A 144,179-nucleotide genomic window follows, 5' to 3' on the forward strand; every position below is an offset into this window, starting at 1 on the left:
CTTAAAGGCACACGTATAGAATTTTCTGTATTTTCATCATAAAATAAAGCATTAACATTAAAAACTGTCGCATTTGATGAACTGGAACTGCTGATGATGATCAGAACAGAACTCTTCAACGACGCATAGTACATGTTTGGTGATTTCGAATTTCGACTTTGACTTGGACTGGGACCCGGACTCGGATCCAGATCCGGACTCGTACCCGGATCCGGTTCGGACCCGGACCCGGACCCGGACCTGGACTCGGATTCGGACTCGGACCTGGACTAGACCCGGACTCGGACCCGGACTCGGACACAGACCCGGAAAACCACTATGATACCTAAACTAAATAAACCACTATGATTACCTACCATAAAATGTAGGTATAAAGTATGATGAGGCCAAACCCCTCCCGCTCAAACCCCCGTACACCGCACCGCATGCGCCGTTAAGTGGGTTAGGTTAGGTTTGAACTGCTATCCTCACAGAACCGAACAAAAGTGGGTTAGGTTAGGTTAGAACTGCGAGCCTTACAGAAACGAAATGCTTCCTTTTCTACATAGCGCACCATCTACAATAATCTTTCACCGGGCCGCATAGAAGTCGGTTTTTTTTTCTTAAAAATTATTGAAGTTACTGTTATAGTATTTTATGCAACACAAGGGGGCAAAGTAGCACTTTGATTAGCAACAATCGAGAAAACTTTCCTAATGGTTTATGGTTGCCATATTGCAAGCTTTCATTAAAATATGCGCAAAAAAGCTCACCTGCTTTAGAGTAATCAGTTTGAGCTTACTATTAAACTTGTGCCTTTTTATTTTTTTCAAAGCATAATTGGGTGATGACAAACTTGTATATTTTAAAGCGATCTGGAAAGTATGTTAAACTGCAGTCATAAGTGAAGAATTCGAGCGTGACCCGAATCTGAATCTTCCTCATATCTACGGAAATAACGCAGACCGATTATCCAGTATTAGTAAATAATTTTATTGGTCTTGAAGCTGGTCTCATCAGTCATGTTGTCCGTCTTTGACGACTGATTTAGGTGATATACATGTATTTCATAATAGTAGCTTAGGTATAACTCAATTTTTGCCGATTTTTGAATTTCGATCGCTCGATTTCGACACTTGAAAATCGGTGGAAAACGGTGAAATGCTAATTTTGAAATACGAGTGATAGAAATTGTGAATCGAGTGGTATCGACCACTCGTTTTCAATTCTATTAGTAGAATTTATATGCCTAGTAGTGGAGATATTACTGAACGAAATACACGAAATCGAGTGGTCGAAATTCAAAAATCGGCCCCCTGGACGTCCTGAGAACTGACGATATAGCAAGGACTGATACCTCGTAGCAAAGCATTTTTTTCGTTAAGTAATTGTATATCAATAATTAATTATCAATAATTAATTAGTAATTGTTTTCTTTGTAGTTTTACATGTATGTATGTAAAATGTATTATTATTGGTAGGTACAATAAAGAATATATAGGTACTTTACTTATATCCGTGTTTGAAAATGTGACAAATATTGATATGATTGAATCAACCATGTCAATAACGGACTTAGGGTAACATTCCATTTCTGACTGCAGCTGCACTACTGGTACTGAACGCGTCGCTGTTACTGTCAATTTCCATAGTAAAATGAACAGTAGTGCAGCTGCGGTTGGAAATGGACTGTCACCTTTAAGCGTAATATATGTACTTTTATTCGTAGATAATGACCAGTCAACTTAAAAGTACTGCGACAAACTGAGAACTTCCTTCTTTTTGACAGTCGGTTTAATAGCTTGAAGCCCATACATTTTTGAAAAAGAACTACTTGTGTACCTACTTAGATTTTTTAAACTATAGGCTGTGTACATTTATCTGGCGCTAACTGGACGGTATTATGCAATTAGCCCTTAGTGCCAACAGTATAGTGTGAGTTTAAAGATGCAGAATTGCAGATAGCCGATCGACCGCGTGTCGCGATTGTTTATCAAACAATGCGCCCACGCAAGGTCGCTCCTTATAGGCAGATAGTGATTGATTATAGTTCACCCGCTGCATACTAACTGATGAGTGCAATAATATTTTCCCTGTGTTAAGGTATTGATTATAGATGTCACTTATTGATAATAGATGTCACTTAATAGATAGCTAGTTTTTGAGCGTTTCTTTCCGACAGGTTTTTATGGTTAACTATGTGGTTAGGTACACGTACGAGGGCTACGAGTAGTTACATCTTAGAGCGAACTATGGTTCTAAACAAAATTACCTGCCCAAATAATACATACTAAGTACATCACAATTATTTTGAATTTATATTTTGAATTTTTATACATACCGCCCACATAGTACAAGCTTGGGTCTAGATCGATTTGTGTAAGTTTGTCCGAAATATTTGTTTACTTTATTTACTTTTACCAATAAAAAGGTTTAAATACAAAATTACCAGAATGACAATAATAGAGGTATATTATTATAATTCTATGTCTCGAGTATTATACATTTTAAAAATTGGTCTCGTTGGTATACCGACTTCCACATCCACAGTCGTAATATCCTTCAATCTTCATCTATCAAATTTGTTACATATTAATAATAGGATACAATGCTAGATTATAATGTCCAAGATTTTATTTACAGATAATGAATGTCATTAAATGCAAATGACGAGCTACCTTTTAAAAATATTTTATTTCTCTCTTGAAACTATTTTTACATTGAGTCCGTTGAGACCGTTGCTCTGGTTCAGTTGAAGCATGTTGACAACAAGCTCGATTAAAAATACGAGCTATCAAATCCCAAAGTACCCGTGACATATTTCATCCCCGACCCGCGTAGGAAGCGGCCAGGAAACGATTAATTGTCAAAAGATCGACGCGTGCGCCGCGTATCCGTTCGTTTTTTCCACTTTTAGACGCGATGATTTTTTTATACCAACTAGTTGTTTGTGGCTGTTTGTGGCTAAGTCCAATGCTTAATGATGTCCTGTCGGTTACGTTAAGTGGAGAGAGTTTGTTTCGTTTTGATGACAAGAGGGGTAACAATCACCCATTTATTATACTAGTCGTATGTCGTATAAAAAGCACAAATAGAGGTAACAATGGAGTGGTAGAAGAAAATAGTAAATAATGTAATATAATTTTAGTTAAAGATACTTGCTGTATCTCTTGTATTCTTGTTTTTTTGGCAGTGTTATTATGAGTGTAATGAATAATGTAGAATAGGCTAATATAGTATCTGTAATGAAAGTCATCTATCTACATTTCACTATTCGTTATGAAATGACGTCTATTTTTTTAGTTATAAATATTTTCCATACAATGTTAGCCTTGTCAAATCCCGTTCAATAGTTGCGACAGACAGACGGGCGCATCGTAGGAAGTCGTTAGTAACGCCGGCGCGGCCACGTAAGTATTTATAGATGGCGCTTGCTCCGGTTGCTGAACGATGGCTTCACCAGACCAAGGAACGGAAGAAAGGAAAAGTCTAGTAGGGCACTACCCCAGAGCAGTACCGTGGCATATATGGCAGGGCATTAAGGATTTCACAGTTCTATGGAGCAAATCCAGAACCCTGCTTAGTAGAACGTGTCGTTACAGTAGGCCTAGCGCAGGAGGGACGCGATAGTATCTCGACCGCGAGATAAACTACCCGCCTTTTTCTAACTGTATTAATGAAAGAGGGATGGGTAGTCATCGCGCGGGCGAGGTACTGTCGCGCCACTCCTGTGCTAGCCCGGCTGATATACATTTTTACTTGCTTCAGATACTCGTATTATTACAATGATATGATATGATATGATACAATGATAATTAAGTGATGTCTTCATGGATACGACAGTGTATGGATGTAGAAGGACAATATATGCATTCCGATAACTACGAGTACCTATACAAATAGGTATCAACGTTAAGTTAAAATGTGCCTACGGTATTTATCTCTCTTCATTCTTGTCCAATCTAATTATCACTTCTCAATAAATCAAAGTTGCTTTCATTGTGCCGCTACTCTTCACAAATTCACAACTATTGACAAAACCCCACTTTCTCAAATCATTCTACATTCGCGTGTCGAATCAAATGGATTCACTGAGCCATTATACTCCACCTACGTTCAATATACCCACATGCAGTAAAAGTGAGGAATTAAATATAATGAGGACATAGTTCATAGCGTTAAATATAATAAGAGACAAATGTCGTAGACCTTAATTCAATGCCTGTAGGGTGATATTTGAGTGTATGTCCAATCAAGTTAACTTTATGATTATTTACTGTTGGCGTGATTTTCGCCGCTTTTGTAATATTTTATATTTTATTTTATTTTAAGCACAGGTTAATTTAGAAGAGCTACGACTGAAATTAAAAACATTTTTTTGTTAGTTTAAATGTTAGTTTAACCTTAGAAAAAAGAACCAAAAGCCAAATTTTAAAAGTTAAAAATCATATTTTTTATGTTAAACTATAAACTGGCCTACCCGTATACCGATGTGTAGGTAAGGTAAACGTACTGGTGCTCGACGCGGTCCTAGTACACGTAATCTTGTCAATAGAGGTGACAGCAGCGTGTCATCTATTGGGCATTAGCATGTCGAGCACCAGTACGTTTACCTTATGTTTCTATTAAGTATTTAAAATATAATATTACCTATCTTACGTATGAATGACTATAAAATCAATGTCATACCGACGAATAAAGAAGGACACACCTACCAATTTCAATCAGATCCCAGTGGTCCGATTGATCATTGTTTATCAGTCTTTGCGTGAAACTGACAGGAAGACAGGAACAATTCATTTTGAGATATTAGTCCATTGTGATTCTAAACAGATGTTGCAAAATGCCACAACACATTAGATATGAATCGATGGCTACCGAAGAAGTAACAGACATTTGCCTAATATCATGACGTACTTACCATGTAGGTACCTACCTAATCAGAATATATGGGTTTTCTGCAGTTAGTAGGTATGTACATATTTACTTTTTAAATTAGTATGAAACCTCTTTGTCGGTTAAGGGCAACATCTATAGGTATTTTACATAATCCATAGGTATTTTACATATAATTCTTAAAACATGTAGCAGAGTAGTTTGAAAAAAAAAATTTTTTTTGAAAGTCCATTTATTTAATTTGTGTCCCAGTAATGGAAGATATTCTGAAGTACCTATACAAGATGATTTTAAACTAAATTTCCGTCTCTTTATGACGCCATAGACGAGAAAAACACTTGATTTCATCTTGTATACATGAGTAGGTAAAATATGGAGTTATAATTGTTTAGATATTCCTTCCGCATCGGTAATAATAGGTACGTTATTCTTGTGTCGTTGTTTCCATATGTTAAGGGGTACATCATCATCATCATCCTGGCGTCAATCCCAGCTGTGCCCCCGCGCGGGGCGCGAGGACCCGGGGTCCGCCTTCCGACTCCTTCGTGTCCACTTTGCCCGATCTTCGGCGTCCCTGGTGGCGAGTCCGTTGGCACGCATGTCCTCCTTAACGACATCAAGCCATCGCTTCCTGGGCCGGCCGTTTTCTTCCCGTACCGGGAGGAGGCAGCATGGCCAGGCATTTGTTACCCACGTAACTTGCCGGTCTGCGCGAGACGTGGCCATACCAACGAAGGCGGCACTCTTGCAGTTTGTCAGCGATGTCACGGACGCCAAGACTACCCCGAATGTGGGCGTTTCGGACGCGATCCTTGCGTGAAACTCCGCACATCCACCGCAGCATCTTCATTTCCGTGACACGCAGTTCCTGCTTGTGCCGCTCTAGTAAAGGCCAAGTCTTCTCTCATGTTAAGGGGTACATATTTATATCTATGTTTTGACGTACCTACTTACCCTACTGTCTAGCGATTGTTACCGTTGAAATCACATAACCGCATAAATTCTCCTTATTCCGTTGGCTCCACCCATTCCTAGCGATTTCCTTATAGATACTCTGCATAATAAATCTCTTAAACGACTGTAGTTATGAACATCGAGTCCAATGAGCTACTATCTTAACACGGTACTTGTAACTTTGTATGTCTATATTTCTTAGTTCAGGCAGTTTTAGAAGTTCAGGCAAGTAGTGATGGGTGGGATATCAATTTAAAATGAGTTTGTAGGAGTACCTCATTTTCTAAAATGAAGTACTACAATGTCTTACTTCAAATGAGGTGAGGTACTAAAATTTTTTTGCATCGACCGTTCCTCCGGCTTCAAAAAACTCCAACGGCAAGAAAAAATTTTTAATGTATAGACATATTTATGAAAGACATATTTAAGATGTATGAAAGCCTGCAGCGCTTACGCTTGTTGTCTTTCGTGTGTCATTTTCGGCGAGGCGACATTGAAGTTGGGCGTGTGTCTGTCTCACTCCCTCTTTGGATAAATATAATTCATTGTTTCATTTTGAAAGGATTTTTGAGGGAATGTCCCAGTCAGTGACGCGTGAGGCGGTGAGCGAAACTTCAACGAATTTCTCGGTGGACCTTTTGTCTTTGCAATAAGGTTGAGACTCAAATGAGGATTTGAATGTCGGCGAGTACCGAGCGGCTCGCGCGCTCGCGAGTATCGCGACTCTTGCGAGTTGTGAGTACTTGTGCGCATCGCGCGCTCGCGCGCCTCAGCCGCGAGTGGTTTTTTCAAATGAAGTGTTTGAATGATTTGTGTGGTAAGACCTGTTGTGATGCGCGCAAGTAAATGAGTAAAATGAATAGAGGAGTGAAGTAAGACATTTTTGCGGTGTGAAGTACTGCGACGATTTAACAAAATGAGTGGTACAAAAGAGATGCCTCACGAGTGAGTAACTCAACACTACAGGCAAGGCTCACGCCCAAACTGGGTCCAAATTAGTGTCCGACCGAAACACGTTTTTTTGCCGAAACCGAAGGTTCGGCTTTGGCTCTAGTTTCGGCCGAAACCCAAAACCGAAACTTTGCAGATCTATTAAAATCGTTGAAAAAATGTCATTAAACCGCTTTTATACACATATTTAAGACTGTGTCGACCGTCCAGTGGCGCCATCATTAGGGGTATTGTGTTTTCTAATAAACCATTTAATTTCTGTATACATAAATATTGTTGTCCTACTTGCTCGCCAACATTTGGTCTTTGTCACAAAGTTTAGTTTCATAGTACGAAGTACTATTTCATATGTTTTGGCCTGGCCGAAACTACGGCCGAAACATGATTTTATAACCGAAACTGGCCGAAACCGAAACCGAATCTTCGGTCGGACACTAGTCCAAATACTCCAAAGTCCAAATGGCCCCAAGGATTTAAAGTCGCACAACTTATACGTAATCATATCAGTACCATTACCATGTATGGTATTCGTATCAGTAAAAGGAATATTTTTTATTACTTATTAGTGACGTGATGAGTCTTGGTTCTGTATTTTTAGAATGCATTTAATTTTTCCATATAACCTCTCATAAGTCTTAAATATACCTATAGATGTCGTATGTTATATTTCGCAGTTGTCTTATTATGCGGTACACGCATGCTGTGTAAGACCATGAGTCTCAACCTTTAAAAACTTTATTATTAATTTTATTTATGAATTTTAGTACATAATAACAATGTGTGAAACTCGTTAAAGTAAAAATCGTCGTCGACGTCAAAGATATGTCTACACTTTTGCACCTTACTCCATTATACATAAGGCAAAAAAAGTAAACCGATTTTTGTCGTCGTCTGTAACTAACTACACCAACTCGATATTCTGGTACTTCAAAATGCCTAGTCATAGTTACAAAGATGCCAAACACGATCACTCAAATATTTGGCCATAAGTATAAAACATTATTTACCTACGTCATTGTCGCAATGACTGCTCCGCAAACTAAATATGTAGCATAATTTCAAGTGGTCACGGCTTAAGTGTATGTATGTGTTACTCTTCTGATGAAACTACCGAATACCTAAGCGGTCACAGTAACTTTCCAACTTTAACGCGTTTCCAACTTTAAAAAAATCAGATTTCTCCTTTCTTTACTTTCTTTGAGATGCATTTGTCTTGCAAACTTCTTTAAAAATTCAATTCAACAAAATGTTAACTCTGCTTTATATCAATAGGTCGTTTTTTGTTCCATCAACATTAAGGCGAAATAAAACAATACTTACATGAGGTGCGTGTGGGCGAAAGGTTACCTTTGTATTGCGGTAGGGGGTAATTTAGTCAGAGCTTACTCAAAAAAGTTGCAAAAGTGGGACTTTCGCAAAGTAGGCTGTTCTTTATTTGATATCCTGTGGTGGTTTTAATCATGGAATCATGGAATCATGGTGGTGTTATCTATTTGTTCTACAAAGACTGTTTGTTTACTCCTCGTATTATAGGACTTAAGCGACTTTACCCCTGTATATCTGTCAACTGTGATATGTACAACCGTTTTATAGGTAGTTAGTTAGGTACTTCTGATAAAACCTGCAGTGCGTGACTATTTTTAAATATGTAAGTAGGTACCTACTTAACATCTAAAAACTTGAAACTCTTAAAACACGTTGAATGTTACAAGTGTTCTCATTAATTTCTCTGAATACCGCTGGCAAGTGCAAGTTCAAAATAAACACAATTTCGATCGCCGTAAAATAACAATGAATGATTGAGTTTATGCTTCTTTCAATCACTAGTTCAATTATAGCCACGCTTTTAATAGATCCATTCATTCGTTCATTCATTCGGTCAGTAATCGATGACCGCTGCCCGCGTGAACAGATGAAAGGCGTGTCTTGATATATAGGATACTAGCTGAGGTACCCGGCTTCGCTCAGGGAGCTGACATGAGAATTGTGTGGTGGTTGTAATAAAAGGAACAACTTTAAAATATATTTAGTTTTTTTTTTACTACAATACCTGTACCTACTTCTACGTACATTTTTTTTATTTCCAACTCGAGAACAACCTACGACCCGTACCTATAGTTCCCCGTGAGAAAAGCATAGGGAATAGGGATAACTGGAAGTGTTTGTCGAAAATCTCCTGAGGTTATGAAGGCTTCGAATAGTCCACAATGTTCTAGAATATTCCAAAACATTTGAATGTGTTCTGAAACACTCCACAATGATCTGGGATCCTGGATTCTAGGCTATTTACAAATATTTTATAACATTCCAGAATATTCCGGAATGTTCTCGAACATTCGAACCTCACAACTGTCTTGCTTACACCTACTACCGTACCTATATATACCTCTACCAATAGGTAGCCCCAACCCTATAAAAAAGGCTTCGAATGGTCCAGAATATTCCACATTTGAAAGTGTTCCGGAATGTTCCACAATTATCTATCTAGAATGTTCTCGAATATTCGACAACATTCCAGAATGTTCTGTAGCTCCACCCATACAAAAAAGGCTTTGAATGCGCCACAATGTTCCAGAATATTCCACAACATTCGAGGGTATTCTGGAATATTCCACAATGATCTGGTATGTTCTCAAACATTCGACAACATTCCAAAAAGTTGTGAAATATTATAGAATGATCTCGAATGCTCTCGAATGCTCTGGACTGTTCTAGAAATGTCTAGAGGGTGTAATTAACTTCAAAAGCACGCCCCTCAGGTAAAAACGGGAATCTTCTTTATGTAAAGACAAAAAAGGCTTCAAATAGTCCAAAATGTTCTAGAACATTACACAACATTTGAGTGTGTTCTGGAACGTTCCACAATGATCTGGTATCCTGGATTCTAGGCTATTTCTGAATATTCGACATCATTCCAGAATATTCCGGAATGTTCTTGAACATTCGAACCTCACGACGTTACCACAATAGGTAGCTATGATCCTACAAAAAACCTTGGTCCAGAATATTCCACTTTTGAAAGTGTTCCGGAATGTTCCACAATGATCTAGCTAGAATGTTCTCGAATATTCGATGACATTCCAGAATGTTCTATAGCTCCACCCATACAAAAAAGGCTTTGAATGGGCCACAATGTTACAGAATATTCCACAACATTCGAAAGTGTTCTGGAATATTCCACAATGATCTGGACGTTCTCAAATATTCGACAACATTCCAGAATGTTCTGAAATGCTGTGGAATGCTCTCGAATACTTTCGAATGTTCTGGAATGTTCCACAATTATCTAGAATGTTCTCGAATATTCGACATCCTTTCAAAATGTTCTGAAACGCTGTGGAACTATCTCGAATACTCTCAAATGGTCTGGACTGTTCTACAAATGTCTAGCCTTCGAGACCCGAGACGGCTTCGAATGTTCCAGAATATTTCACAACATTCGAAAGTGATCTGGAATGTTCCACGATGATCTAGAATGTCATCGAATAATCGACAACATTTCAGAATGTTCTGAAATGCTGTGGAACGCTCTCGAATACTCTCAAGTGGTCTGGACTGTTCCAGAAATGTCTAGCCTCCGAGGCGGCTTCGAATGTTCCAGAATATTCCACAACATTCGAAAATGTTCTGGAATGTTCACAATAATCTAGAATGTTCTCGAATATTCGCCAACATTCCAGAATGTTCTGATATGCTGTGGAATGCTCTCGAATGTTCTGGACTGTTTTAGAAATATCTAGCCTCCGAGACCCGAGACTCCTCACCAGGTACACATTTTTATACTTCCCGATGGGTAAGTAATAGAACGTATACAAACCTATAATATATTGCTCAGAATATATAAATTCAATTAGTATAATTTTGAATGGCATAACGTGCAATAAGTATAACGTGCAATACGTATAACAATGAATTCTATAATTTTATAATGTATAATGAACTTTACATATAATATCGTTTATGATAAGTATAAAAAGGTATAACTTTGAAACAATATAACATACAAAACAAATACCACGCAATAAACCTAATCTTGTGTTTTTCTGCGGGGTAACAGTTCTAACCTAACCTAACCTACTTTTCTGGCAGCAGTTTCTTTCTCTGAGGGGTCACAGTTCTAACCTAACCTAGGTTAGGTTAGTAATAGAACGTATACAAACCTATAATATATTGCTCAGAATATATAAATTCAATTAGTATAATTTTGAATGGCATAACGTGCAATAAGTATAACGTGCAATACGTATAACAATGAATTCTATAATTTTATAATGTATAATGAACTTTACATATAATATCGTTTATGATAAGTATAAAAAGGTATAACTTTGAAACAATATAACATACAAAACAAATACCACGCAATAAACCTAATCTTGTGTTTTTCTGCGGGGTAACAGTTCTAACCTAACCTAACCTACTTTTCTGGCAGCAGTTTCTTTCTCTGAGGGGTCACAGTTCTAACCTAACCTAACCTACTTTTCTGATAGCAGTTTTTTCTGTGGGAGGTCACAGTTCTAACCTAACCTAACCTATTTTATGGTAGCAGTTTCTTTTTCTGTGGGGTAACAATTCTAACCTAACCTAACCTACTTTTCTGGTAGCAGTTTCTTTCACTGAGGGGTCACAGTTCTAACCTAACCTAACCTACTTTTCTGGTAGCTGTTTCTTTCTCTGAGGGGGTCACATAGTTCAAACCTAACCTAACCTACTTTTCTGGTAGCAGTTTCTTTTTCTGGAGAGTCACGGTTCTAACCTAACCTAACCTACTTTTCTGGTAGCAGTTTCTTTTCTTGGGGAGTCACAGTTCTGACCTAACCTAACCTACTTTTCTTACAGTAATTAGTTTCGATGACCTATGAAATACTGAGCTATCCAAATAATTTTACTGGTGTTTTGTTCAGATATTTATATGAGATTTTATTCATTATTTTAATTTATATGCATAATGAATGTTATATTAAATGTAATTAGTTTATTTGTATGTTATACCAAACAGCGGTATGTATAGTGTATGTTATATTATTTTTATGTTATCCTTATTGAAAATATAGATTTAGTGCATTATACATAAGATTAGTATACGTTTTGAACGTTTGTAAATTGAAATTATACCAAAAGTGCGTATTCATTATGATACGCACCCCTTCCCGATCTATTCTGAACTTTATTTTATTAAGTTAAGGTTCAAAATTCAAAAACAAAAACAACCGCTTCTTGGTCTCAGAGGGCGAAACTTTCAGCCCTTATATCTTCAAAAGCACACCCTTCAGGTAAAAACGGAAAACTTCTTCATGGACGGCAGATAGAGGGCTACCACCCCATATAGCTTCCTTGATCGTATCGGGACTCATTTCTGAGTTTTAGCGGCACGCACATTGTACACTTTCTTTTATTATATATATTGATTAAAATACCTATAGGCTGATTAATTAAAAGTGAGCAAAATTGATACTTTAGTAACACGAAGAAAAAAATACTATGAATTGAATTACACTTCGTATACTGTTTATAAGAATTTATTAGCTCGTTATAGAGTATCTATGACAACTTATACTTTGATCTATGAGAATTTAAACAAATGTGCTTAGTTTTTGTAAGAAGTTTCACGGATTAAAAAAAAATTAGAAACAGCAGAAGAAAACGTACTTTTTGTCATTTGACATTTAAAACAGTGCGAAAAGTCTGGGGGCCGATTTTTGAAATTCGACCGCTGGATTTCGTGTATTTCGTTCAGTAATATCTCCACTACTAGGCATGTAAATTCTACTAATAGAGTGGTCAATACCACTAGATTCCCAATTTCTATCGCTCGTATTTCAAAAATCAGCATTTCGCCGTTTTCCACCGATTTTCGAGTGACGAAATCGAGCGATCGAAATTCAAAAATCGGCCCCCTGCTCCTTTGCCTCCAATATCATAAATATTTATCATCGAACAGCCACAAACAACAAAAATCCTTAGTTGGCATGATTAAAAAAGGAATGGTGAAAAATAACAAATTAATAGAATATCCTTACGGCAATTTGAGCGATTCAAGGTAACTAAATAGTTCCACTGGAGGCAAATTATTGCACCCTGTGTTATATAATTAAAAACTTTACCCTCTTTGCATAAAAGGAAGAATATTGGCTTCCGTAATACACCTTTACATTACAAAACATTAGGTATATTTAAATATTGATCACATAGGTAGCTCTAAGAAATTCTCAAATTCATTCATCAATCATTGGGTCGGCGCACGCGCACGCGCCCCGAATTTATGCCACTAGCAACTTAAATCAACCAACGACATAAGTATCCGCTTCCTGTCGGAACGAGCACCCTGTCCTATCGGCGCTAATCCAGTCCCAGAGCTATGCTATAGCCAGCGCTAAAGGCGGAAATACACATTAGGGTGGAGCGTCGTTGTATGGGAAAAAATAAAAATTTGATTATCAATGTGGAACCGGTACAAAAAGTTGCAGTTTGTCATGTAGATTATAGTGATTATATCAAGTTTCAAAATAAACACTACTTTTAGCCCTCTACCCAGCCGCTAAAGAAATTAATAAAGGTAAATTTTCATCAATTATTTAAATATACTATTTCACTAATATGTGTACATTTTATTGAAATTATATAATACTTAATAAGCATTTAATAAGTTATTACCAAAAATTTTGTGCCTTTTTCAATATTTATGAAATAATAAAATTTCAAACTTTCATATTAAACAGCAATTTCATGCAAAACAAGGAAAATGCTACAGTGTAAAAAAATTATATGAGTTATTTTTTTAGACGTTCTTGTGCCAAAGTAACGGTGTTATTGATTACGAAAAGTATCATTTTACTGCAAAAAATGGGTTACTTATATGTTTAAATGAGCGTCAAATATTGCCCTTCGGCGTCGCTTACGCCCTTTTTGGGTCATGTTCACACGTATGTTAGGCATATATTTACTTTTACTAGTAGTATTTTTATTATCTTATCACGTTCAAAATAGTTTTCACGGTTCTGTAATAAGTTGTAAACTGCAATTTGTGCACAATATCCGGGTTAAAGGGCCTTTTCCATAAAACCTCTATTTACGTGGTTTTACCATGTCATAAAAATATACGTTATAAACAAAAATAAGTATAGGAATCGAGTATATCTGTAACAAAAAGATGTTATTTAATGAATAAAACTTGTTATAAAAAAAATAAGCATAAATTAAATTTATTAAAAATATACAAATATTGCTATATATAATCGAATAGTAGAGGGCTAAAAGTATATACCAATATTTTTTTTATTATTTTTCCCTTAAACAATAAAAAATTAGACATCCTTTTAGAGGGGTTCCATTGCTATATTCAAGAATTTTGGATTTCGCTCCACCCTAATACACATGCCTGTAAAAGGGACCAGTAGCCTGCGTACTATGTACATAGTTAAAGGCATGTAAACGAGACTGGAATGCAATCAATATAAGTACAGTCACCTGCAATAATATGTTACACAACGAAGGCCGCAAAAATATCTGACACGGTCTTATTTGTAGAGCGTGTCACATATTTTTGCGGCCTTCGAAGAGCAACATATTATTGCAGGTGACTGTACATTTAAATGTAAGGCTTGTTAAGCTTGCATGCAATTTGCGTCTTTGTACGCCGGTATTTCCAAGGCAGTGCATGAGTGCAGGCTATCAGACATGATAGCCTGCACTTGCCTCTTGCCTATGATGAGATACTAATCACTAATCAGACATGATCAGACAATGTTGCAAGAGAGAACTCGGCTTACTTTTTCTACCAGGCTGCCGACTGGACGTAGGGTTGTGTGTTGTTGTGTGTAGGGACGTAGGCGAGCGGAAAATCATTTTTTTTACACATTTGATTTAGAGAGCGGAAAATCAAGGGCAGTAATTTTAACATTGAGCTAAACTTTAGCGCAATGTTAAAATTACTGGTCTTGATTTTCCGCTCGCCGCACCGCTCGTCGCTTGCGTGAGTCCGCGGCCGTACCTACGTTAAATTGGCAAATAAAAACAAGACACATTATTTTAGATCACGTACTTAATAGCAATAGCTTTTGATGGATGCGTGCTTTATATAATAGCGGCAATCGTCGCTAAGGAAGAAAGAAAGTTAGTTATTTTATTTTTAAGGAAACTCTAATGCGTCCGGTTTCTATAAAATATCTGACACGATCTTATTTGTAGAGCCATAAGAGCGTATCACATCATATTTTTGCGGCCTTCGAAGAGTAACATATTATTGCAGGTGACTGTATGACATCTGAAAACTATGGGATTATTTAGAATTATGGTAACCGAATTGTTGGATAACAAATTCAAATTACGCCAAATCAATAAAAAGCTTTTTAGCTTCATTGCCTACTGACGTAATTAAATTATTCTACTTATAAATAATATTAATGAAAATTCAGAACGCACGTAGCTCGCCAAGTGGGTTGTGGTGACAGCTGGACAACTGGCATTTGATATCCAATGAGAGCACTCGTGGAAATGTACAGGGTTAAGGTGACAGTCCATTTCCAACCGCAGCTGCACTACTGTTCATTTTACTATGGAAATTGACAGTAACAGCGACGCGTTCAGTACCAGTAGTGCAGCTGCGGTCAAAAATGGAATGTTACCCATATTCATATAACAAGTGTCAAAAGTGACATTTCTTCAAACAAAATCGTCTTTTTTGACTCTTGTTTGACAGTGACATATCCGATCCATATCGTTTCAATATCTAATATTTGACGTATCTTATTGTTCGAATACTTCGAATAAGGCTGATTTGTCTGATTGATACGTGTTAAAGCTCTTCGTCGTTGGCATTTAGTACAACGATATAATTTAAAGTTTATACACACTCTTTACATAGAATAATACATAGAACAAATATTTGTGTTCATCGGTTAATAACACAAATTGGAGCCATCGAGCTGTCATATTAGTAGGTATATGTGATATAAAATAAGGATTAGTAGCTACGATCAAATTAGTATTTAGGTAGCTAAGTTAGTTTATATATGTTAGATTATAAATAATATATGCTACTTGTTTGTTTCCATCTAGTGCAGTTCCTATAATCAATATTAGTTTTGTCATTACCTGCATCGTGATTAAAAATTGTTATACAAATGGGTTATTTCCAAACTTAATTTCCATTAACCGAGAAATGTCAATTGAAATGCAACCATAACAGTTTCTCGGTAACGACAGACATATGCTACAAATGATCTTCCTGGGACGGTCGGAGGAAACTCACTTCCGCGTTTCAATGTAGTTTCCTACAAACGTACGCAGGAACTCCTCCTAGTAACTATTTTTTCTATAAATATTAATAACCTACGTTGAAGTTAAAAGAATACTCGTTCACTTTTATAGTAACTTCTCGCTAAACTATGTTTAAATGTATAATCAACCTTCGAAAAAAGTAATATTTGAAGACTTGAAGATAATTAAGTATATTAAAATAAACAAATATTAACATAATCAATTTTCAAAATTAATAGGTAACCTTCTAGGTTTAGATTTGTGGATTAGGTAGTTGGACTAGTTGGCCACCTTTCCTAATCTTTGAGTGCAAAATCGCGGTTTCTTAGAACAGATTTTATAAATCGTGCGTTTTGATTTGCTCCTACTTTACCTATTATTTCGTTATTTATTCAGAGACCATACTTTTATATCCGCAACGCAGGCTTCGTCAGGTAAACACAAACTTACAATCAGCTACAGGCATCGTCACAAAAAACTACAGCGATAAAATCCGCAACAGGCTTCGTCAACTCACTCTAAAAATACACATTAATAACAACAAAAAAAAAAAGAAAAAAAAAAAAAAACCTACAAATAAAATACACCCTCCAACTCACCGCCAGCAGGCAGTGTACCCAGCAGGCTGGCCGCATTTCCCCGTTGAATAGCTATACTAATTCTCTGGGCAAAATACTGGCCTGCCCTCTGGTCACCCGAGGCATCGACCAAACGCGACGCCAAATCCTTAAATAAGCGCCGGGCGCTGGGCCCCCACGACCCTAACGTTTCGACCCCAAAATGCTCAAATATGTAGCCACTGCCGAGAGTGCTGTACTTGCGCCGTTTGTTATCCTCGGCCGTCGTGGCCGCATGACCAGCACCAGAGCTAGTGCCCGGTAAGTGGGACACGGCAAAAGTGTCTACACACGTTGCATCCCAAACCAGAGGCCTCCCCATACTCCAGGGCACCAGCGTCATACCGTCGGGTCTCTTGCCGTCATCCCTCGTTAAACCAACAGGCTCCAGAATAGCAGGTACCTTTACGCTGACAAGAGCCCTTCGGATGACATCGTTCAAGCTGGCGTGACGAGGAATCCGACCAGCACTCCTGCTACAAGAGAGGCCATGATGACCCAAGCTGTCAACCATGGAGCCACATTGGCAGCGATGCGGGACATTAGTCACTGCCCCTACTCGCAAACTAGCAGCCAGACGAAAAGTGACGTTATCAAGGAGTGTACCTATCGACGGAGAAGGTAAGGCTAGTAACCACTGACCAGACTCCCATTCCGCAGCAGCAAGAAGACGAGCACGCTCCGTCAAGCCAGTTGACGTATCAACAAGATTATTCCGTACTAGTTGACAGAGCGGCTCGTCCCACTGCCTCTGCGAGCAAAGGTTGGTAGGCAGGTCGGTGTTCGGACAAGACAATGACCATACATTTTTAGCCTCAGTGCAGTGCGCCGGCTCTAGATTATTTGACTTGTTATCTCTGGCTGGTTATAAAGATACCTATTTAAAAAGCCGGAAAAACTTACCTATTCAAAATATAGAGGTACATACATACTTACAAGATACAAGATCAAGGGGTACTGTTACGGTCGCCTTTGCACCCAACAAAATGTTACACTAAGTAGGTAATATGTATCTACATTATTATTATTATTATTATATCTACATACCACCTAGTTACTTCTAGTTTCAGTGCCATAATTTGTGATGATAACAAGCTACTTGTTGAAAGATTGTACCGTCACCTCAAACCCACTACTCACAATTAGTTAACGCAACGCGAAAATAAATACCATAGCCAAAATACGCGAGAAAATATTAGGGAAAACATGAAAATCATTAATCACGAGCCAAATAAATCATCGCGTACACTGACCATTACGTAACGCGCCCAGTTACGTTTTCTTGAATTTCCCCGCTGACATTAGGCATGTAAAGGATAGCAATACAACAACTAGCACCCTCACCGCACGCGTGCAGTGATAAAGAAAAGGACAGCTGTATTCATACCGTGCGCTCGTGAAACGCCGCATACGCATCGCTACGCTGAAAGCTCTCGACTCGATTATCTTCAGTCTTGAATTAAAGCTCATGGTGTGCGGACGTTTGTAAGTGCGACTATTTCTGCAAAAAACTCGCTCGTTTCGACGGATTAAGAACTAAACCGTATGAAGTGTTCGTGGGTTGGTGCTGTATTCTCGTACTTACTAAGTGACTTTGCTATCTATTTTGACAATTGAAAGTGAATTTTTCAGACGTTTCAGTGTTTGCGGATGCCCCGTACGGGGATTGTATTCATTCCGAGAAGCTGGTAAGTCGATTTGTGTTATTTTAAGATATAATTAAATATAGAACGTTGGCATGCATATGTTTATGTGTGAACGTAATTAAGAAATAATGATTCATAATTCTAGGAAATGATTTTAGTCATATTTTGTAAGTTTAATTTAAGATAGTTACGTTTTCAGGATACATCCTGTATTATATTCAAAATCAAAGGTGTTAAGTACATTATTATTTGCATCATTTCCTATAGGTAGGTATGTAGGTACACATGTATACCTAAATCTTTAAAAAAATTAGACCATGGTGGAACTGTCTGTCAAATGCCTCACATTTTATATGTTAGGTTTTGTATTTTATTGCCAAAACTTTACTGTATTTGATTAACATAAAAAATCTGTAAAAATGGATTATTTATGCATTTTTTTTAAATTTAGAAATGAGCAATTGAGCATTATGTATAATAAGTAGGTACGTAATTAAGTGTCAAAATGTATTACTCATTTTACAGTGTAGTGTTTTTCCTTTAGTGTTCGTTTCTAATAGGCATTTATTATGAGAAATCCGAAATTTGGCAGAGGACGAACGAAATGGCGCCAAATACATCAACAAGACCTGTAATTACATCATGATGAGTATTAAAAATACAAGTGTAAATACTAGTCACCGGAAGGCATAGGTACAGGTAATGGTGTTGCCCAAAACACCAATCCGAAAATATTGTGACATCCCTTTCCTGTAGCCGCGAAGTTGGCAGATAAACCCAACATCATTAAAATTAATGTTTGTAAAGGATGTGCATTCTATCACATCCTTTACAAACGTTTAATCTTTTCGAAAACCGGGTGATTACATTAATCTCACCAGTCACAACGTTCATTAAAATTATACTAAATTACAATATTTTCTTTTGAGATATGGAAAAACGTAAATTAAATTTTAGTTTTTAATTAGTACCTAGGTATAAATATAAATGGCGCGGCGGAAATTAAAACTAGGTAACGTACTAATCATGGATATGTATTTCATTTGAAGTCACCGGTGACATTTTCACCTACTTATTGCAATATTCCGATATTGAGAGGGGTGGTTCGTATATATTTAATGTATTGTCGTCAGTAAATTATGTCGCCTTTTTATGGCGCATACGCAATAAATATTTATACTAATAATACAATTATTCATCGAATTAGCATTGTGGGATTGTTAATAGTCTAGCAAACCAAATCGTAAGAAGGAAAATGGCGCCAAACTCAAAATCCTTCGGCCTACATTATTAAAATTTGCTGACTTTTTTTACTGGCAAAATTGATTATCATTCCAAAATCTAAACCAACATGATTAACTCTCTAAATAAAATACGGCTTAGAGTTTGACATTACTAAATAATTTAAGATACCCAGCCCCTTTTTCTTACCAACCGTCCGCGTCCGAAGACCTTTAAGCGGCAAAAACGTGGCATTGACACATTTAAACAATTAAAGTTAACATCTCAATAGGGCTGGCAAGGTCTGAGGCTTCTGCCGGGATTCAAACATGGGCCCTTAACATTCGGCCCGCGTGCAACACGTGGCAAACAATGTGTTTTTGTTGCTTCGGACAGGGAGAGCTGTGGAGCAGAACGGTTTATTTTTTAATAAGAATAACAAATTCTTTGATTGTTCTATAGGTGTTTTTAAACTGTATTTTTTTTTGTTATTCCTTAACCAATTTATAAAATTATAATTTATATACGTAAAAGTTTGTTTACTGAAATAAACACTTTTTTGGTAGGTAAGTCCATTTTTTTAGTCTGTCATTTATTTCCTAATTAGGCACCTACTTGTTAAACCCAAATCAAATAAAAAATCCTATTGACATTTTATTGTATAGTGTAATATTTAGTGCGAAAAGTAAAAATAGTGCCTTCCTAAGTTTCTCCGCAGGGTTCCAGCGACAGATACATTTAAAATCATATTGTAAGCTTTTTATTTCTATAGCCACTACGATCGTTATTGAAGGTTAAAAATATTTTAAATTTTATAATTACAATTATGTGTCTTTAGTCATTATAACAACAGCTCTATTAATTAAACAAGCAAACACTGCTCGCAAATAGATATAATTAACATGTCGTTTATATGCTCAGGGTATCTCTTTCATACATAAATAATTAACATCTATCAGTAAAATTAATTTAAATGTGATTAAGCAAGTGAACGTTCAATGTTTGCTTTTGTTTAAATGTTTTGAGTGATACTCGAAGCAATGAATTGGGATAGTTTTGTATAACACCTCCATTCAAAGTGACCCGTTTTCATTGCTCTTTTCTTAAGTGAAGTTTTTACGGTCTTTAACTACTATCTCGAGTAATTAAAAACATACATTAAAATGCCACTAGATTTGAAGGGAGCATAGTCACTCTACTTAAATAGTAAAAAAAATTGTGGGTTATTAAATAAGACTCTCTATTATAACTCTGTTATCTGAATACCAGGGAACGTGTGCCTCGCACGTGGGTTCCGTAGCTAGGCACGAACAGACAAAACTCGATAATCCTCACATTTGTCACTGAGAACCATACTTGCAACATCTTGTTTTACTCAATTAAGTTCTTAGAACTTAAATCTTGTGCTTTGCGGAATAAGCTTGCTACGATATTTGTATGTTGAAGCATCATACGAGCTTGCGGGCGTTATCAGAGTAGCTACGTAGGTTGCCCTGAAAGTTTCGGGAATTGGAAAAAATACGCGTTTAAATGAAATAAAAGTACTTTTATTGTTTTTCAAAGTATTCTCCTTTGTGTTTAATGCACTTTTTCATTCTCTGAAACCAGTTTTCAAAACAGTTATTGAACTCTGAACTGGGGGTTGACGAAATGGCCATTTTATAAGCGTGGACTGCTTCTTCCGCGGTCTGAAAACGCTGACCACGCAACCGATTCTTTATTTTCGGGAAAGTAAAAAAATCGTTGGGACTTAGGTCGGGGCTGTACGGAGGATGGTCCAGTAATTCGACTTTTTCGCCCTTCAGATAGTCGTTTGTTTTCTGAGCAGTATGAGGGCTGGCATTATCATGGTGTAGTATAATACGGCGGTTAGGGTTATTTTTTCGCAGTTCAGCAAAAACAATCGGTAAACAAACGCCTATATACCAATCGGCATTGACAGTTCTTCGATCTTCAAGAGCAATAGTCGCCACGTGACCCGATTTGGAGACAAACGTGGCTACCATTTTTTTGATCGTGCTGCGAGAACGAACAACTTTTGTTGGCTTCGGCTCGTCTTCGTAAACCCATACTCGAGATTGGTTTTTGGATTCAGGCTCATATGCGTAAATCCATGACTCGTCACCTGACACAATACTAAAAACGGCAGTTGAGCTTCCTCCATTAAATCTTTTTAGGGTTTTGTGGCACCAATTGACACGGACCGTTTTCTGCTCGTCAGATAACAAGTGAGGAATCCACCGGGAAAACAACTTCCGCACGCCCAACTCTTGCTGTAAAATAACTTGTACCTGACTCATTCCAATGCCTAAAGTCTCCTGAATTTCCCGATATGTAACATGCCTATCTTCTTTTATCAGTTGGCGAACAACATCGATGTTTTGATCGGTAACGGCAGTTTTCGGTCGACCCTCACGTACGTCATCCGCAAGAGACACACGGCCACGTTGAAATTCCGAATACCACCTGTATATTGTCGTCTTCGAAGGTGCTTCACTACTAAAAGCAATAGTCAATCGGTCTCCACATTGTTGTTGTGTTAATCCACTTTTAAAATCATAATAAATCATTGCTCTAAAACTTTCGCGGGACAGCTCCATTTTCACCAGCGACTCAACGACTTTAAAAAACAATTGAAAATAGAACATTGTTTTTTTTTTCTAAGTGGCCAGTGTTTTCGAATAATGAGACTATGCTTGTAACAAAGAGGTATAACACATGTCAAATATACGTTCCTAAGTATGCAATTCCCGAAACTTTCAGGGCAACCTACGTACCTAACGTTCACATCATCACATCTGTCAGTAATCGTCACGTTTACATGTAATCAAGATCTATCCGTCAATCGTCATACAGGCCTTCGCAATCGTAGATTAATCTCAAGAAAAAATATTGCCTAATTAATAAGTGTTCGTTTAAATTTTGTTCTTCGATTCGACATTTATACATGTCTTTCCCTGCCTGCCTGCTTTCTTCTTTCCTTCTAATAAATAGATAACTTAGTATGTTAATGAATTATTAACATGTTCACCTATTGAAATTTATTATTTAAGAACACCATACTTATAATAATGCGCAGCGTTTTCGTTGTTATTATTTTCGGGAAAAGATTTAAAGTGCTGTCTCTAGGTATAATATTTAAAAGTGTGGAAACAGCTTTGTTTTGATAATATTTTTCCTAACTACTTACAAGTTTCGTTTGAAATTTCTAAGAGTAGCTGTGTTATTTACGTTTATATTTCCTTCCGAGAAAATGAATATGAATAAAATGGAAAATAGACTGGTTCGCCCAAGTGAACCAACAACTGTCGCAAACTCGTATCACGCATATTGCGCGTGTCGATTTTCAATCTTCTTACGATGAGTTACGCTTGTCTTTTCAACTTTATAATTGGACGTGATGTGAACTTACACTTTTTATAGATATTTGAGTTTATGAACGTGATATTGGGAGTTATACTGTTTCAGAGAATCGCCTACGCATTTGAATCATATTAGCTCCGGTAAATAAGAGTATGATGTTATCGCTTTTTGCATTGAATGAAAATAACTAAGGTTATGCACAACAGAGAATTTGTTTTATTTATTGTCACCTACCAGCCTACCACCACACACCACCACCACTACCACTAAACAATTGAAAACAGTTTTTTACTTATGTATAGCGAAAGAGTTTGCTGGTTAGCTTTTGATTATGGAGGCTATAAGATTATTTATATGTACATACGCTAGCAATAATGAGCAGCGTTTTCGTTATTACTTATGTAGTTTAAGAAAAAATTTGGTAAATTAGGTTCTATTATGTAAAAAGTGACTAAATATATACAGGGTGCTTCCTGTAACAGGAGCAATAAATTAAACTGTAGGCTGTACTCCTCAAACTGACCAACATTTGTTCAGCAACATTTGAAAATAACTCATGTTTTGATTTTTATTACACTTTAAAGTTTATTCTAAGACGCAATGTATTGCAAATTTTGTTATGTTTAAAGCGTGACAAGCAACGTCAAACACACTGATGTCAGCGTACATTGAAGGCAATATTTATTTTGTAAGAAAAAGAGGAAGTCTAAAGGATTCATAATTTTTAAAAGTTGCTTAACAAATGTTGGTCAGTTTGAGGAGTACAGCCTTTAGTTTAATTTATTGCTCCTGTTACAGGAAGCACCCTGTATATGATAATATTAATAATATTTTCGAAACTTAACTCAAAATGATATACTTAGACTCAGTTTTAATGAGATATAAGGTCAAAAACATACACAAGTACTAAAACTCCTTTAATTACACCATAAACAGTTCAGCATAAAAAAGATAAATGAATAAAACAAACGACCATTTGCTTATTAGAATATAGTCTCAATCAAACACGTAAACAACTCAAACGCCAACCACTCAAACTAATACTCACAAAAAGAAAAAAAGGTACCTATCCATTTTAAAACAACTATCAAATCTACGGCACAAGGCGTATTCCAAATGTGAATACTTATTTCAATTTAGATCTTTCTTTTCATTGTCGTAGGCGTTCTATTTTAGACACATTGCGACCAGCGGTCACCCTTTGCATTCTCTACATGCCCTACTGTATTGTATTGTATTGCTTATTTATAAAATCTCGTTCGATTTAACGAGTCGTTTATAGTTTTTTATTTATTTATCGCCCGTTCTTCATATCTATAGAGTGATGGTGTGTGTAGGTGTGTTGTCTAAAAAAAACTTATACGTAGGTAGTTAAATTTAGGTACAGTGGATAAGGCTTTTCAGATATATTGCTTATTTAAGTATATGATTTAAAAAAAATAGGTACTTAAATAACAATATCATTACAAAGGGTCTAGCCGCAATCCCATAGTGAAACTGCCCCTGGCTGAAGTGTATACCTTTCTTAGGTGTGTTTATTTGTCTTATTATAAGATATCGTTTTACCAAATTTCAAGGCTTGAATCCCCTTGGTTTGGCTAAAAAAATTTTTTTTTAAAATATCGTTTTTATTTTTTTGTAGCTAAACTAGTGGTTCGATTGTTGTGAAATTTGGATGTTAATTGCACCTAATATTATTTCATTAAAAAAAATCAAGGTTGTAACTTGTTTAAAAAGGCTTAAAAAAATATTTTAAATTTTTTAACCTTTTTTTTAATACTTGTGAGATAGCGACAACCTCAATTTTTTGTTATATAATGCAGAATATACTATTGCATAAAATATTTTTTTTGTAAAAAAATCCATTTGGAGCAGCAAGGTAAAAATGTCTTACTAATGCATACAGACCGTCCTTCTTACGTACTTTAGAGTGGTCATAGAGAAAAAATACATAGAGTGCTCACTCCATACATCAGTTTTAGTACCAAAAAGACTATTAGCATCACAGATATAGGAAGGAAGGAGATCGGGCATGCCCGGCGATTTGTATTGAATACGCCTGTCGCAAGTTCTCGAACACACACAAAGCACCAGTAATTATAAAGACATCGCACGCACTCACCTAAAGTACGCACACTTGTAGATGGACGCTCCTATTGCACAATACACGCGCATCATTTCAATGTCTGTGTACATGCGAACGACCAGCGAGTCGTGTCATAACGCACGCACACAACGATAATTACGGGAACTGAGCCGGGACACCGTGATATCGATATTTGATCGACTGTCGGAAAAGACTGTGTGTCGATAACTTCATGAACACTATTCAAATATAAATATTCGGAATCATTGTTCTTAATTGCCTATTTATGGAATAAATTTCCTTGTTAAAACAAGACATTTGATTTAAGTAGATATTAGTAGTTTATCAAAAAATAAGGAATGTACAGTTACATAAACTTTACGTAACTGTAAATTATTATGCTTAAATTGCTTAATAATGTACAGTTGCATATATTACTTTATCTACACACATATTAAAAAATGTCATATGATGTGTTCAGAAAAAAGCCATTCGAAATTTGATTGCAATAATAACATCGAATTTTTGATTATTAATTTGTTATAGAGCAATAAAAAACAATAATTTTCTTATCTGTGTTTCTTAAATGCACGTATATTACGTTTAATATTTATAGTCAATTACTGCCCAGTAAAATGAACCCGAGACCTCGTGCACAGTAGGCAGACACTGTAGCAATCTGTGGCATCACTCAAGGAGAGGCTTAAAAAATTGTGGCTTTCCGATACATAAGTAATTCGGTTTTCCTCGATTAGTACTTCTTTAGTTTCCTTTACTTTTCTGGTTCGAGCTCATATCTATTTATTTATGATATATATTGAGTATTTATTTATTTTATTTAGGTTATATTTATATATACTTATACGCTTTATTTTATTTATTTAAGTATTTCTATTTATGTTTATATATATTATTTGTAGCAATGTGTATTCAAAACTTGCATTTCATTAATTTTAGTGATTGTACACTATTGTTTTTGTTTGTCATTCATCGTTACTTTTGTTTATTCGTTTCCTCAAAGGTTAACTGGAAGAGACCCCATACAGGGATAAGTTCGCCTTTGTTGTATTTAATTTACTCTGTAACTATGTTTCTCGTTTTTATTTCCATGTGCAATAAAGTATATACATACATACATACATACATACCATTAGGTAACCAATTACACAAAATTTATACTAAATAATATTATAATAATATATTATATTAAAGACAGTAACCTTGTAAAAGTAATCTTGAAATTTTTAAATTATTTTTAGCGTCAACTAACCCTGGGCTGGTTTTATCGATACGTGTTATAGGTACCGCACAGCACTATCCAAGCGGAGCACATCGCTGCTGCACTATGAGAAAATTTCTCATTGAGTGAATCGTTTTGTACCCAGTTCATTGCGGCGTAAACACTGTACTTTGCAATCATGTTACTTGTACAGCAGCAATGTATAATGAAACATATTAAATGACAAGCAAGTGTAAGCTTACATGGATACAAGTCGGAATATTACGTTGAATTCGTGGTTTTATTTGAAATAAGTAGTGAAACCTGTGAAAAGTGATCCCATTGGTCTGGAAATTAATCAAATCACTGCGATGTTTACAAGTAATTATTGCACAACTCGGCATTTTGGTAAAAAACAGAAGTTTTTCGGTGAACAGCGCGCGTGCATACTCGGTAACAACGGACGGCGAACTGGCGGCACTGTATGCTCAATGAGCTAACAACTGCGACACGGCCGCCGGCGGCTTGTCCGCTCTCTAGTATTATATGCTCTGAGATTAGCATCTAGCATCGAGTAGCGGAACTGTCAGTACTGCTACTTGACAATAGATGTAGCCACCGACCGGAAAGTCTTATGCTGTTGAGATAAGACTTTCCGGTCGGTGCTACATCTATTGTCAAGTAGCAGTACTGATAGTTCCGCTACTCGATGCTAGATGTAGACACTGAAATTAATAGTCTGAACTGATGTATGGAGTGAGCACTCTATGTATTTTTTTCTCTATGGAGTGGTTCACGTTTGTATGGGAAAAATTCAAACTCTAGCTAGAAGATAGTGTACACCAAGTTTTGTAACTTTATCTCAACTACAAAGGGGTGCTCAACCACTTTGAAAATTTTCAACGTTGTATGAAATCCAAAAATAAATAAATTATATTTTTTTAGATTTTTATACAAGTTGTTGTTTTCACATTATTTGTAAATGTGATTTATAAGTTATTAAGTAAAAAAATATATTTATTTATATTTTTCATAATTTTATAAGTTTTTTTTATTTCACCTGAAAAATTGTAAAAAAATATATTTTTTTTTTACTTAATAACTTATAAATTACATTTAAAAAATAATGTGAAAACAACTACTTATATAAAAATAAAAAAATAAAATTTTTTTTGGATTTCATACAACGTTGAAAATTTTCAAAGTGGTTGAGCACCCCCTTGTAGTTGAGGTAAAGTTACAAAACTTGGTGTACATTATCTTTATAATAAGTGTGACCAAATAAGGGGGTACCGCTTCTTCTAGCTAGAGTTTCAATTTTTCCCATACAAACGTGAACCACCCTAAAGTACGTAAGAAGGACGGCCTGTATGCATTAGTAAGACATTTTTACCTTGCTGCTCCAAATGGATTTTTTTACAAAAAATATATTTTATGCAATAGTATATTCTGCATTATATAACAAAAAATTGAGGTTGTCGCTATCTCACAAGTATTTAAAAAAAAGTTTAAAAATTTAAACATATTTTTTAAGCCTTTATAAACAAGTTACAACCTTGATTTTTTTTTTCGAAAATGAACTATTATTAGGTGCAATTAACATCCAAATTTCACAACAATCGAACCACTAGTTTAGCTACAAAAAAATAAAAACGATTTAAAAAAAAAAATTTTTTAGCCAAACCAAGCCTTGAAATTTGGTAAAACTATATCTTATAATAAGACAAATAAACGCAACTAAGAAAGGTATACACTTCAGCCAGGGGCAGTTTCACTATGGGATTGCGGCTAGACCCTTTGTTGCTTAATTAACGATTAATTTCCTAGTTGCGTAAATTATATCAAAATTATTTATTTTTATATTATACTCGCCCCCTCTCGTTAGGCAATTTAAAACTCATTCTTGGTACAAGTTCATTGAATTACCTTGAATTTTAATTCGTCTAAAATATAAATACGTAGTTTATATGGGATGCCTAGTTGGTTTTGATTCCGCCATGGACATGCGTCGCATCCCTAATAATAATGGGCATTTTTAACGATTGCTAATTTATTGGACTGTCGCATTCCGCCGTGATATGTATGCAATGTAAATAAATAGCGAAAAACTATAGTCGGATTAAAGTTAGTGTTAGTATGTAGGTTTGGAAAGAACTATGTATTATATAATCTGTGGTTTAGGTAATCAGGGTAGTTAGTTAATATTTATGTAAAAGTGCGCAAATAGTTATATGTACCTAGATACAATATTGCGAGGGAATATGATTTTGATGTCATTTACTGTTATTGTGCGTGGTGACCAGAACGGACGCAACTTTCAAATCTGATTGAGCCGTAAAGAGTTGCTAGGCACTCTAGGCAGTTGTATAAGTTGGTATACATGTTTAAGGCTACTATAAATATTTAGGTACTTAAGTTCCTTTTTTTATACAGTTCAGCTAAGAAAATGGGACTCGTGTACCTATGAAATTATTTAAACATTGTATTAAAAATTAAATAAAACTAACTGTTATCAATGAAAATACTACAATATATGCTCAGTTCAAAGATTGATAGATCCTAAGGTTTAGTTAACGTCTTGTCTAGACGCAATAATCCATCAAGACCCCGCGATATCCGCCTTGCTTCCTCATGGCTGGACGATATGAACGAATGAATGAGTGAGCGATGTGAACGATAATCGTGGCAAATTGGACGTGTTAGTATGTAGGTACCTTAACCTGATCGATTGACATATGAACGGAATTTCTGCTGTGCAGTTACGACGATTAGCGGTTTGCGACACTACGAAGAATTTGTATCATATGGGACCTAGTGCAGTTCTTCGATAATCTTTGTTTGTGGGTTTTATGTTTTTTTTTTTAAGTACATGTTTCTGATAGTAATTATTTATACAAACAACATAATCAAATTTTACAAATAAAGGTTGCAGAAACTGAAATCTTACTAGGTTTTAATGTTATTGCTGCTATGTAGCAAGCAACAAGGAACTGGTAAAATAGAAAGGTTAACTCACTAGTTAGATTAATTTATTGCTTTCTAATAGGTACAAAATTAATGGCAATCCACTTGAATCTTTGAAACAGGAAAAAAGTGTTAGTTCAATTATTTAATACTTACTTACTTATAGTTACAAATTACAACCACAACGGACTGCATATCGGGTAATTCCGGGGTAGATGGCCATAAGGGGGAGATTGCCCATTCAAATATTTCATGGTTCTGATGGCTAGATGTCGCTAGTTCTTATTTAGTACGCTTCACGTCATGCTTGGGAGCAAAGATATGGCCAACATTTTGGGGGAAAACTTGTAAAAGTACGTAAAATCCTTGTTGCTTATTTTGACTAGTGCAAACATTTCTTAGAGGGTTCATATTTTACATGGTGGTGATGCTGTCTTATTCTAATGGTGTTATTTGCTTTTGGTGCAAAGTATACGGTTGTAATATTGTTCTAACCTAAATAAGAATGAAGCTCGAGTCTCAACTTGTTTTGATTTTAGGCGTGGTCTTCTCTCCCGGACGAAAAGGAGAGATGGCCAGTTTTAGTTGGGGTATTATGGCCATATGGCCCTCAAGGCACGCAGCGATGAAGATGTATCTATCACGAATTAGGTATTCCAAAGTTTATCAGATAGCAGTGACAACGTCCCCCTATGCATGATAACGATTAAAAAAGGAAAATGGAGTTAATTTAGAAAGGTAACTATTGCAGGTGTGGGAAAAAATATCAAGTGCCTCTTCTCCTCCATAATTAATGATTAAACGAACTTACCTGAAGTGAAGTTCTATCATAATTATACGAAGCGCCTCGTCCGAAGAGATTAGTAACTGAAGATATATATATACATGTAGTTACGCCGGTAGGTGTCACCACTCTGCACTTAGTTTGGAGTTATTTTTAAATTTTTATTTTTTAATAAGTGGGTATGCCTACATTCCACTTCCCGGCTTCCATCGCTCCGTCCGTTCATTAAGTTGAGAGAAATATTTTATATATAGTAGTACATTGATTGATGTATTTTATGTAAGGTATTAAGGGAATGAGCGAAGCGATGGGTGGGAGGGAACTATGTTACTAATCTCTTCGGACGAGGCGCTTCGTATAATTATGATAGAACTTCACTTCAGGTAAGTTCGTTTAATCATTAATTATACTTCGCGCCTCGTCCTCGAGATTAGTAACTGAAGATATATATATACATGTAGACTTTGAGAGTAATATTTTCCGAAAAATCATCAATCAATGTCGATTTACTCATATAACATAATATAATATTACACAATTAATACTATATTATAAACTTCTCAGCCCTGATAAAGGAATCATTTTAATGATATCCAAAAAATCGACAGATTTGTAGATAAGTTATGATACTATAAAGTAGCATCGGGTAATATTAGGCAGGATATTAATCTTAAACACCTTAAATACCATTAAATTACATTCATTTATTGAATAAACTGGAAACAAATCATATAAGTGTAAACTGAAGTCGCAATTAGTCATTATACTAATTGGTACAATTATCACAAACGCCTACATAAGAAATTGTAGAACTATGCACAAGTTTGTTTCTTAAATTAAACAAATTTTTCATCCTCTAACTTGGTACAACAATTTTTTGGTATTTAAACAGATCTGTATCAACCTTAAAATATTGAATCCTTTTTTGCTAAACCTATTTCTACATTAATAGAATCATATAATCACCGATATACGAGATTATGATATCTTTTTAATTATTTATTTATTTAGTACGGATAACGCCAGAGACAAACAGTCTTCGTTGCTTAAAATAGGCCTTTGGTAAAACTTTGCAAAAGTATTGGACTGTCCGCTCCACCCTGCGGTGTTGCGAATGGCGTCGACGCTGACGCCTCGCGCGTGCGCGTGCGACACGGCGGCGGCGTGCCGCGTGCTGTGCCCGCTGAACGCCGCCGTGTCGACCCCGCACTCGCTCAGTGTGCGCTTGATCCATCGGCTGAGCGTCTGCGAGCCAATTGGTTTATGAGGCTTTTTAGTAGCGATGAACAGGCTGTCAGATGTTCTTAAAGGCTTTGTTTTATTCATATAGCAAGAAAGCGCTTCCGCTGGACATATGGAAGGGTTTTCGCGGAAAAAGGGCAGATATATAATAGGTTGTTTACAACCGAGTCTTGACGTTTTTATAATATCTGGAATTTTAATAGATATACATTCAGAAGTTATTTCAATGTTTTTTATATTAATTTTTGATATCGTTTGGACTCTGTGAGCCGTAGTGAGAGCCAGCAATGTAACTGTTTTGTTTGAAAGCCTTTCAAGGTTTAATTCATCGTTAGGAAACCAATCGCTCAATTGATTTAATACAAGATTGGTATCCCAAGTTGCATTGTACTTGGGCGTCGGAGGTCGTAGACGAAAAACGCCTTTAAAGAATCTCTGAAGCCTGTCATCATGTGATATTGTTGGGCCTAAGACTACAGGATAAGGCCGATCTACAGGAGTTTAATGTCCCATATTGACTACCTTCATTAAACATATTGGTCAAAAAATAGACTACTGTCGGAATAGACGCGTCATAGACGTCAACGGAATTACTATTACAGAAGTGCCACCACTTTTTAAGACAAACATCATACTGTTTTATCGTGTTTGGTGATAGGGAAGCTATCATTATGTCCATTGAGGATGGTGGTAGGCTTCTTCTCGATAGCGCGACCCGCACAATATCCCTGCAGCCAGGGTAATCGAGTTGTGTATTCGTTGGGAACTGGAATGAGAAATTAAGGCATTGGTATATGGCTGAAAAGTTATGACTTCACTAACAAGGAGACTTCGATAGACAGGGTACCATGGTTGTGTTGGCCACAAAGGTACGACCATGATACCCGTAGCTTTATCCGAAATAATCTTTCGAAGAGCTTTCAGTACAACCGAAAAGGGCGGGAAAGCGTAAAAGAACATGCCTGTCCAGGGTACAGTAAACGAGTCTACCGCATAGGCATCAGGGTCTTTGTGCCAGGAAATGTATTTTGCGCATTTCTTATTTATACGACTTGCGAATAAATCAATTAACGGCAAACCAAATTTGTACACTATCTCATTAAAAGCCCAATCAGCTAATTCCCATTCTATATCCGGATGTGATCTCCTTGATTCGTAATCAGCTATAAAATTATCGCGGGATCTTATATAAGATGCAAACACAAACAACTTTCTCTGTTCGCACCATTGCCAGAACTCTCTCGTAACCTGGGTAAGATGAGGGTATTGTATACCACCCATTCGGTTTATGTACGCTATCGCGGTAGTGTTATCCAGTCGTAGGAGTATCTGGCAATTGTACACATTACATGCGTAAATTTTTAAGGCAATAAATGCGGCAAGCAGCTCTAAATAGTTAATATGATTTTCTCGTTCAGTACTAGACCATTGGCCGCTTGCCGTATCATCCCCACAGGCTGCCCCCCACCCCGTAGTTGAGGCGTCAGAAAATATTTGAATTCGGTAATTATCTGTGCGAATGCGACTATGAGAATTATCGATATTCATTAACCACCAATGTATGTCAGGTAGTATGGACTCCGGTATACTCATTGTACAATTATAATTATCGTGGCCTTGTAGGTTAAGGAACTTGCACCGTTCCAGTTCCTTCGTATACAGCCATCCGTACTCGATAGCCGGGCACGCTGAGACTAGTAGGCCGGTGAGTTTTGCTAGCTGTCTAATCTTACAACGTTTAATTTTTAAAAACAGTTCTAACTCAGATTTTATGCGCGCTCGTTTTTCAGAAGGTAAGCTAAGTAGCAAACGACGCGAGTCGATAATCATTCCTAGGAATTTGCACGACGTCATAGGTGTAAGTATACTTTTCTCTTGATTGATAATAAATCCTAACGAAATTAGTAATTGTGTTGTTAATCTTATGTTTTCTAGACATTGTTCGTAACTTTGACCGAAAAGTAACCAATCATCGAGATAGAGAGTAGAGAGGAGGCCTGCGGAACGTAGTAGTTTAACAATAGGTTTTGTGATTTTGGTGAAAACATAAGGCGCAGTGTTGAGGCCGAACGGTAAAACGTTGAACTCGTACATTTTATTATCATAGATAAAACGAAGGTATTTTCTTGATTCCTCGTGAATTTTAATTAGAAAATACGCGTCCTTCAAATCTAGCGTAGCCATAAAGCAATCTGGAGTCAAAAGCTTAACCGCTGTTCGCAAGTCCTCGAGCTTGAAATGGTCAGTTTTTATAAATTTATTTAACTGTTTTAGATTGAGTATGAAACGCATTTTTCCGTTCGGCTTCGGCACAAGAAAAATACTGGACACAAATTGGCCATCGCAAGGATTACACTCGGATATAGCACCTACTTGTAAAAGATTATTAATGGCATCTACAAAATGTGACCTCTCTACATCAGAATATTTTGGCGCTGAGGGCAAAGACTGTTGAACTACAGAGCTTATGAATTTGATTTTATAGCCAGCTATCCATGAAAGTATGGTGCGGTCACTAGTAATAAGCGCCCACTGTCTTTGAAACTGTGATAAACGGCCGGCATACTTAACTGTGTCTAGTAGTAGTGGTGGCGCGGCGGGGGCTGGTGCGCGTACGACGGCCTGTAGTAGCGCGCGGGCGGCGCCGGGGGTGGCGGGGGTGGCGGCGCGCGGGGAGCAGGCGCGCGGCCCCTCGGGATCGGGGCCGGTGGCAGCGGCGGGCCCGGCGGCGGCCTGCGCGGCGCTGGGCCTCGACGGTTTAAAGGCCGCGATACACTGGATCTCACCCGCCTGTATTGCGCTACGGGCTGCTTAGGAGCAGGAGCTTTTATCTCTCCGCCGGATTTAATCATGGCTTTCGCTGATTTAAGCGTTTCCGTCAAGTCTTCGCCAAATAGGCAAGTGTCTATCTTGGTATTCGCCAGATGGTCTTTGAGATCTTTTTTCAATGAAAAAAGTATAAAATTGCGTCTGGTTACGCTGTCTGCGTATTGTAAGTCGCACAAAATACGACCGAGGTCTATAAGTTTTTGTAAGAGGTCGTTATTTTTCTCTTTCGAATTTAATTGCGATGTAATTATTTCACTAAGACATGATATTGCGCAAGCCATTTCCTTTTGCTTGGACTCAATGCCTTTGTCTCGTTTAGCAAAATTTTCTGAGATGGCAGCTTTGATCTCAGGGTTTAATTTTGGCGCGCCTATTTTAACGCAATTAGCAGGGATTAGGTATTTACTAAGGAGGTCTTTACGGGTTTCTTTAGTTATACCTTCTATGACAACATGTGTAAAACGGGTAGCTATTTCTGCACGTACCTCTTTTCCATATATTGTGGCCGACGAGGGGTCATCTCCCAGAATTTGTAATACATCATCGTCCAAATCGATTGTGTCAGCGACCTTATTATCGTCGGCCTGCTCAACAGTGGACGTGCTTGTGCCTGGTATGGCAACTGCGCTTGCGCCGGCTACGGCGCTGGAGCTGGTGCCGGCTATGGCGCTGGAGCTGGTGCCGGCTATGGCGCTGGAGCTCGTGCCGGGTACGGCATTGTCGCTAGTATTTGTCACGGTCTGTGTAGCGTTTTGCTGAGCCTCAGTAGGCTTTATCAAATTTCCAACAGAATTCTGAGATTCCTCGATAGGACAATTATCGGCCTCAATAGGGTCTTCCTGACACTCAGCGCCATTATATTGGTCATTCTGACTGTATGGATCGTAGTTCAGTTCATAATCCGGGTATTCCGGAAACCAATCGTCTGGTCGTAAAACCGGTGATTCTGAGAACAAAAAGCAATCCTTAGTTTGCTTTTATATTTATACTCGTTTATTTAAATAAAAAATGGATTAAACAAGAATATCTTCAAGACTATATTTAAGGTAAATATACTGTAATTACTATAGTCTATATATGACTTTATTTTTTACTTATAAAACTGAAATACATTATTACTGAGTAATATTCTAATCGTCTGAACTGAACCAGATAACGCAAGTTATCCTATCTTGAAGTTAGGTAACAATTCCCAATGAATTGTACGCCAACCGTCATAACATGCGTCGACTTAGCCCCAACGGCTAATCGGAGTGCATTGATATACTGTACAAGTATGAACTCGTTCTGTGGTTCTATACAGTCAATAGTTACGTATCATTTAGTTAGGTATCAGTCCCCAATAAACTGACCGCCAACCGATACAAATTGCGCCTTGATTTATCCCCAATGGATAAATCTGAGTGCACGTATATTTACCTAGGTTTAATAACCTTGGTCCTTTTAAAATATGCAAAAGCGAAAATAAAAAAGACTTACCCGTATCTTGTGGCATCAATTCCTCATTGGAACCACTGTGTGACGAAGCACTTTCACTATTATGTCGTAATTTACGTTTTAATTTTCGAACTTTATGCAGTAGATGATCAATGTCATCTTCGTATTTCTTAGCACGTTTACGTTTCGGCATTGTGCGAGAATCCACGAACAAGAAACTTAGTTAAGTTTTTAAGAAGTGACTTGAGTGGTCGAGCACTAGAAAGCGTATGAACGGACGGAGCGATGGAAGCCGGGAAGTGGAATGTAGGCATACCCACTTATTAAAAAATAAAAATTTAAAAATAACTCCAAACTAAGTGCAGAGTGGTGACACCTACCGGCGTAACTACATGTATATATATATCTTCAGTTACTAATCTCGAGGACGAGGCGCGAAGTATAATTGCGTTGAATGCGCTGTTTGCGGTACTAGGTGGCCTAAACGGGATCTTAAGAAGATAAGGGACTTGGGGAATAAAAATGAAAAATAAATTATACTCAAATGCAGAGTTATGTTATGGCCATCTCTCCTGTAATGGTATGATCATCACTCCCGGATACCTCGGGAGAGATGGCCAATTGTAAATTTTTTTGGATACATTTTTTCAAGCTGTTCGCACTAGAAATATTTTATTGTTTCTTTCATTTTCGAAAGTCAATTAATCAAAGTTTATGAAGAAGTAAATATTTCTTTAATTACATGTAAACTTATTTTTTTATCGAGTCCTAAAAAAACTATGGCCAACTACCTCGGAATTACCCTCCATAAAATAGATACTCGTAGGTACTCGTATGTCCGTGGGTATACTTTAGGATACAGTTTTTTCTGTATTCTACTTTTACACAATTACACAAAGGTTTTTTTCTTTTTTTAGAGCCCATTGTGACTAACATACTACTCATGTTAATTTTGATTGTTTAAAGGCAGAACAAGCTTCCTACAAGACATCGATAAAGGCATGGTCACTAAAACCAAAAATGTTGAAAAACGTTTCAAAGAGCGCTTCAAAAGTAAAGGGTCTTAAGTTGAACAAAGACAATATTCTTGGTTACAACATTAAAACTGCTGATTTAAGTCCAATTTTAAACGTTTTACTGTTTAAATAGGTCGTTTACTTTATAAGTGACTGGGGGTGACCACACGTCACGATGTAACTCAATGCATTTAAACGTGCATCACGATGGCATTAAATTAGGGACAGTAATGTCTCTAAATCTCTCTTTAATGGACTTTTCCGGATTTTATGGACAAAGGGGTTGCCTTGTTTAGAATTTTATGACTGTGAGAACGCGATGTTTTTTTCCTATTTAGGTACTAATAGTGAAGCACAGAAGAGATACATTAAAAGATTATCATGATAGTCATTGTGATGCGAAATAAAAGCAGATCTGTGTAAATAGTAAGAATTATTAATGGGCAACACGAAAATTCATCGACAAGTGAATTCCTGAACTTTGCCTTATTAAATAAATTGTTCTGAACAACAACCGTCAAACTAATTCAATGAGACACAACCACGATTGCCTCAAATCACATGAGTGCCACCATTATCTTCGATTGTCCAACGACCGTAAATATTAAGACGCGCAATACGGACCGGACACGTCCATATATCTCACGCTAAATTTAACCTTGTCATCTAAGGCATAAAATTGAATTTAGTTTGATTTTATATAGACTGAGAAAACCTTTAGGTGAGTTACGTCACAAGCCATATGTAACCTTGTCACTTAAAAGTTAAAGTGCATTTTTGAAGAAACTGGTCGTAGCGGAGAGTGTCGTTTGGAGTCCGAATCGTGGATGAGACGCAATAAATTTCAATTAATTCTGTCGACAGTCGCACGGCATTGTCTTTAGACGTGGCTGAGATTAAGCTAGTCTTATGGAGGTACACTGAGAACCGACTTTGTTGCATGTTCAAACATAACATAAAGTAGGTAGGTATACTTAAAGGACTAAACAGTGAAATAAAAAAACTTAACACAATTTCATAGCTACTGTACAGTTGCAATTAAGAAATAATATTAGTTTCCCACAGATAAACATAAACTTACGTAATTAAGTGTATGAAAATAATTAAGATGATATTATTAGTTTTTGGTTATAAATACCCCATATTATGTCAGAAGAGTTTCACAATTAAAAACAAATACCTACCGATCGATTGCGATGCCTACATAAATCTGTTTATAATTATGTATATTTATATATTTTATATACACCATATAATTTTTAACACAAGTTTCTAAGACACCTGTAGAACACTAAATACTAGGTATCCCAAATTTCCAATTTATGTTATAGATTGGTTATGAGTAGAATCTAAATACTGGTAGGTCCAGAACACTTTGTAATGTTTAAAAGCGAGGATGACAAGACGTTTGTCCCCTGCCCCGACGCTGTAGATTAAGAGTAGTGACTTACAAATACTTGTGACATGAATAGAGTCGCAATGTTGTTATTAGAGGTATCTTTAAAAACATTAATGAGGGTGTAGTAATAATAAAAACAGTAAAATATTTGCAATTAATTTAAATATAGTCAGTGCAAAAGAATACAATTTGAAAAAAAAAAATGTTTCTAACAAAGTCAGTTTTTTTTAATGAAAAAAAAAAAACAAATGAACACAAACGATGGTTAAATAAAATCATACACTTTAAAGGTTTAATCTTAAAATTGCATTACTTATTTCTGAAATATGATTGATTACGATTTAAATTATATGTAGTAGGTAAGCACCTATATAGGTAAACAATATAAGGATGAAATGAATATAATAATTTAGGTAGGTATGGCAAGGTCGCCTCGTACGACACCCTTATCCCATGTGAGGGTTGGCGTTATCCTAAAGCCGGCCACCACACGGAAAACGAAGCAAAAAGCTGTTTCGTTACAGGGGAGATGGACCTCTTAGCATTGGCTTGCAATCCATCTAGGAAAAGGATACTCTAAATCCCGTTATGGAGTTACCGTAAGGCGCGAGTAGGGTCCAACCTGAAATAAGCGGCAGATTCCTGCAGCCGACCTGCCTCCACACGTATTGGCTCGCCTTTCCTGTGGGTTAAGACAGTGAAGCCGAGAGGGTAATGCCGGTGCTGGGCATCCCTGCGTTTCCTTAATTCCGTCCCAGGCGGTGTTAAGTCTGGAGAGGTCATTGTCTCTCCGATTTGCACCATAAATCGTCTGCAATAGACGCAAAGGCCAATTGATATGGCAAGGTATCAAATGTAAAAAAATAGGTAAGCAATGGATTTTGGAAACTATTTACAATATAAAAATTCGTGCACCTGAAATATTATAATGATAAAATATATTCAGCTAGATGAGGAGATTCATGAAAACTCTATGCCTCCTATGTTCCTCTAAAACATTAAACCGTGCGCCGTGAATGGAGCTCATTGTGCGTGCACTTGTACCGTCTGGTTACAAGTGTCCTGCAGTGAAATGTCATTGTGTCAAGGCGCCATTGTGATCCTTGTGACCTTTTTGACAAGTCCTGGCTAGGCTTGGTATCCTGCTGATGCTCGAAAGACGATAAAAAGTGGAAAAAATTACCTACGACAAATAAGTGCCAACCTTCCAAACTTATATCCACTTATTTGTACTAAATGGTTTAGTATAAATAAGGAGTCAAGTTTTTTGTATTTTATTATCATCAGCTTTGTGAGGCCTAGGCCATTTTAGCGATAACAGCCCATTTCCATTACCGCGCGTAGAGAAGTCCGGCGCATTGACGGTCAAGTGCAAATGTACATAATATCAAAATCGGCGGCGAATGCGGCAGCTCTGACCAATCTGACCGTTTCACCCAATGAAATTGAAGGACGCAAATATGAAATTGAAGGACATTAGTTCGCCGATTCCGCTATAAAATTCTGTATATGTATTTATGTGGTGGACGCTAGATGAAGTTGAAGCCAATATACTTGGTCAACCAGATCTTGACAGTAGAAAAAGGCGGCAAATTTGAAAAATGTAGGCGCGAAGGGATATCGTCCCATAGAAAATTTGAATTTCGCGCCTTTTTTTACTGACAAGTTTTGGTTGACCAGCTATAACTTATTTTGCTGATCAAATTGTCAATGTGTATGCCTTTATATTTATACAAAGGTGTTCGTCACGTTACGTTGTCGAATGGAATTTACACTTGAGGTACGGAGAGTGCACTTACGCTTAAGACTTTTACTTGCTTGAGATTGGAATAACACAGCCCTTGGAGTAGTCGCCGATGCTGCTTAACAGACGGTTTTTCAGACGCCAGTGCCCCAATGAGCTTAGAACACGATTTATACCCACAAGCTTAGAAAAATAAATTTTATATGATATGAGTTACTGAGTTAGGTACAGGCATCAAGGCCTAGTTTGATATGTACTTCTGTAGATGTATTTAGAAGTTTATTTACAGAAGTATACTTATACAAAACAACTTCGTTGACTGTTTACTTGAGTGTATAGGTAATCACATATCACACCTGTCTCCAACATTTAAACATTCGCTAAACAGTTCTAATAATGGCAGACGTTTCCTCTCCATTGTTCAGAATAACGTCTGTCAAGACAGTCAAAAACGACCGAGGAGCAAGTCAACGACTTGGGCCGGAAGCTTCGATAATATTCCACCGGCTACCACGAATATAGATGATTGGTTGAAACACAATATAAGTATCGCAAACAGAGTTTTAACTCGAAAGGACATCAATGCGCATACATATATTTAACCTGTACTACTGTAGTGCCTCAACAAAGTATGTCAAAGTGCTTAGTCTGGCTGGAGAAATTGTACACTTAGATTCACATTTACAGTATTTACAAACCAAGCTGACGACCGGGGGCATATTGTTATCTCTTTCACTCTTACTGCAAACATGCAAGTGTGAATGACAAGTCTTAAATACGACCCCGGTTCTTAGTTTGGTATAAGTACCTACGGATAGTACGAGTATAGTCTCCGCGAGGAAATTGGGTATCTCTACATCATCATATCAATTTTACTAATTATAGATAATCCAAAGCTAGAAACTTTATTAGATCATCATTATTTCAACAATTAATTGCATTGTCATTGCATACGGATTAATTTTCAACTAATTACCTATCCACTCTGGTCTCTAATAGTGATAGCGTTTTTGTAAGAGTTAAAATACTGGTTAAATAAATACATTGTGACCAAAGACCCTCTCTCCCGTCCTGGCGGAGCGTCCACCATAGACCAGCGCATGCGCGTCACGTACAAGGAAGCGGAGATGGTATATAGCTAGAAATATTAATCGGATTTGATGGGAAAAATTTAGTAGCCTCTGATGTTAATGGACGTGTATGCAAATGAAGCTGGCGAGGAACTAATATTTATTCGTGATCATAATTCAATAAAGATGTCGCCAATGGGTTGCGAACCATAGTTTGGGAAATGCTGCTTTGGATCTTATAGAGACAGACAAACAAAAAATAGTTCTACAAAGTTAAGTATAATGGAGTACACTCTCTGGTTCCGACTTCCATCTGCCAAAACAAGACATTTTCTTTTCATGTGTGTAGCCTTATCTAGGCAGGTACTCCTTATCAACCAATCAAAAGTCGAGGCGGAGTACAACTTGTACATAAATATTTAAACTGAACGTCCTATTATACAGTTAAAAAATATAGCAAATTGTCCATTTAGTGGCAAAATAACAAAAATTATAGGTAGGTATATTTATGACCATAAATACCATCGTGAACATAACTATGCTATGAAAGGACAATAAACAACTCGGATAACAATGGTAAACAAAACGGCCATGTCGATTTTATGCAATACATTCACATCTCTAGTATTTTTGCTGTTCATTTCTCCGTTTGAAATTGGACTTTAATTGCAAATACACAACGTTGAAATTAATGTGAGAGAGCTGCGTCAATCATCCTGCTGTAAATAAACCGACATTGTTAAATAGTAATCAAATGACGTTTTGCATGTAAATGGGTAAAATATTGCCGACGGCATCGCCCGCGGTTTTTACTTCTTATTTAGTAGGTGTTTACAAAATGTAAAGTCGTGATTTCTGTCTTGATTTGAATACACCTCCACAGCCCCGATTATGTTTATTTCGAAAAATTGATATTTGATTGTTGAATTCATAATCAAAAATACAAGTATTTGGACAAGGTAATAAAAATATTTAATAAGCACTACCGTCGCGTAGCCCGGGCTATTTAAAATAAAACTAATAATTGGATTATTTGGAACTACCCATTAAGGAAATAAATTGGCTTTAGGAAAGACCGAACTTTTTACAGGTACCTAGGTACTATGACAATAGGCAGGTACCTAATTAGAACAAGAATTTTATACAGATTTCAAATAATCGTTCCAACTATTAGAATCACTAAAGTTTGACCTATAACATGTGAAACTTAAATCCCCACAATGACTCAGAAACTCGAATTAACTTTTATTTTGTTCATAAATACAAAAGCGTTGGTTATACCTTTGTATAGCCTGACCAGTAATATATGATAATTGTCAAGAGGGCGCTGTTATTCTCATGTATAGGGTGACAATTCAGTGTAGTATGAAAAAATTAGTTCCAGTGAAATTCCGCAACATGGCGCACCCTCAATAGATCCTGGTTCACCTATAGTTACTTGTACAAGTCACAAGTGGTAGGCTGTAAAAAGCTGTAAGGCTATAGGTAAGTACTATTCCTTCCAAAACGATGGCCAGCAGTGCCGGATTTAGACATTTGCCGCCCGTAGGCTATGCAGATTTGCCGCCCCTATCCACCTCGCTTATAGCTTTTTAAAGTACTTTCCAATCAGAGGCCTTTAATTTTATAGTACAACACACCATAGCCATATTAAAATGCATATAAGGTGACTGGCTCGGCGGCTGGGTTTTGGCCACCGAGTGTCACTGTCAAGGTGCGGCATTGGCAGTCATGCTAGATATAGCTAAGGCGTTCGGTTAGGTTTGGCATCGAGGTCTGTTCGAGGGACTATGTTATACAAATGGATCGCTAGCTTTTAGTCCGGTAGACGCATATGAGCCGTAGGAGACGGAAGCTGCTCCGATAGTGTGGACATTACCGCTGGCGTTCCGTTAGGTTCTGTGCTATCCCCAACGATGTTATTGCTGCATATCATTGATAATCATTGCTATACAGACGACAGTATTAGGGATGCGTATTACACAGGCCGTGCCAATATCCCTGGCTCTGTGGTGCTCGAAAGTCATGAAAAGCTAGTATCTTATATCGAAGCACTCTATCCTGAGTTTCGGCATGGGATCGGAAAAATTAGTTCAGATTCAATACCACGAAGACACAAGAATCGCCGACCATCTCAAACTAACAAGCGATAAGTACGTAGATAGAAAAAATGTAAAGTGGGGGATGGGTCACAAAGAATGTACCTAAATGAAAACGCGAGCGCAGCGAGCGCGAAATTTTTTCAGTAAAAATAACGCAATTTGATAGAAAATAGTACATTTTAGGGTTCCGTACTTCAAAAGGAAAAAAACGGAAACCATATAGGATCACTTTGTTGTCCGTCCGGCCGTCATCTGTCTCAATGTAAAGGTCTTGACATGACAGAGGGCGACAAAATCGACAAATAATACTTGTTATTTAAATTTTACAAAAAAATAGGGACCGGCATATTTCTGGTCGACCCTATCTGGAAAGCAAATAAAATACTTTTTTTTTTACCCAAAATTGCCGCCCCCTAAAATCGGCCGCCCTAGGCTTCAGCCTACTCAGCCTAGTGGTAAATCCGGCACTGATGGCCAGTTGTGTTTGTGCACTCAAGCCAGCAGGAATCGGGTTTTATGGACGCCTTGCCTAGTAGGTTATTTGTTGTCCTGAATCATCTTCCTCGCGTTGTCCCGGCATTTTGCCACGGCTCATGGGAGCCTGAGGTCCGCTTGACAAGTAATCCCAGGAATTGGCGTGGGCACTAGTTTTTACGAAAGCGACTGCCATCTGACCTTGCAACCCAGAGGGTAAATTAGGCCTTATTGGGATTAGTCCGGTTTCCTCACGATGTTTTCCTTCACCGAAAAGCGACTGGTAAATATCAAATGATATTTCGTACATAAGTTCCGAAAAACTCATTAAATTGGTACGAGCCGGGGTTTGAACCCGGGACCTCCGAATTACAAGTCACGTGTGACTCTTACTGCTAGGCCACCAGCGCTTTATTTGTTGTCCTGAATACCTAAGCCAAAATATATGTACATACATACGATACGTAGGTATGTCACATAGTACGTACACCGTTAACATGCCGTAAACGCGCTGTTTGAATAATCAATCACATTAATGAAACAATTAGCTCCTTGTGGCTGAGTCCTTGTCGAGATGGCTAATGTCACCTTCAATACACTCAAGTTCTGCAATTACATATAAACATTGTATTAAATATATCTGAGCCCCCCCCCCCCGTATCAACTTTCAACTCTATAATTGTACCCAAGTACTAACCTAATTTTAAGCGAGCCAAATTTTATCCAAATATATATTAAGTAATATAAACTTAAAGGTCCTAAAGTAGATTTGCCTTGTTACTGTTGTTGTGTTGTTGTTGGTTTTGGGTCTTGTCCTTATTTATTTAGAGTCTGTTGAGTAAACACTTAGTAAAACACAGATATTGTAAGTAGGTAATACTAACTCATGCTTTTGGCAGGTATTATACTTAAGTAGCTATAAAATCAGCAGGATCAAAACAAAGTTTATATCTTGGATTATCATAATTATGATCATTCTGATTAAAACATAATACAAGTTTAACGATCCACATGACCATATTTTTAATAGGCAAGTCGGCTAAGCAGTAGTTAATTAAAAAAACCAATAAATTCCGATTCAAAACAAACACCAATTAATAATTAATAACCAACCAATCAAGATATTCCCCGAAGTTTGCTGCAACACATTGTAACGGTTTATTTTTACATTTCGTCGCTATTACTAAACACACACAGTATTTCTTGAATTTCTCCGTGTGTTAAACAACTTTAGACATAATCTACGGCAAATAAGATCGAAAATGCTTAAATTTAACATTTTCTAACTTGATGCACTCTAGTTTCGAAAGTAGGATTCGGTGTCCTATTCTGTAAAGCACCCGACTCACAAGAAACCATTGTCACGACAAGCTTGAGGAATTCGATATTAACGACCAGGGAATGCTAATGTCTGCTTGTCGCGTGAAATCGGCTCGTTTGTACACTGTTCCCGTTGTACTTTACATTTGGAGAGGTTACTGGGTTCGTTTACGTTAATTTATAGCGATTAACTACAATAGGGCTTTGTTTAGCCTTTGCAAGTCTAACAAATACCAGACATCACTTAAACTCAGTACCTAATAAGATAAGATATGTCTAAAGGATTTGGATAGCTCGCCTCTAAATTAACTGTGGGTGGCATTTAAACCAAGTGGCACACGCTACTGTTGGTTATTAATTATTATATTATGATTTTGCGCCAAAGTAAAGTAATCCTCTAACGAAAGCTACCTTTGTATTGTGGCATCAGATGTTTGATTTAAACATACCTAAAATAAGAACGGCACGTGCACAAATGTATGCAAACAAATTTTCTTGATACATGAGTTTGATTATCTTCACTATATGCACATAATTTTTTACCACCCATGCCGTAGATAAGCGCTTCCCGAGGTGTCAACACCACACTTATTGTCTCCGAGATGTTATCTCTCGATTGTCATGCGACATTCGTGCTCGTGCTCACAAACACGAGGCGAATCGAGAATAGCCCCTTTTGGTTCCTAGAATTGCCTTGATTTAAAAATTGGCTATAAGTGTGTCCTACAATTTCTGTCTGAGTGTTCCGCGTCCAAAGAATATATTGATAATTATAGGTACTTACTTAAGGATTGACCTAAATCCAAACATACCTAATACCGAGTTAAATATTTATGGTATGTAACGCTTTAATAATAAACAATTTGCATTTGTTTGACAATGTCGTGCATAATAAAGATGTGTTTCTTTTATTTTTAAGTAAGAAACTAAAAATTAGCAATGCAGACCAGCTATCATGGTCGTCTTTTTATCACCTGTCATGCTATGCGTCACTTTCGCACTTACATATTTGTTAGAACGTGACAGCCATGGTGACAAATGATAAAGAGCCGGCCATCATAGCCCTACAGGTTGTCCCTTTTAAAGCGCAAAACCTGCTAGTTTATTCAGCGTAATGTTAGCTAACTCGGAATTCAGATATGTATGTTTTTACATATCATCATCAACCAAATAATCAATTAGTGTAGCCATGTTTTGTAACTAATAATTGAATATACTGAATTTTAATAATTATTTAGTTTGTGTTGATTTTTATTACTCAAACTTCAAACTTTTATTCTCCAGAATGCACGTAGTGCTTACATAAAACGGTTCCTATCACAAGTATTAGTAGGACCTAAACTGAACAAATTTATCAAAAACTTATTTAAAAAGCCAAACACATTTTTAGCATTTTCACAATAAAAAAGAAAACATATTTACAAAAACACAATAAGTTATTATCATGTCACGTAGGTTTTGGTTTTTCCGTAACACGACAGAACCCTAGAAAAACGGCGATGCCCGTAAAGAACTCCGCTGAGCGAGGACGAGCGCGGAATGAGTGATTTTGTCAACGATGGGTGTTGTTTGTTACACGAAAAAAAAAGAAAAAAAAAAGAAAAATGTTTATTTGTTAACAAAGAGGGTGCAGTTGTAAAGGTTGAAGTTCAACGTTCTTATATTTACCATTATTTTTAACAAGTTCTTAACGGTTTGACATTTTACTTTGTTACTTGCGACAAGAATCAGCCTCAGTGTTCTAGCTAGCTATACAAAGACTTGTAGGTATCTATTTGATGTATAGCAATGTGATTTAGGGCACAAAACCACAAATTTACCCTTGCAATGTTAACAATTTAAGTATCATGGTTAGTTACCTTATAATACATTATTGCGAAGGCCGACATCAAAAACAATTTTCCTCTTTTATTCACAAGTTTGTTTAACCCTCGTGCCTTGAAACCCTCGCAACGCTTAAGATTCCAAAATTTTGGAATTTTTCACTTGCTCGGGTATCAATGTTAGCACGAGGGGTTTAACAAAAACTTTGCCCCCTTGTAAAATAAATAACTGTTATCTAGGTATAATTACTAAACACACTTGACATGTCCTAAATAAACCATCCGCATATAATATTAGAATGTCATCAAAACATCCTTAAAGTTTGTGATTATGCTATTAGTAAAAGTGTACATACAACATTATTAAATAGTTCATCTGTGTTACTATTATGTTCAATATAAATCACTGTGTAAATGTATTACATATTATCAGCCAAACAAATGGTTAACCAAGTTATTATTTGTTAACTGGTTACTAACGATACCGAAACAACTGACAAGAATCAAGTTAATGTGAATTAGTAAATCGCTAAATAATAACGTATTTGTATTAAATAAGTGTAATCTATTAACCACCGTTTGTGGTACAGATGGTAAAGGTATTGGTTAAACATTCATAAAATTTTGCAAATGATCATGATGGAATGCCTTATCTAACGACTGAATGCAAATAATAAAGATACTTTCCCCAGTTTCTTATTTACTTTTTATTTATATTCTCATACAAATAGGCCAAGCGTGTTAACGAACATATTGAGTTTGTTTTAGGAATCCTAAATAATTTGCTATATTGTAACTATTAAAGCTTCTACTTTTAATGTGATGCCGCTGATGCCCCATATACATATTATATTTAACATTTATATGTAAAGATGCGTGTCAATACCTCTGCTGGCTGTGCACACCAGTTAACCAATCTAGCGTATTGCTTGGCCCACATACACCGCCCCTATTGTTTAGGCTAGTTTGGATCCCATTATGCTACTGGGAAGACATCATACACAGTGTAGGCAAAGTTCTACTTGAGGTTACACTGAGTTACCTACGTCAGAGAAAAGCAAGTTCATTTGCTGTCTCAAAATACTAGATACTAACAGGAACAGAACAGATGAATTGGCACCTATTTAAATTTGAGCATGACCCAGAAACTGTATGTATAAGTGACGTACTCAGTAGCATCTAAACTTTGATGATCGTGACGAATGGATACACGTGTTTTATATTTTGACATTAGACAAATTCAAATCAACATGAGTTAAAAATCAAACCACTCTCCACTTCCTAGCCTCGGCTATTAAAATGATAGATTATATTGGAGCAGAAGACCCCGTGGTTACCGAAATAAACATCTGACGGATATCCAAACGGAGCTTGCTTTTATTGCCGACATCACAGGCAGAAAGTATTTAATGTGACCGCAAGTCTAACCGATGAACGAATGAAAATATGTTTTTTTTGGAAAATATGGTTGAGGATAAAGTATGACCGTATCAGTATCAGACCGTACTAAAAATGCGAATCGTGCATGTGCCATTCCAATTAATGACTGCAATCAATTTTGGACAGTTTTTTAAATTACGATGAGCCTTATTGCATAATATCGGTATTATTTATAAGAAGGTCATAATGGATATCGAGACATATACGCATTTTTATATTTATATTTATTTAGATTTCATTAACGACTGGTAAATCTATGTATTATATTCTGATCATGACAGTTGTGCGCGAAAATGAAACCATCATTAGGCTATCGCTGATAGCCTAATCCATCGGTAAAATAGTACTTAATAACCAATGCTTATGGCTTGAAAACCCTTGACCAAACCGTCCTTTTAAGGTTAAACAAATCATAAAGAAAGCTTGATTGACTCATCCACAATTGATTACAGCTAATATTAGTCCGAACCACAACAGTTTTACTACGCTACGGGGAACCGATGGCTGAACAGACACTGCGGCGTAAACATTAGCTATATATAAAGATGCTAGCGCTAGCCAGGAATATTTCTCGTGAAATCTGGAATAATTTAGATTTTCACGTGAAAATTAGTCTTAGTCTTACTGCCTTAACCTGTGTTAAATTTTAATCGTATTTACTTACCTATACTTAAATTATTAAATTGAGCCATGTATACTTACCTAAATCTAATTTATTTGTACATTTTGTTATCCGGTATTTTTTTTAGATTTATTAAATATTTGATTAATGTCAATCTCTAAAACATCATAGGGTAAAACGTTCGAACCTGATTCTGACTATAGTTAGAGTCACGTTAGAGTACGCTTGGTACAATCAAAGAATTTAATTTCCGTACTATTTCGTACCTTGTCACAGTGACAATCGATATGACAGTCGCTAGGGACCTCGTACTATCATCACCGTGACAAAGTACGAAATGGTACTAAAATTAAATTATTTGACCATACCTAAATCTGAAAGCAGCATCACAGACATCATAGTACACGTGTTATATATTTAAAAGCTCATTTAATAAAAATATTTCTGGTTAATCTAATATACCTACGTATTGATTTGATTTAAATTAAACAGCCTTGAACATTATCAGATAAAACACTCAGTCCTCAAATGTTCCTTTGAATTATATGACACATATTTATTTTTGGTGAACATAAAAGCGGAATCAAAGAGTTTGTTAGATTCAGTGTGTTTAAAATAGTAAATCATAGCCAGACGATCTCCAAGGCTAGGACATCCGTAGTTTAGAGGATGTAGGTAACTAGTTTAACACTGAGTTTAACATACAAATATGACAGATTTTTTCCATTATAACGTCGTGATTTAAAGTTAGCTTCACCTTTTTATTTTTGATCTAGTCTCTCAGCATAACAGGTCAATAAATGTTGCTTAAATTAAGTCTTTCCTGTCTTTATCAAACCAGATAAAAATATTAAAGTACCTAAGTACTTACAAGTTATTAATTTATTTCATAAATTTGTTTACTGTGTTATTTAAATTTGAACATAGAGAGGGATTTGCATAGTAATATATATAATAAATTATTCAGCTCTTTTCAGGAAATTTATACGACACATCGATTTACAACCACTTTTGCGCGTTTATTTAGATACGAGTAATAAGTACAGCATATTGTAATTAATTAGGTGCAGACAACAGGGGTAATTTTAACATTATCGCGGTAACTAATGGACTGTAGAGGGACTGAGTCCGGAAATCATCTGTAAGTTTCTTCATGCCGATGCTGAAAGCTTCAAATTACAAGGTAGTCGTAATTTCTCAAAATGTTCTACGAGACTAATACGAACTGGGAACTAACATCTCAATAAAAACGTGAGCTGCACCACAATCAATAAGATAAATTAAATTAATGTCGATAACCGTCACCGTTGAACACGGGTGATCGCCGCACTGACAGAAATAGCGCAGCAATATATATGAGTTCAGTTTATATTGAAGGGTATTATATCGACTACATTTCACTCGATATATCGGACGTAAAAATATCGGCGGACTGAACCATAAATAATTTAAGCCCAGAGTTAATAGAGGCAGACTATTCACTTGGTATAAAACGTCCGAATTTATGCCCTTATGCAAAACGAAGTATTGGGAGTTTAGCAGACTTGGATACAGTCGGTGAAGATATGTATTCAGTTGACTTTTACATAATTAACTATCCATTTATTCTTTATTATGGGTTCTTTGTTATGCTAAATCTTAATTTAGCATAACATATAATAGTCGTTCGGCTGTTTCTACAGGTCTGAAGCACTAATGTGATTTAAATCGGCGCTGTTTATGTTTGGCCGCATGATATAAATTGTTTTGCATTTGCTGGATTCAGATTGTGTATTGGGAAGTGTGCAATATGTATTTTTATATCAGGCGGATTTTGATTCGTTAAGATGGTGCGCAATCTTCATTATGTGCGCTTGAGTAATTCGTAATAGTTATATACGATACAAGTGCGAAAAATAGGAAATTCGTAACGATTGGCGTATTTTAAAACACGACCAAATGGATTGTTTTAAATCGACACGAGTTGCGAATTACCTATTCGCACGTGTATCGTGCAATGTTTTATAGGACATATATATATGCCCCTTTAAATTTTTGACGTAGTTATATATGTAATCTGGTTATTGTAACACCGGTGTCGTAATTTAGTACCAGATGTACTGTATTGGTTATATATTTAATATTAAAATATATTAACAAATCTTCAAACATGACATTATACACGTTACAACTATTTATTACGTACGACAAGTATCTCTCATGCACATGTTATATTCTCATGTAAATAGTGTAGCTATTTTATTTAATGTCCCCGCGGTACGTACACCGCCGGCGCGCGTAATTCTGACCACGTAGGGCGGTGGCCGTTACGGCCGCAGCGTGCCCAATTGCGGCGGTGACCATTTGCTATTGTCAGGTATCGAGGTGTCATTTAAGATAGAAAATGTATTATCCGATAGTACTAGTTGTGTTAATATCAATAACAAATCAAGTTAAGATTTTAAAATTTCGATTAGGGCTCTAGATTTGTTAAGCTGTCCGACAAAATTTCAAAAAAGGATTATTAGGTACATATGTGCTCAATTTACAACGAATATCTTTGTGTTTTTTTATTAATACCATGATGGTGACCATGGTGACGAACAAGCGGGCTTGCTGGTAAGCAGCTACCGCAGCCTATTGGCACTTGCAACTCTAGTGGCGTACTCTAGTAGGACCCTACAAGCTTACAAGGATCCATCGTTGGTAGCACTGGAAAGCTTACTGTGCTATTAACGTTGTGGTCTTCTGTTAGAAGGAGGCACTTCCCCAGTTGGGCTGCTCCAGTTTCGAGCTAGATCACATTTCGCTTTGTCCTACCTCTCTTTTGTTAGGGCGTAGTTTAAGACGGGTCCAATTATTACTAGTGGCTCTGTGAGCTGTAGACCTCGCGAGCAGAGCTTAAAACTGAATAAATGTATGGCAAAAATATTTATTAAAATATAGGTATAGTACATGTAATATAAACAAAAAAATAAAAACTACATAAAGGTACAAAAAAAATTTAAACGAATACGCTTAACCCGTGCTTGATAAATAAAAAATACGATTTTTTTCATTTTTTCAAAATAAAAAATATAATAAAAAACAACTATACGAAATTTAAGTATAAAAAAATACAAAAAGTTATGTAGCAGTATACAATTACTGGGGATGGAACCAGGGACCTCCCGATGCAAACAAAAAAAGCGAACGTTTGCAAAATACGCCATTATAGTTCTTACTAAAGCTGACGAAATTTAGCTACTCATTCTCAAGTAAAAACTAAATATCTAAATACCGCCAAAACCAGCGATACAAATTTTCTGAATTTTTGGCCATTTAATCTATAAACATATCTCAAAAAGAAACAACTCTTATGATACCGATACGACTATTTGTTTAGGCGGGAGCTATCACGACTCCGCCATTTTGAAAAATTTCCAAAAACCGGATCAACAAAAAAATTTTATTTAGTCATAGAATTCGGTCACAAAATTTCACGAAAATCGGTTAAGAATTGCGACCTGTAGAGGAGAACATCCGGACATACAAAAGCAAAATGCCCGAGTCAAAACGTAGACCTACGCTACGCTTCGGTCAATTAGGTATGTACTTATAATTAATAATTATACATATGTATGTCTGTTTTGTGTTATTTACCGAATTACATAATCTGCCTTGTTTTGCGTCGTATATCAGCAATTATCAATGGTTTACTAATAGCTGGGACAATTTGAGTCCGCACTGGGGGACATGTAATAGAACAAGGCCGGTCAAATCAATGCTCCACCAGAATGAGGGAATCTTTGAGGCCTTCGAGCAACACGGAAGGGAGGCGGCATTCGCACTATTTCCCCTCTGCCTAGGTACAAGATCAACTGATTTAGCGCGGGTAATAAAACTAGTTGCGCTCGGATTTTAAACTAGTCCGAGTCCAGTTGCGCGAGTGAACACAGAAGCAGAAAAAATGCCAATTGCTCGGTTTTTTGTTGTAAAAAGAGGTCGGGGACATCAAATTTACAAAAAGAAGGTGTTAAATTTCACATGTTTTTTTTTTACATATCATACATTTAATTACATTTAAACACAATTATTATATTTTAGTCTCATGAATTGATGGATTTATCGATTTTTCTCGCCCAGTACAAATTGCGGATCGGTTGAGCGACAAATCCGACTTCTCATCTCTCAGAAAACAATTAAATTCTTCGACGAAAATGTGTTAGTGTGCGTGTTGTGAGACTTGTGACTTGTCCGTACACAAAAACAGATCGAGGTGTGCATTTGTCTGTGTAGGGAGTCATTTTCTATGTATTTGTGTCGTCATTACAGATTGGATTTTGTATGTAAGCGTGTGAGAAGTGTGACTGCACCTTTTCTCCCGCAAAAAATGGCAGAAAGATTTGTACGGTAAGATATCGCTTGGGCCCCTCCCTTCCGACGTGTCGGAAGCCGGTGTTGCTCGAAGTTTGAGGCCAAAGATTAATAAAAATATATCTAGGTATAACAAAATGTTATATTTGACAGCCAATCTTGTACTTACATTGTATCTCCCTTCTTCGATCTTTCTGAAAATACCGCAAATGATACAAATATCTTTTCGTAATTTATTAAACATTGATTTCAGCAATAACAAAAATACCTAGATAATTTATTAATTGTTAATAAAAAATAAAAAATACACATTTGCAAAGGTTTTATTAAAATATTACTTTTGTAACTAAATTATAATTTTGTCAAACGATTATTCTAGAAGAATTGTTCCTCATTTGTTTTCTTTAAATCGATTGATGTACGTTTGAAATTGTACCCCTCAAATACACCACAGTTTTTTTATTGTATATGCTATTTCAATAGGGTCGCAATATTGCCACTAAATAGGAATTATCGGTTGTTAATGTGAGAAACTTGGGGCTTATTAATGTAAAAAAAAAATTTTTACGGGTACTAAAAACTCCGTAAGTATTATGGTTAACTATAATATTTATTATGGAAAGAATGTAATAATGGTGATAGGGTAGGCTATTAAATTTGTTATGTGATTTGTTTCTTAATGCAATATTACATTACCGAGATATGTACTTAAAAATCTTAATATTATACCATCTAAGATTGTCTTATTTATAACTATTTACATTTAATGCACCTCTGCTTTTAGTTTCTTGAGATAGTAGATAGGTAAATATCTGTCTGATTGCACTCTAAAAATACCACATTTAAAGGTACAACAAACAAGAGTACACCACAAAGGGTTACGGTACTTGAGAAAGAAAGCACTTAGATGACTAAAAGCTTGGTTTGTATTTCGGTTATAAATGAATCTTACTTACGAGTTTAAGTGCTGCATTGAAAACGTAATGTGTGTGTTCTTGAGTAAGGTCCGGCAGAACTTTACTAGGACTGATATTTCAAAAATGTTATCTACGGTGCTTCAAAACAAATTATTGTTTATAAATCAGTTCTCAAATATAAACCTTAAACGATCTCCACGAACAAAGATTACCTTCATCGAAGCAATTCGCTGGCCACTCAACCTTCCAAGCCAAACAAAACTATATATAAACGGGGCTGTTTACTGTCTGTCCGTGCTATCTGCGAAACCGTAGACCAAACAAGATATGACCTTAATACCGGTTACTACCGTGAAGAATACGTAGTATCTACAGGTAAACTTGCGGTATATAATAAATACAGAGGTACCTAATCAAATTCGTTCGCTTCAGACAATTCAGAGGGCCTTTCCGTGAACTTGGAAATCGACATTCGTCTATGTTCATTGCTATCGTTGTTATGAATTATGATATTGCAGTGATTGGTGAAACCGTATTATAGAATAGAATAGTTTATTTTTTGAACGCAGGCTGTCTAATAATTAATTAACCTCACAAATAACAGATGCATTATTTTCGCTCTTGACGTAAGTCGTAAGCTTACACGATGACAAAGGTCAGGTTTTTCCAATACAGGTACCTGTTCCATTAATAGCTGAAGAGCACTCAAAACTAAAGCGTCTACGCTGGAGTTAATGTTCCGTCGGATGAGACCACCGACGAGCCTCTATAGATCTCTCTCTGTTGTCCAACAGTTTGCTTTGTCCATACACGCGTCTGGGTTCTCGAAACTGATCGCTAAGAGAAAGATGAATGTGGCTATTATAGAATTGAGTGATCAATTAAACTATTTAGCACCGGAATTTTTTTTTTGTTCCAGAATGCCTGTGCATTTACGGATAAAAGGAATAAGTACAAATAAAACGCTAATACAATAATGTTAAACGCTATCGTTAGATCCATTTTTGAGAAGTTGATGATAAACAAATTAAATAAACATTTTTATTCCTTATACGGGATAGGCAAACTTGGTTTTTGTAATTTTGTTACTATATAAATACAAAAGCTTAAGTAGGAAATCCTAATTCGTGAAATGAAAGTTTCGATGGATTAATTCGTTTTGTCAAAAACAAAATATAGGGGTGCAATTTGATAAAATTTACGTGAAACTGTTGAAAAATGGGTTGTCTACCTATCACATTGCTTGAATTTTGAAAGTCCTTACAGATTAAAAAGTAAAAGCTACGTTCTATTCGTTTAAACCCAACCGACGGCGCGGCGCTAGCGCACAGGAAGTTTACGGGCACGTGCGCGCGCTTCCTTGCACAGGATGTTTTAAATTTCGAACGCAAATTCAAACCGCGCATACGTTGAACTGTGGTTAAATCGGTGTATTGCCATTTGATTGATTGTGGTTTGCGGTGAGTTTTGTTGGTTATGTTATAGTAATGATTGACGGATACAGAATATTTTATTTTTCGTCTAGTTACCTGCAGAGTACGAGAATTTTAATTAGATTTTAAACTACTAATGTACTCTGTGAGCAGTAGACCTCGCGAAACCCTATGAGTAACCATTTTTAAAAAAGTTCAAAAACTAAATTGAAAAAGGAAAACCATACAAAATCCACATATAAGATCTTTTTTGCCTAATCTAAAAAAACATACTTCAATTTCAATTAGATGATAATTTGGTTTAATTAAGCATTTTTAATTATTAACTTATATTTATGAGTTGGATTTACCACTAACCATTTATATCCTAGATAAAATATAAGTGTTGAAATATATTGCATCAAAAATCAATTAAAGTTATCAGCTTGGCAAATAACTGGCACTGCGGCAATAACAGTAAGCTATAAAATTAGCAATAACCATAATTTCAGTTACTCGATACCTTGTTCCGTTTATAGTTATTATTAGCAGTAGGTACGAGTAATTACTGTACACGATTAGTTAATATACCGTTAATTGTTTATTGTTGTTGCTAATGCGGGCGTGTGCTTATTTAAGGCGGCCGGCAATGACAAATGAGGCTGATTTGTTTGTATGTTAAGTCTGTTTATCATGATGGATGCTGTGCTATCATCACTCGAGCTGCTGTGAGCAGATAGGCCAGAAATACTGAAATTGTTTGAGCTAATCAACTTAGTGTTAGTATTACGCGGTTGTATTAGTAGGTATAATCTACAAACAATAATATGTATTTGTAATCAAGGTAACAAAATATAAAAATAGAACACCGCGACCGACTCAGGATTTAAGATGGAATTACGCAGACATTTTTTATCTTGACCGGGAAACTCACAGACTATGAATGGGTCTTGGCTGCATAATTTGTTTTCATAGTCAGTGCCAAATAAATTAATTAATAATCTCACTTTATTATTTGTCATTCCAACATTCACATACCTAACTATCTTGTACCAGCGTACAATTATTTGATAACGTTCGATTTAGGTCGCTTAGTCTGCGTGGAAAACTTAAATGTAGAATATATAATATTCTTTAAAAGCAGGAGACATATATTATGCGCTTAATATGTTATTACGGATCAAGTTTAATTTAAACGGTTCATGATTGACTGAAGGCCTAGGCACACACAGAATTAAGAAACATTAAATTGAACAGAAGTAAACAGCTATAACAAGATATGACTAAGGACGTAAGGACCGTATCGTTAATTATGGATACAGATAAAACCTGGTCTAACTGTTGACGTGTGTATTATTTTGTTTTACTATGTTCTTAAGGTATAATCTGGGGGTATTTTTAAGCCACATCTGATATAAGAAGGTTTTACATTTATTTTATTTTAGGGACTCTATGATGATTTTAATACCGTCTAGCAAATATAATTTGGACAAGCCTATCGAGTTTAATTTGAGACTATTTCAGCGATTCCTTGTTACGATTGAAAGAAACAAAAGGTTAATATGCTGCCAAAATATGTCATCTAAGAGTTCTTTTCATGATTGCTCAATTGAACATCCACAGAATAAATGTGGTGAATTTTTATTTTTACATGAAAACGACTTTTTATGCAACATTTTGAATTCCCGTCAATTTTTGACGCAAGCGAAATGAGGGAAACAGCTAAAAGAATCTACCGAAATCCAAAGCCTAACGGACATTCATGGCGTTGAACCATGGCTAGGTCGATAGAAACGCTCCATGATGGTTATATTGTATACCAAAGTCGGGGTTGTCGTAAGTAACATGCCATAATCTCTAAAAGGCCACCATGCACAGATCCAAAACTTTTTTCCAACGAAAAGAAATGATTAGACTATGCCCAGATGTTTCGCTCTACGAATCATGTGTAATTGCTGTTTACGTAGTACGATTTTTTTTGTGTAATATCTCGTTTTGTTCGCAAACCGCAAATTTTCTTGTAGTACTTATTTGTCTACAATCGTTGTTGTTACTCGGGAGGATTAGGTAAATATTGTCCAAACCATATGCATTACGTCGATCTCCCAGGACGAAATGTTACTTATCATTATAGCACTAATTAAACTATATGTGTAATTTTTAAATAAAAATATAATATCAGAAAAAACGGCTAAGTAAAGTTGTACCCAGAATTAACGATACAGTCCTTAGGTATTAAAATAATAATCGGGGTTTTACAGAAACTCCTTAAGAAACTGAACACGCTGTATATTACAATAAAGCATACTGTTTACTAATATTCATATAAAAAACGCCGCCATCTGCTGTTTAGAGGCCTCGTTATATAATTATTTGTGTGAACGAGAAAACATTGCACGCAGTGCATCAAGCAGTAGCAGAACCACCAAAATGCAATCTTCTTGAAAGGCCTTTACTGCTTTGACTTAAGATTTAATATTGCTCAGATGTACATTTTTGATGGTTGTTGTACCTATAAACAAACCTCCAAATGATTGCAGATCCCTGTCTAAAGATTATGTAACCTGTCCTGAATAAATGGAACTTTTACTAGAACTATGTTGCATTTGTTTCTATTATTACAGTTTTGATTGAAACGTTCAATCGCATTCATTGGAACTATTAAACTTACTGACTTCTGGTATTCAGAATATTTCCTGAGCTCAGGGACAGTTGTAGAAGTATTCACGTTATTTATCATTGACACAATCTTTTTTATACATTTTCAAATTATTGTATTGCTAAGCTTTTTGCAGTAAAATTTAGTATGACACGTAAAATAAATGCATTTTCTATCCTGAAACCAGTAATAGACGGCACGAAAAAGAAAAGACTGAAAAAACTCTATCAGCAACAACTCTATGCACCTAAAGGTAATATGTATAATAATATTAATGTTAGGCATTTAAATAAATAAAATATATTAGTTCAGGAGGTATAATAACATTAATAACTATTTTGATTGTGTATAATAATGGCTATTTACAAATTTGTAGCAAAGGTAACATTTGAAACAAAGTAAATTAAAAAGGCTTAAATTAAAAATAGCCTTACAACGTCGAAAGTTAATAATAAACTGAGGAGATCTCTCAAAAAACTGCCCCGTTTTGTTACAAATAAATCAACCAGAAAAAGCTTATTGAAAGCTATTTTTAACACCGGGTTACAATACAAATAAAAAAGCAATCGGTTGATGTATCCATTTTTAAATGTGGCAACACCGGTCTAACCCTTCAGCGGTCGTGATATACTACTGCAGTGTAGCAGGCACAGCACAATTTTATCACCAGAACATTGACTGTCAATATAAAACAGTACAGAGTAGCATAACTTTCTTGTAATATCGCTCTTTTACTCGATCGGTATTACAATAAATGACAACATCAAAAGTGGCGTACAGACTATGTGTCAAAAGTATCTACCATCCTCTGATAGATGAACAAAAAGAGATATGCCTGTTTATATAGAACAATTAAACTGTTGCAGATACTTTTGAACACGATTTCTCAAGATGTACAAATATGTATGCAGCTAAGCTAATTGTTTTGATGACTGAACATCTATTTGGAAAAGTATTGGAGGGTGGCAGATACGTTTGTCGTGTTGTTTCATACGTTACTTATGGTGCTGACTGTACAGTTAACCGCACAAAGATCTTAGCGTGAACTCTGCCAACAATAAAGACGCGATTAGAATCATTTTGAATACCTCGTTTACTTGACTTCTGCTGCTGCTGACTGTACTACTTTATACCCTACACGGATTCCGACACTCTGAAGTGATTATACTGTTTAGAAGTTTTTATTATACTTCTGTTATACTGGCGCGTGGTATATGATCTAATGAAAAATAACATTAAACAGAATCTTACGCGTTAAAGAAGTTGCTTTATAAAAACTATTTACGTTTATGATGGGGGTGTAATTTTTTTAATATTTTATGTTCCCTTGTTTTTTTAGCCTAAAGTTATTTTAGTCAAGTAGTTACCTGAAAACGACATGGATTAGAAAATAAACCGTTATACTAGGTAGCGATGAATTAGTATAAAACTATTTATTTGCCATTCAGCTAACTGATACCGTAATAGTTATAGAAGTAATCATATTTATTTGCGATCAGGGCTACTATAAATACTTTAATAAATCAAATCAAATCAAATATCATTTATTATCAATTATTATTATTTATTAAATAAACCCGCTTTGGGTTTCCCGCAAACAAGACATAATCTTGCAGTTGTTTTGCAGGCAAAAAGTTATTTTAGTTTCCTAAACGATTATGATACCTTTATCACCGTCCTAACCTCAATCCAAAAACAAATGAAACGCGACACCAAACATTTATAAAAGCACCAACCCCTTCATTAACCAAACCCATCGGTCTGAATCAAAAGCGAGTTATTTTATATGCTTGTTTATTTTAATGTTTAATTTTATACAAAGGCAACGACCTCTCTTCGTGTACTGCCGGTGAGTTAAATTATTTTAAAAATAAACGACTAAATACCAACGAAAATGTTTTTCTTTCGCGGCATTTGGGATGACCTCGTTTGTAAGTAAACTTTGTTTTTAATTATGTGCATAAATCTTTTGAAATCTGTTTATGACAGACCGGCAACAAATTGCGCCTGGATTTATTTATGAACACGGCAAGGCAATATGATAAGTTCTTTGTTAAAAATTAACCCAAATAAATTATGAGGAAGTTTGTAACAATACCAACCACTACGTTCTTGATTAAATAAGTACTTGGGTATTTATTTGCGTGAATCTCAAGACCACTTCGTCAGTTTAAAAGAAAAACAATTCAGCGGCTTTTATCCATAAAGGGCATGCGTTGCCATAAATAAAATATCATATGGGTACTTACCAATAACCATAATGTATTCACCGCAATGCACACGAGATACGTGCGGATATTCTTCTCTAAGTACCTACATATATATATTTTCGTCGGTTATTAAAGGGCTTGAATTGTGACATTTATTGCCCTCGCGCACTTTTCGAGACGACTTCGCACTCCGTTGCGTATGGGTTTTTATTGCTACGAGTATATGAGTTCTATTCCTGGCATGGATACACATGTTCGGAGGGCCTAAATATTCATCTGCTAAGTAAATTTTAAGTGCTTGTAAAATGCCTTTCTATAATGAAGTATTTATCATTTATTTATTACATGATTTTTAAGAAACAATGGACATTAAATTAGTTAATTTTTCACTTTTTTACGCAAATATCATAAGTTTTCCATGTTCCGAGATTATGACGAGTTTGTCCATCTCGCTAAGCCAGATCATCTTAGGACGATGTCGCTATGATTCCAAATGTCAATTATCTCTGAAATATGGCCGTTTAACATTAGTATAACGAGCGAGATACTTCCAAACTAAAATATTTATATATAGAATAGTTACATAACGATAAATATTTTTTGAAATCTCACATGTTTTTTTGTAAGTAGCCTCCTGAGTCACAGAAGCTTTGTTTTATTTTTGAAATTGGAACCCTTAGTTACTCAATGAAAGTTCAAAATATTTTTTGGAATATGTACAAAAATTTGTACGCGGGGACTTAGGAGGGTAGACGAGTAAAACTAAAGTAATATCATTATCGTTGCGTATTTAAGTAATCAATTGAAAAGTACCTACGTAAAATATGGCGTACCTACGATTTCTTTTTATTTGTTTAAAGAGGAGACTAAATTGTTGTTTACCCTCGTGTTAATTACTGTGCGTAGGGAGAGCGAATCTTGTGCGTTGAGAGAGTCTTAAGACAGGAGAGTTCAACTTTATTGTCTAGTGAAACATTGGATTAAATTATTTGTTTCGCCATAAAGCATAAGTGAAGGTGAATCAATATAGTATTATTAGCGTACAATTCCATTTAAAGTACCTTAGGAATAAAGAGTCCGTTTGCATTGTTCCAGAAACTAATGGATCCCAACAAGAAGAGCTGAGACAGTGAAACATGACGCGGGCCGCCATGATGTTTTGGCGCGAAATGTCAATCGCTGTCATTTTCGTTCTTTTGGCAATGGCTTGCGAGTGTACAGCCCGAGACATCAATTTAGGTAAGTTTGTAAACCTCTATTACAATAGATACCTACATGATATGTACACTAAACAATGACTGTTAATGCAGTCGGAATTTTTATTGCCATTAATCGGAACCAAAAGATTATGTATTCTTTTTTCATACGTATTTAACGTACGAGTATTGACAAAAATCTCAATACGTTGACCGGAATTTAAAGTTTTCGGCTACCTATATCATTTTGCATACCAAATAATTGAATTGAAATTTATGGCCAGTCGTGAGTTGTTGCTTTTGGTAATCGATTCTTATTGCTTTTTATGCACTATGTAGGTATGTATCTACATTGTGCAAAGTAATTTCTTTATTAATGTAAAAATCATCTAATCGGGGTGAATTTAAACGTCCATTATATCCTCATGTGGTACCTAAATAAAGCAATTTCTCACACATTTTAAATTAACAAATTTACACACAGAATATAATTACAGCGGAAACCTTAACACCGTCACGGGGACAAATCGATTGTGCCTCAACCCTCTCATTTGGTTCCAATTACTTGCAGGATGCTGCGACAATTATTATAATGGCCAACCAAAATGATCCCTTGGCTGTCGTCTTGGGAGTCAACTTTGATTATTTTGGTAACATCGGGGGAAGGTGGACAGGCCCCGTAGACAACATGCCAATCGCTAACGCTCCGTAGCGAACGAAACGCAACTGTCACTGTCACACTAATATGGAAAGTGAGAGTGATAGAGAGGCACAAAGCGATTCGATGGCGAAGCGCAAGCGATTGTTACCTTGGCTAGGCCGCCAGATCAGTTTAGGCTGGTCCACGCTAGAGCTGTAATGTTTGCCGGATGTTTTGTACATTTTTAACTTTTGTTAAGAAATTCTGAGGTGAACCAATTAATTTATTTAAAAAAAACTATTAAACTTTTTTGAATGTTTCTTTCTGTGAATGTTGTTTAGAAAATAAACATACATGGGGTATATTCTGATAGCCCACGATGTGAGGAACTAAAAAAAATTTTGGACGTCGATGTTTGGACCATCCTGTATAAAGATGCTATACGCATACAATAGGTATACGCATAATTAAAATGATGGTGAAATACGTAATTCATTTTGCAATATATTTTCTTTGCAAAAACAACAGTTATTACTTTTTTATTGCAACTATACAAAAGGCAGGGCAGGATATGTAATGCAGTACCTACAGTGGTAACTTAAATTACTTTCGTCAGATTTTATTGATTGATATTTAATTTATTATGGAAAATAAATTGTGAAATGAAAAAAAAAAAAAACAAGTGCTTAGCAAAATATTTATCACGCGATCTACTTTTTCACTGTTTCTTATCACTTTTTTGGCTTTGTTTTCTATTGGCCGATACACCTACATTTTTTTGGTTCACTTTGTATTTGCTATGAAGATATTCTGCGAAGGTTCAATACATATTTGCACTGATCTTATCCTAAATAAACACTGCTTGTTTTGATGGCACCTCAAGATTAAATTTATGATTTTAAAATCTAAATTTTACTCTCAATCGTTTTGATGCAAGGCCAAAAAAGTCATAAATATATTAAAATCCTAAAATGTATATGCGCCTTATGTGCATTTTGATGCCTCCTTGGTTTCATTGTCAATGTGTAAATAGGAATTTGGTTTTAAAAACGGTTTTTTAATGTATTTATTTAAGACAATCGTATCGAATACGCCGCGCGTACATCGACGGAAGTCGGTGCCTTTGCAAATCAAGTGCTACCATCCTGACGGACGCGAGCAGTGCGTGCCTCCTGTAAAGTTGGCACGACTGCTGCATCGCCAATATTTGCTGGGAAACTGGCTATTGATTTTGTACCAACATAATAAATCGTGATGCGTTCACGCAGACTTCGTCTGTCGTGACCTATTATGCATTTCGTATTGTTGGAAGAATATTATCGTATATGACTCTTACGCTTTAATTACATGTGATGTTATTCTTTTAAGCTCAAGGGTACTATTTGTATTCTAGCAGCGTAGATTCGTGAGATGTAATACGTGTTTTTGTATGTTTTAGTAATAAATTCTTATCAAGCTAGATATTACAATAGAAAAGCGATTATGAAGAATTCTTAGAGAAAACAAGCGGGTGTAGAGTGGTGTATTATTATTCCACAAATATTTAGAATTACATTAATTTATAATTGATATTAACTGTACCTATACACTTCCTAATACAGACATTGATAAAATACAGGAACTTACTAATTATACGTCGCGATACTTAAAGTTCGTCACACAAGGAACATAATTTAACTATTTCCCTCCCAATAAATACGGCCAGTTTAGTAAACAACGATAACTGTCAAATTTTTACAACGTGGGTTCCTCCGACAGCTGATTGCCCTACCGCAGTTTAGGTGGCAGCTAATTAAATAATTGTGAATGGTAGTCAAGGCATGCCAATGTATCATGATACATTTATAACAGAGTAATCGGTTAAGGTAAGAATAGCTATATTATATAATGTTACCGTAAGAACAACCCATTTTAACTAAAACATTTTAAGTGTGTACCTAGTTAAAAGTGTTAAAACTAGTCTTCACGGTATTCTGTCAGAGTCAAAAGAAGGGTACGAAAACGAGCGAACCGAGGAGGAGCGTGTGTCGCGGTAGCGGCCGGCTCGACGAGCGCCAGAACCGACTTTATTTATTTTCAAATTCAAATTCAAAATGTTTTATTTGCAAATATAGGTAGTACATACAGTGATGGTAATCTTACAATAAGTGGTGTCGCTATATTTGACCAACAGGCATGCAAAAAACATATGTACATATGTAGAAATGATTAAAATTTTAAGCATATTATTGTATGTTTAAGATTAAAATCACTCCAAGATATAGGTTGTCTAATATTAATTTACAAAAAAAAACGTGTTATGTGAATCGTTTCGTCAAAACTAATTTTTACGCTATACGGAAAACTAGTTTTAACGAGGGGAAACGCGTTTTCATTAATATGTAGTACCTAAGTGCAGAGGTGTGATGCATAGATATCATAACAGATACCACATGCATTAACATGCATGGTTATGAGATGTACTTAAGAATTAAGAATCTGATTATTATCTATGATTCCATTAACATTCATCAGGTTATCAATTTAAGTTCCTTGTTGGGTAGCTCTAGCACTGATATGGGATTTTTAAAGTTCGACTTGGCATCTAGGTTGTTTTGTTGTTAGTTCTATATAACGCTACAATATTTTAAGTTTAACAACGTTTAGTTATATTCCTGCTACCATAGTCGTCAATGCCTTGAGCATTATACAATGGTCTCCTTACTTCACTGTAACCCGAAGTCTATTTCTTACAGTTGTAAAGATTTTATTGCACAAGTCTTAAGTGGAACGGGCGAAAAACTATTTATTTTCCTTTCAGACAGTAAAATTTTTACGGCGTTTTAAGCATCATCGCCACTTCGGGATCGGGCCGTGATGGAACCCAGTCAGCAGGGTGCTTGTTTGTATTGGAATTAGTGAGGTTTTAACGATTGTCATTTGTTTGTCATTGTTTGGTTTCACGGTGCATACCTAATATTTAGAGCTTTGTAGTATATTTTTATAGTAGTTTATGCAACAGTGATATAATAAGGGTTCTTAAAATACAAGGGTCGAAGTTACAAAACGAGACGTAGTCGAGTTTTGTAAAAAAAGACCCGAGAATTTTAAGAACCAATTATGAGCTGTTGCATACATTACTTTTTCTATGACAGCTGCAGCAAAAAAAAAAAAAAGAGTTATTATTTAAAAAAAATTGAGTTATTATTAAAAAAAAAGAGTTATTATTGTAAATGAAAACATACCTCTTTCAATCAAGATGATCGGAACTTGTATCTTTAAAAAAAATAAAGCAGTTGTATTATACTCATAAGATGAATCAAAAGAATGAGCCTATAGACAAAGCATTCAAATGACATTGCTTTAGATATCACTGTCAGTCATTTAATTGACACATTTAAGTGCTGGAGTAGAAAAAATAAATATAGTTATTTACTAAACTTCAAATCTTTGGGACGTGTACACAGTTTTAGCTACAGAATTATAGTCCAGGGCTATTATGGATGGCTTTATCTACGAGATAAAATAACCGTCACTTTTTAACACAGCGCGATTGAATGTTACGGATACCGTTTTATCACGTTATCACGTAGACAAGAGCCACCATCACCAACATATCAATAATCAGCCAAAGATACGACTCCAAAAGTAAGTGACACGAGGAAAAACCATTTAGAATTGAATTCTAGGAAACAAAGTAAATTAATTATATTTGTGTGTAAGGAATGTTTTCTAGGCAATCCTAAGTCTGGATCAAGATTTCACGGATTCTAAGAAACAAATTATGCAAAGTCCGAGCAAACGTTCTATATCGCTTTCTCTAGAATAAACTCAGGGAATATTCTTGGACATGCACGGTCTTGCGCAGAGAAATTTGCCAGATTTGTACTTGTAATATAAACCTCATAAATTTATGTTATTTTCTCTCCAAACAGTACCAGTACATATTTCCTTGCGAATGCGAATCTAATTCTTGTGAATTGAGACCAATATTGTATGCTGCTTCTTATGTTAAGTAAAGACGTAACACTTAAGATAGTAGTCGAATTAAGATCGTCATTCGTCATTAATAGTCATTATTATTTGTTCAATTAGATGTTTTAAGTACCTAATATTGTAGCTATGAATGGTATTGCTATTGGAACTTTTGTTACATCGTTTTTTTTAGTATATTGTGGAGCTTTGGCGTTAGGTACGTATAGAGTCACTTAGAACTTTATGAATTAATTAAATTCGTGTTTTATTGTATACAGAATGTTTGGTACATCGTTTTCCAAATTAAAACGGCAGATAGTTGAGTCATTTGCTATTTTCTGTTTTTTTTTTTCAGCTCTTTGCCAGTTTGTCATAAATTTCAAATTGTTACTTGCGCAGTAGTAAAAACCATGGCCAATTTTTTTTCTAGGTTGTACCAAACAGTTTGTATATACCTACGTAATAAAATAGAAAGGAAAGATATAGGGTATATCTAAATATATCTGTAGATTGTTGAATCTGTTCAGCCAGTAGCATGCCTACCTACCTTAGCCTTTTAGATGCTACTCGGATGACTCGGATCAATGCCTCAATAACAACAAAGTCATAAATCTCACTCGTACTTTCATACTCGTATATAGCTAGCTTATAACTACCCACTTATAAGCTGCCTACAAATTCCTATTTGAATGGAATATGTGAGTGTCGCTCATAAGTCTACATTACCTAGCAGCTGCGTACTTCTGTCAGCTGTCAATAAGTCATCCGAAAGGGCATGTTCACATGCGCAAGAATATGCATGTCACTTTCCTTGTGCGCGCAAATTTAATGCGCTCATAAATAATGACACGTCATCAGCTGATTCATACATACGCCAGTTTTGATTTAGGTTAAGGATGCTTATTTAAATAGGTTCGTTTGTCTTTATTAAAGAAATAGCACACAATGCAATTAGTGTGTGATATGTCTGTTATTAAAAATGTTGAGCACCTAGATTGGCATCAGAAAATACATATAATTGCAAATTTCTGGCCAATCAGTAAAAAAAATGGCGGCAATAGTGCAAATCCGGATGTTTTTCTGCACTGACGCTTTAGGGCAAAAGAAAAATATCTGAAAGAGTAATGAGTAATAATTACTGGGAGCAGGTGAACATGACCTACCCTGCCCTGTGCATGTGGCAAGTCATAATATGCGCCGCTCCTTGCACCGCGCGTGGCATTGATGTATTCGCAGCCACCCGACCTCGCCTGCTATTTCCCTCACTCAGCAAGAGTATCGGTTCAGAGGTTCCATAAACGTGATCTCTGATTTTGGCATAAATATTAGAAATCACAAGCTCACACATACTTTGGTTTAACCGAGGAGGTTAGCTCAGCAAGCAGTGGGAATATCAATCTTGCTCAGCCGCAGCTGCCCTCGGTAAATATTTGCTATGATACCCGCTTCGTTGCTCCATCTATATTTGTCATAGGGAAGCTGATCCTATTTCATACTAGAATTAAGATATATTGCATAGTTTTATAAAATAATATATTTGCCATTTATTTACTTTGTAGATCTTAATCGATTTAAGTATTTTGTTACTTTTAACATCAAAGATTTCCATATAAGCGGTAATGACCCTACCCCAAAATGTAGGTATCGCAACATCTACACTGTCCAAGTCACATGACAAATTTTATTATACTCTTACCGGTTACAGCCAAAATATGGGCCCGATTTGGGCCCTTCACAAATGAGTAACCCTTATTGTAATAAGAGTAAGATCGGTTTTTCTAAAGGTATCTTAGTATCCGCAAATATATTTTAATGTAACTTTTTGAAAGCAGATGTCGTCTTCATTTTACAGTCTGTTGCTATTCTAGGAAATATATTCCGCCATATTTCAGTATATTTCAGGTGCCCAGATGTCGATGTTGCGTTTCTCGTTTTGCTGAAATTTCAGAAAAGGATATATGCAATTTGTCGTTTCGGTTTGAATGCATCTGTCTGGATTTATTAGCCTGTGTTTTAGAGTTTTATTTTGTACTAGTTAAATTTGTACTGAACTTGGGCTTAATTAATGCAATGACTAATTGGAAATAAGAGGGTTATTTGTGTCAGTGTGTCAGATTGAAAAATTAAAATAAAGTAGTCTTGCAGGTCTTGCTCAGTATGTTTTGTTACTATATTATGCTTAAGTAAAGAAAGAAAAAACATAATTTCATACTTGCCCAACATAGTTTTTACTTATCCTGCTCCTGCCAATTTGCCTCAAAACGAATCTACATATTCTCATTTTACCCTGACAGCGTTCTTATAGCGCAGAACCTTATATGTACTAACAGTCTTTTAATTCAACTGGCTGTGTTTTACCTGTAGAGCTTTAGTGTCTTATAAAACGGCTCCCACATTTTTTTTCTCCGGTAGCAGGATTTTAATGATAATATCAATAAACATTTTTTGCAAACATCTTGTTAGCGGCTACACAAAGCGGTGCAGTTCTGTTATGATTTTCACACAGCACATGTGTTCAGTTGGGACAAGGAACACATAGAGTGCCTAATGCCAACAATTTTAGCAGATATTTCTCAAGGTCTGTAACTTAAAAACTGCTACTAAAGAATCTCTTAACACATCCATTTTACAAAATGCAAAAGAAAAGTTATTTGTTAAAAATTATAAACGGTACTTATATTTAAAAAAAGAAAACTGAGAATACATAATGTCTGTCCTTTTGTCATTTTAACTTTCTTCATTGTAAGCGTACTTAGCTAAAATAACATGTCTTCGGTACTATTGTGTTATGGCGTTATTCATAAACGCGCTACAAACCTCAATTAGTTAATAATCGTTTAATTTGTTAAATTATCTTTATCTGTTATATTCACATATGTATTTGTAAGAAAGGGATAAGTAAAACATAAAATTAAGTCATTGAGGTTTGTAAAGTTTTATAAATAAGGTGTAGCGCAGGTAGTGTTAGCGCAGCTAAATGTGAAGATTGTGAAGGACTACTTTTGTTGCTAAAAATATTTTTCAACGTCAGAAATTCCGGCAACGGCTACATTACTGGTAGTTTTATTAGTATAGAGTTTTAGTAGATAAATCTACGAGTACTTAATTTGAATTAATTTGGACGTATGTACCTATAGGTAAAATACCCTTTTATCTAAAGTTGCATATGCATGGCTCCACTGCTTCCTTTGTGCAAATTTATCGGCCCAGCAGATTTATTGCCTTCTTTTTTGTCACTGTTTATGTCCAAAAAGATATCGGGTCGCGTTACGCAAAAAAAAAATACGTACATATATTTAAGGAACAGACGCGTGGTTGGGTGTTAAAGTTCATGTCTCCAAATTCAGAAAAAATTACGTTTATAAATAAGAGTAGGTACGAATTACTACATAAGCAGTGTAAATCTCTGATCAGTCTTAATGAAAACATTAAATGGTTATTTTAAAACTTGTGTCCGGCATGTTAAATACGATTAATTTATTAAGTCCAAAAAAAATTATTTAATATGAATGTAAAAAAAATATGTGTACTTAATTAATGTTTCTGTGTATTTTTATTGAGTAAATAAATAAAATAAAATGAACATTTTTAATTGTAAACTAATTTCCAATCGATAAGTAAACAAAGAGGTAAACCGAGGGCGTTTTGTCTATTATTAGTTATTACCCACCGTACATTGCGGCTATTTCCAGCTCTTGTCCCTTGCCATTAGCGCGGGTTCAAGGCTAGCTTTCTGTACAAATATTTACTTAGTAGCCGTGTAGTGCACTGAAACCAACGCCGTCCATGGTTTCTATTAACTATTTATTCGTTGCAGTTTAGACTTTAGATAGACTGTAGTGTTAACAAGTCCTATGTATTTGAATGGATTTTCTATAAGTATCTACATTGTATGGGATAAGCATCTACAAAAAGTGTCGAAATCTGGTTAGATTGATGGTATTGCGTTCGATTTTTAACGGAAATTAGTAATCATAATATTAATATGTGGGCTTTTTAAATACCTACACTTTATTGGCTGGTTTGTTGAGATTAAAAAGGCCAATTCCTGACTTAACAGTAACAAAGCAATCATGTGTTTTTGTAGTAAATAAAACCGAAATTAGTTACGGCTGGTAACCTGATCAGATGTTTACTCTGTGTTTACTCTAAAAGCAAAGATTCCAGGTAAAGTGCGTTAGCAGCCTGGGGAATAGAGACCAGGAATTGTGAATAGGTAATTTGTAATTGCTTTTATAGCGTTCTGAGGACAAAATTTTCAAGACATCTATTTTTTAACTAAGTACAATTGTAGCCTAGTGCTATTCATTTACATATAAAACGAGTAAGTAAATTGAGTTCAATATACAGCCGACCTTTAACGCTCCAAAAAAGCTAGGTACTAATGCAGTCATGCAATTAGCGTACTTTTTCTGTGTCTGGGTTTTTCTATGCCGGTTGAGGTCAATCTTCGGTAGAGGAATAAATCTGCGGTCGCTGTAAATTTAAAAGCTCATTATTTTTCTAAATATGTATACGTTCGGTTCACTTCAGGGTTTTCGATTTGAATATTTCGATAATTTGTCGCATTGTTAGTTGTCAGTATGTAGGTACACCTTCATGATAAAAAAAACTGTCTTACACAATCACTATGGGTATGGGTAAACAGTTTGACTTAGTACCTAACATTTAAAACAAAACCAATAATATACCTTTGGATTGACAGTACATCAGCAGGCCACTTCAACTCTCATAATGATGTTTGTCATCCACTTTACAGTGAACGGTGCGAACAACGGAAGCCATGTTGATTTTCCCTTTTTGAGACGTTTTTTTACTCAGTTAAAATGTTTTACATAGGTAGGTATTTGTTTTGACTGGTTTTTCTTGCTGTTCTTTATCTTGTGGTGGTTTTTGTGGATATTATTTTTTTAACCATTATCTTCAAAGTTGAAGTGATGCTTTAGATAATACCACATCCATACAGGTGGATACTACCTAATTGTGACATTTATACATTTGGCCTATTTGTTGTAAATTTCATCGATTTGTTAGCTGTCAACGGACTTATTTACTTGTTTATGACGCTATAAACTTTAATTACTAATAATCTATCACTAAGATTAATTCCTTATTTTCTAGGTTTATCTCTTAACCAGGAAATGCAAGTAATCTATGATAGTATTTGATTGACCATTATTATTGTTAGAGACAATAATTTAATGCTTAATAATAGAGCAAGACAATACCTAGAATAACAACTTTCTAGTCTCAATGGGCAATGGACGGTTAAACTATCTAGACCTCAATATCTGACTGAAAGGAAATACTATAGTCGTTAGAAAGACCGAGAAGGTGCATATTATTGTAATGGAGATTAATGAAGCGCAAATGTGGGCATGATGAAAATACGCAATTTGTTATAGAATAGCTTGACTAATTGTGCAATTTATTTGCGGGTTCACCGAGGTCGTCTTTAGTTTATTAGGTACACGTATACGATACAAGTTCATTGAAATAAGGGTCTAGTCGATAGTAACCAGTTTTTTTAAAATTATTGGCACTTAAATAAAAGTGAATTGTCAATCAATACAAGGTGTCAAAAATAGAGGGGATCCGTTTAAGGGCATATTCGGTATCGTGTTCTGATTAAGAAATAGAAGAACAATTATTTTGACGCGAATAAAGTATAGATAATATAATAGTAAAATTAATTGTATCTCCCGTGATTGCGATTGTAGCTCCGTTATTTACGACGAGATGAATCATGACCTTGTTCGGCGAGACGCCCGCCAGACACCGCGCTGTTACTCATTCGCATTATTATAAGTGTCGCTGAAACTGTACTGTACAGTCAGCATCCCATCAAGCCTTGTAGTATTTACTACTGCATAGCGTTATAGTGACGTACGTATCAATAGGTAATTTTAAATAAGGTTACCTACTGCAAAAGTGTTACGATACTATTGATGCTAGCCAATCTATACCTATACTATAAATGGTAAGAATTAAGTGAAAAAAACATTATAATATTCAAATATCCACTGATACTAGCTATGTACTGTCATGTCAGTATTCAGTATTATTATATCAAGCGGCATCAGATAAAGATAGATGAATTCAAACAGACTATTAAACTACGAAGTTGGCAGCACGCTCACAGCACCGTGTGTCGAGAATCCCTGGTTTTTTAAATGTATGATATGCGTTTGTTAGTGAATGAATCTATCTCAATTGAAACCGTTTATTGCTGCTACCTACGGTGTAATAAAGGGTATTAAAGCGGAATCTCTGTCAACTTGGGACGGAGATATGAAATTGGTCCGCTTTATGCAACGTGGTAGGATTGTGATTTTGTGAGGTAATATAATCTAAGACTAAGGTCGCGTTAAATAAGACTTCTAACCATATTTGTTAGAACTAGAGGTAAATAATTCTGTCAGGTTATACTTATTTTAAGCATTTTAATAAAACGTGAGCCAGATCTCTAACTCATTCAGGATATAACACATTAAGTGTGAGCATAGTACCTGATTTAATTAACATTGACAGTCAGCTAGCGTGAGCGAGAGTTGCTTAAGTTTCACTGATCAAAATCTTAACCACTTTCCAAGGAAATGTTGCTAGGCTAATTACAATATAGTCAATGTATGATTGATAACATTTTTCATTTGGCGCTGTTACGCAGCATTTCATACGATAATATCTATTTTTCATCTGGCCGAAGACCTGTATAACAAATCCCTTTTAATTTTGATTGATTTTTACCGAATATCTAAATACAACTAAAGATAAACCAATTCTGCCTGTCGCCTATTGTCATGCGCTTAACCAAAAGGTACTTATTATTTAGTTGTCCAAAGACACATACGTCTTTTTAGTATATTACAGTACCGTAGACTAGTCGGCTGACTCACGGCTAACATCTGAGATGCGCAGGAGTAGCGGAAATGCCTAATCTCACCATTAGCAGCTTCACTTAGTTCGCACATGTGCTGGAATGTTTTTGGAAAATAATTGTGTTCCGGCCGATGCGGGAGATACCAGCAGGCAGAGGAATTTGCCAGATTCAGTGCGGGTTGAAAATAGTCGAATAAATTATTCAATTTATAGTTACACGCTTTTACGTACCTTGCTTTACTTTAATTATGTTATTAATAGTCATTTAGCCGTTTAGCTGGGTTATTCTTGAAATCAAATTGGTACCAGCGTTCCTGTATTTCGCTTTACGCCGTAAACGGTTATAAAAATATAGGTGAACTAATATGTTTAATAGGCTAACTACGATGCGAAGTTGCGAACCAATGCAACGCCGAACGAATGAAACTGCATCTATTATTCTGCACTCATGGTCGATCCTTTTGTGGTGCATTACGTGTTGAGCTGAGGCCTCGATACAGTCAGCATACATTATAGTTGTTAAATCTGTAAAAGGGCTTCTAGGAGCTGTCGTTATGGGATTTTTTTTAAAATAATTAAGTACCATCCTATTTTTTTGAATCCGTTACAAATATTACAAATCTGTCGCAGTTTTAAATTAGACCTAGTTTTATTAAATTGTTTAAAAAAGCCTTCTTTTCTAAAACTTAGGAACAACTTTCTTAAAAGAGGTAGATTGATCGAAGACTGTGTCTTGTCATATTAACTGGCGTTGTTATTATTTTATCCTTTTGGAGTTTCATTAAGATTATATTTTACGGTATATATAGCAACATATTTATTTATTTTATACAAAAGAATTGAACATATCTGCTATGTTGGTCCTCTGTTCGTCTTATGAATGGTTTATCCTTCTACGGCTTCTATCTAGTGCCTTTAATTTCCATCTTTATGGACTCTTTACGAAAAAGTAACGTTACTTGAATTGATTACATATGTGCCTAATATTATAGAACACATGTTGAGAACTGTACTCGATGCACGTATGAGGCACTCGATTACTGTTATACGCAATATTATTGTGCCAAACTTGGCCAACGTTTATCATATTCTTTTAGTCCTGTACGGAACTGATTGTTATAGAACGTTGTTATAGTTTGTCGCACGTATTATCATTTACGTGTACTATTTTAGTTATATTATAATGACGTCTACAGCCAACTTAGATTTAACTTAAAGGCAATCGGCCGCCCGTCCTAGCGAGGACCGATTGACCCTCATCTGATTCTAATTGTACAAAAAAAATACGTCTAGAAGAGGTATAATAATTAGGAAGTCTTTCTTTCTTTCTTTATTTATTTCCTAACGAAACTTCCACTGTAAATGCATGCAATTATGAAGTTCGTTGGCTATCTTAATGGTCCAAGAGCCCTATCCATCCGGGCCCGTTGACTAATAACTTCCTACAGTCAGGTTATTCGGTGGCGTCGACAGCTAAATTGTACTCGGAATGGACGAAATTGATTGAAATACAAGTTTCAGGAACTAAAGGGAGCAAGAAATGTAAATGCATAATATGTATAGCGCGAACCTATTATGTTTGTTCCATAGCGAAAATGAGGGCTTGCAATATGTATATGAATAAATATGTTTTCAGAATATTTTTTGGTAAAAGCATAATCATAATCAATTTATTCATAAAGCTAGTTTACATGTCAGTCTGGATACCAATTAAAAAATACTAAAAAATAAATAATCCTAAAATGTTAAGCATAATCAAAATGAAAGGGATACCTACGAAATAAAAATTAAATTATATAAATCTAGTCAACAATTTCAATAGAAAGTAATCAAAGTAATTATATTGTAACAATAATAATTAATCCTTGGTCTTTATGAACTCGTTATAATTGTAGAACGGACGCTCAATAAGCCATCTTTTTAGGCGGTGCTTAAAGCTGCTTACGCTAGGCGCCTCAGTTATATCATACCATACCTTCTAAACTACTAATAAAGCATATCTGATAAATTAATAAATCTATTGTGCTCGTATGTCTCTACATGTTTTATTGATCACAACTATGACTGATCGATTGTAAATTGAATACACGTATGAGTAACAGTATTTGATTTTACCGTTTGAAGCGTATTGTTCTCTACTTTAATACCATATGTAAGTATGTATTTGCATTGCAGCATCTTATATTAAGAGATTATTGGATTACTTATACTATATGTACCTACTATTTGTATACTATGTACGTAGTATGACAGCGTATGTACTCTCATATACCTACGAACTACGTAGTTACTAATGCGCTAAGTAATGCGTTTTTTGTTATTATTAGATGGTTTACTCTGTGTTTTTATTTTTCACAATCCGGGAGGATGACATTCGTTAGTTCGTTATGTAGGTATTTTTAGATTCGCGTACTAACGTGCTACGTAGAATTGATTAAAATACTAGTACTTTGTAATTTACATTCGTGCAATAAATAAAATATAAGTTTTCCTAGATCGAAGCTTAATTTACTGTGGCGAATCAGAATTCGTATACAATTATCTACACTTATAATAGTCGGTAGGCATCGAGTTAACTTCCATAATTTTGTAGTATGAAGTATTTGGGTTAAATTCTACAGCACACTTAGGTACTAATATAACTTTCCAGGAGCCCGGTTCAGATTTCTGGATCAGAAATGTCCTGTGTGCGGGACATGTCCATAACCGTTTCATAACAATAAATTCAAATCTGAATTGGGCTCCAGGATAAAGTAACCGACAGGAATTGTAAGGAGTTTGATTATTTGCGTCCGTTTGCATGCGTTTGCGTCAATGAATGTTATTATGATGTTGAACAAAGGATTTGTAATGATTTACAGTGTGTTTGTTGTACCGGTTGTACTCACAGGTCAGTTTTAGGATAAACGTTCAATAAAAACAGTACCTATAGGTTATACAAAAAAAGAATTCCTTTCGATCAGTCAATTTACCTTTTACTTTCGTTTTAATTGAGTTCAAGAAAGAAGCAGGTTCTCAATTCGGATGAATGCTTTTTTTATTTTTGGTAACATATATTTTATTTATATTCTCTTTATTTATCTTTCATCTTATACCTGTATAGATCCGGTTTGATTTAATTTATCGCCCTACTTTAGCGAAGCTATATAGATGCAGGTTATGCTCTAAAATCAATGTTTTTAGGAATTATAAATTGTTTACCATTATGGCTGTAATTACTTTACAACATCTGGTAGATGCGAAATTTGTTGCCATCAGTCATTTTAATTTTGTATTTAGTTATAGTTTCTTATCTTACATAGAGTGAGAAATTAGTATTTGTACAGAAAATATCGCTTTTTAAATGTCATACACTGAAACGAAGTGACGTGTGACATGCGATACTTACCCACACCTCGGTACCCTCTTCGAGCTAAACTACATCTACACCAACACACAATGAACCCTATGGGACTTAAATAAGGTTCAAATTATATATAACGATAAATTTACTGTAAAATTGAGTAGAGTATCATTTTAGAATCGTCATCGATACTCGACGCCCTTTTCACGTGCGTTTTTTAATTGCGTTATATTTCAAAGAGTCTCATATGCTTGACGTACCTATATTTTGATTTTTTGAAGTTTTAAAATTTACTATAGATAATAAATAATACCTTTGAAGTATAGGTAGAGTTCACTGTTTACTCCTCGCCCTTTCCATGGGAACTAAATCGTGCGAGATTGATAGAAATTATCCGCGTTATTAGAAAGGAATGAAATTGAGAAGGAATTAATAAACGTCGAAAGGAAAGACGGCATCGGTACTGCAATAAAAGCGTATATCAAATATTGTTTTTTTGTTCTTTAAAGATTATTTAAATCAATAAATTCTGACGCTAGACAAACCACATCACAAACGTGCAACTGTATGTCACAGAAATACGACATGTTACGACATTTCATCATACTTCAAACGTCGTCGCATAGATGAAAGAAGCCATATTTTTAATAACAGTCTACTTTCAGAGTATAAAATATTATTAAACACGACACCGACGTCCGTTTCCTCTTTTGAAAATATAGAAGATGCATGTTTTTCAGTCAATCAAGCCTAGGTTATAGTTAGGCAAAACCTTCAAAGTACGAACCAATACATCTATGAGTTCTCTTTCCGCAAAGACTCTATAGGTTTCATTCCTTGTTCCAAAATGGCAAGTAAAATGCAGTAAGTTCGTGGCCCGTCAATGTCGTCAAATTGAAATGTGATACATGGCTTCCGTCGTAGATAGTCGTAGTTTGTAACGGTTTGTAGTTAAGCCAAATATGCATGTCTATTTCAAAATGTGGCCAGGAAACGTTACGAGTCCCTATGAATTCTTACCTACTGTTTTGTTATTAGTTATTTCATGTGATATGTTTCTTTCGATATCTGTGTATTAATTTCTAACTTAAACTTTTAAGTAACAGGTAGGTACGGCAGTTTATTTTTACAAATAATGGATTATTGGCGGGATGAACTGGCTTTGCTAAAGATGCTACGATTATTTATACATATTTGCATCTCATCTTAATTTTAAACACATGTATTGCTAAAGTTCAGGCATAACTGCTAATACCTTTCCCCGACTTGTATTTTTTGTCCCCCACGCGCGAGGGGCGCCATTTTGTGTTATTTATAGAGGTGCGCGTGCGTTTCTTTCGGTTGCGTTCAATTAGTTTGATTTGTGGGAAATCGATTTCATAGAACGCCTCACTGAAAACGGTTTCCGGTGATTTTGGGATAAAAATAAAATAGGTCACGAATAAAAAGCTTAGTCATGAACGAAAATGTTTACCTATATTTCTAAGTAAATAAGGAATCCATTTGAGTCCCGCAGCACTGGATCAGCTTCCGTTAGAGAAAGCAAAATTGGTGCAATGAAATGCAACCTTTCGGCGCGATTCGGGAAATGAATTAGAGATTCACTAGATATGAAATAGTAAAGATATGTGACGTTCCACGGCAAAAGGTACCTTATGGCAGCTGGCGCTTACGCTATTATTAACGCTGCTCCAATATTCAGCCGGGGCAATGGTATCTTTTGCCGTGGAACGTCACATATATTTACTATTTCATATCTAGTGAATCTCTAAATCATTTCCCGAATCGCGCCGTTTGTTCTTTTAGTTACCTATCGCAAACTTTCACACAATACCTACTAACTTGCCCTAAGTGATTAGGTTAATAGGATTTTATTTAAAAGACTTACTTCCCCAGAGATCATCGTTATTAGGTGTTTATTTATAAATAATACATCCATTACACAAGTAGTTATACATACTTGTATATAATGCACCTATGTTTATGCTGATCTTTCAGTAGTAATTGCTCTTAAAATTTGGTAAGTTGTTGCTCACAACAGCCTTAGTTATCACAATTGGATCGTCATCATCGCACTCTGGCACGGAGCTGGAAGCCTGATGGTAATTTTAATCCCCGGCCATATTCGGCGGTTTCGCCTAGTCCAAGGGAAGACGTGCGGCGTGGCGTGCCACATAATAAGTGGGCTCGCTTCCTTTGAGCTTGAGACTACATACGTATCTCGAATCGGATGTTACATTTTCGGGAATTAAATAGTTATTTTTTATATAGTCCTTTATTTTACTTGCTTTGCATTTGCAACCCTTGAGAATCTTTGCAACTCTTAATTAAGTAAATTAAACTTATCATGGACGGCGTACGCGCATTAAAATGGATGTTTTTTCTTTCACTTGTAATAATGTGGCTATTATTGAAAATCAACATCTTTCTAATGAATATTTTTGTATTTCTTTATCCGAACTGTATAATTTACGACTAAAAACTGTCCAAAGGAATATTATTTACAGAAACCGTTATCTATAACAAGCATCATCCTAATGCGTCGCATATCAAGAAAGCGATCATTAGATCAAAACAACTCACGATCCTAGACATAATAAAATACTTCACACATTTTGAGCAATAACGATATTTTTAATAATAGGGCGTAATATGAATTACGATGACTGGATTTAAACAGTTACCTAACAAATAAATATTTTGAGACCGTTTGTGATGATATGTGATTTAAATAAGACAGTACAAGTCGCAATAGTTTTAGGATAGGTACTGACGGCCTATGTGCCGAAATATATCGTAGCACAATTTTGTTACGATAGGGATGTGTTTCGATATATTTATTTGCCTGTCGCTATTTACCTACATATAGGTATCACTCGTACTTCGTGTGAAGTTAGCATAATTTACAAATTCTTATGCACGTATTGCACGTTTAATGTATATTTAAAATACTCAGTATGTTAATATTTGAATACTATGTACACCAAATAACAGGTTAATTATGTTTTAGTTTAGAAAATACAAATAACCTGCACCTGCATGTATTACCGGTCGAATCGTTAAAATACAGTGCAAGTGTTTCATTGCTTTAATAATGTTACAGGCGCTTCGTCATTAAGTATAATCTAAGTTCACACTACATTTACACACATACTACACCATACACTTGTAGGTACCTAGGTACCTACTGTCGTTTGCAAAGCTTGCTTGCTGTACGTTACTAGCACCCTACGTCAGGCCAAGATATCCGCCGTACATCGTAAACTTTTAGGTTAAAAATTAGTCCTTAGGTAGGTTCCTTGGATTTTTTGAGAAAAAGGCCTTAGTAAGTAATAAATTATAATGTAATTTATCTATATTTAAACATTTCTGTGACTGAACCTGTCATACAAACATGTTTTCATTTGTCTAAATTTGATATGGATTGACGCAATTGATACAGCGACTGTGACGTAAGAAAAACTAATGGGTGTACTGGGTACTACGTAAATGTACCTACTTCAAAGAATTATATTGACGAACATTATATAAAAACATGTGATAGACGGCTTTTTAAATCAGGCCGCGCGAATAATGCTCCCTGGCAAAGATCCAAGCAATCAAAAAGCCATATGTGAAAAACAATTTGAAAAAGAACGCGTTTCAGCTATTTGGGCAGTCCATTACATTTTGGATTTTAATATACATACTAGCTGTTGCTCGCGACTTCGTACGCGTGGATTTGTATATTGGTGGTTATATATTCTACATTAGCTTAGAACATTATGCAGCAAGAGATTCTAGTAGGACGGTTAATCATTTGTTAATCAATATATATAATAAAAGAAAGTGTACAATGTGCGTGCCGCTAAAACTCAGAAATGAGTCCCGATACGATCAAGGAAGCTATATGGGGTGGTAGCCCTCTATCTGCCGTCCATGAAGAAGTTTTCCGTTTTTACCTGCAGGGTGTGCTTTTGAAGATATAAGGGCTGAAAGTTTCGCCCTCTGAGACCAAGAAGCAGTTGTTTTTGTTTTTGAATTTTGAACCTTAACTTAATAAAACAGAGTTCAGAATAGATCGGGAAGTATATACCTACAAAAATGTGTACCTGGTGAGGTGTCTCGGGTCTCGGAGGCTAGACATTTCTAGAACAGTCCAGAACATTTGAGAGTATTCGAGAGCATTCCACAGCATATCAAACCTTCTGGAATGTTGGCGAATATTCGAGAACATTCTAGATTATTGTGAACATTCCAGAACACTTTCGAATGTTGTAGAATATTCTGGAACATTCGAAGCCGCTTCAGAGGCTAGACATTTCTAGAACAGTCCAGACCACTTGAGAGTATTCGAGAGCGTTCCACAGCATTTCAGAACATTCTGAAATGTTGTCGATTATTCGATGACATTCTAGATCATCGTGGAACATTCCAGTATACTTTCGAATGTTGTGAAATATTCTGGAACATTCGAAGCCGTCTCGGGTCCCGGGGGCTAGACATTTCTAGAACAGTCCAGAGCATTCGAGAGTATTCGAGATCATTCTACAATATTTCAGAACTTTTTGGAATGATGTCGAATGTTTGAGAACATCCCAGATCATTGTGGAATATTCCAGAATACTCTCGAATGTTGTGGAATATTCTGGAACATTATGGCCCATTCAAAGCCTTTTTTGTATGGGTGGAGCTACAGAACATTCTGGAATGTTGTCGAATATTCAAGAACATTCTAGATCATTGTGGAAGATTCCGGAACACTTTCAAATGTGGAATATTCTGGACCATTCGAAGCCTTTTTTATAGGGTTGGGGCTACCTATTGGTAGGGGTATATATAGGTAGGGTAGCAGGGGTAAGCAAGACAGTTGTGAGGTTCGAATGTTCGAGAACATTCCGGAATATTCTGGAATATTATAAAATATTTGTAAATAACCTAGAATCCAGGATCCCAGATCATTGTGGAGTGTTTCAAAACACATTCAAATGTTTTGGAATATTCTAGACCATTGTGGACTATTCGAAGCCTTCATAATCTCAGGAGATTTTCGACAAACACTTCCAGTTATCCCAATTCCCTATGCTTTTCTCACGGTCAACTATATTAGGTACAGGTCGTAGGTTGTTCTCGACTTCTCGAGTTGGAAAATAACACCACACAATTCTCATGTCAGCTCCCTGAGCGAAGCCGGGTACCTCAGCTAGTCAATATATATAATAAAAGAAAGTGTACAATGTGCGTGCCGCTAAAACTCAGAAATGAGTCCCGATACGATCAAGGAAGCTATATGGGGTGGTAGCCCTCTATCTGCCGTCCATGAAGAAGTTTTCCGTTTTTACCTGCAGGGTGTGCTTTTGAAGATATAAGGGCTGAAAGTTTCGCCCTCTGAGACCAAGAAGCAGTTGTTTTTGTTTTTGAATTTTGAACCTTAACTTAATAAAACAGAGTTCAGAATAGATCGGGAAGTATATACCTACAAAAATGTGTACCTGGTGAGGTGTCTCGGGTCTCGGAGGTTAGACATTTCTAGAACAGTCCAGAACATTTGAGAGTATTCGAGAGCATTCCACAGCATATCAAACCTTCTGGAATGTTGGCGAATATTCGAGAACATTCTAGATTATTGTGAACATTCCAGAACACTTTCGAATGTTGTAGAATATTCTGGAACATTCGAAGCCGCTTCGGAGGCTAGACATTTCTAGAACAGTCCAGACCACTTGAGAGTATTCGAGAGCGTTCCACAGCATTTCAGAATATTCTGAAATGTTGTCGATTATTCGATGACATTCTAGATCATCGTGGAACATTCCAGTATACTTTCGAATGTTGTGAAATATTCTGGAACATTCGAAGCCGTCTCGGGTCCCGGGGGCTAGACATTTCTAGAACAGTCCAGAGCATTCGAGAGTATTCGAGATCATTCTACAATATTTCAGAACTTTTTGGAATGATGTCGAATGTTTGAGAACATCCCAGATCATTGTGGAATATTCCAGAATACTCTCGAATGTTGTGGAATATTCTGGAACATTATGGCCCATTCAAAGCCTTTTTTGTATGGGTGGAGCTACAGAACATTCTGGAATGTTGTCGAATATTCAAGAACATTCTAGATCATTGTGGAAGATTCCGGAACACTTTCAAATGTGGAATATTCTGGACCATTCGAAGCCTTTTTTATAGGGTTGGGGCTACCTATTGGTAGGGGTATATATAGGTAGGGTAGCAGGGGTAAGCAAGACAGTTGTGAGGTTCGAATGTTCGAGAACATTCCGGAATATTCTGGAATATTATAAAATATTTGTAAATAACCTAGAATCCAGGATCCCAGATCATTGTGGAGTGTTTCAAAACACATTCAAATGTTTTGGAATATTCTAGACCATTGTGGACTATTCGAAGCCTTCATAATCTCAGGAGATTTTCGACAAACACTTCCAGTTATCCCAATTCCCTATGCTTTTCTCACGGTCAACTATATTAGGTACAGGTCGTAGGTTGTTCTCGACTTCTCGAGTTGGAAATAACACCACACAATTCTCATGTCAGCTCCCTGAGCGAAGCCGGGTACCTCAGCTAGTTATTAATATTATACAACGCATGAGACTTGTCTTTCACAACCTACGAAGTTTCAAGCCCCTAACTGAATAAAATTGTCCTCGATATAATCCCTCTAAACCCCCTTAGAAGATTTTTATGTCCTCTATTTAATAAAACCTACTACCTAACTACCTATTTACGAAGTTTGAAGTTCCTAGCTTTAAATAAAATTTGAACCCTATAAAAACTTTCAACCCCTTTTTAACCATTATAGGGGATGAATTTTTTAAAAGTTGAAGTTATTTTTCCTGTATTCTAATAATATGCCTTTATACAACGATTCAAGTCCCGCACTCATAAAAATGTTTGGCATCCATACAAAATTTCAACCCCTTTTTATCAAAATCTCTGAAATTAGTTTTCTTCTCTTTTGATAAAATACATTTTTACGAAGTTTCATGTTTGTAGCTTTAAATAAAATTTGAACCATATACAAACTTTCAACCCCCTTTCGACCCTTTAAGAGATGAATTTTTATAAACGCTGAAATTACTTTTCTTGTATTTTAATAATATACCAATTTACAAAGTTTCAAGCTCCGCACTCACAAAAGTGTTTGATCTCCATACAAAATTTTAACCCCTTTTCACCACCTTGAGGGATGAATTTTCAAAAACACTAAATGAGTTTTCTTCTCTTTTAATAAAATATCTTTTTAGGAAGTTTCGAGTTCCTAGCTTAAAATAAAATTTCAACCCCATGCAAACTTTCAACCCGTTTTAACCCTTTTTAAGGATGAATTTTAAAAACGCTGAAATTATTTTCTAGTATTCTAATAATATGCCTCTGCACAAAGATTCAAGCCCCGCACTCACAAAAATGTTTGATCTCCATACAAACTTTCAACCTCTTTTTCACCACCTTGAGATATGAATTTTCAAAAACGCTGAAATTAGTTTATTGGCCGTTTAAAATAATACCTTTTTACGAAGTTTCAAGTTCCTAGCTTAAAATAAAATTTGAACCCCATACAAAATTACAACCCCTTTTTAACCCTGTTAGGGGATGAATTTTACAAAACGCTGAAATAACTTATCCTGTCTTCTAATAATATCCCCAAATAGAAAGATTCAAGTCGCGCGTTCGAAAAAATGTTTGATATCCATACAAACTTTCAACCCCTTTTTCACCACCTTAGGGGATGAATTTTCGAAAACGCTGAAATTAGTTTTCTTGTATCTTAATTTAATACCTTATTGCAAAGTTTCAAGTTCCTAAGTTAAGTTTGCACCCTAAGACGAACTTTCATCCCCTTTTTAATCCCCTTAGGGGTTGAATTTCCTTTTCAATTACTTTTTTTCTAATCGGCTATTATGCCTTTCTAAGAAGTTTCGAAGCATTTTTAATGGATTCAAACTTTCAACCCCTTTTGAACCCTGTCAGGGGATGAATTTTACAAAACGCTGAAATCACTTTTCCTGTATTTTAATAATATCCCGAAATACAAAAATTCCAGTCCCGCGTTCGAAAAAATGTTTGATATCCATACAAATTTTCAACCCCTTTTTCACCACCTTAGGGGATGAATATTCAAAAACGCTGAAATTAGTTTTCTTGTATTTTAATAACATATATTTTTACGAAGTTTTTAAGTTCCTAGCTTAATAAAATATGAACTCCATACAAACTTTCAACCTCTTTTTAACCCTGTTAGGGGATGAATAACGCTGAAATAACTTTTACTGTCTTCTAATAATATCCCCAAATACCAAAGAATCAAGTCCCGCACTCTCAAAAATATTTAATCTCCGTACAAACTTTCAACCCCTTTTTTACCACCTCGGGGGATGAATTTTTAAAAACGCTGAAATTAGTTTTCTTGTTTTATAATATAGTGCATTTTTACAAAGTTTCAAATTCCTAGCTTAAAATAAAACTTGCACCCCATACAACCTTTAATCTCCTTTTTAACCCCGTTAGGGGTTGAATTTTTCAAAATCGCTTCTTATCTCTTGTACACTTTTTAAATTCAACCTAGTGTGCAAATTTCAACTTTCTAGCTTTTGTAGTTTCGGCTCTGCGTTGATGAATCAGTCAGTCAGTCAGGACACTTGCATTTATAATATACATATTACGATTTATTTAATGATTATCCTTTTCTTTTTTGCACAATAGTGGTAATCGAACATATACCTACATCCCATCTATTTAATTGTAAGTGGGCACTGTAGTTTACTTTAAAGGTGTCACATGCATATCACTGACTAGTGACTATAGCTACAGCTGGTCTGTTTAAAGCCAATTTTGACCCGATTTAACCCACAATTTTACCAACGCTACATGTCCCGTGTAAACAATAAGCAACTGATGTTGTTATGTTAGGACCTTTTGTTTCCTTCGCTAATTGTTACACGGGCCATACCATACAATCTGGCTCCATTAAAGGGAGCATTATGGGATTTTGAAACAATGGGACCTTCAGTTCATCTAATCTTTTGTGTTGGTGGTCTCAAAGTGATATTATAATGAGAATGTTAAAAGTGCATATTCATTTAAGATTCGGGAAATTGGAGTAGGTACATACCTATATTTTTATTGTAAGTAGGTATATGTAATTCTTAAACCTCTTGCCGTCTTCGTTTGTAGAATTAGTAATGTTTAATTTGATTAACATAGCCAACACTATCGTTATTGAATTTTTAAGAATAATGGTTGTATGGTGGTCATTCGACGGGTTAGTAGCGTTATTCATAAACGCGCTACAAGCCTCAATTAGCTATTAATCGTTTGACTTTATCTATAATTTTGACATTTTGTTAATGGGATTAAAACTCGCAGATTATTTGAGTTCCAACTGCCTTTTCTTTTCAATCGTCTAGTATTAATAAGGAATCTCTTTCTTCCATTCCGGTCGTTTTTTTTTCCAAAAAATATAAGTTAAATAAGAATTAATATATGTTGAACATTATTTTAGCTATTATTAATTTATTATTACGTACCAGCAAAGTGGTGGTTCATGGCAAAGTTTCATAAGGAAAATGCCGCTACACACATTAAACAACCGTACAATTATTGATACCATATATCTCTAGCTATCCATAATGGCCGTCTGCAAATCTTATACATATATGTTAAACGAAATGTTCGTATGCAACAACATCGTGTAAAAACCTTATATTCTCACGCACATGTCTCTATTGTTTCCAAAAACACAGAAAACGCTGATTGACTTTTGAGGGCGTACTTTTTTTTGTATTTTGGGGCCCAGGGGTGCCTACATCTGCTCGACACATGCAGCCACTGAATCGACCTTTAAGGAGTTTGCAAAAGAAAATAAGGATGTCCAATCTGATATCGAGATTTTGGGTCGATACGTGCTGCATCACTACCACGATACGCCGCGTTGTAAACTGGCATTAGGGTCGTGATAATATATGATATACTAAGGTTAGCTATGGTTTAATACAGAAATGCTTAGGTGTTATTTTCTACTTATAATTTATAAATTCCCCCCGTGGACGCTTCGGCTATAGAACGAGCTCCCCGCCGAGGTTTTACCAAGGAACCACACTAAGGGTTGGCAACGCCCCCGATTTTGCAGGCGTCACTAGGCTACGGTGATCACTTACCAAATATGTATGAAAAATAATGTACCATTTTTTACTTGTAAATTATAATTATGCAATAAAGAATAAGTTAAGTATTGATTAGTATATTTTTTTACTTTTTGATAAGCCAAAAGGTTACAAAAAAAGTATATTACCCAATTCGTGTCTAGGTACACGTTTTAGCAATATGAGATTTTTGTAAAAGTATTAATATACTAAGGTAAACGCAGCTATTAACGACCCCTCGAAAAACTGCAGGTATTACCGATCTATTTAGGTAATTAGATGTATTTTCGATACCAGAACCATTTCAGCGGTAGGTACCTAGGTAGACTTCTACAAGCGTTTGTTCCTTGGGTATCGGGTAGGTTAACGTTATTTTGAGTGGTGGTTCGAAAAAAAGATAAATTACGTCAATTACGGCGCGGGTAGCGTGGACGCAGGTTATGTAGTACTGGCGCTTGTACTTTCAAGTAAGTACGTGACTTTTCTGCTTAAGACATTTATTGAAATAATTGACTACTGTACTTTACCTTTTATTACTAAATGTATCAATTCAATTATAAATTCTTGTTTTAACATCACAATTTACCTAAAAAATTACATTGAAAACCATAAAACTTTAAATTAAAATAGAACGGTGATAGCATCACCACTTTTAGTTGTAGCAGCTATCAACGATCCGTAAGTCGGTAACGGCCACAACGTAATGTTTAATTTTTGCGTTATTTTATATTATCATAACATACCAACACAAGTATATTTATGGACCCGAATAAACTCAAACAATTTGTCTTTTTAAAAATCTATTACCGACATACACTTCATCATCTAGTTTTCTTATTTTAACGCTGTAAAATTACTTATTTTATCACCGATTCAAAGGAATCGGTAATAGTAGTAACTATAAGAAGCTATTACCGATCGTAGATATATAATTTAATTTTATACTTACTCTTGTGACACGATAGGTACCCATTATTATAAATATACACACTCAAACTGACACAGATCAATCTCCCCAAACTAAGCAATGCGTGAAAATTCCTAGAAATTTTCGTTCATATTGGAAATATAAAATATTTACCTTATAAAGTGTTAGAAATTTTTAAAATAATTCACTATGGAAACTATGTCACCACACCTGCCTAGGTATATACATATATGTATAAATATATATATGAGTTTCACTGCTGGGCACATACTTTCTCTTATCAGCTTATCACGATCGGAAATAGCTGCTTAAAAATCGTTAATAGCTTCACAGCCATTATTATGGGTCGGCAATAGTAACAATCGACTCAGTAACTTTATAAATTAATTTTTACATCATAATCCTTTATTTAGGTACAGGTAGCTTTGTAATTACCTTTTATAAACATAATATTAGCATATACAAATTTAAAAGTATACTTGGGGGCAACCTGTATACTTAAAAACTATGGTCGATTCTAAAATAGCCTTAAGGGGGGCGTTAATACCTGCATTTACCTTAGGTATTGTTGTGCAACACATAACCAGTAGGTAAAACATTTTTTTAATAATACTAGTATGCATCGATATCGATATTGCAATTTTGTGGCGTTCGCCCACTGCCCTACAGGAGCCATAATTCACAGGCCACAAATCTCGCTGCCCGTTAAAGTTTCAACCGCGTCCACTTTCAAAACAAGGCACAAACATTCTGTCGAAACGTTTACAATATATCCTTGCATATTAAATGTAAAATGTTTTGTATTTTATAAATAACAGTTCATGGAGTTTAAAAAACTTATTTTAAATCTTAGGTACATCATAAATAAGTAAGATTAACAAAAGACATCCTAATTTGAAATTGTATTACAAATGGGTTCACTCACTGACTTCATCGATATCGACCGAGTACATAAAAAAAATAGATGTCCCACTGCTGGGCCCTGGTCTACTCGCAGGATAGTAATCTTTGAGATATAAAAAGTAAATTGATAATCTCTGACAATTTAATTTCGTGATAGAAGTGTTTTGTTAAATAGCTCAGACATACGAGTAACAAAACTAGGTAAGTCTATCTATAATATTTAAGGTCTCCAATTTTGCAAGTGATATCTTTCTAGTTCACTTTTAACTAACCATTCTAACTAAACGGTTGTAAAATATATTCAAGCCAATTAAGTTGCAACAAGAGACTTTGGACGTGCTGCACATGGGCGACGTGCATCACGGTACATTTCGTTTAATGTCGCCAAAAATTAAGACCTTAAGGTTTATTGCTTTAAACTCAATAACCTCGAAGGGTTTAAACAAGGACGTATATTGTAATATATAAGAAGACTTAGGTACGTAAATTTTAACCTGTGCTGACAGTGACACCCATTAAAAAGAAAATATGAAAGTTCCACTGTGCTTTTAGTTGCTACACTTGTTACATGTTACATCATTCGGTTTTCTACTAAATGTTAACAAAAATTATTACATTTTTGATTAGGTATTATGATATTTCCAAATGTCCTATTTCTTTCTTAGACTTTGCATGATTGATGTAGTCGATTAGGCTAGGTTGGCTGCATTACATAAATAAATGAATTAAAGTATGGTGTCACAAATAATAGCCATACTTAATTCAATATCGTATTGGGATAATTTTTAAGTACATAGCTATATGGAATTGACAGTCAGATATTACGAATTTGTGAATCATTTCGATTTGTCAGTATACGAGGATAAATGAATTATTGTGTTCGCAACCAATAGTTACCTATAGTATGTGCATAATTTATCGAATATCCATCAATTCCCTTAAACACAAATGCATCCTTGTTTGCAACTCAACTAAAACCAAACGGAATGAAATGAATACGAATATAGAACTGCACGCACCTGAATGCAATAAATTTGCTTGCATATTATTTTAACCCGCAACCCGTGTTAAACTCATTACTCGTCTTTGCTACCTGGTTAAAGTGGCAAGCCAAAATAACACTATTTACTTTGAGATAAATTATACATTCAAACGTGACCACATATTTGCGGGCAATTAAATTAAGTACCTACAAGTTTTTTTATTGTTGCGAGCTTGCAAGTATCCCAATCTCTATTTGTTTCCCAAACTGAAAAATATTTCAGAGTTAATTAATTATTCATATTATCATTTTGTTTACAAACTTGTACAGATTAACGATGTTTTAAAAAAAAAAAGTTTTATCTTTAATGTAAAAAGTAAAATATCTTGTCCATATAATTACCTAGCTGATCATATTAGGTATGTATACCGAATAATATTTCCTAAATATTTGTGTTAGCTAAATGTTTTAGTTAAATAAATGTTTTATTAATCTGTGTATTATTTGTCTTCAGATGAAACAAACTCCGTGAGTGAAGCGTCATCGAACGAGAACATCCGCCTGGCGTGTGGGCCGAAGTCTCGGGGTCCGGTACAGACCATCAGGTGGTACAAAGACGGGCAACCACTAGAGCTTCACGGACGATTTATGCAACAGAGGCAGTGGTAAGTGATCATTTATTCAGTTGTTTATTTATATCTGCTTGATTAAATTATAATTCATTAACTGTGTACTATTTTTGCTATTTCTTTGGTGCAAACTGTAATGCTGTGTAAATATATTGTAATAATAATACTTAAATAAACAAATTATATCTAATTTATACGACTTTTTTTTTTGTCGTCAACACTATTTTAACTCCAGCAAGGTGTCATATTTCATATTACGACCTGTTTTAGTTAAAATGCATCATGTTATTGAATTCGTTCTTCGTCTTGTAAGCAACCAGAAAACCTAGTAGAAATATTTGAAACGTTTGTAATTTGTATAATCGCCGAAGTATGACAACATTTAAAACAGACTTAACCGACATTGACGTAGTCCAAAGAATGAATTGCCTGCGCAGGCCGTACATCACGCCGTTCTATTCGAGGCATCGCATAACATGGCTGGAGTTGGAGCAACAACAACCATCGCTCATGCGTATATGCTGGATTATGAAGCTATTCATTATGCGATTGGAAATGTTTAGACAACAGTATTGGATTGCGGATCATTGCGTGCTAAAATTAAACTGCATTCTTAGCATGACCGACATATTTCAGGTTTTCTGTCTAATAACAAAAACAAAACTTCCCATTATCATTTACAAGCAAATAATTGTAAAGGTTGCGCCATTAATATGTATTTTTTTTAGGTTAAGAATAAAATCATTCAGAGCAAAAGACGCTGGTTTATATTCTTGCACCAACGAAGCTAACGACTCGAAGCAATATAATGTTACCATCAAACTTAAAGCCGATGTCTATGATATAGAAGGTAACTAAATAAATGTTTAATAAATATAATAAGTACAATCTCTGTCCAGACTCCATATGTTAAGCACGACTTGTTGTCATGCTATGGGGTCTGTAGCTGTAGGTGAGCTGTAGGTTACCACAAGTTTGACACTGACCTGTCACTGACGTGGTCGCTAGCGTGTGCGTAACTTACGTTCTATGCATACTGCGTACTGGCATATTATTAGTGCGAGCGAGATGTAGGTATAGAAAGTAAGCTACGCTACGCAGACGTTAGCGAATATTTCAGTGTCAAACTCGTGATAAAGCTACCGCTGATCTAAAAATCTTATGTATAAAAAGTATACGTAGTTATTTTTAGCTTAACCGAATAGATGGGATTTCAACTAGCGAGTGAAAGTGTTTGCAGTCACAACCTCGATTTTCCAGAGTGCATTTAGTTATTATTACATTTTATTGACATCTTAACGAGCGTCCAGATGCGTAAACATTGCCCAGCGTGCATTCCGACCAGTGCAAAGATATGCATCCAGAACGTCTCTAATAATGTGTTTAGTTTAGAGCGAATCTGCACTCTCTTGAAAGAATATTTTATATGGAGAACTAATACTTATCTCCATTTGTGAAAACGCAAAGTTTAATGCTGTTATACTGGTACCGTGATGTGTCTCGTGTTAATAACATAAATACATATACCTATAGTATATGTATGATCTATTATTATGTTACAGAATTTCAAGGCGATGCTGCTAAAGTTGTAGACCAAAACCAGGCAGCGGCACTTGTAGAGAACAACACGATTGAAGAATCTGCTATGAATAAAAAGTCGATTAAAAGAAACGTAACAAAAGTCAGTGACAATAATAACGATTCTGACGATGAAAAGAAAGAAGACGATCATGCTTTTGCTGGCCACATAGATGATACAATAAATAAATTTGCACCAAAATTTAAGCACCCATCTAAACTATATAACATGGACATGAAACCTGCGGGAAGCTCAATTCAGTTGAAATGTGCTGCTGATGGTAAGAAATTATGATACACATTTTTTTTGTATTAAAATTGTTTTTAACCTTTGGTCGCCCATAACTACGAGTACATCAAAACTTGCCAAGATAAATGAAAAAAGATTCAAAATAGAATGGAATGGGAGGTTAGAGGTTCACAATTTTCTTGTTGCATAAATTGATTTCATCAAATATAGAAAAAAATGGTGTTATATACGTTACATTATTATATATTTATATTATAACAGTTATTCCAATACTTCCAATAGTAGACTCATAAAAAAAAATCTAAATAATTTCGGATACGGGTGCAAGTCTATTCGTGTATTCACCGTTTATTTCTATAACTATTTACAGGACAAAATTAAAAATAAAACATACTTAGCCAGAGCCATTGTCAAAACAACCAAGTTTTTTTTGAGGTTTTAAGTATTAACTTGAGACTTTGAAGTCTCTGCGATAGCTTAGTTGGTTAGAGCGATCGGACCGGAGGTCCGAAAAATAGAAAGTTCAAATCCTGCCCGTAATCATTTTTCTTCTAATAAAATTAATATTTTCCTACAAGATCTCTCTCTGCTTAGTACAAAAATTAAAAGTGACTGAATCTGAATTTACTGGTTGTTCATGCGAACTAAACTTAAGGACGGCATTGACATGCGTATGTGTGAGTGTATAAATAAGAGTACAATTGTTCATTGCAGGAAATCCCATGCCTAACATAACTTGGTTTAAAAACAACGGCTCTATAGAAAGGTCTTATTTCCGACCAAAATTCGGCAAATGGTGGATGTCCCTTGAAGAATTATCCAAAACGGACAACGGCAACTACACGTGCCTCATATGCAATGAACTAGGCTGCATCAGTCATACGGTTAATCTTCAAGTACAAGGTGAGTTTGGTATTAAACACGTAGAATTAGGACTTTGTTTTATTTTTACAGGCATACATATCAAATACATTTTCTCGTCATAATAAATATATACTCTTGTACAGAATTTTTAAGAATTCAGTTTCCTTTTTCGCAACGGCATAACTGTAAGAAATTAGTTAAATATAACAATTTTACACACACTTAAAACGTACACGTTACAGCGATCCTGTCCGTTTACTATGTTTTACACCTATATATAAATAACAACAGTATTGCATAAACACATTATAATATAATTGTTAAATCCGTAGAGCGATATCCATCGAAGCCTTATATAAAAGAAGGACATCCAGGAAACATAACTGCTGTGGTAAACGATACCGTAACACTGGCTTGCCCGCCAATATCAGACTTGGAACCATTCTTGTACTGGCTAAAGGCATATGATAATTTCACCGTTGTAGACGGGGAAGTTGGACCAAACGAGCAAACTATACCAAACGGAGATGAAATTCAGGTCTTTCTTACGATCGATTCTGGTGGTGGTTGATAGTTGTCGGTTACGGTTAATAAAAAAATTGCAAAGGAAAATAGCTTACTTTTATCTAAAATTCAAGATATCTAATTAAGCTAGTTCCATCACGGTTCATCGTCAATTTAATTAATCAAGCAGTTGAAGGTTTCATGTACACTATTTAAATAATCAAATAATAATGGTAACGGGAAAATACGTACCTAAATTGGAATTATCACATATATATTCATTGTCATACTAAATTCTCATCTGGTGGTTGGTTTCCTGTGGTTACCATAGAGAAATAAGTGCTCCGTCTACATCTAGCTACTTATTATAAATAGGTTTTCATTTATGTGTGGTGTGTGTAGGTACTCTCACCTTACTTATTTCTCTATGCCCGTACTCATGCCTACGTTATTTTCATACTAAACTTAAATGTAACTGGTGGTGGTTTAAATTGGTGTCCTTTCATAAAATCGTAGAACCTAAGTCGTAAATTCTGTATTTTATAAAAATAACTCTACATACCTCTTATTTGATTTGACGTCACAAAGTTCGTGACTCCCCCTCCCCCTTGTAACAACATGTCACATTTTCTTGACCCCCTGCCTCCCACTAAACGTGTGACGTAATTAATGGATGACCCCCTAATTATAGGTATCTTACTCGGAATAACGAGCTCTTCCAATAAATAATGAGTAACTCAAGATTTTTAATGAATTTTTAAACTTTGAGTGAAGGTAAAAGAATAGTAGTACCTAGCTCAAAAAATGAAAACAACTTTCAGACAACATTTTTTCTCGTATAATCGAAGTAGCTCGTGATTTTGAAAAGAAATAAGTAACAATTATTTTCCGAGTAAAACAGTGAGATGTGTCCAATTTTCTTCAATTATCTTTTTCTTCTATCGAAAACGCACTTTTTATTACTGGTTTCATGTAACTCAGGTATTTTTTCATAAACATATATATATTATCATAAAACTTTATTATTTTAGAGCGTCTGTTCTCGAAACCAGTCTTGACGCAAGGCCCCACTAATCAAACTGTGCTGATCGGGGATACAGCTAAGTTTAGTTGTGATTATCTGTCCGATTTCGTACACGTGGTTTTTTGGCTGTTCTATAAAGACAAAAATGAGTTCAAGAATACTACCGATTTCGATGGTTCATTTGCCATTAAGGTGAGGGTCTATTTGACTAAAGCATGCTTGAGAGTGGGCATTTATCTGTCGCATGTTAGTTCGGAACTCTATATATAGAATGCATGTTCTTGTCCATCAATACTTACGACGAAAGTGGACGACCGCGAGAAACCGCCTTTCTATATAAACGTAATCCTCATTAAATTTTTCTTTCTGGATATTAACATTTTAGAAATTATTTATACACAATTTGATGCATATTATTAACCACAGCTATGCCCCTTCGTTTCATACTCACACTTGTATGCAATATTAGCTTTATAAAATTGTATGGAATTTGTTTTTCACGCCTAATTTTTATAATAGGGTTGATATACATCAAATTGTGATAGAATATTTTCCATAATGTAAGTATCCAAAGAGGAATATGGGAACTACGTTCGTCGATGTTATGGAGAAACGGTCGTCCTCTATAAAAAATTGATCAATCTTACCGGACTGTTTCTACTGTTATCCTTAATGAATATACTTTATCGCATTCAAAGTTATTTTTATTTATACAATTTTAAGCGTTTGACAAACGTTACATAATTCAATAACCGACGACAGGGAAACGACAACACGTAGGAGTGAGATAAAGATATCTCTACCGTGTCTGCGGCACTGTCGTCAGTTACTGAATTAAGTAAGTTGTTTGAAGCTTTTTAGACAGTTAAATTATATTAGTAATTGTATGAGTATTGTGTGTGAAGCGCTTTGGTTGGCTTTCAATCGAAAATAAACTTAGTTTTATAGATAGGTAAACGAATTCCCTGTAATTATCCCAACACACTTTACCTCTTTTTATTGCAAATCACTCAATTAGCGACAATTGAATTATTTCGAAAGACTTTTTAAGAATGTTACCAATTGTTTACAAAATATTTCAGAGTGATGATCCGGAAGATAAAGCTGAAATGCTGACTATAGCTAACGTCACCCAAGAGGACCAGGGTTGGTATATTTGCGTCGCCAAGAATACTCTGGGACAAGCTACAGCTAAAGGATATCTGACAGTTTTGGAATGTAAGTTAAAAAGTTATATTTAGGTGTAAATAATAAGGCTCAAACGAAGATTTATTCAGAGCGCAATGTTTAATCTGTCTATCTGATCTGATATAATTTTCCTGTCAGTTATTTAAAATCTGTATATATGGCAGATTTCCGTGACCATTAATATTTACCACTGAGTTGCGTCGCGTGAGCTTAAAAAAATTATATCAGAAATGGGAGAATGTATGTAGTTGATACTCAACTTATCTTTGTTTGTGTAGCGATGCCAGTTCCCGTGGTGCCGGAGCATGCTGGCAAGCACACTCTTCTCGTTAACATCCTGACAGCTGTGCTCGGCGCTATGTTTTTTGTCGCTGCCATAATAGTCGTAATGATATTTAAGAAGCTCAAACAAGAAAAGATCAAGAAGCAACTTGCCATGGAAACTGCGAGGGCAGTCATAGTGACGCACTGGACAAAGAAGGTTACAGTAGAAAAACCTCAGATAGACGGATCACCGAGTAGTGCTGAAGAAGCTTTGGTAAGTTTAGACAAGATTTTTAGAGCTATGTTTATGTAAAATCACGATCAAGGTACAAATATAAATTAAATTACATTTGTGTTTCCAGTTGATGCCTGTAGTGAAAATCGAGAAACAGAAACTGCAACAGGTGCAAAGTAACACAAGCGAGTCCATGGTAATGTCAGAGTACGAGTTGCCGGTAGATATTGACTGGGAGGTCCCCAGGGAAACACTCTCGTTGGGCAAAATACTCGGAGAAGGTGAATTCGGAAAGGTGGTAAAGGCAGAATGTGTTGGTATCTTGAAACCAGGTGTCCATTCGGTGGTAGCTGTTAAAATGTTAAAAGGTACTTTGATTCTTTAGAATAGAAATGTAACGAATTACATTTTGTTAATTTTAATTAAGTGGAAATATTTTAGTTACAAACATAGAAACCGTAATAACCTTAAGTTTTTTTTTGTTATAGAGGGACATACTGATGCAGAAATGATGGCTTTAGTGTCCGAGATGGAGATGATGAAGATGATAGGAAAGCATGTAAATATTATCAATTTGCTGGGCTGTTGCACTCAAGAAGGCCCACTGTACGTCATTGTAGAGTTCGCGCCCAATGGCAACTTAAGGGAGTTCTTGAGGAATCACAGGCCTGGAAACCGGTACGTATTAATTAATGACAAGGAGCAAGGGATTTAAGGCAGTTAAGGAATCATTTCCAAATAACTAATCTTAATAGCTAGCCCAAATCTTCGTTTTATCATAATATCCGTATTACAGGTACGAATCACCAACAGAAGATCTAAAAGATAAGAAAACTCTCACTCAGAAGGATTTGGTATCATTTTCATATCAAGTTGCAAGGGGAATGGAATATTTAGCCTCAAGAAGAGTAAGTAATATTCTAATGAAAATCGTCACATAACTAATTACATACATCTAGGGAACAAATCATTATGACCATAATTCCGTAAGGGTTCCGTATAGGTAGCAGGTGCAAGCACATACTGCTCGCCCTTGTTGGAGTTGGTCAAAGGCGCCTAGCCTTTCAAAGATTACAGACAGGTGGCCGGGTGGCCTAGAGATCCAGGGCATTACCCGCGTAAACTGAAGGCTTCGGCTCGGATCCGGCCTCGCCCACTGGCCTACCTACCTATGGGCCTTGGTCACTTTTTCTTTAGGACCTATATTTATGACATCTATTTCAGTTTATACAAATACGAGTACAAAAGTCCTTATCACAAAACGTGTTAACATCATCGTTAGCAAAGCGAAGGTTGGTGTGATGTTCTTGCTGTTGATGATGATACCAAGTGCATCGACATCTTGAAGCTTCATTGAAAGCAGAAGGAGCGTGAAACCATTAAAAGAGAATAAAAGATATGGCGCGTCAGGCGTCACGCGAAATTTCCGTTATTAGGTACTTGTTTATGGCAGTAACACTATTTTCATAATTGTTTTGATTCAACAAAGTATGTACAACAATCATCGTAACTCGTGATCGCATAAATAGCCATAGGCGTTTTTTTATTAAGTAGTGAAGATTTAGACCATATGGTAAAAGCGATATCGCTTTGCTCGGAAATACAGCACGTATTTCTATTAAGGCGTTAAGTACATAGAATTATGCGTTTAGGTCATTTCCACTTTGAGACAATTTACAGGCTTTAGTACTTAAAATGTCATTGTGGTCAAATTTAATCACATTTATTTAGACTTTTGACTTCTAACTCACACAGGTTTTTTTGCGTTTTAGTGCATTCATCGAGATTTAGCCGCTCGCAACGTTCTCGTATCCGACGACTGCGTGCTCAAGATCGCCGATTTCGGGCTCGCAAAAGACGTCCAAAGCAACGACTATTACAGAAAAAAGACTGAAGGCAGGTTGCCTGTGCGGTGGATGGCCCCAGAGTCCCTTTACCACAAGGTGTTTACTACGCAAACTGACGTGTAAGTCCAGCTTAATTATTCAATAGCTAAAGAAAAAAATGTACTTTTAATTCTTGCAGTACATTGGAATTTTAGCCACTTGTTAAGATTTATATAGGTAATTATCTTTAGAATAGAATAAGAATATAATAGAATAGTTTATTTGTGTAAAAAAGGGTATAAATTGATGTTACATAATATTGTTTCCAGTTCTTAATTTACCATAATACACGGCGTACAAATATTCTTAAATTACTATCTAATATTAAACTTCCATTAAAATGTCACGTTGAAAAATAATAAATTGCAATTAATAATAAAATCATAAATTGACAATATCATTTAAGATTACAGTTTGTCTAGTATAAAATGTACAATCATTATAAAACATAGTCAATGTATCAATAATCATTATATAGTCCGTCAACCAAATCTTGTCAGTAGCAATGTAAAGCAAACTAAAGTAGGGCAACACTCAAAGAGCAGTATTGCGCTAAGAAAAGCAGCAATGTACATCGAACCAAAATATTTTTTTTCCGCTGAGCGCGCCCTGCGTACGTCAATTCAAATTGTCACTCGCGGTTTATTGAAAACATTTGAAACATGGACGGACAATTTAAAAGCGATGTTAAAACAATGTTAATCAAAATGATGAACAAATTTGAAGATATCAAAAAACAACTCCCTATCGTAGTGCTTATATTCTCTTTGTTCCCTATCTATGTCTTCTAAAGTTTACTAAAATAAAATCATATCAAAATGCAGATAATTAGATAGTGCATATATTTGTTATTTACAATATAATATGCCACTTGTTAATGAAAATTAGTGTACTCTTCTGGATGAATATGACATACCTGTGTAATTTTTTTTTGATTGGTATATATTGTACAATAGGATTACATATTAAAAATAAAACAACTGATACTTGGGTGTTTATTTAATTTAAAGGTAAATAAGATAAGGGTCACTTTAGCTTACACTATAATTCAGGTCATTAATTGAAAAAATATAATGAAGTTACCAATGTTACCGGGTCACTTACAACCAAGCATAATACTCTGTAGTATTCTATTGCATCTTTGTAAATAGTCACAACTGATTGCTGAAAATATTAGACATGTGGGCCTATGGACGGTTTCCAGGACACAATTTATGGTCTTGTTTGGATAGATTTAGGCATACGTTTTAATTTTATTTATGCCTTTTAACCCTAAAACAAAAAAACTGAACATAATCTTAAAAGTTCGAAAGAGTTCTTCTAGTATGTACTTGTCATAACCTCAATTTTTAGTAATGTTTACCATCAACGAGCATGATTGTACATTGCAGGCCCCTTAGCTTTGCTTATTCTTATTTAATGTATTGGTATTTAATGGTGACAGCAGAAATATCTCTTGAAACAGAAACGATTCAGAATGAAAACCAAATGAAAACAAATAAGGTGACGGCTGTCATTCATCAATCCACATTCCACAGATAAAACACAGATGACACGCATTTTGGAATTATTCGAACACAGTGTTGCTAACCCGCGATTTTTCAAATTTGCCGCCTTTTACTACTGACAAGATTTGGTTGACGGACTTTAATTATATTATTTATATTATATTGTTACACAGGTGGTCATTTGGCGTGCTCTTATGGGAGATCATGACTCTCGGCGGCACGCCGTACCCCACGGTCGCAGGTCAATACATGTACCAGCACCTGAGCGCTGGACATCGCATGGAAAAGCCACCATGCTGTAGTCTTGAAATGTAAGTCATATAAAATATTTATTACTAGGTATTATGTAGATACAACATAATCTCTTAAATTCCGTCGAGTAAGATGAAATGTTTATTGTTGAGATAAGCAAACTTTTGTATTGAAAAATTGTGCATTAGGGGTGAGACCAAGCAATAGACTTTTATATTCCATCGATAAAGCGGTACCAATGAGAAAAAAAAATACCTTCTAAAAATATATTTAAACAAAAAAAGACGGGTATTGCTGAGATAAGCAAACTTTTGTATTGAAAAATTGTGCATTAGGGGTGAGACCAAGCAATAGACTTTTATATTCCATCGATAAAGCGGTACCAATAAGAAAAAAAATACTTTCTAAAAATATATTTAAACAAAAACCGGTCAAGTGCGAGTCGGACTCGCGCACGGAGGGTTCCGCACCATCAACAAAAAATAGAGCAAAACAAGCAAAAAAACGGTCACCCATCCAAGTACTGACCCCGCCCGACGTTGCTTAACTTCGGTCAAAAATCACGTTTGTTGTATGGGAGCCCCACTTAAATCTTTATTTTTTTCTATATTTAGTATTTGTTGTTATAGTGGCAACAGAAATACATCATCTGTGAAAATTTCTACTGTCTAGCTATCACGGTTCGTGAGATACAGCCTGGTGACAGACGGACGGACAGCGGAGTCTTAGTAATAGGGTCCCGTTTTTACCCTTTGGGTACGGAACCCTAAAAAAGACGGGGTAATTTGGAATGGTAGCGGGATAACATTGGTACAAATTTGCTCATACCACACAATATGCACTTCAAGTAGGAATTGACCACTTACCGACGAAGCACAGCACAACTAATTAATAGTTGGAATTTTTTTTCCAGCATTTAAAATATTCGGAATCAGGGAGGACTTTTTTCTTACCCCTGTTTTCAACTTACCTATCCCAACGCACATTACCTGATTTAAGTGTAAAATTTGCCCATGATTTAGATATAACAGTAAAGTTACTTACAAATGCTACAAGTTGTTTTTTTTAAATTTCAGTTATATGTTGATGCGCGACTGCTGGTCTTTCAAGCCCGACGACCGGCCGTCCTTCGCAGAGCTGGTAGAGTACTTGGACAAGATCCTGACAGTCACTGCTAATCAGGAGTACCTAGACCTTGGCCTGCCGCAGTTGGACACGCCACCCTCCAGTTACGATGGGTCTTCAGACGAAGAGAGCGATAGTGAATTTCCATTTATTAACAATTAACGAAATGTACCTCATTTCGAGGAGAAAAGGACATAGAAAATCAAAACCAGTATGGAAATGGTCGACAGGTTAAATGCTTCGCTTAGCACAAAACATCATCGATTTAAGTGTTTAAGCATTGCCAAAAATATCTGGATAGAGAATCAATTTGAAATGACAATAAGGACAAATTTGTCTATTCGAATTTTGGCAACTAGGTATGACAGTTAACGGGAGCGAGATTTGGGCAAGTTAAGTTTTTGCTGGACATTCGTGACCTATGTATAAATACATAATATACTAGTTTCTCGGTCAACGAAACTATATGTGTTTTAAACCACGGTGTACATTTGTTATAGACAAAAAATGTACTAAGGTGAAAAAATTATATACCATACCTACATTTTGCTTCAGCGTCGTCATATCAAGAAAATCAAAAGTTCGTCGAGGAACTTTTAAGTCAAGACTCTTAGTCCGAAATGTTCTGTTTAGTTTTACGAAAATAGGAGATGATGAAGATGTCATATACAACGTGTAAATTAAAAAAATTGGAAGTTGAAGTAAAGAAGCAAAAGGTACAATGATATCTGGTAACAGGATTGTAAATAACTTTGACTGTTACAGCTATGTAATGGATTATGTTATATTTATTATTTAAAAATGTAATTAAGTGTAAATAATATGACGCTTTGTTTTACAACGTAGGTACATACATTTATTTATTTTACGAAAATGTTTAAGTAGTTTCTTAATTTAAAGATTGGTTTGATGTGAAAATGCAGAAGATATCGAAATAATTATCCATGACAAATAGTATATGAATAGGTAGAAGAATATGTAATATGTAGGATCTAGTCTGCAATTTGGCATGTAAAGTATTGTAAATATTGATTTTAGATTATATGAACATGAAATACTCTTATACATTTATAAAAAAATGTGGTCTGTATTATCCTTGCTAAATACTTATAAGTAACTCAGTATACATATGGATGCGCTTTTACAATGAATATCTAACTAAGTGTCCGTGGTCAACCTGTGTAGGCACAGAAAGCACTAACAGCAGATCTCTTACCATTAGTATGCACCATAGAATGCAATAACATTTCCAAATAGTTAACAATGTGGTAGATGGTACACGTGTGTGCAAAACAATAATAATTATAATATACCTAGCATAACTAACTACCGTTTGACACATTTTTAAGCTTCGTAACAGTAAACTATGCTGAAAACAGTACCATGGCTGGTAACTACATAATACACCCCGAATTTGGAATAAAATAGTCTGAGAACGTCACTTAATTATCAAAAATTTCATGGGCGTACCTAATTTTATAGGGCATTCATAGTGTTATTGGCCAATTTTATAGGACATTAACTTCTTTCGTATTTAATATAGATATGATTGCTAATTCAGGTTAAAGAGACGAATATTTTGAGCACTTTTCTAATAGACATCAAAAATATAGCTCGATTTACAACAAAAATATATCAACATTAAAAAAAAAACGCCGTTTTTCGCGTCTGCTGAAAATTAGCATTTTGTCCTTTACGCCAATTGAACCCAAAGGTATCGATATTTTCAATACACCATAATATGTATTCATCATTTTAGTATTGTTCAAACTAAGGTACCAATTGTCTTAAAGAAATTGTTTGAAATATCATTTTATTACCTACCTAACAAATAAAATAAAAAAATAGATTTATAGAAACTGTAAGGTCAGGTTCCTTTAACCCGGGAACTTTGGCGATTGCGATTAATTCAGTGCATGTTTTATTATTGAATAGAAATTTGGACAATAGGTGTCATTTGGTTGTTCTTGGTGTTTACTCCTTAAGGATCCATTTTTCATATACATACATATACATAAGCCCGGGGATGATAATTTTAAGGGGAGTAAAAAAGTTACGTTATTTTGCGCATAGCAACGCATGCATGGGAACAATTAATTCAATGTCAACAAATAACAATACATAGTAAATTTGCGGAGTTTTGATCTTAAATTTTATAATGTATATTATAATCGTTCGTAAGGAGTTATTTCCATTTGTCAGAGCTGAGCTTTGTGTGTCAGGGCTGAGACACACACACTTTTTTTTAGCTGTCCGTCATGTGGTTTTCATATCTGTCAAGCTATACGTATATCCTCTCTTAGCTTAAAGTAACCCAATTTAAAAAAAACTGTTTATTTTTTCTTGCATTGTGTCAAAATGTATAACTCGTTAGTGTTTATTGTTTCCACACTTACATCACAAATATCAATGTTATGATTTATTGGTGCATAATGTTCGGTTAACGTATACACAATCTTTGTTTATCGGACTATTTACTAAATTAATGCGTAATATACATATACAGTAGCACTATGTGTTGTCTGTACGCTTTCAATGATATTAAGAATTAAGCGGTCCTAATTACGCAGTTAACATCCGTTTTGCCTGATTTTAATGAGGTACCATTATTTTTGTAATCAGTAGCCATTTTCCTTGTTCCAGTGCAGTTTATTTATAAATTTAAGAACATTCTTACAAAGTTAACTGTAAAAAGGCTAGTTGAATATGTCAATTTTTTTTATCTTTATCATAATGTATTAAGCAAGTTTAATATGGACTAGTACATTGCATTTTACCACCAAAAATGTTTATTGTTGTACTTAAATATTTTAATCAAAATTAGTATTCGTAGGATATGTTTAAATGTAGGTAATAAGGATTATCAATGAAATTGATTGTAAATATTATATAATAACTATTACAAAATCGCGTGTGTACCTTAGAGTCTTAATACTGAAATAACTTTTGAACAACAATCACTTAGTTCAAAAATTGCGGGCTTAAAATGAACTGAAAGGATAATGTGTGAGTTTAATTTAATTTTGTTTATATATATGGTAATAATACACATTGCTCGTCCAGGTTTTTTAAATGACCTAGATGATCAACACGTATTATCATCTGAGTTAATTGGCAAAACTCTTTAAGTATCAAATAGACTAGCAGTTACCTATTTAATACGATACGTATCTATTAGGTACACATAATTAAGTTCGGCAATACTCTCTATCTCGTGCTACAAGTAGCATTATCTTTGAATGGTGTATTCCCCTTTGTCCTCGCCGGGCACAGATGGGAATATGTGCGTTCATAAGAATAATTCCCATTTGTCCCCGCCTCATGCATGGCGGCGGTCACGTGGGGCGAGGACAAATTAATGAGAATACACCAAAACTTCATGAATATTTGAAAACAGAATAAACTGCATTTTATTCTTATGTATTTTACTTTCCTATAAGATTTTGGCTCATGGATTGTAAAGAAAAGTATTTCAGTCAACTTCTGACGTGTTATGTGGTCAGGGCATTTTGAAAAGTGAATTGTATTATCCATAAATACAATTTACTATCTTAAATTATTAGGTAAACAATAATTGGGTTTAAACAATATTGTATCGTTGTACGATACCTATGTTATGTATATTTTGTTAGAATAAGAGGAGATCAATAAATATCTTACGCATATTGTACCTAAAAATGTGCATATGGAATATATATAAATTACCTGAAAATCATTATTTGTTTTGTTTTATTAGTATTACCTACCGAAATATCGACACGTTTTTATTGAACTATTACCTAATAATCCCAAGATAATGTTTTTACGGTTTCGCAAAATATCAAATGTTATTAGGCTGATTTGTTTATTAACTGTGGAGACTAAGGAGATACTGGAGTATGATGGCTCCTCTATAAAAATGTAGTCCCCATTTTCCTCTCTGAAGATGCCTCTTCGTTTTATTTGATTTTTTTAATATTATAACATTTATAACAGTTAAGAGCTTTTAAAGTTTTGTATGGATTTGTTTATTTTTAAATCTTAGGTATAATAATTGGAAAAAAACGGCCAAGTGCGAGTCGGACTCACGTTCTAAGGGTTCCGTACATTACACAATTTTTAACAATGTATTTTTTATGTGAAACGTGAGTTAAATGTCTATTAAAAACCCATAGGGGTCGGATCAAAAACTAAGTAATTAAGTCCGACTCACGCTTGACTGCACACTTCTAATAAGTTTTCCTGACTACTTTAGGTAACGAATTATTTTGTGCATTTTTTTCAAAATTTTAGACCCAGTAGTTTTGGAGATAAAGGGGGGGGGGGGAGATAATGGTAATTTTTGCCTATTTTCTTGAATAACTGCTAAACTATTTATCTTAAAATTATACAAAAACATCCGTTTTTGGGTCACAAACTTACATATGTGTGCCAAATTTCATCTTAATTGATCCAGTAGTCTCGGAGAAAATAGGCTGTGACAGACGGACAGACGGACGGACAGACAGACGCACGAGTGATCCTATAAGGGAACCGTTTTTTCCTTTTGAGGTACGGAACCCTAAAAAAGCGGCCAAGTGCGAGTCGGACTCGCCCATGAAGATAGGGGATTTATGACGTATTAAAAAAAACTACTTACTAGATCTTGTTCAAACCAATTTTCGGTGGATTTTGCATGGTAATGTACATCATATATTTTTTTTAGTTTTATCATTCTCTTATTTTAGAAGTTACAGGGGAGGGGGGGGACACATTTTACCACTTTGGAAGTGTCTCTCGCGCAAACTATTCAGTTTAGAAAAAAATTATATTAGAAACCTCAACATCATTTTTGAAGACCTATCCATAGATACCCCACACGTATGGGTTTGATGAAAAAAAAAATTTTTGAGTTTCAATTCTAAGTATGGGGACCCCCAAAAAAAATGTTTTTTCTATTTTTGTGTAAAAATCTTAATGCGGTTCACAGAATACATCGACTTACCAAGTTTCAACAGTATAGTTCTTATAGTTTCGGAAAAAAGTGGCTGTGACATACGGACGGACAGACGGACAGACAGACAGACATGACGAATCTATAAGGGTTCCGTTTTTTGCCATGTGGCTACGGAACCCTAAAAACGAGATAAGTCAAACTAAGGGAAGGCATATGATTAGTAATATATTTATAAAATTGTGTAAAAATAATTTCAAAATTTCATAAAATAATTTCCATATCCCGAGAGGAAAATAGGCACTATGTTAGTATGGAGAGATATTTAACAAACTTTCCTCTTGGAACTGAGAATTAAGTTAAAACTTTGACAAACAAGCGCATAACGCGCTGATTTTTATATTTCAAAATATAGGTGTGTATCTAGCGCAGGTGTATTTTGTGAAGAGGGACACTCCATACATGTAACTAAAAATAAATAAATAAACTTTAAAGTGCCAAGAGCGTTTATTGTTATATTAATGTTACTTAACGGGCAAATGAGGAAAGTCCTATTTATAAGGAAAATCAATTGTAAAGTAGTTGCGACCATTTGTTCTCCATTGTTCAGTGAGTTGAAGTGACGCTTCGAACGGGAACGAAAGGGTGAGCTTCTTTTTATATTATTAAATATTTTATTGATTTAATACATGCTTAAAAATAGCGGCATTTATCTCTGGCAACATTGTTAATACCTACCTATTATATTTTTCACCCCACCAACCGTAAGGGCTCTCTTAATTCTTTAAAAACTTATGAGAAATTGGCACCTTATCCACAAGAGTGATAATTTAAGTTGATGCAAAATTTGACTTGTTTTTCCTCACGTTGACTGGCCTTTGACTTTTAAATGATAAATATTTAATAACGTTCATTCGGATTTGACTTGAAATGTTTTAAAGTCAGTTTTGTCCTTGCGTGCCCTGAGCCTTATCTACTCTATAGAACTGCTAACAATACTACGGATATGTGTTTAATAATTCTCCTTTTTCAAGAGCGGTTTGTTTATTATAGGGGCCATGGCCAACATTGGTAAAAAATACACTGTGTCAGATATAGTCGATGAGGTCAAGAACCTCCTACATAGTTATGTCGCATGTAGTTCGCAAACTTCTTATGATTATGACTAATCACCTACTTACGTTAATGTGAAGTGTTTTCAAGCTATCGCTTAAGTGTTTTGGGTACCTTACACACTGGTTGTGGAAATTAATATCCACTGACACTGTCAACTAGGTTTTATGGATAGGTCTTGCTAAGAAGGTAGGTAGCTTAACTTAAAAACCCTGCTAGCTAAACCTACTGCACATTAAGGACCAACACGTGACAAAAGATTACAGAATAAAATATTTCGTTATCTGTCTCGTTTTTGTTACAGGAAGCTTTGGCAGTCAAATAACCTAATGTTGGTCGGTGCGAAAAATGTTTGGCTCTAATAAAAAGGCGTGTTCGCCCCGAAACCTCTTCATCAATGTACTCATCTTTGGAATCCTTTTATCCGGGCTTGCAGAAATTGTATACAATAACTTATGTAAGTAGGTACTTACAACTATGTGTGAAATAATTCCTGACCTGACTGAAAAAAGATTTGTTTCATACTTGGCAATTTATGATTGTAGTTTCAGGTGCGAATAAACTGACAATGTACGGTGAAAATCGTAGAGTGGAGATAGTAGTTAATAAAACTGACGACACTACTGCGGCATGTGGAGAGTTAGGATGTTTCCAAATGAAGAATGTCTCGTTCACTGTAGATAGTAAGTATTTATCATAAATAATTCATCCAATTTGTTATTGTTATTAATCACATTAATCAGTCAATACTACAGATACTTAAATAAAAATAGAATAATTTTAAATTGTTTCATTGGAAGTCTAAATGCTGGCCGTAGTCGTAGTAATAAAATATACTTTGGATTTATAGCGGATTAATTAGTTACTATTTACTATTGCATTGTGCCATAGTAATTTAAAATAAATACTGAAGCGAAATTGTTTTTAACAGCCATCCTCCGACCAAATATTACAAGGGAATTTGGAGACAACGTGACACTGGAATGTCCGCTCTCTTCTGGCAACGATAACATGATATACTGGATTGGTGCGAGAAAAGAAAATTTCACCAACAGCGACACCCACTTTTCCGTGACTGAGGGTTATTTTTACAAGGTACTTGCATTGTCGTCAGTCAGAATATAACACAATTTAAAATCATTCTGTAACTATATTAGTATAATTATGTTTAAATAAAATTTAACGTGTAATATAAGAACCTAAGCAGTATATACGAGTACAATATAATATTATTCAGGACGTTTAAATTAAACAATAATAACTTAGCGAGTTCATGTCACAAATTTTTATAACGTTACTGAAAAGTTTCCTCTCAGCTTTACCTTTTGGATACCTTGACGTTGGTCTTCTATGGAAATCCTTCCAAAAAACGCGACATAGATATACAAATAAAATAAAATAAGTCGTTATATCTTACTAATTTTAAATTATGGAGTCATAATTACACAATTATTCCGACTTTATTCTAGTCTAAATAATACAATAATCACGATAATGTAATAATTTCAGGGCGATATGCACAACAGATCCCAGCTATCATTTGCGAAATTGACGGGATACCAACAACGATACTTCGTGTGTATTCTGGTTAAAAACAACTCAGCAAAGATTTCTTACCAATATCTAAACGTCGAACATGGTAAGTAAACATACCGTTACTAATTTAAAAAATAAGATATGAAATACAAAGTATCCCTTTTTTGGGTTCCGCAGTCAACTAGGAACCCTTATTAATACTTACATAGAGTCGCGCGATACTATCGCCATGTCCGTCTTCGTCGTCGTCCGTCTGTCCGTTCGCTGCTTTGCTCCGCCATCGTTAGTGCTAGAAAGCTGAAAAACAAAACTATAACATCAAAACTATAACAAATTGTTACTTTGAATCGGCCTTCTTGTCCTATGTCTTTTCAAGACTCGCAAGCTCGCTCTCGGTCATCAATGTTTTTTGAAATGCAAGTGAAATTTCTTTATTATTTGAATAAAATAAAATATAGAAACCCATGTTTTATGTTCACTCAACCCTTAAACTTTTGATACCTATTACTTATGTATATTAATATCAATAATGTCCTAAAAATAAATTATATTAAAGTTTTATTTAACAAGATTAGAATATAAATATGGGTTTGATGAAAATAAAGTAGGCCACTTTTTCATATATTATGGACAGACAAAATTTTTACTGACAAAATAAACTGATTGACGAAATATTTTTTTATTTTATTTTTAATTAAATTAATTTGATCACAAGAAATACAGAAATTTCAATAAAAGCAGTACAGTGATCCCCACTCTAGGCACAGCCTGAATCGTGGGAATCTTAGAGAAATACAGAATAATGATGTTGCCGCCATAAATATATATCAAAGCAATTGCATTTTAGATAAATAAGATTTTTTTATTATCCTAACTAAAGTGCTAAAAAGGTCACAGTAAGTAAAAAGGGTGTAAGTAAATGACATGTTCAAGTGGACGTATGTGTCTGTGTATGATGTGAGTATGTATGTATGAATGAATGAATTAATTCATGATAAAGTAAAATACATTTTATAAATAACATAAAACTCGCCAAACTGTGAAGTTTGATGGCGAGTTACGCTCTTTTTTATGCTAATACATAACTTATTTAACCTATTTGGGTCATACACATCTTATATTATGGTTGACTTGTTTGCGTCTTTCCTGTAGACATCGCAAGATTAAGGGAATCTAAAGCTAATTTTTATGGTACACTCTTACGGGCGGGATACTTTTTCCAGTACTTGAGACACAAGTAAAAAACGGGATATATATGTACCAGAATCGTTAAATTTTATTGTATTGTCCATAGAAGTGTCCTTTTTAGGGTTCCGTAGCCAAATGGCAAAAAACGGAACCCTTATAGATTCGTCATGTCTGTCTGTCTGTCCGTCTGTCCGTCTGTCCGTCCGTATGTCACAGCCACTTTTCTCCGAAACTATAAGAACTATACTGTTGAAACTTGGTAAGTAGATGTATTCTGTGAACCGCATTAAGATTTTCACACAAAAATAGAAAAAAAACAATAAATTTTTGGGGTTCCCCATACTTCGAACTGAAACTCAAAAATTTTTTTTTCATCAAACCCATACGTGTGGGGTATCTATGGATAGGTCTTCAAAAATGATATTGAGGTTTCTAATATCATTTTTTTCTAAACTGAATAGTTTGCGCGAGAGACACTTCCAAAGTGGTAAAATGAGTGTCCCCCCCCCCCGTAACTTCTAAAATAACAGAATGATAAAACTAAAAAAAATATATGATGTACATTACCATGTAAACTTCCACCGAAAATTGGTTTGAACGAGATCTAGTAAGTAGTTTTTTTTTTATACGTCATAAATCGCCTAAATACGGAACCCTTCATGGGCGAGTCCGACTCGCACTTGGCCGCTTTTATAAAATGTGTTAGAACCATTAAACATATGTATACCGAAATTATTCTTGAAATTTCTCGGTAAATTCTGTGACTTATTGATAACAGATTTATCGATGTTTCATTTTCTCGAACATTCGTTTTTGCCGTTTTTGCCACAAAAACTTCTATGTCTGATTATGGGAAATGTTTACAGATCCAGATACTAGCCACTATTCAGGCGAAGAGTTCAATGAGAGTGATAGAAAACAGTATGAAAAAATAAACGAGGCCAAAAAAGCAAAACAAAACCAACAACTAGCCGGCATAATAGCTGCCGCTGTCGTGTTGCTCCTGACTATTATTATTATCATTGGTATAACTGTCTATAGAAGGCGAAACAGCAACGTCATTGTTAAATATTGGTTAAAAAAAGTTACCGTGGAGAAACCACCATCGGAAACAGGAGAATTGGTAAAGTTATCTTTGTAGCTCTATTAAACAAACAGAAAATAAATCGCATGAATGTGATGATGACCAACCTGCCGCCTCAATTAAGTATTGCGATCGGCAAATATACTACATATCTTGAAGCAGTACTGACTCCCATCATGTCTGCTGAAACCTTAATAGATATACTTGGTCAACCAGATCTTGACAGTAGAAAAAGGCGGCAAATTTGAAAAATGTAGGCGCGAAGGGATATCGTCCCATATAAAATTTGAATTTCGCGCCTTTTTATACTGACAAGATTTGGTTGACCAGCTATAAATTATATATGTATGTAGTTGTAATTAAAATGAATAGGTACTAACCTAACCGCAACTTGTTTATTATGTAGTTTTTATAATACAGGTGATGCCGATAGTCAGAATAGAAAAACAAAGACTAACCCAGGTTGGAATCATGGGAAATGACACTACATTAATGTCAGAATATCAGATGCCAGTGGACGCCCAGTGGGAAATACCAAGATGCAAAATTTCTCTTACTGGACAATTGCTGGGAGAAGGTGAATTCGGAAAAGTGATAAAAGCTGAGTCACATGGAGTAGTCTCAGAAGATGCTAAAACTGTGGTAGCCGTAAAAATGTTAAAAGGTAATAAGATGGGGTCAACAATTATATAACAGTTATTATAATCATTTATTGTATTGAACAACAACATAAGGAACTGAAATAAATGTCATATACTCAGAAAAAGTGACCCAAGCCTCTAATGCCCCAGGCTGGAATCGAACCAGCGTCCTCTGCTGTCGCGGCAGGTGCCTGTTACCTCTCGGCCACCGGGGACAGCGGCATAGGTCGAATTTTTCCAAGTATATGCACTGCACTTCATACTGAAGGCTTATGGCGCCCCCTGGCCACCTCTAAGGTAGAACAGTATGGTTCGACCTTCTAACTGGATCATCTCAGGTGATACCGAGTTAGCGAGAGAGATAGCGGTGGCCGAGAGGCAACAGGCACCTGCCGCGATAGCAGAGGACGCTGGTTCGATTCCAGCCTGGGACACTAGAGGCTCGGATCACTTTTTCTGAGTATATGACATTTATTTCAGTTTATAATTTTTATAGTAGTGTGACTACTCAAAATAATAACAAATTAAAATATTTTTTGAAAATAATTTAATTTGTTCTAGTATGTAAACATAAAGAACATAAAGTAACAATAAAAGTAACAGTTATTTATTAATATTTAAAGGTAAGAAGATGATAGGGCCAATAATTATAGAAGTTGTTATAATATAGACGTATTTCAGACGGATATACGGACGCAGACATGATATCGCTGGTGTCAGAGATGGAGATAATGAAGATGATCGGCAAGCATGAGAACATTATCAACCTTCTAGGCTGCTGCACGCAAGACGGTCCGCTCTACGTTGTCGTGGAGTACGCGTGCAATGGTAGCTTGCGCGAATACCTCAAGAAACACAAACCCCACAAGAAGTAATTTACTGAACTTTCACGATATAATTACCTACATACTTTAAAATTTCAGATACTATGTTTAATGTCTTCTCTGCTGATGCTGATGCACTATTTTACTTTGACAGTGCTGGTTCCACGGAGAATTTGCTGAACAAGCCATTAGCGCAGAGAGAGCTGACAGGCTTTGTTTGGCAAGTGGCGAAAGGGATGGAATACTTGGGGTCGCGTGGTGTAAGTTATTGATTAAGAGGTTTTGTGTACATTACAAATATGTTATGTACCTGCATCGTAACGTTCTTGTGTCGTATTGTAGACGAAAATCGAGGCTTAACATTTTTGTCATACAGTGCATCCATCGTGACCTAGCGGCACGCAACGTGCTGGTATCGGCTGACCTCGTCCTGAAGATCGCCGACTTCGGTCTGGCGCGCGACGTTCGCGATACTGACTACTACCGCAAGCGCACGGCTGGCAAACTTCCTATGAAGTGGATGGCTCCGGAGTCTATAGCACAGAATTATTATGATAAGCGTTCTGATGTGTAAGTTGGAAATTTGCTTTCACGTTTTTTTGCAAATGTGATGAAAAACATCGTGTGTAACATGAGCGATATTGGTTTGCAAATTCGAGTCGGAAAAACCGTCCGCCCTGCGGCATCAGGTTTTTGTTGACCTCTATTATTAACCACTTTCTCATTATCGACCTCGTTTCACCATGCCTATAATACAATAGTATATTGTGTACATAACTACAGTACCTACCTAAAGTAAAAAAAAAAATCGTTTAGTGCATGGGCCGAAAGTTGACGATTTCCGGCCGGAAGGCAGAAAAAATATTTTCATATTGCCATATGAGTGTACAAATGAAATAGTAAAAACTTAAAAAGTTCTTGATAGACGTGCAGCACGCGTACTCAGTCTTTATGAGTTATGTTTACTGATGCTTTATGTTTCGCAGGTGGTCGTTTGGCGTGATAACGTGGGAGATCCTGACTTTTGGCGAAATTCCTTACGCCAAAATTTCTGTTTACAAGCTGTACAACCATTTAGAAACTAATAACAGACTCGAAAAGCCAGATGACTGCAGCAATGAAATGTGCGTATACTTATATATTGTGAACTGAAATAGATATCATACAATACACCAAAGAAAATGTGACCAAATCCACCGGTGGCCGAGGCGGGAATCTAATGCGCGTCTTCATTTTACGCGGCTAACATCCTGACCACTAGACCACCCGGCCACGGCGTTATATATATATTATCGTTTATTATCCTGGATAATCACGTGAAAATTATGTCACTTATATATACTTTTCAGATGTATGGGACGTTTAAGTAGCACATTAAGTAGGTAATTCTTTTGAAATTGACTAAACAATAATGTTATATTTTTGTTTTCGTCTATTATCGTTCTTTCAATATTCGAATTAACAAACTTAAGTATAATTTATGTATCAATATCGTTTTTGAATTCGATATTTGCGGTAACATAGCTAATCATAGGATAATTACAAACTTAAGTATAATTTTAGGCAAAATAACAGTAATCAGGACGTATATTTAAGTAAAACGTGAGAACGTGACTGTTTGTTTTAAGGTACGATCTGATGAAAAGCTGTTGGGCCTTCAAACCCGAAGATCGGCCTACATTCGAAGAAATCGTCGGCACTTTGAAGTCCATGCTGAACCTTCCGTAAGGCCCTTGAATTATTACCTGCTTTCAGTATACATATGACCAACCCGGTCATTACACTAATAATTAGCCAATTCATCAAAATGCCGGCACACATAAATATAAATATAAACCAATTACAACAAACAACTACGAATTCCTATATTTGACATTTGAGAAGACATTGCTAGGATGACTAAAATCAAGAATTTAAATAGACACTGAAAAGTTTAGTGATCATCTTTACTAAAATAATAGGATCTGCTAATAGGAAATTGTTACATTGTTTCAGGGAAAACGGGCCGCCACCGGAAAACTTGAATGAATACGTGACAATGCTGGCATAATAAAGAACGAATCTAATCCGAATGATCAAATAAGTAGGTTTCTACCATAGACTAGGAATCACCTAGACTGAGTTTAGAGCAATTATTTCATGAAACCGATGCTGCCAAAAATACGGGGGTGCGGGGGGACGAGGTGAGCGAATCCCGTGCCGTGATTGGTCCGTTCAAAGACACGGACCAATCACGGCACGGGATTGACTCGAAGATGGAGTAAAACTACCGTATAAGTGGCAGAGAGGGTAGCGTTAGGTACTATGCTCAGTCTAGAGGATTCCTAGTCTATGGTTTCTACTTATACTTGGCACCAGAAGGAATCAAAATTTCGTGCTACTGTATCAATACTGTATTTTGCACGTACTGTACTGTATTTAACACGTTTTAGGAACCATTGCTCACAATGCTCACTGCCTCTTCTGTTTACTTTATTTAATGATTAAAAATATGTAAACCGAAATGCAAAAACGAGCGAATAAATGTTATGTTCCACGTATTTTCGAATGTATGTGTTAGTCATATATAAATGTTGAATATATTGTTATGGATGTCTTTAATATTGTCGGCACCGATCAATGCTTTTATTTTGTAAAATATACAACGAATAGAAACGCTCCTCCGATCTACGTATTGTATTGTTTTCATCATGGTTTAGCCAATGAACCTTACGAATATTGTATATTGAATATTTTACAGTTGAATCAATACTATTATTTTACATTTTATAATAGGTTAAAAAGCAATTGAAACCAAGAATAATAATATCGATATTTAGAATATACGTAGGTAAGTAGTAAACGTATTACTTCACACATCCACTGCGGGAGCTACGCGCTACCATGAGTCACTAACAGTGTCAAAACTGACATAAACGCCATCGAGAACGTAATTTACTTTCTATACTTACATCTCGTTCGCACTAATATGCGAGTACGAGCGAGATATATATGACGGAGGCACGGGCGACGGCGATGGGCGTAGTACCTCAATGTATTACTTCACAGCTAAATTAGTATGCTACTAGTGCATGAAATAAGCATTCGGACTTGTTAACCATACTAGCGCCTACTATAGTTCAGTACTAAATGATAAAAAGAACTAATTGCTATTCGAATGCAAACTGATTTGTTGTAAAATAAAAGATCACATGAAACGTTCAAATCTTTATTCAAGTTAAGCTAGGCCGGCTCCAACCCTACACCTCTGACCTGAGAAGATTTAGCCCAATATGGGACCGGCAACAAACTCAGCGGGACACATCTTTTCAAAACAACACATTCTTTCTTTATTTCACAAAAGTAAGCTTCTAATGACACATAAGAAATCAAAATAACACTTGGAATAAAACACTTAGCTAAATGGATAAAGAACGTTGGATTCTATAAGCTTTCAGAATAATCCTTCAGGTATAAGCCTTCAGGAACGTGGCGAGTTAGGCACTAGGTATGGCTAACGTCCGATCTCTAGCGCGGTCCGATCAAGTCTGCCGGCGGAGCCTCATCGCTCCCGCCTCAAAGTCAAGCTGGCAAACCTGCTCGACCGGTCTACCAACATAACGACAAAACTGCCACCTTGTACCAAACTTCACCCAAGTTAAAACAACTTGACGTTCCAAAGCCTTCTACCTGTCATCATAGTTCAACAATATGCCAATAGACGGCGTTACTATCTACGTTATGAATTTCGTTACAACTTCAGTGATACGTAGCCAAACATTGCTAATCGATTGTATACAGGCGTCTAAAACTATGAACTGTAACGCCGCAATACGTCCCTCTGGAGTCACGCCCCGACACGGCCATCCTGCGGTTCACACGTCCCCGTGTGAGCGAGCCGTATCTGAAAAGGAAAATAAATTTGCAACAGTAATTGCTGTAAAGCTCGGCCAACCTGACCATGTGAATTATAATAAAGAGCTGACCATGTCACAAGGTATTGTCTTTATTTTATGACAGAAATGTACAAAAAGTATTCGCATGAAGATAACTGACAACAGATAGTTCATTAACCTTACACATGATACACAATTTCAAGTCTATTTTCTCTCAAACTCTTTGCTTAACTGACCGATATTCCTGGACAATCCTCCAGGGTGACCGAACCTCATGGACAACCCCGGAAGACGACCGACATTACTGGACAATCCTGGGGTAACCGACAGCCACCTTGTCTTAACCAGGTAACTCCGAGGATAACCCCAGGACGACCGACTTTCCTGGACAATCCTCAAGAACGACCGAAATCCATGGACAGTTCCTGAGGATGACCGATATTCCTGGTCAATTCTCAAGGGCGACCGAAATCCATGGACAGCCCCTAAGAAAGACCAACACACATGAACAATCCTCAAGGACGACCGAACCTCCTGGTCAGCCCCTGAGGACAACAACAACTACAGAAACTCGCTCAAGAGTTCTTAAACAGAAGTAAAACATCTCAAAATAATCCCAACGAAATGGGAACTGCTCACCAGATTAATAAAGTATGATGCACGCGTCCAAGACAAAGGAAGTCCAACCCAAGCACGACGGCTGATGCTTTCCGCCTTGCAGTTGCCGTTCGTTGCTGCAGCAGATGGCGAGATGCACGATGTGGTTTATCGTAGCTGGCTGATACTGAAATCATCATTTGCACGGTATCAGTTCCCTTGTGTACCTAAGTAGGTTAAACTTCAAGGATTGCGAGTGTCCTCTAGAAGCGGAAACTAAAACATGGATACAGGACTTTTAATTCTTTTATCTCAGATTAAAATTTAAACTTCAACGAGTGTGTTTTATTTTATTCCACGAACAAACACGTGCTCCAATAACTTGTAAAACGGCTTTTAAAAAACGAATATGAAAAGCGACAGCTAATTAGTTACGTTCGACTGTTATGTTTAGCAATTACACTCAAAAAATAAAAAAAATAACAACACTAATAAACAATTGGAACGAAACCTGTCCTTTTATTTCCCAATCTCCAGCACAGCAGATACTGCACAGCTGCTTCTGTGTTACAGGCCTGATGGCGTCTCGCGATGTCTCTGCTCAGGTTGCAGCACACGGAAATACACCATGTTCCCACGTGGCTGTGCAAGCAATACACGAGTATCCCAACTTCTGATGACGGAGGCACGGGCGACGGCGATGGGCGTAGTACCTCAATGTATTACTTCACAGCTAAATTAGTATGCTACTAGTGCATGAAATAAGCATTCGGACTTGTTAACCATACTAGCGCCTACTATAGTTCAGTACTAAATGATAAAAAGAACTAATTGCTATTCGAATGCAAACTGATTTGTTGTAAAATAAAAGATCACATGAAACGTTCAAATCTTTATTCAAGTTAAGCTAGGCCGGCTCCAACCCTACACCTCTGACCTGAGAAGATTTAGCCCAATATGGGACCGGCAACAAACTCAGCGGGACACATCTTTTCAAAACAACACATTCTTTCTTTATTTCACAAAAGTAAGCTTCTAATGACACATAAGAAATCAAAATAACACTTGGAATAAAACACTTAGCTAAATGGATAAAGAACGTTGGATTCTATAAGCTTTCAGAATAATCCTTCAGGTATAAGCCTTCAGGAACGTGGCGAGTTAGGCACTAGGTATGGCTAACGTCCGATCTCTAGCGCGGTCCGATCAAGTCTGCCGGCGGAGCCTCATCGCTCCCGCCTCAAAGTCAAGCTGGCAAACCTGCTCGACCGGTCTACCAACATAACGACAAAACTGCCACCTTGTACCAAACTTCACCCAAGTTAAAACAACTTGACGTTCCAAAGCCTTCTACCTGTCATCATAGTTCAACAATATGCCAATAGACGGCGTTACTATCTACGTTATGAATTTCGTTACAACTTCAGTGATACGTAGCCAAACATTGCTAATCGATTGTATACAGGCGTCTAAAACTATGAACTGTAACGCCGCAATACGTCCCTCTGGAGTCACGCCCCGACATATAGAAAGTAAATTACGTTCTCGATGGCGTTTATGTCAGTGCCAAACTGATGGTAGCCGTACCGTTGACATTGACACGTTCTTAACTTTCCCCTTTTTAGCAAAAACCGCCAATTAAGATAATATTCTCTCACTGTATTGACCTTTGTATGACCTAATTACTTTTTTAATAAACCAAAAGTTAATTTACTTTTGTTTTATTTTTCCAAAGGTAGGTATACATATATTTATTACCTAGTATATCAGTACCTACCTAAATACTTAATTACAAAGCAAATCAGATTGGGAATGCCATTAAAGAGAAATTGTACCTACTTACATAAAAAAAAACAACGGGTTGCACTCAGGGAGTGCCGGCAGAAGTGAAAACTCAATCACTATTGCAAAATGTCTGCAGCACTATGTATAATTGAGGTTAACGCCATCTAGCGTTATTTCGTCGCATTACTTGAAACCCCTAAGAACATCACTGTTAGTACTCGAGTTATATTAATACCAGTTAGAGCGAAACTCACTAGATGGCATTTAAATCAATAAAGAAAAACTCAATGACATTGAAGTAACAGTTTTTCGATCAGGTCACGTGTCCGTCTTACGTCTTACGGTCACGTGACACCTGTTACGAGTTTAAAATTTTTCTCCATCACAAAAAGTGCACAGCGCCGCTAAAGAAGTTTCACTTCAAAAATATAAGGACTTCCTCCGACCGTATTTCAAATTAATTTGTGAATGACATTAGGAATTGGTATATTATAGATTATAGATATAAGACTTATGCCACCGTAAGATTATGAATGTGAATAAGGTACCGTTAATTTACAACCTATTTCGCGAGATTCTAAACTGGCGAAAAATTTTAATGAGGTATTGTTATAATTTAACTAGGTAGTCATATTTCCCTGGTATAATAACAGTAGTGGTCCTTTTTAGGTTGAAAATCATTTATTTTATTTCGGTTAAAGAAATATGAAATTTTCATACTAATCATAACCCGTTTTTCACTCCCCAACCTATCCGAATCCGAACGTCTTGACAGTGCGACGAAATTGCGGAGTATACTTATATGATTATTGGTTTGAATCATGCATCACAGCTTCCTTGTAAAACCCAGCCATTTGTTCTTTAAGAAGCGAGTGCTGCAGCACGTTTTACTGTTACCATGTTTTAAGTTATGTGTTTTTGTTTATTTTTAATGTAGTTGTGCCCTTGTAAAATTTCTTACCGCTTATTATTGTTTATAGGGAGATGTTACCGTTTGTGTCTATAATAAGTTTAAATTTCATTATTCATCTCTATTTGGGTAAGTTTTTGTGAGTACATACCTAATACCTATATGTTATGCATACTTTACTTAGGTCACTTTTTCTTAAGCACATAATATAATAATTTAATTTACAGTTGTGTTTCAACTTCACGTATTTAGGTAAATAAATTACATAAATATCAATACATAATGATTAGAAAAAACTCACTTACCAAAACAGTTTGAAATGCGATTCAATTTATTTAAGACCATTTTACATGTCATAACAATTATAATTAGCCCCAAGACCTAAAAAATTACAAATCGATTTAGAAATGACGAAGTTCTGAGGTAAGAAACATCAACTTAATTGAAAACCCCCTCTCTTGGGAATACTAAAGTCGGTTTATCAAATAATTTAGATATTCCTATAATCACATTTACATAATAATAAATTATCATCATCCCTTAATAATAAATTATGAAAACTGATAATTTTTTGTTTGATTTAAGTGAATTCGGCAAAATATACAGTTTCGCCACTGCGGAGTGTACTTGAAACTTTGATGGAAGTATATTATGTACCTTATGATGAAGTGGAATTATTTGAAAACTACACGAAAACGAGAAACAGAAGAGCATCGAATAGTGCAGCTCCAGTTCTTAAAAATGTTGAACATGAATTTGAAGAAGAGTATAAGGATATCGGACATTCAGTTGTAATGAAATGTGTACCTACAGGTACTTTACTTGTCTCTAACTTTTCGTTTGGAATAAGGATGGAATTACCTACTAAAATTGACGCTATTTTATTTTTCCTTGCATTTTGTTAAGGTAAATAGCATAACAAGCAAGGAATCGTTAAAAGAAGGTTTTTCCATTGGTACCTACGTCATAATCGACTCATTTGTTTTTTCCTGCTAATAATTTATTTTTCCATATACTTACATTGGATGAGAGCTCATAGTATAAATTATGCATTGCCCCACACTAAACTAGGAGTCCAAAAGTCAAATTAAATAAGTATAATATGTATGTATTCATGTAAATATTAATTATAGAGATTTTTGAAGATATAAATCGTGTTTCTTGAACTCTGTTAAAATTGCAAGGGTTTATTTCTGAGAACCCTGAGCTTAAATTAAATTGATTTTTCAAAAAGACCGGTATTCTAATTACTTACTCCATTTTGAATATCTATAGGAAATCAATCATTTAATTTTGCCCCTATTTACGAGCGTATACACTTGTTGGTTTAGCTAAGATGTTGCTTATATTGCTGGCTACATAATAATGTGGTCATTTTTTGTAGTTGATCAAAATTTATTGGTTCCATTTCAGGTACACCAACCCCGAACATTACCTGGTACAAAGATAATATGACGCCAGTGAAAAGGACCGACCGTGGTAGAGTACTACCAGTAACTTATGACGTGTGGAGTATAATACTTAATGATTTAGTGACCGAGGATAGTGGGAATTACACGTGTCGTATCTGTAATCCATTGGGCTGCACAGAGCATGTTCGTCGGTTAATAATTAGTAAGAAATAATATATATTATATTATATCCCTGTTGATAGGGCTAGAAAGTAGTAAATTTATCAAGAGTATTAACCACAAGCTTTTCAGTTTTATTATTAGTACATACACTATTGAACATAATATATACAGTAGAAGATAGCTAGTTTAGGTACGTAAGGTACGGTCAAGAAATTTGATTTCTGTAATATTTCGTACCCTGTCACAGTGACTACTTATACCTAAATAATATGAGATCCCTAGCGGCTTTATTGTGTTAAATTAATTATCACTGTGTCAATTAAGGTTTGGTACGAAACACAAATCAAGTTCCTTGATTTTACAACGTGTCCTTAGCTTCTGAATAAGCCCAAAATTCCACGTAGGCTTCTGAATAAGCCCAAAATTCTACATTTTTTTCATTAGAACAAATGATTTTAAAAACAATTTACACTTGTATTTTTAGCCGGCTACCCTAAACTATTCCCGTCCATCAGAAAAGGATATCCTGGAAACACGCGAGTCTTAATCAGTGACTCCGTTGTGCTGTCTTGCCCGACTGTGAACCTTACGGACTATTCTGTCAAATGGGAAAAGGTGATTTCTGGATTCGGACGTAATGCAACACAAGAGTTGTTAACTCAGGAAGTTGGTAACTTTTCTACCTTATCGAAATGTTGGATTTTGTTTATTTATCATTGGACACGCTTAACAATGCAAAGCGCGCGGTTGTATTATGCGATAAACGCAGCGTTAAATTCATTGTGTTTTCCGCACACCTATTTTACAACTGATAATCTAATGATACTACATTGTTTTACGCGGTAAGCGCATTGCACGCGCATTGTCATTTTTCCTAGGGCGATGACGATGACGCATGCGTTCATCGCATTTAAATTAAAACTTAAATATAAAAGTGAATCTTCCGTATTGTCCGTAGGTACGCTTTAAATCATTTATATAATATGAGTTTGATAGTATTTAGACACGCGAAAGAGAATCGACATACTAATTTTAAAATTAAGTAATAATATAATTAGTGCCTAGTAAGAATCAGAAGAAAAGAAGGTTTTGTTTTTAGGATAAATACACTGTTTCCGATAATACATTGACAATACGCAATGCTACGGAGATGGATGAAGGCTGGTACTTATGCACCACCAATAACTCTATTGGCACGGACCAGGCTACAGGCTATCTAACAGTGGGCGTTTTGGGCAGACCCTCGAATGGTAAATTTATAATTTTATTACTTACATGAATTTAAATCAAACGATAATAGGTAAATTGAAACATGACGTAATTAAATTAAGGTTAAATCTGATTTTTAAAGGTGGTCCTGAAAACCAAGGGAGAGGTATTTCAAAATGGCTTACAGCTATTTTGTCAACATTACTGATTGTTAGCTTCATAGTAGTGCTAGTGGTATTATTAAAATTTAAAAGAGAGAGGCTTTTGAAGCGGCATGCCGTTGAGACGGCAAGAGAGGTGATGTTTGAGCAATGGATGAAAGTTGTCTCTATAGAAAGGGAGAGGAGCAACGGCTACACTCCTGAAGGTACTTTGGTAAGTATATAACTTACCGTTATCTAGGATACGCAAAGGTCAAATGAGCATTAAAAAATGTTTAGTCCACTTAAGTTGTACAACAGTAGGAAACGTAACATTGAATAAATACACAGTTTGAGCTACGACACCTACGACTAGTAGTTTGGGCACGGTCACGGTCATGTGTGGACACACTGCAGCACTGCGAGTATACCTATTTACCTACTGCAAAATTAGTATGAAGAAATATAGGTACCTACTAATTATGTCACGAAACGAGAGTTAATTATTAACTTTTTTTAGCAAATACCTAAGGTGAGGATAGAAAAGCAAAGGGTCTCAGACATCATTCACAGGTTTCCTGATTATGATGTCCTAAATGTCTCAGAGTATATGTTTCCTCCCGACAATAAATGGGAAATTGATAGACAATGTCTGACTTTGGGAAAAGTCCTTGGTGAAGGTGAATTTGGAAAGGTAGTTCAGGCAAAATATCGTGGAGCAACGCAGAGCAATTTTCCCAGTACTGTTGCTGTTAAAATGCTGAAAGGTATGTTACTGAAAGTCTGAAATTTACCTAACACATGAAGGGGTAAAATATTATCTAGTGACATAATACGAGTAATTACATGTTCTTTTTAAGAGGGTCATTCCGATGCCGACATGATATCATTTGTGTCGGAAGTAGAGATAATGAAAATGATCGGAAAGCACGAGAACATCATCAACTTGCTGGGATGCTGCACCAAAAGTGGTCCGCTTTATGCTGTAGTTGAATACGTTGCCAACGGATGCTTGCGCGACTACCTCAAGAAACATAAACCTAATACAGTGTAAGTTTGATTAAAATTCTAGCAAGTTCTTAAAACACCAACTATTTACAAAAAATACTGATTTGTTTTATTTTACATGAGCAGTAATGATCCAAGCGGAGACCAAATGCCTCTGAAGCATCATGAGTTAGTGCAGTTTACTCTGCAGGTGGCCAGAGGAATGGATTACCTGGCATCACGTGGCGTAAGTCTGCTGTGTATATATGTAATATTCTTCGTTTATTACGTATTCTTCGTTTACGTAAATAAGAAAGAGAAATTAGGTACTTATTCAATTCAAGAGTTTTTTTTGTTAGATATAGTGACCAACTCTTTGATGGACTCTTATATAGGTATGGGTTCGAGTTTTTCAATGACCGCGCCACATGGTAGTAGGTAGGTATATAAAGCGTATCGTTATGTATTCCTAGTGCATCCACCGCGACCTGGCAGCGCGCAACGTGCTGGTGTCGGGCTCGCGCGTGCTGAAGGTGGCAGACTTCGGGCTGGCGCGCGACGTACGCGACTCCGACTACTACCGCAAGCGCACGGCCGGCAAGCTGCCTGTGAGGTGGATGGCGCCCGAGTCGCTCTGCCACAACTACTACAACACGAAGTCTGATGTGTGAGTGAGGTTGATCATTCGTCCAAATGCGCTGTTAGTCGTCGACAGACACAAGTGATGCTTCAGTACACTTGTTATTTTAAGTAGGTTAGGTTAGGTAGGTAGGTAGGTCAAGTGCACGACAGAGGTATGGACCTAAGCTGCCCGTGCGGTGGATTTTGTTTTGCCACAATGCTTCGTCAAAATGTTGTGTAATGTGAGGTACTTATTATTTAAAGTACCTAATATAGCAGGCTACGTATTTGAAATATGTTTAAGTTTTAATTTATCATTTACAAACGTATTTAACTACTTTATACCTATTTTGACTTTGCAGATGGTCCTTTGGCGTGCTCACTTGGGAAATAATGACATACGGGGAAACTCCATATGCAAAAATCCCCATGCACTTTCTGTACAATTATTTGAGACAGGGCAAGCGAATGCAACGGCCAGACAACTGCAGCGAGAACATGTAGGTACCTTGTGTCTTATAAGATCTATTATCTTTATACCCCTTCTCATAGGGGCTACCTGCAAGAACAATGAAATAGAGCATTGAGTTTCTATCAGCATTTCTATCTCTTAAATATTGAAAGAGCCCTAAGATCGTCGATATTCGACATTCCCTGTAGTCCTTCAGGCCGCCGCGACGGCTGAAATGCTCATCCAAGCCCGACAAATAGTATAAAATAGGCAACTCGTGTCACTCTCTACTTTTAAGCCCAAGATACACTTGTAAATTTTACTTACGTAAGTAGGGACAAAGCTATTTGTTAGAGTGAGATAACAATATTCATCTCTCCTTCTGTAGTATCGGGCCTTAATATAGGTTGCCGCGTTCTGTACTTAGGTATGTACTGATCAAACGAAGGCCAATGATAAGGGGCCTTAAGAGCTGCCGATTTAACCCGCATAATATACCTATGTACAGGAGGATAAATTTGGCTCCATTTAAAGCCATCAGATCAGACATCTGAAACTAGTGCTAGGTACATACATCGGGGTCAAAACGATAATTCTTGAAAGGTCCTCTATCATTTGACCCTTTGACCGCACTGAACGCGATTCCAGAGGGGCTACCGAGAAAACCGAAATGCGCAAATTGCGGGGATCTATCTCTTTTACTCCAATGAAGGCGTAATTAGAATGGAAGAGAAAAATGCCGCCAATTTGCCAACTTCGATTTTCGCTGTTATAGCACTTGTATTGGTTTAAGTAGGTAGGTAGGTAGATGTAGGTACCTACCCAATTTCCATGGGGTAGGTACTTCATTATGATTGTTATTGTCGGCAGGTACCAGTTGATACAGCATTGCTGCTCCTTCAACCCAGATGACCGGCCGTCATTCACCGAGCTTAAGGAGAAGTTGGAAGTGATGGTCGCCAGTATAGAACACTTATAAAGCAATCGTATTGATATTGGAAAAAGATAGCTACCTAGATAAGATATAGTCTGTCCCGTCTCCGTCAGTAGAAAAAAGCGGATTTTTTTTAAATGTAGGCGCGAAGGGTTATCATTCCATAGAAAATTTGAATTTTGCGCCTTTTCCTACTGACGAAGTTGTTTGACAGACTATACATGACAGTTTTTTGAATATAGATGGTCAACCAAATCTTGTCAGTAGAAAAAGGCGCGAAATTCAAATTTTCTGGGACGATAGGTATCCCTTCGCGCCTACATTTTTCTTTGCCGCCTTTTTCTACTGACAAGATCTGGTTGACCAAGTATATAAGAAATGTTGTCTTACCTATAAGTACAGTATTAAGTAGGTATTTAATATTATTTTGTCACCTAATTGCAAATATTAAGTAAAACAAAAAAAAAATGTTTGTTTTTTGTCATTTTAATTTTTTAAACTATTCTAACGACTATAAACTATGTTGGCGAGGTCTATAACAGAGCCACTAATTTACAATTACTACAATTCTTAGAACACCTGGCCCTTGGCCCGCTTAATGTTACTTCTACTGCTATCTGTACTCAAGGAAAATAATATTGTTTTTGTAGTGGTTGTTGTAGTCACAATAAGGGCTCATTTAGACGGGGCGAGAACTCGCATGCGAGTTTGATTACATTGCGTCGTATGATCGGTCGGCTGAATTGATGTCACCTCAATGGTCCGCAATGTAACTGAAACGAGTTCGCGCGCCGTCACCCTCATTATTTTCGGAGGCAATACAGTACAAATCTCAATTTTATGCCAAAAGCGCTACCTAGCGAAAAAAACACAAACTACGATCATGTGTCAGTCGACATGTGTACATAATGATTAATGTTGTGCTCGGTAGATGGCGCTAAATCTGCAGAAGACTTTTATTCAATTTATCTTCTTCATTTAATTCTTGTTTCATTTAACAAATATTTATATTAATTTATCTCTATGATTTAATATTTTTTTTATTAACTTATTTTAAAAATTTGGTTTTCAATCATATGTCACTATTTCCGAACGAGCTCTATAAACCTTGAAACGTTGGCACATTTGGCAGTTCGATCCTTCATTTCTTTCGGCTGGCAGAAAATATTCATAATTTGACTGAAAATTCTTATTCACGACGAATCTATATTAATGGTGTACTTGTAGTGTTTTTGTACAGTGGTCTGGTATACATCGGTCTGCTTTGAGCAGCGATTAAGTTAGGAAAATGGCTTCAAGAGGTGGTGTTATGGTAACAGGTACGAACGGCGCTGACTTCGAACATAGGGAGAAAATAGCGGCCCAGTATCAAATAAGGTGAGATATAAATGTTATTTAACAATTTTGTGACCTAGAAAGAATGTGTTTGGAAGTTTATAAATCATTTAAAAGGTTAGAACCCATAGCTTTGTGACAGGGGACAGCTCGCTCACTCAAATTATTTTTAGACAGAAGCCAAAGATACAGAAACATTTCGCACCGTTTATTTGAAACATTAATCCAGATAGAATACACTAGTTCGTTAGGCAAAGATTTTTATTGTTGTGCTATAAGATAACAATTAGATGGTAAGCTGTATTTGTGTTCAATATTGTTTGTTTTTGTTTTTTGGTAGTACCTACTCAAATTTTATGTATTGAATCCCATATGTGTTTTACTATACTGCTTAGGTTAAAATACTGCACTTTATTTATATTGGCAAGTTAAGGTTTAGTTTTTTTACATACCTAATTAAATTACCTACCCCAGTATTTTTTACACAACTAACCAGGGTCTCCAAACTTTTTTTAGTGCTGAGTCTCCTTTGAGGTTTATGCCATCAATTATTATAGTCTTTAAGGCAAGAAAGAAAAAAATGTCTGTTAAGGAGTAATGTTTTATTGCAGTCACTATACCTCCTGTGGCATGTTTTTATGATGTTTAAATTTACTTGATTTTCAACTGTAAATAATACTAGTTTACTTACTTTTGACATTGTAATGAGCAATAATATTTTTATATTGCAGTGCGCTGAACAAATCTCGGCTCAAGTACTGTGTGTTCTTTCACCATGTATTGTTCTTTGTGATGATTGCCAAGCTCTCCGCAGACATCCTGGACAAACTTGACATATTCATACTGGAGATTGAGGAACTACAGATACCACAGGTGACTAGTAATTTATTGTAGTCAATTATTTAGTTTAAAACAAAGTAGCACATATTATTATCCCAGCTTTTTGCCATGGGTTATGGGAGCTTGGGGTCCTAATCCCTAGAATTGGCATAGGCATTCATTTTTATGAAAGCAACTTCAATTTAATGTTTCAACCCTGAGGGGAAACTATGCCTAATTGGGATTAGTCCAGTTTTCACACAGTGTTTTCCTTCACCAAAAAGTGATTGGTAAATATCAAATGATATAATATTGAACTTATACTTGGTCAACCAGATCTTGACAGTAGAAAAAGGCGGCAAATTTGAAAAATGTAGGCGGGAAAGGATATCGTCCCATAGAAAATTTGAATTTCGCGCCTTTTTTTACTAACAAGATTTGGTTGACCAGCTATACCTACAAAAGTTGCTGATAAATTGGTATGAGCTGGGGTTTAAGCCCGCATCCTCCAGATTTAAAGTTGTACAATGTACACTCTTACCGACACTTTGCTAGTACAATATATTAAATAGGAAAAAAAACAAAACTGCTAATGAATACAAAATAATACTAATAAAAAAAATTACTGCTGTCTCTTCAAGTAGTTGATTACTAAAAAAATAAATGTAAATATCTGTCCAAAACTTGGCAACTACCTTTCACAACGCACAATTGTACAATCTAAAAGATTTAAACATTTCATTAAAATGCTGATGCTCATGTTTCTTCATTGACCTTAGTTTCAGCTATGGTGAAGTGACTTGGTAGTGCCTGGTGGCCCAAGCCATATTAGCTTACAAATAGCCTATTAATAATTCAGTACCACTAATTATTTAATCCATCCAATGGATTATTAATTACATACTATATAGCTTATTCAACAAATTCCAGCCCCTCTGGTGGGAGTACATCTGGTGCCTGTCCCTTCTGCTGTCATTTCTGGGTCTGTCTGCCATCAAGCGCAACAACATCCGGCAGCTGCGGCGCTACGTGTATGGCATTGGTGCGCTGGGCTTCGGGCCACTGCTGTACTGCGTGATATACTACTGTGGGGATGTCTGGCGGTACCTTTCTAGGGATGAAGATGAGGATGACAGCTCGGAGGTTGAGGTTGAGCTGTGGCAGGTTGGTCTTCTGCTAAATTCTCTTGGTGTGCCAATATCTCAAAAAAACCGTGCATAATGTTCAAGTAGTTCTCAAAGGTTATTTTAGTATAGAGAAGTTGGTATTTGGGCTAGGGATAAGTTTATATTACATGAAACTAAAACGTTTAGAAAATAATTACGAAAAAAATTCAATTTCCCTTCGGCCAGCTATAAAGAATATTTGTTTTGTACAGTATAATACAATTAGTGTTTATAATTATTACACACCTTGATAGAAGAATATAACGCGGAAAAAACAGCAACACAAGTAGAGGCAAACAATAGATTTACTTCTGGTTTTGTACTACGTGAAATGACGAATTCTAAAGTTAATGACGAACAGACCTATTTATACCAAAAAACATGTGAAATGCAAAGTCCTATATAGTTGTGTCTATATTTCAGGGCCTCCCTTATGGCTTGCTGTGGTACGCGTTTGTGCTTTTGGCGTCGCAGGTGCACTTCTTCCAGCTGTACTTCTCTATGAACCTCCTAAAGGCGTGGCGCGCGCGCGGCGCGCTCAGGAAAGCCGAATAGGGCTCGAGGTGTTAGTGTGTGTGGACCCTCCGCGACCCGCGGCCGGCCGCGGCGCCGGCCGCGACAAGTGTTGCTCAATCAGGGGGCCAGGCGGACAGCCCTACTTTACCGGGGCTGCGATTCTGCTGGGAACACTCACTTAACACCGTATTCTTGGTAATGTCTACTGACAGACAGATTTTTGGGGCACTTTACAGATTTTAATGTTTTAGTCAAATAGTCCAATGGACATTTTGTCAGTAGTTAGTTTTTCTAATTGTCGTATTAAGAGTTACCTTAATGCTTGTAGTCATCTAATTTGGGAGCGATTTAGATGGGGGTGTAAAATATATCTGCTGATATGTAAGGATAGGTTTTATAATCCGATTTAAAAAATATGCCAGCGATTGACAACATAGGATTAAACCCGCCTCACGTCTTGTTGTGTAGTCTCCGATTTTCTTATATAGTATTAAATAATCTCTTATTTGAACATTTACTTACTGGCGGTGTATATTACAATAATATACTCCGCCAGTGATAGCGCTCCGAGACCATGGGTGATACTGATACAAGTTTACGTCATCATCTGCTAAATGCCGGCAGTTGGGTAGTGTTATATCATACTCCTCAATACCTATGTGACTCCGATAAAACTGTCACTTAAACTGTGACGTCACCATAAGCGTTCTGGCTCAAATTTGAGCCCTTGGGAGCTGACAGGTTAAATAATTACAGGCTTTACAAAGCCTGACCAGGAATATTATGATCACGCGCCATGTTGCGAAATTTCACTAGAACTATTTTTTCATAGTATGCTGAACTGTCACCCTATACATGAATATAACAACGTCCTCTTATTGATCATATATTACTGGTCGTATTTTATTTACTAGGTACACATTATGTTATTATACTTTTTTGCTCGAGTGTGTTATGTTAGCTATATGTTATTATAGTTCTCAATGAAATAATTAAGTAATAAACCAAAGGAGCAACTCGAAGTGATGTAAACTACGCCGTTCCTGGTTTTTCGGATAATGATTGCAACTTGGACATAACTGATAATTAATTCAAATGTAAGTTCCTCAGTCATTCTTGAAGCCATTTTAAATCAAATTTATGCTATTATATGCACTGTTTCTGTCAGTACACATTCTATGATTCCCAGACTGATAAACACTTTTATTTCTTTCTCTAATCCCCACTATGCGCTAAATAGTACAGCTAAGCTTTTCCTATAAATCGATTTTTCCCTGTTGTGGAAAAAGAAAACTACTGCCTGTGTGAATGAGTGAGAGAATGATTTACGAACACTGTCAATTTTATTGTAAGAATGAGCACTTGACTTAAAAAGACGAATCCATGTAAAATATCTAATACTATAATGGTATAATAATTAATAACTGTTTGCAATACTTATGCGTTGTTTTTATACTTGTTATTTTATTCGATACTTATTTGTTTAAAGACGTTAGGGTTTGTAATAACCTTTCAATGATGTAAAGATTACAATTTCTGGTCTGTTATATCCTATCCATTTTGTAAATAAACTGTAATACAAGGTATGTATATTAGTACGGTTAGCACACCACTCATGACTTTTTTTCTAGTTTAAGTTTAAAGTTTATTAAACAGGTATAGTAGTTGTATTTTGGACGAAATGTATTCGTCGTTAAATAACTTTTGGCATTCAGGCCCTTATGGCCGCAACTCACTTCGTGTCTTGTTACTGGGTAGCGAAGGTGGCGCCACTTTCGTTAATAAGAAAGAGATTGAAACCCAATACTCCCAATAGCAAACCATGAAGTGAACTGCCCGGGCCAAATGAACCAATTATACTTAATGCTAAAACTACAAATCTCTTTATGAAGTTAGGTCTGCAGTTTATGGGTACTCTAACTATTTATGTAAGTAATATATACAATTTTACATAGTGGAGACATTTATAACATTGTAGATTGGTGTCTATTTTAGATAAATATTTAAATGAAGTAGAATTTTTATTAAAGTGTCATTCAATAGAACTTGCTAACTATGTAAACAAACCGCCATACTAAAATTGACACTGAATGTCAATTTACTCGTAACTTTTGTTTACATAGTTAGCAAGTTCTATTGAATGACACTTTAGATGTGATATTTATGAAGCGCAAATGACATGATATTTTACTTTTACGCGAAATGTATGTAACAATTCTCATAGTTAATGGTTGTGTACATATTAAAATTGCCATAAAAATTATATTTGCAGTGCAACTTTTTATAAAACACAAATTACGCATTAAACCACTTTAAGCTCGCTTGTGCCCGTTACCTTGGCGTGTAAGTGACGTTTTTATGACAAAGCGTTCAAAAAGTTAAGCAATGAGAATGGTTACTTTACATATGAATCGCTTAACTCCAAACTCAGGTAAATGTACTGATGCATAATATCAGTCAGATTATGCTATTTTGGTATTAAAAAAAGGTAATAGGGTAGATATATTTGCTGACGTGGCCGAATGGATTTACCCGAGTTTGAAGTTAAGCGACACATATATTTGTAATAAATATCTACTGTTAATATGTATGACTCGCGACGTAATTCAGATCGTAATTTTCATTCTAACGAACTTTATGATATTAGCGGATAAAATATGGTGTAAAAGAGCCGACTTCACACAACTCTTCATCAGCAGTTCCACTTTACCTAACTGTGCTTTGCAAAAGCAAATGCAGGAGTCACTATCATTATTCTGTAATGCCTATACTACTTGAAAGGTTCCCTTGATTTCGTCCTTTAAAACAGAAAGAATAACAATTTTCCAAAATCGGTCTAGCGATACAAAATACAAACTGAACTCTGCGCTAGTAGGAGTAGTAGGTCCTTAAAGATTATTTGATTAGTAGATAAATGACTAATTAAAATTAAGTAATTCATCTCCCGTTATTAGTAGAAAAGAGTGAAATGATCAATTTTCTTAGTACAGTCGTCACAAAATGTAACATAATGCTTGGTTATAGTTTTATACTTATTCATAAAACTTAGCAAATCTCTGTTAAATTTTGCCCCTTTCTAAAAAATGACAAAATGCATAAGGACAAACGATTATCGAGGGCTTGTAAGACTTGTGAATGCGAAAAATGTGTGTAAGTACCTAATATGTACATTTAATGTCGACTGTACTTATTTATTTTTAATAATATTTTTTAATACTGACTGTACTCACTGTACAAGTTGTCTATGGGCCTAATTTAACTTAGGTTAAATAAGATGTAAATAAAGAGTTTATTTATTATGTTTTCCTCTGATTTTAATGGTGTTGTTTGTTTTGAGGTTTTCCTTAAACTTGTTTTTTTCTATGAAAATAAAATATTAAAAAAATACTATGTTTGATATTAATTTTATCTATATACGAAGTGGATTACGGTTGTATTAGGTATTTAATTATCGGATGGTTTGCGCTTATTATTTTTATCAATATATACTTTGTTATATAATTTCATTGTTTTTACCTTTAATTCCGACGTTTCAGCTGAGTGAACTAATTTCGGGTAGTTTAGTGGTGTTTTAATAATAATATCTCCATTGACTTTGTTGGGACGTCAGTCTTTCCGTGACCACAGCTGGTGCAACTCAGCTGAAACGTCGGAATTAAAGGTAAAAACAATGAAATTATATCGCGGTAGACCCGTTTGTGTAATTAAATATGTGTACAAAACGCGAGAGTTTAAAGTGTTATACTTTGTTATTGCTAGATCGCTTAGCAATCTACCAATAACAAAGTATATCGCTCGCGGCGATATCGTTGCGCGCTCACGGCGAACTCGCTGCGCGCTCGCCTCGCTTTCAGCTCGCTCGCAAATCGCCAGTTTACCAGCGCCCTTATGTTTGCAAAATACGGTTATTGTGATTCTTGCTTGAGGAAAGGCCAACTAAAGCCCCGGAATATGACAAATCAGCGAAAGAAAAAGTCAAATTTTTTGGTCTATGTTATAATCGTGCTTCAGTATAGTTGTCGTGCGAATTGAACGAATGATAAATGAATGGAATTTGATACACTAGTAAAATAATAGCGTGGCCAGTTTCATGCCTACACTTGACTTGTTGGGTTGTGTGGCCCGTCTACGGTGCAATGCCCATAAATCCATTCCTTAACGTTGTCCTAGTCAGCTCCCATTCGCGACGTGTACGTCATCGTCGCTGTCCTCCGTGGGCGGGCTGCCTATATCCGACGAGTCGGGAGTCATGCGACGCCATTTTGCACGACGGTTTTGGAACCACGTTTTGACCTGAAAATAATGGTCGTGTTTATGCTAACTTGGAAGGTATTAACTAACTTAATTCTCTGATAAGTCTGTGATGCCTTAAGGCTTATCTGGGGGTAGGAGTCCTAATTAGTGGCTTACGTCTGCCTCCTACCGTAGGAGGCAGATGCGTAACGGAGTCTAGACTAAAAAAAAAGTACTGTACCTACTTATGCCTGTTGATGACTGGCAGAGCGCTCGCTTCTCGTCTGGACTGAGGTATTTAAAGGCGCTAAGCCTACACAAGTGCACCGATTGGCATTGTGTTGTACCTACTGCTCCTACTTTCCCTATGTGTCTAGTGGTTCCCAAAGTCCCTCTCCGACCCACGTAACAAAAACTGCCAAATTCGGGACCGACCTCTTGACCGTCTTAAATAGGGAGCATGAAATATTAGCTATCAGTATCGGCTGTTAACCCGATCGGTCGGTATGTCGTCTTATGCTTTAGGACCCAAATTTTGCGCTCGCGCCGCGCCCCACCTATGGGTCTCGACCCTTAGTTTGGGAAATGCTGGTCTATGCACACTTCTTTCTCCACGAGCTCAAACGTAGATAATAGTACTGTCTCACCTGCCTGTCGCTTAGCCGTAAGCTGGCTGCCAGCGCTCGCCTCTCGTCCGGACTGAGGTACTTGCAGGCGCTAAACCTGCGCTCCAGAGCGCTGGTTTGCCCTGCGCTGAAGCGCACCTGCCCTCCCTTGCGTCTGCCTCCCACCCACCAAGAGCTCCACCCAGGAGATACTGTGGGAGAAGATTTTGTTTGAGAATGGGTCGACTAATCAGTGGCGCCCTCATTAGGGGAATTGTGTTGCTTGGGTATTATCTATGAACCACTGATTGCCTAAAATAAAGATTTTCATTTAATTTTTTTCATATAGGTAGGTACCTAGGCACAGCAAATACCCAAGTATAGGGTGTGTAGGTAATGTTAGGTACATTAATTGTACATTCGACTTATGGCTTAGTTTATCAGTCACAGTCACAGTCAATGAATCGTACAAGTATTGTGTCCAAATTAGTTTTCTACAGATAACTATATCGTTGTCTGAGTACCCACAACACAAGCTTTCTTGAGCTTACCGTGGGGCTTAGCCAATTTGTGTAATAATGTCCTATAATATTTATTTATTTTATTACACGACTGCCCAAACAAAAAGAGTGTATTGTTTATTTATTTATTTATAAGTTATTTACTAAGTATACCTACTATTGAAATGTTTCATTATCGTTTTCTTGGATAGGACCCCTGTCTGGGTATAGGCCTCCTCCAGTTTTCTCTGTCTTTAGCTTGGTTTATCCACTCTTTCCCAGCTGTAGCTAATATGATGTATCTAATATTTACCTATGATAATTCTAAAAATCGTCAGGAGTAAAGTCTCATTTCAAATGAAAGAATGTTTTTCTAGGTACCTATGATCTTAAAACGGGTGTCCTCAAGGCGCCTACTGTTGATCAGTCCGACGCACGATATCGGCCTGCCGAACAACTGACAGGCCGATATTGCCCGGCGGACTTATCATCAGTGGGCCCCTTAACTTTACTAAGTACAGTCAGGAATTAAACGCAAATTTTTGACTACTAGGTTAGGTAGGTATATACTTACTTATAAGATATTAGGTAGGTATATAGGTGCACTCAGATTGAACAGAACCTACCCAACAGTGCGTGATTTTGATAGCATTCCTGAATTACTTTATTACTCGCTTATCTGTAGTTGCTACAGCTTAATAATCTATTTTTTATTTATTTAAAGATAAACACCTAGTTACTATAATATCTTATTACTTTTATCCATTGAATTGTAGGAAATCGCAATACCTGTCTATCATTTTTATAACCGGCCGCACCTGCACGAGTTCTCTGCTATATTATCAACTAGTTCTGTTATCTCGACTCATCCTTAAGAGGAAAGAGAACGGCCGCTTCTCCCATACCAACGTAATCCTCATTTTCCTCTCTGAACATTGATAATATGGAAAATATTTTTTCATTATTTGATGTAAGTAGATTACATACCTACACATTTTTAAATGCTCCTAACTCTTGAAATCATTAAAAATTAGAAAAAAATCCAACGTAGGGGCATAGCTGTGGTTGATATACAACGTACTACGAAGGACTACGTTTGTATGAAAAGGCGATTTCGTGCAGGTCCTCCATTTTCATCTTAACGCGCACGCATTATTGATGAGAATTCAGTTCAATAGTGTGCTTTTTAATTCTCACCTCTGTTAAATCCAAATGGTTGCGGGACATACGGCGGTACGAATCTATTAGCAGCTAGCTGACTCCTCAGTATATGGTCCGAATTCAGCATAGAGTCACTGTAATAGCTGAATTGCCTGTCAAAGGCTGTGTCTTTCTTGTACGGCGGCCAAGGGAAACTTGGTTTTAGGGCTGTTGGATATAGTGGGAAAGTGTTTCTCCTATGTTCCAGGTAAGTTTTACCATATTCTAGTTCTTTTTCAACCTCGCAAATCACATTAAATTGGGTTTCTTTCTCGATTCTTTCAAAGCGAGCTGCATCGTTGAAGCCAGCATCTAGTTTTAAATCGTTAGCTTCGCGTTGGACCGGTTCTTCTCGGGCAGAACACGTTAACGGTTCTTTCGGTTCACTGCTAATGTTCTTGTACGGCTTGGAATCTTTCAGGATGTCTTCGATGAAGAACGAAGCCTTCTTCTGGCGACACGCACACATGGTGGCGGTGTGGTTGGCACTGCCGAATTGTTATCGTGAACGATGTTATCAGTAGGACTCGGTAATTGATAGCTACTTATTAAATGGACACGCCTAATCTGGGTGACGATTATTAGTGTTGTGATAGGTAGATGAAAGCGGCTGTAGATGCGTTACTTTGTAGATTTAGTCGTCTAATTCTTAGTTTGGTCAGACCAATAACGATTGAATATTAAAATAAGTATCTCATTAGTCTCACTTGCATTGTTATCATCCGTTGTAGGTAAGTAGGTAAATGTGGAAATAATTTCACAGACTATTCATACTTATGTAGACAAGTAGATGTGTTTATGGCACACATGATTTATCTACACATTTTATTATTTTACTATTAAGTACTTTGACGCAATTTAGTACTTGAACATGTTTTTGAGAGTTTTGATGGCACTTTAGCTCTAAGTGATTGCCTTATCAGCGCAATCGTTAATTAGTTGAGCTTATTAGCTTTCAGGCTTTTAGTTTTGACAGGCTCGGACACTTAGGTACTTACTGAAAAGGTTGTTGTGAGATAGCTATACCTGCCCATGTCATGTTTTTAGGGTTCCGTAGCCAAATGGAAAAAAACGGAACCCTTATAGATTCGTCATGTCTGTCTGTCTGTCTGTCCGTCTGTCCGTCTGTCCGTCTGTCTGTCCGTCCGTATGTCACAGCCACTTTTCTCCGAAACTATAAGAACTATACTGTTAAAACTTGGTAAGTAGATGTATTCTGTAAACCGCATTAAGATTTTCACACAAAAATAGAAAAAAAACAATAAATTTTTGGGGTTCCCCATACTTCGAACTGAAACTCAAAAAATTTTTTTTCATCAAACCCATACGTGTGGGGTATCTAAGGATAGGTCTTCAAAAATGATATTGAGGTTTCTAATATCATTTTTTTCTAAACTGAATAGTTTGCGCGAGAGACACTTCCAAAGTGGTAAAATGTGTGTCCCCCCCCCCGTAACTTCTAAAATAACAGAATGATAAAACTAAAAAAAATATATGATGTACATTACCATGTAAACTTCCACCGAAAATTGGTTTGAACGAGATCTAGTAAGTAGTTTTTTTTTTATACGTCATAAATCGCCTAAATACGGAACCCTTCATGGGCGATGGGCTCGCACTTGGCCGCTTTTTTTTTAGAAATGGACATGTGCGGTAGACCCTTTTTTGAGTAGGAGTGAAAAAGAAATCAATGAGGTAAGTACTTTATAGTGACTACTTACCTATTATGTCACATCGTGATCTGTCGTGATTTTTTCGTGACTCCCCCCTCCCCTATCGAACCTCACGTGATTTGTGCACAAGCCCTTTAAATATCAGTTGCCTATCCTTTTTGAAGTTTGTTCACTTTTCTTTACCCGACTGCGTCAGAAGGAGGGTAATGTTTTTCGAGTGTATGTATGTGCGTTTCATTGGCACGCCCTACTGCCCAAACAGCTAGACAGTTTTTGACTCAGGCAGCACAGCTCGGCTCATGTAAAATCGTATATGTAAGTGTTCGTCTCAATGCCTGAATTGGTATACCTACTTGATGGGTGACCAAGTTGTAAATATTAATTACTCATTAGGATTTACACTGGTTAATTTATATTAATAAGGTATCTACATCAAGAATAGGTATTCACGTGAAAGCATCGATCAGCTTACATCACGTAATTCACCAACAACTAACTTATTTAATTTGTTAATCAATTGACATTAATTGGTTTGATATTGTTGTTTATTTTGTTACAGAAAAATGATAAAGGCGTTTACACTTTACAAAACAACTATTAATCTATAAACCCCATAAAATAAAGACACATCCTCCCTTAAAAGATATCAGAAAAATATTCTCCCATTTCATAGATGGTTCCCATTTACAGATATTATTTTCAAATCAAAAAAAGGAAACACAATTTCCGACCTTAAGGCACTAGGAATAGAGTTTATGAGTCCATCCCATGGGAAACCTGTGTCATGTCATCTCGTTGGCAACTCGACCGGTTTAGAAATGATGTATTAGTGTTTAGAGTTGAATAAAGCCCAATGACTTCTTAAATCGTACGGTTTACCTCCCCAGGTGGGCTTCGACCAAATAAAAATAGGCACAAAATCAATACAATGCTTTGCAAGATAGATTAGTGCTGAGACATGGTTGACGTTATCGATATTTAGGTACAATTATTTAGGTATTCCTTTTTTTTAATATTATGTATTTGTAATTTTCCACTTATCACTAAAACGTTCAGAAGGGAGCATAGTTTTATAAGGGTGGCTAAGAGGCAGCCCCGGAAATTGTTAACGATTTAATTTGAATGTAAATTTTTCATGAATCGCAAATTAGCAAACTAACAAGGCAGGCTCAAAATCGTTGACCATATTCCAGGACTAGCTTTCCGCCTATCTAAGTTAGTTATATGAGGCTTTTAATTTATAAAAAAATATAATTGTCAAAAAATGCAACAAAAAAAAACAAATGCTACAAAAGAAGTCAATATTGTCTCGTTATGTGATATCCATGTCTACAAGAATAAAAACTGGCCAAGAGCATGTCTGGCCATGCTTAGTGTAGGGTTCCGATTGCGTATTAGTTATAGTTTGTAGCTTTCTAATAGACCCTGACGGCTAATCCTATTGTCTATTGTTAGTAAAACCGCTCGTGCCACGTGCCACAATCACCTGCATAAAAAATCGCTCGTTCACTTTACCCAGGTAATTGAATTACAACTCCTATGGAAACTGCAATAAGATTCAAAATGAACTAATGGATAAGTATTTTGTAGGTACCGATGTGTGTGGTCAGTACTTCGGTTGCTGAGTGCCGGCGAGTCGAACGCTACAAAACCAGTCTAAAATGTGTCATTGAGATGCGTAACAAAGGCGCGTTATCGGAGAGCGCACCTACACTGGTTTTTTGAGCGTTGAACTAGCCTCCGCTCAGGTGCAAATTAGAATAAAAAAGACCCTTTTTTGCAGGTAAGTAGCAAGTGCGGTTTTACTGAACAATAGACAATAGGATAAGCCTTCGGGCTCTACTAGAAAGCTACAAACTATACCCGCCCGTTACAATAGGCTGCCTTGAACGGCGGCTATTATAAGTATTATAATTATCATAATCATATGTACATTACAAGCAAAACGGAGTATCTTCGTAGCGCTTTTTACGTCTTTTTACTAAGAAGGGAAGACTTTTTGCTATAACTAAAAAATATCTTAACCCATCACGTTCGTTATAGTTTTTATTCAAAATCTTTATCAAGCTTAAATCACGTTTTTTGAATAATGTTCGGACCCATGGTCTAATAGTTAGATAGTTTTTTCTTTCTGTGCGATTATTCCGAAATTCCGAAAATATACACTTTATCAAAAAATCGTGGTTGAACACTCCTATTCATTTTCAAATACCAATGAAACCCCAAACTATAGGGTTAAAGCGAAAAAAAAAAATCATCTCCACTCTAACTGTACCCTATTTATTTATACATAGTTTTTTTTTTACCATTTTGTACGACAGACAGACGGGCATGGCGAAAGTGTAAGGTTTCCTAGTTGACTACTACGGAACCCTAAAAAGTAAAAAATAAGAATCCAATGACACAGTATATGCGTATCACAAAAAACTTAAGGTACTTTGTATAAAAATATATATTAATTTATCGATAGTTAAATGGTGGCATCTCTATAATTCCGTAGGGCTGTCAGCTCTAAGTAATCGGCCATTATCTATATCGATTCAGCCGCTGTCCACCGATTCTCGATTCCTCCTACTGTGTTATTAAGAGCGGTTATTACCGAGGCCAACCATACATTGCTGGTTCTCTTAGTAAGTAGGTATGTATGTTCGTACAAAAACACAAAGAGTTATAAGTAGGTATGTAGGTGATTTCAATAATTAAACGTAAATTTTATTTTCAGGTATTACCTAAATCATAAAGAAATAAATTAAGTATTAAATAATATTTCTTGCGAGTAAAAAATAGTATTTTATGCAACCGTTGTTTAAGAGGGGTCAAAAAAGGCGAGTGGCGTGAGTAACAATTTGAGGCGAAGCCGAAAATTGTTATTAAAGACGCCACGAGTATTTTTTGACTCAGTTAAACAACGTTGCATACAATACTTTTTCTACGACCAAACACTTACTTTGGAAAATATATGTAAATTTAACTAATATTTTTCATTCAACAAAAATAATACTTTAAACAAGTGGAATCATATAGGACATAATATATGTAGGTAAACAAACCAAAAGTATGCAGCTAAGATACGCGACCCGACCACCGCGCCCCGCGCCCCACGGCCGGTTGGTCAGCGACACCTTCTTGTAACTCATGAGGCCCTGGTTTACTTGCTCTTAGTTAAATAACAATTTTGGACAGTTTTTTTCTCGATTTTGGCCACAGTAGCCTATGGAGACTAACAAGCAACGCTAAGCGGTGTTCGTAGTCTATGGATCTTGCAATATTACGGGTGTCACATGCGCGTTTCTGACTTCTGAAGCAATTTTATTGTTTCTACTAGTTAGTACTCATCTGTCAGAGATGACAATTAAAATTAGGTTGGCAACAATGTATTTCATACAACATTGTTTAAGTGGTGATTACAAGAAGTATCGTAAAAGTGCCAAAAATATACTGCGTGTATGCACAAATACTTTTTTGGGGAATAGACTAAAGACTTGTCTTGACAACTATAAGATAGGGGTTTAAAGGTGTGTGCAGGACCCTTTAAATGACAAATAAAAGTACGGGAGTAGAAAAAATGCTTTAATGATAGGTATTACAAAACTAGAATACTAGAAAGTGTTAGCAAGTGGTTTTTTCAATCTACCTAAACGCGTGTCAGGTCCAACAAAACGTAATGTTTTATTAGCTAAAACTTTAAACAGATTCATCCTCTCCGGGTAAATGTTTCGGAGGCAATGCTCGCTCGCGACATGTTCGTTTGCGCGCTCACTCCGCTACGCAATGTACTGTGTGTAGGTAACAGGGGCCAACAAATCCGGCCCGCTCGGGGTTGTATCGACGGCTAATGAAGCGATCCCTGTAATTGATTCCCGCTCTGTTGCTCTTTGTATTGCGTTACAGCGTGTGGCCAGTTCCATTCCGGCTCTAGCTTTGGGCCGTGGACAAATTCGACCTGTTTTAATAATATTGCAATCTGAATTTGTACAATTATAAATGATTTAGCAAAACATATAAAAACTCAAAAATTAGCGTTTTCCCAAAGATAAGACCTAGCTAGATCGATTTTTCGCCCCCGAAAACCTCCATACAGCAAATTTCATCGAAATCGTTAGAGCCGTTTCCGAGATCCCCGAAATATATAGGTGTATATAAATAAATAAATAAACAAGAATTGCTCGTTTAAAGTATAAGATAAGATAAGATTAACAACGGCAAAAGTGACATTAGGTATGAGTGTAAAATGTATGCTCCTTCATCATTTGCCAGTACTTTTTGGAACATATATACTTACCTATATCTAAAATCGGAGCTAACTCTGCACATACTTTGCAGTGACAGAGGGTGCCAGTATCACCATAAACATCAAATTCATGTGAAAATATGACGTTTAGATACGTGTCATGTAGATGAACTTCCACACTTTGCCACTTCAAAAGTTCAAAGCCTGTGCAGAGTTAGTTTAGACGGACTCTAGTATTCTGTGTTAGGTTTACTAAATATACTTTATTAATATCACTGTCATGAAACTCTATCACAAGTAATAAACGCAGCCGAAACCACGGAACAGCAAAAATAATAAAGGCTCACTGTTTGAGCTAAAATTTAGACAAAGCGGCTGAGAGGGATAAAAAGGGGTAAAAATGCCCGGACAATTAATTAGGGACAATTAGCCCTTCCTGCTGCAACAAAAGGTGGAAAAACTCTTGCCATTAATTAAAGGAGCGCTTTGTGCCAAGAGGTGGAGTCTGTTGGAATGATTTATGTTATATAGATTTCAAATTTATTTATTATACAAAAGGTTAATAATTCGGGTTCGTACCTGGTGCAAAGTTTGGCCATCGCTATCCAACATGGCAACGCGGCAAGTGTCACGGGCACCTTTGCACCCGGTACAACTCGCGGAGGTCTTTTAGATTAAAATATTTTAATATTTAGATATATTTAAGTTATTTTTGTATGATTTTTTATATACCATTAACCTTATGTTATATTGACTATAAATATGTCCAAGTTTTGATTCCATTTTAAAAGAATGGTTCCTTGATTCACTAAGGCCCATATCAATATTTAAAATATGAACTTGTTTTGATATTAGGCTCAGCACCTATCTCCCCCGTTTATAAATAGCTGCTTGCGAGGTTCAAAGTTGGATTTATTCCCGCACAATATTTTGGTGAATTGCCTCGTCTGCGATGTCTTATGTCGTAATAAGTATAAATATTATATTTAATTTAACCGAATAGCGGGTAGGTATAAGGAACCTATTTGAGAAACTTAAATTAAGATTCATCGAATATTACGATATCGATATCGACTTCCTGCGAAGTTATTTGATCTATCAATTAAATATTTGAAAAGAAAGCATAAAATTAATATACAATGGATTTTTCAGAGTCGCTTATATCTCGGAGTCTATAAAGTCTTAGTAAAAATTGTCTATGTAAGAATTAAATGAAAAAACTCACCTCTAAAAAAATTAAATAACAATAAAACCTCTTATGTATGGATTTTACGTACAATCGTAAAGAGCTAAAGTTGCTAATGCGGTTGAAATCGTTTGGCAATCAGGGGCTACGAGTAAGAGGGTGCATTAATGTGCCGATGCGGGATAGCATTTATTTCAAGAAATCAATTAATGTGTGGGATCATTTCGATATATTGCAGGGATCGGATACCGGTATTTTTTGTATAGGAACGAAAACGGTATTTTTTCGTTCTTTGCTAATTATTTAATTTCTAATTGGGTACCTAATCTAATGATACGAAGTCGTTACCTATAACAAACACTGAGTCCTACATTTCGAGTATAAACAAGTCAAAAATTTTGGCAGCTTTAAATATTACCATATTATATGTATTCATAAAAATAATAAATAACATTTCGAAATCAAGAGATTAAGGATTAAATATCTATAATCGAGTAATTAAAATCTTTATCGACCAATCAATCAGTAATAAACAAGATATTCTTGTTAAATAATCTTCTCATTACTTATCCAGTGTCATTATGGAAAAGGGATAATTAAAATAATTTAGCTTGTTGAAATATTAACGCACTGACCAAGATTACCAAAAAGTAAATAGACATTAAGTACTTAGGTACATACTAAATGTGCGCACGAGATAAAAAAACGAAAGAAACATAAATTTGGTAATGTATATAAAACTGTATAATAAACTTAAGTAGCTAATTTGCTACATAAGTAAATCAAGATTAATATGTACCTATACCTAATTTATTTAAATAAAGCTCAGATCATAGTATGTCTATATGAAGGTTATTTATCTATATAAATAGGTACTTATTATAAGCCTCTTATGTAATTATGTCCTTAAGACCCCCATTTATCTTGATAGAACAAAGGTCGAACTAATTTTTATTTCTTTTTGCTGCCTCATCTCACATTCCTGAAACACACGATATTTTGAACTTTGCTGTTGTACACTTAATGTCGAGAATAATTTAGCCTATTTTATTGTGTATTGATGTTCCCAACAATCAACCTAAGTAGTTATTCTATTATATAGAATGCCGGGATCATTTTCAATTTACTTATTCTATGACATTTTATATCTCGTTGTTCATTAATTTCATTATACACTTTTCCTACGCATGGAATGCTTACCTAAAAACAAGATATGTATGATAATTGTCGTAGTATTTAATGTCAAGAAATCAGGATAAGTATAAAATATAGAGCATGAATTTTCATAATGTCCTTAATTAATGCAATGTATATCGCTATAGTGCTGTTGAATTGATAAAATTATTAAAGTTAAATATAAATTTCGTCACAGTAAGTGTAGGCACCTACCTAATATATCTATCTATGTATCTATCTAATACCTTTAAACGAGCAATTCTTGTTTATTTATTTATATATTTCGGGGATCTCGGAAACGGCTCTAACGATTTCGATGAAATTTGCTATATGGGGGTTTTCGGGGGCGAAAAATCGATCTAGCTAGGTTTTATCTCTGGATAAACGCGCATTTTTGAGTTTCTATATGTTTACTTATGTTACCATCAATATTTGTTTTATTGTGATTTTTTCGCTACTGTTTTATGAGACGGTGTTTAGTGTCATTTTGTAAAACCTGTCCCTTGTCTTTACCGGATGGTCTACCACAAAAATTTTCGGTAGGGGAGGGTCTTAGTACCAACATAGTTAGGTTAGGTTAATTATTGTATCTGTGCCTCCAGTGTAAAAGGTGTAAACTCAAAAAAATTAATTTTTCAGTATGGCCAAAAAACGTTTCAAACCGTGTTTTCTATGCATTCTTTCTAAAAAAAATTGGTTTTTGTTTTTAGTTTAGATAGTTGAAGAAATGAATTATATTTTGTCATTTAAATTAACCTGACTTATGTGAAAGTAACAGAAGTATCGGCTTTAAAAAAAAAACTTATATCCCTTTTCACAAAAATAATGAATGTGTGAAAGGGTTAAACTGCACTTTCTCTAGTGTTGCTAAAATCTTTTTGAACTTTTGTATTGTGTA

The 144,179-nt window shown here is 35.8% G+C and overlaps 7 protein-coding genes across 8 annotated transcripts; 4 read left to right on the top strand and 3 right to left on the bottom strand.

Moving 5' to 3' along the window:
- Positions 1-16,608: 16,608 nt before the first annotated feature.
- LOC134653580 (uncharacterized) lies at positions 16,609-17,489 on the bottom strand. Its single transcript, XM_063508979.1, has 2 exons — positions 17,262-17,489; positions 16,609-17,221 (listed from the first exon to the last, which is right to left on the bottom strand). The coding sequence occupies exons 1-2, from the start codon at positions 17,306-17,308 to the stop codon at positions 16,609-16,611; spliced, it is 660 nt and encodes a 219-aa protein (XP_063365049.1). The 5' UTR covers positions 17,309-17,489.
- A 286-nt stretch (positions 17,490-17,775) lies between these two features.
- Positions 17,776-100,566, top strand: LOC134647925 (fibroblast growth factor receptor homolog 1-like). Of its 2 annotated transcripts, none has more exons than XM_063502304.1 (15): positions 17,776-18,343; positions 61,085-61,228; positions 89,468-89,618; positions 90,311-90,432; positions 91,145-91,441; positions 92,125-92,313; positions 92,607-92,812; positions 94,885-95,020; positions 95,269-95,528; positions 95,617-95,857; positions 95,978-96,167; positions 96,286-96,397; positions 97,262-97,455; positions 99,057-99,194; positions 100,212-100,566. In XM_063502304.1, the coding sequence occupies exons 2-15, from the start codon at positions 61,126-61,128 to the stop codon at positions 100,420-100,422; spliced, it is 2,550 nt and encodes an 849-aa protein (XP_063358374.1). In that variant the 5' UTR covers positions 17,776-18,343; positions 61,085-61,125; the 3' UTR covers positions 100,423-100,566. The 2 variants fall into 2 exon arrangements, with proteins under 2 accessions (XP_063358374.1, XP_063358383.1); XM_063502313.1 differs by lacking the exon at positions 92,607-92,812 and adding an exon at positions 93,810-93,994 and having other exon boundaries at positions 17,778-18,343; positions 100,212-100,558.
- On the bottom strand, positions 33,757-35,639 carry LOC134653611 (uncharacterized). Its single transcript, XM_063509011.1, has 2 exons — positions 35,489-35,639; positions 33,757-34,955 (listed from the first exon to the last, which is right to left on the bottom strand). Exons 1-2 carry the CDS (start codon positions 35,637-35,639, stop codon positions 33,757-33,759), a joined length of 1,350 nt encoding a protein of 449 aa, XP_063365081.1.
- Positions 100,567-107,223: 6,657 nt separating the features above from the next.
- LOC134653244 (fibroblast growth factor receptor homolog 2-like) lies at positions 107,224-113,638 on the top strand. The gene is made up of 10 exons (XM_063508573.1): positions 107,224-107,380; positions 107,795-107,924; positions 109,876-110,132; positions 110,514-110,757; positions 111,416-111,605; positions 111,713-111,818; positions 111,935-112,128; positions 112,545-112,682; positions 113,187-113,282; positions 113,554-113,638. The coding sequence occupies exons 1-10, from the start codon at positions 107,297-107,299 to the stop codon at positions 113,606-113,608; spliced, it is 1,494 nt and encodes a 497-aa protein (XP_063364643.1). The 5' UTR covers positions 107,224-107,296; the 3' UTR covers positions 113,609-113,638.
- A 5,096-nt stretch (positions 113,639-118,734) lies between these two features.
- LOC134647938 (fibroblast growth factor receptor 3-like) lies at positions 118,735-124,713 on the top strand. Its single transcript, XM_063502325.1, has 10 exons — positions 118,735-118,854; positions 119,311-119,538; positions 120,139-120,339; positions 120,784-120,965; positions 121,399-121,549; positions 122,509-122,698; positions 122,783-122,882; positions 123,109-123,302; positions 123,619-123,756; positions 124,578-124,713. The coding sequence occupies exons 1-10, from the start codon at positions 118,800-118,802 to the stop codon at positions 124,684-124,686; spliced, it is 1,548 nt and encodes a 515-aa protein (XP_063358395.1). The 5' UTR covers positions 118,735-118,799; the 3' UTR covers positions 124,687-124,713.
- A 1,043-nt stretch (positions 124,714-125,756) lies between these two features.
- On the top strand, positions 125,757-128,799 carry LOC134653255 (protein jagunal). Its single transcript, XM_063508582.1, has 4 exons — positions 125,757-126,018; positions 126,708-126,849; positions 127,726-127,959; positions 128,385-128,799. The coding sequence occupies exons 1-4, from the start codon at positions 125,930-125,932 to the stop codon at positions 128,514-128,516; spliced, it is 597 nt and encodes a 198-aa protein (XP_063364652.1). The 5' UTR covers positions 125,757-125,929; the 3' UTR covers positions 128,517-128,799.
- Positions 128,800-132,609: 3,810 nt separating this feature from the next.
- On the bottom strand, positions 132,610-135,686 carry LOC134653264 (homeobox protein ceh-24-like). The gene is made up of 3 exons (XM_063508593.1): positions 135,013-135,686; positions 133,358-133,527; positions 132,610-132,770 (listed from the first exon to the last, which is right to left on the bottom strand). The coding sequence occupies exons 1-3, from the start codon at positions 135,482-135,484 to the stop codon at positions 132,648-132,650; spliced, it is 765 nt and encodes a 254-aa protein (XP_063364663.1). The 5' UTR covers positions 135,485-135,686; the 3' UTR covers positions 132,610-132,647.
- Between the last annotated feature and the right edge of the window lie 8,493 nt (positions 135,687-144,179).

Source organism: Cydia amplana, chromosome 1 (assembly GCF_948474715.1).
Source record: "Cydia amplana chromosome 1, ilCydAmpl1.1, whole genome shotgun sequence".
Taxonomy (NCBI): Eukaryota; Metazoa; Arthropoda; class Insecta; order Lepidoptera; family Tortricidae; genus Cydia; species Cydia amplana.

What these genes read in the sequence shown, in the direction of transcription:
- LOC134647925 (XM_063502304.1), top strand. Translation starts at nt 61,126, where the DNA reads ATGACGCGGGCCGCCATGATGTTTTGGCGCGAAATGTCAATCGCTGTC. An exon ending in GGTTAATCTTCAAGTACAAG is followed by an intron (nt 92,314 to 92,606) that starts GTGAGTTTGGTA and finishes TTAAATCCGTAG; the next exon opens with AGCGATATCCATCGAAGCCT. An exon ending in GTAGTGCTGAAGAAGCTTTG is followed by an intron (nt 95,529 to 95,616) that starts GTAAGTTTAGAC and finishes TTGTGTTTCCAG; the next exon opens with TTGATGCCTGTAGTGAAAAT.
- LOC134653580 (XM_063508979.1), bottom strand. Translation starts at nt 17,308, where the DNA reads ATGGGAGTCTGGTCAGTGGTTACTAGCCTTACCTTCTCCGTCGATAG. An exon ending in CTTACCTTCTCCGTCGATAG is followed by an intron (nt 17,222 to 17,261) that starts GTACACTCCTTG and finishes TCTGGCTGCTAG; the next exon opens with TTTGCGAGTAGGGGCAGTGA.
- LOC134653255 (XM_063508582.1), top strand. Translation starts at nt 125,930, where the DNA reads ATGGCTTCAAGAGGTGGTGTTATGGTAACAGGTACGAACGGCGCTGAC. An exon ending in AGGAACTACAGATACCACAG is followed by an intron (nt 126,850 to 127,725) that starts GTGACTAGTAAT and finishes AACAAATTCCAG; the next exon opens with CCCCTCTGGTGGGAGTACAT. An exon ending in TTGAGGTTGAGCTGTGGCAG is followed by an intron (nt 127,960 to 128,384) that starts GTTGGTCTTCTG and finishes TCTATATTTCAG; the next exon opens with GGCCTCCCTTATGGCTTGCT.
- LOC134653244 (XM_063508573.1), top strand. Translation starts at nt 107,297, where the DNA reads ATGATATACTGGATTGGTGCGAGAAAAGAAAATTTCACCAACAGCGAC. An exon ending in AATACTTGGGGTCGCGTGGT is followed by an intron (nt 111,819 to 111,934) that starts GTAAGTTATTGA and finishes TTTGTCATACAG; the next exon opens with TGCATCCATCGTGACCTAGC. An exon ending in TATGATAAGCGTTCTGATGT is followed by an intron (nt 112,129 to 112,544) that starts GTAAGTTGGAAA and finishes TATGTTTCGCAG; the next exon opens with GTGGTCGTTTGGCGTGATAA.
- LOC134653611 (XM_063509011.1), bottom strand. Translation starts at nt 35,639, where the DNA reads ATGCCGAAACGTAAACGTGCTAAGAAATACGAAGATGACATTGATCAT. An exon ending in ATTGATGCCACAAGATACGG is followed by an intron (nt 34,956 to 35,488) that starts GTAAGTCTTTTT and finishes TTTTGTTCTCAG; the next exon opens with AATCACCGGTTTTACGACCA.
- LOC134653264 (XM_063508593.1), bottom strand. Translation starts at nt 135,484, where the DNA reads ATGTGTGCGTGTCGCCAGAAGAAGGCTTCGTTCTTCATCGAAGACATC. An exon ending in ACCATTTGGATTTAACAGAG is followed by an intron (nt 133,528 to 135,012) that starts GTGAGAATTAAA and finishes CTTCTCCCACAG; the next exon opens with TATCTCCTGGGTGGAGCTCT. An exon ending in TACGGCTAAGCGACAGGCAG is followed by an intron (nt 132,771 to 133,357) that starts GTGAGACAGTAC and finishes CATTATTTTCAG; the next exon opens with GTCAAAACGTGGTTCCAAAA.
- LOC134647938 (XM_063502325.1), top strand. Translation starts at nt 118,800, where the DNA reads ATGTTACCGTTTGTGTCTATAATAAGTTTAAATTTCATTATTCATCTC. An exon ending in CATTATTCATCTCTATTTGG is followed by an intron (nt 118,855 to 119,310) that starts GTAAGTTTTTGT and finishes GTTTGATTTAAG; the next exon opens with TGAATTCGGCAAAATATACA. An exon ending in TGTTCGTCGGTTAATAATTA is followed by an intron (nt 120,340 to 120,783) that starts GTAAGAAATAAT and finishes TTGTATTTTTAG; the next exon opens with CCGGCTACCCTAAACTATTC.